The 144,179-nt window shown below is 42.8% G+C and overlaps 1 long non-coding RNA gene across 2 annotated transcripts; it reads left to right on the top strand.

The window, feature by feature from the left end:
• Window positions 1-28,662: 28,662 nt before the first annotated feature.
• LOC135320561 (uncharacterized) lies at window positions 28,663-85,552 on the top strand. 2 transcript variants are annotated; one of them, XR_010379740.1, is made up of 6 exons: window positions 28,663-28,999; window positions 50,813-50,998; window positions 51,758-51,965; window positions 52,885-52,944; window positions 53,475-53,695; window positions 83,619-85,552. It is a non-coding gene; the product is annotated as an uncharacterized LOC135320561 (long non-coding RNA). The 2 variants fall into 2 exon arrangements; XR_010379741.1 differs by lacking the exon at window positions 83,619-85,552 and adding an exon at window positions 82,631-83,612.
• The last annotated feature ends 58,627 nt before the right edge of the window (window positions 85,553-144,179 follow it).

Here is a 144,179-nt window from a genome sequence, read left to right on the forward strand (position 1 = left end):
GTGGTACAGGAAGGCCCCTAACTCACTTCCCATTATTTCCTGAGAGTAAAAGCTGTGGAAAATTTGGTATATATATTTCATGACCTTTATGCCTATGAGATACATATATATACACATATGAGAAATCAATGTATAGGTGTGTGTATATATGCTTTATTTAAAAATGAGACCATACTATATGTTTTTCTGCAGCTCGCTTTATTCACTCAGGGGTATATCATAGACGTCCTCCCACTCCAGACTCACCCGGTTCTTTCAGATAGATTGGAGGGGTCTCCTGATGTGCGGGTGTCGTCTCTTGTCCACGGACACATTTGGTGGGAGAGTGCTGTGGACAAGGCCCTGGACCACGGTGAAACGCCGGCTCCCTCAGCGCCCGCAGCTCGCCTTGATTTACCGTAACATTGTCTTAATGGTGGACAGTTAAGTTTTCTCCACTTTCCACTGTCAGAAAGAATGTTTGACTTGCATCCTTCTTGTACAGACATTCCTGTGATCTTGTATGTATATTCCTTTAGTTAAGGCTTCTGGAAATTTAGTCCCTGGATGTGACACTTACATTCATCACAGACTCCTTTCAAGTGACTCTAGAAATTCCTTCTCCATTGGGGAATGAAAAAATGCACAATTACTTATGTAACCAATTCTCTATCGCTGGATATTATTTCACTTCAGTTTTTCTTCCCACCTTTGTAAACAGTGCTGTGTAAATGCCCTGATGGATACATCTGTTTGGACTGATTGTTTTTTTTCTAAAGGAAACGATTCCTAGAAGTGGAGTTGAGTCAGTGTGTATGTACGTTTTTCAGAGTTTACATATCCATTGATATGTCATCCTCTGAAAAAGTCGCTCATGATTTGTTCTCCAACAGATGGACACTAACTAGAATATCTTAAAAATATTCGCCAATATGATAAGCAAAAGTGCTTTTTCATCGTTTTAGTTTGCATTTGATGACCAGTGAAATTTTGAGCTTTTTTCACTCATTAGCCTTTTGAATTTTTTAAAATGAATGATTCATTTTGTCCTTTGCAAACATTTAAGTGAGGGAGCTTCTTGTTGCTTTGTGACAGCTCTTTGTATGTTATGAAAATTTACTTCGTGACTTCATCAACATGTATCACAGAGCTTTTTCTTGTCATTTCTTTCCTTTCATTTTGTTCAGAAAGTTTTTTATTCTTGTTGTGGCTCAAACTACTCTTAAGATAGTAAATGTCTTCCTTGTGGGTTTTATCTTTGACATTCTTAGAAATACTTCCTTATAATGGAATAAATCTCTTCTGTAAGTTTTTTTAATCTCTAAGGTGGTGATTATAATAGTACTTGTTATAGTGAGGAGAAGTTGAGTTAATAAGAGCAAAGGGTTGTATTTGCTGTTATTAGTACTTTTTAATATTTACATCACTATGTGCAATTTATCTTGTGGTCATTATGACAGGAATAGAATTTATTCTTTCTAGGTGATTCTGATTGTCCCAGGACAATTATTGAATTCATACTTTTCTCTTTGATTTGAAATCCCATCTGTACAAAATAATTACATACACTAGAGTCTCTTTTTCAACTCATGGTTCCTTTCTGTCAATCTCCCTTCCTTACTCCAGCACCATATCTTACATATTGTAAAAATTTATTTAATCACTGGCAATCTGATTTTTTTTATTCTTTTCATCCATCCCAAATTTTCTTGTCTACTATTATGAATTTATTATTCCTGAAGGGTTCCAAAATATTTTGTTCAAGTTAAAAAAATCAGATTGGAATTTTCATGGGAGTTTTTAGTAAGTTTTGAATTATTCTTAGGAGAACTTACATCTTTACAAAACTGCTTTCCTCCATGCAATATGTTTATGTCTCTACATTCATACCTCTTACTTTAACACTCAGTATAGTCCTGAAGTTTCTCCATTTAGAACATGGGCATTATTTTTGAATTTATTCCAGTTTATTGTTTATGTTTTTGTTAATTTTGTGAGAATTTTTTGCTATTATATATTTAAATGCTTAAAACTGACATTTAGAAAGGAAGATTCTGTTTGTCAATACTCAATTTGTAACTTGTCATTTAAAATTGTAAGTATTAAGCACTTGTTCCAGAATCCTTTCTTTTCTGTTTTTAAAAATTTGTTTCCAAGATTTTCAAAATGGTCATAGCTAAGTAGTAGTATAGGTGGGGAGACAGATGGAGAGAGGTAGTGTGGCTCATGTACAGACTGTGAGCAGTTTCATGGCTGCCTTTAGGCTGGAGAAGCCGCAGAAGAGCCCAGGTTAGACCGGGGGTGGCTTTGTATGCACTTGAAAGCCAGCTCTCCTGCCTGTATGGTGAAGCCTAGTGGGCGTGGCAGGTAGATGATCAAGGTCCGATGGAGGTCATTGGCTGCACAAAGCGCTGTGTCTGTGAGAACTGGCTAACATTACCATGGGAAATGCTTGGCGCCAGGAACACTGCAGGGGAGCTGGGGAGGCTGTGTGTTAAGGATTTTCCAGTCCTGGGAGTGGGAAGAGCAGACTCTGCATTCAGATCTGAGTTTGAATTCATCCTCTTTAGTTTACTGGTCCTCTGAATTTTGTCAAGTTATACATCCTCTTTGAACTCCTGTTTTCTTGTCTCTCAAAACAGGAGAATTACGGCCTGCTGCTAGAGTGTTTGATCAGTGTAAATGATTTGTGTCTATAAGATGCCACGTACAGCCACAATCTCAGTGAGAAATGGGTTGTCGCCTCTTCTTCTGCAACTCAGTGCTCGATAAGACATCGGGGGAAAGCCAGTCCCTAATTTGTTGTGATGCAATGAGGAACAAAATTAACGTCTTGCCTTTCCCTAGCAGTATTCTTACTTCTTTGTTTCATTTACCTCTTTCCTCCTTTACTCTCCCCTTTCACCTCCTCCACCAAAAGAGACTGAGACTGAGAACACTAGATTCAAATTACTTTAAATGTTGGCTCATCCCCATGAAATTACAGTGACATTAAAAAATATCTGTACACAACCCAGACGATTATATTTGATTTATACACACACACACACACACACACACACACACAATCAGGATGCCTCCCGTTTGCTGAAGGAGAAGGACCACTTTTTCTGAGTTTTCATTCACTGAGCTTGAGAGGAAAGTCTCTTAAGCAGAAATTCACCTGGCTTCGTGCATGGTTTTTTAAATTGGATTTCTGCTTTGTGTCCATAGAAATATTCTCCTATTAGAAGAGGGGAAGTGGAGACATAGATATTCTGCTGAGATATTGGTGTCATCGTATTTGAGTTGGAAAGTACTTATGACAGCATAGAGTTGTAAGATTTTATGGGTGAGAATCCATGATAGTGTAACTTGGACAAGAACCCGGGTCTTCTGTCTTCGTGTCCACGTGGATGAAGAGGAAACTGGGTGGGGGATGGCAGGGATCCTTCTTGCTTGAGTTCCAGGGTCTTGTTAGTTTTCATTGTTCAGCTGCCTTTAGTTTATGTCCATGTGGCCTCTCATGGGAAGGTCACTATGTCCTGATAGATTGAGTTTCTAATCAGCAAAAAGGTCTGGACCCACTAATGGTTCCCAGAGATTTTCTGCTGACCTGCTGACACTTTATATACATGAGACCTAAGAAATTCCTGGATATAAAATCCTTAATGTTATCGTTTGCCCTCGAGTTCCATAGGAATGGCGTGCTGTCTCAGGCTGTCTAAGGCTAGATCTGAACAAAGATAGGGTGATAGGCTGTGCAGATGGACTCTCCCCAGTCTAATGGGATTTCCACCATAGTTTTTAGAATCAGGCAGATTAGTTCAAATCTTGCCTTTACCATTTATTAGCTTTGTGACCTTGAGGAAGAAACTTTACTTTTTGAGGGACCAATTTTCTTTATCTGTAAATAAGTTCAGTATTTATTTTAGGGTTTTTGTTTTAGAAATGAATGAATCAATTCCCTCATTTATTCCTAAAATACAGATCACATGGTTCTATGCTGGTGCCTTAGTAGTTGATTACTAAGGGACTCAGCAGTGAGAATGTGGGTGAGGACCCCTGGATAATAGAGCTTATATTCCAGGATATGCTTGTAAAAGACTGGATTGCAGTGGATTTTTAGTAAATGTCCACTCCATTCCTAATCCCCATTGATTGTGTATATATCTTTATACTAATATATGAACAATTTTTTATTGCAATTTAAGTCTCTGTAGTATTTAAAGTATGTAGCTATAACAAAAATACGTGAAATAAAATGATCTGACTTTTATTTTCTTTTCAATAAGCAAAACAAAATAAAATAGAAAAGAAAAGAAAAAGTTTTGAAGGAGTAGAAATAATTTTATTTCCTTGGAATCAACTCCCTATGTTAGGTTTTTCGGTTGTGTTCTTAAACAGCATATAAAATTGACAGGTTTTGTGTTCAGTGTTGATAGCTGGGTGAGTATAGTTTCTTTTTGTGGTTGTCTTTGATGAATTATTTGCACTAGATCATAAGTAATGTGCATGTTACATATTGGAAACGAGGAAACAGTGGAGACATACTACCTCCAATGCAGTCATTTTGTTACCGAGTCCAAACTCATTCTGCTCACCAAATGACAGGCCAATAAACTGGGAGATGAGGTGTTGGAGCAAGGAATAGTGACTTTATTTGCAAAGCTGGCAGATCCAGAAGATGGCAGACTGATGTCCTGGAGAATCATCTTCCACAAGTCAGAATTGAGTCTTCTTTTATACTAAAAAGGGGCGGGGTTTTGATTGGTTGTTGGAAACTTCTTGCTGTATGAATTGCTTGTCCTTTGAATCCGCTGTTCTTGCAGCTGTCCATGCGGATCAAATCATGTTGCCCCTGTGAAAACTCCAAAAAAAAACAAAGGTTATTCTCTATTTTGCAACTTGCCATCTCTACATAAGTGCAGATGAATTAGCATCCTTCAAGATCACGGCCAGGAGAATAGGCTGTCCTGGATATTTCAGTCTAAAGGCAACTTTCTTTTACAAATGGTGCAGAGCTAGCAAGTCTGAGCCTAGAAAACAGGGCACAGGGTTAAAGCCAAAGGAACAGACCTAACATGGGGTCAAAATTGTTCTTTTCTATTACAATTCCCTTTTCTGCTTCATAGATAATTTTAGTAAGAAACATGAGCAATTTTGTATTTTTGCTTCTTAATAACCGATAAGTGGGCCAACTATATTTTTGTGAGCAGAGATGCTGTGCGGGCATAGGGGTCACAGCACACTCTTGTTGGGGGTGGCTGACCCTGAAACATGTCTGATGCCACGTGAGTGTTGGTGAGGGTCCCCCTAGCCAGCGGCACTCTTCAGGAAGTAGCATATGTGCTTTGACTTCTTGAGACCTCATTTTCGGCTGCAGGAAATTTTTTCAGATACTGCGATTGAAAAATCACTCCAGCTGGGGATAATTAGGGAAAAAAGGAAAAGGAAAAGGGTTTGGAGTAGAGTAGAAGAGAAGGACCTAAGATCACGGAGCCTGAGTGCTTGGCAGCGGGGCCTCGGGAGAGAGGGGAGCAGAGGTGGGGAGGGGCCTGACCCCGGAACCAGCTCCTGCATCTGTCCCCGTGCCCAAGCCACGTAGCTTCCAATGGGCCTGGGCCACCTCTCTGGGCTGGATGTCACCCTGTGCAGAACCTTGAAAATCGAATGTAAGGGGTGGGCAGCACTCACCTAGGGGGTCACTGTGGATTTTGGTCAAGTCAACAGTGCCTTTTCTGGTCATGTGCCTTCACTTGTCCTTTATCTCAGGATCTGAGGAGGAGGAGAAAGGAACTCAGGTAGAGATCCAGGAAGATATCCGACTGTGTTAAGAGAGGACAGACACAGTTACAAGGGGACCGAGGACACTTGCAGCAAAGTAAAATGACTTCACAACTATTGCTTCAGAGCTGCAGGTGTGAGAGAGCCTAAGCCTGTTTCAGAGTGCAGGGGACAGGCGGAAAGGAATGGCAAAATTTCCACTGAAAATTGAAATTTTGTTAAATAGCCTGCTACTGTTGCTGGTATCACTTGAATGAATGCAGGCATATTTCTGTGGGCATTTATAGGTTCACTCAACCCCACCAGCCCCTCTTGCCCCCATCGGGGATGGGATTTCTCAAGCACAGTGCACCTCCTGCTTCGGTGGGCCACGCTTCGGGTCCTCGCCTGGGGCCGGGCTGCTGCAAGGCACTGAGTCCCTGAGGCACGGAATGTGATACACGACAGGAACAACTCTGCTATCGACTGAGGGCCTCCTTTTCCCCCTGCAGTGTAAGAATTCCGGTCACTGAGTTAGAAGCATGCTTCCAAGCTGTCCGTGTCCTCGGCATCCAGAAGCGGAGCCTGGAAGCTTCCGAATTTCTCCAGAATGCAGTCTACTTTCACCTTTGGCAGGTGAATGTATGTCCTTACACAAGTGGAGGAATTACTGCAGTTTTCCTGGAACTTACTCACCACTAGTCCATCTGATTTTTCTGTGCTAGGATTCAGTATGGCCTGCTAAAAAATCTGGAGTCAGATCTTGAAACCCTGATGAAGAGGATTATTTATTTTATTTCACTATATGATAATCTTTTACTTTCAAAATTCAGAATTTTTGGTTCTTTCAGGCATTTTTTGGGGGGTTGGCAAAACAAATTTGCTCTTACCGTCTTTGCGACCTGTTGCTTTGTGCCTCTCACCTGTCTTCTGTCACTTGTGAGGCAGTTCCATTTGTGACCCTGTCCGGGTTGTTCATGTTATACAACATAAAGTCTGTAAAAGTACAGTCCCTTTTACTCCGAAGACATTCCACAAATAACTCCTTAAATCTGGGTGTGGCTTTAAGAAGACAGAATCATTAGAACATGTAATTGCAGGTTGCTAGTGCAAAATCCCCAAATCAATAGTCTAGCTCAACATCTAAAATCTTTCTAATCTTCCTTGGATTTGTATGGATAAGTGAAGCAATTTGCTAAGAATTGAACACCAGGGTTAGAATACAGGCTGGTGTAGCTCAGCAGGTCCTCCTGAGCCAGCGCTGTGCCAGAGGGCGGGGCCGAGGGAGAGGGCGGGGCTTAGGGAAAGAGGAGGGCCAAGGAGGAGGGGGGTCCTGCCCTCCCTGAGCTGACAGTTTCATGGCAAACACCTTCACCATGTGAAGAACTTGGAGTTTCTTCTAAGAACACTAGGTTTGAAAAGAGTCATAAAAGAACGGGAGTGACAAAATCCAATTTGTCTCAAGTAGGGGAGAGCAGCTGGAAGGCCACGTGGGAGACTCGTGAGTCCAGGTGGGCAGTGTTGGTGGCTTCTACCTGAGCGGTGGTACAGTCAGTGGGACAGTCACCGGGAAAAAACGAACAGATTTTAGGCATGTTTAGATGGTAAAAAGGAAACGATGAATGATGTCTGTGAAGGTAGGATGGAGTAAGGCCCAGGTTTCTGGGTGGATTAATGAGGTAAATGATGGTCCTGCTGTGCTCTGAGCAGGGAAAGCTGCAGAGGGAGCTTTGGGGGAACCCTGATGAGTTCAGCTGTGGATAAAGTGAAAGGCTGTTAAATGTGTGGTCTGGGAGCTCAGGTGAGAGCCAGTAGCGAGTAGGGGGAGGGGAGAGAGACGTTCAAATCATTTTGTCTTGTGAGCATACAAATAATTATGAGTAATGATACACTTACGCCTCTATATTCTGGATTTAACACCCATTAACATTTTGTTATATTGACTGCAGAGGTTCCTAATATTTTTTAATAGAAATAAAATAAATAGAAACAAAATAGTGGAGTTAATAAACATCTTAGAGTTGATGTGTGTCCTTGTATGTATTTTGATACCTCATCTGTTTATAAACATAATCTAAAAAAAGTTAACTAGTTTAGCATAAGTGTTAAACAGAGGGACGTGACACACAGTTTTGGGGCTTGAAGCTTATCTTCTCGGGCAAATTATGTAGCCTCTCTGTACCTTTGTTCCATTTTCTGTGACTGCCCCCGGGCCCCTCATCACAGATGATTTCCTAGACTAGATGATGGGAGGGAGGCTGCTGAAGGGAGTAAGAAGTGGCAACTGCTAGGGACACTTAAGAGAGAGACAAAAAGAGATTGAAGTCAATAAACTCAGTACAAACAAATACTCTCAAAAGAGAAAGAATCCTGCAGTGTTTTGAGCCACTTAGCATAAGGGAAACAAAATCACGTGGACCCAAAACTCTTGAGCATGTGAGTATTGTGGGTGGGAATGTGTCATCAGAAAAGGGTTGAGAAAAGGTCTTTTGGTTTCCCTTGACGTTTCCATTAAGGATGGGGAGCAGAAGTGAAAACCCTCAGCTTCAGTGGAAGCTGCTGTTTTGTGTGAAACTGACCAAACTTTGGAGACCAGTCATCAGCGGTGCTGGCAAATGAAGAGATTTCGGGATTGGGTGGGGCACTTGCTGTGACTTCCAGGTGACCTACTGGCTGGGGGCTGTGAGGCGGGCAGTAGGTTTGCAGGGAGACCCGGGCATAATCCCTGGCTCTGAGGCTGCTGCTCTGACTAGCAGACCTGGGCACAGGCAGACCTAATGGGGCAGCTCGGGATGTGGCCTGGGACACCTGCCGTGCTGAGGGGGAGAAGAGCGCTTCCCTGAGGGGGTGTCCCTGCGGAGAGTGGAAACGTCCTCCTGCAGGGGAGGAAGAGCCTCTGAGCAGGGTGCTGGTTGCACAGGCAAGACCACCCTGAGCACTGAGGGTTTGGGGAGCCGGAAGTCACACAGTGGCCCGAGCAGCCTTGTTCCTGAGAAACTAGAGGGAGAAGAGGCTGAAAAGTCAGGCTAGGGTCAGACACTGTGGTGGGTTATGAGTGACAGTAAAGGACTGGTCAGGCAGGCACGAGAGAACCCTGTGGGTGTCCCAGCTGGAGCGTCACGCCAGAGGATGGAGCTGAGTTATAGACTTTGCCACTTATTAGCTGTGTGACTTTGAGCAAGTTCACCCCACCTCTCTATATATACATTCATCTGTAAAATGACACAGTGACAAGCTCGTGTCATAAGAAGGCTTAGTTTAGCTCTGATCCTCTGTGTCCAGTCCTGTCAGTGCTGCCCTGCAAGTTTCTGCAGTGGCTGCTCTTACCCTGAGATGGGAGGGCATAGAGGGACTTTGTAGCGCCCGAGGGCAGGAAGGGGTTGCTTTAAAAACAGACATGTAGCCGCCTGCAGCTGCAGGCTTGCAGGCAGTTTGGTTGATGGTCCTGGAGAGGACTTTGGAGGCCTTAGCATCATCATAAGACTTGTTTTCCCTTGGGGGCCGGAATTGCCTATGCAGATTAATGTGGAAAATTTGGGCTTCTGGCAAAGCTGTTTTCAGAGATGGTAATATACATAACATATCGTAGAAAATATAATGCTTTTATTTAATCTGTGGGACTTTGCAGCTGTTGGGAACACCTCTGTTGGCCTGGTTTCCACGGAGGACACTAGGGGTCGGCAGAGCGTGCGGGAGGGCAGGTAGCCTGCAGTGCTGCTGCGGGGTGTTCTCCCGAGTAGAGCACTCTGCTGAGTTGACTCTTCTCTGAGTTTGGTTGCCAGATGAGCAGACAGCAAATTAATGAGTTCTGGTGAGATTGTATAATGACAGAAAGAAAGAGGGACCTGTAGTTTTTCTGGACTAGAACACGCTTTTGGTTCCTGATCCAGTGTGTTCCATTACAGAATTGATGAGTTGTGTCTATTCTGGGACTTGTCGACTGAAAAAAATGTGTAGCCTGAAAGTTTAGAGTTACACTTTATTAGGCGGGAGGACTCGAGGCAGGATGACAGCCTTCAAATCTGTCTGAGGGACTGCTCCCAAGAAGTAGGGGAGGAACTAGGATTATATGGCAGCTTTACAACAAAGACCAGGGAGTTGGAACAATAAAAGATTGCTTGTTATCTAAAGAAATCCAGGCATCTCAAGTTAAAGAATTTAGTGCCTTTGTATGTATCATTTGACCTCACTGGATTCATTCTTTAGACAAGCACCTAGCTATCTAGGGCAATTATCCTGTCTTCTTATTCTCAGTCTGTTCAGAGGGCAGCATTGTGAGTGGCTGTAGAGGCTGGGCTTCAGGTCTGTCCACACTGGGGGGTGGCGGCAGCCTTGATGACTTGGTTTCAGCATTCTTTGTTTACTGACATGGTTGTAGTATTTTAATTCACATTGTAGTATTTTCATTCACAGACTGATTGTGGATAATCTGGAAACTTGCAAAGGAAACGAGATGGAATTACTGCAGGTACCTTCTACTTTAATAAGCCGTGTGCAAACATAAACATGGAGGAAGCATACATTTGAATTTGGTGGTGTAGGGAAGGGTTTCTGCACATTACAGGAGAACGCAAGGCAGAATATCTCTTCTTTGTTGGCAGGGATGTGGGTCAACCTGTCATTTCTGTAGCGGTTTCTGAGAGCACTTTATGGTAATTAACAAACATTGACAAACGGTGGCACACTTTGCATTTAAGAGCTGACCTGTACAAACGTGTATTGGACAGGTGGATTTCATAGGCAAGTGGTGAGGTGGATTGGAGAGAGGTGTAGCCCAGGCCTGGGCTCAGATTCAGGTTTAAATCGCCATTTCCTCACCAAAGGACCTTGGACTAGAGTGTAACCTCCATTAAACTGTTGGTGAATCTGTGAAATATGCATTATAATATTCGTTTCTTCCTGGGTTTGTTGTAAGTTTTAAACAGTATTATAACACACATGAAACACTTAACAGGCACTTAGCAGTGTTCACTGTGTCCTACCGCCCCGCTTAGCGTGTGTTACAGCCGTAAAGGTAGCATGTGCCTGTTGAGGACGTACTGGCAGCCCCTTGAATAGGTTGTGAATTTGGTGATTTCCTTTAATCCTTGAAACTCTACGTGCCATGGGCAGTTATTTTCATGAACAGATGAGGAATCTTAGGGTAAAGAAGACGGTGTAATTTGCCCAAAGTCAGACCATAATTTTGGGTGCAGGGGCCTCTGTTCAGCATGGGCCCCTGGGCTTTCTGCCCTCTCCGTTCAGCACCAGAGCCAGACGTGGAGTCGCCTGTCTCCCAGCTCAGAATATCCGGCAGGCAGCAACACAAACCTGGACCTGTTCTGCTTAAGCAAAAACTCCGGAGGGGAGGCAGGTACTAAAGGGATAAATGTAAAAACAGACGACTGCAAACTGTTATCAGCTCAGAGAAGGAAAGGAACACGCCTCGCCGTGCAGAGCTGGGAGCTTTCCCTTCAGGGCTGCTCTGGGGGCGTTCATTTCAGCTAAACAATCTCCGCTCCTGCACCAAGGCATGAAGGCAGGGTGCATGTAACCAGGCTGACTGTGCCTCGTTGATCATATTCATTCCTAATCCAGTGTCAGCTGTCACGGGCACTTACCTAGTAAACAGATGTCGGCCATAATCTTCACGCACTTTGCTTGGTAGTTTTATTGGCCCCACTTTTGAGATGAGGTAATTGAAGCTGGGGAGTTTGCTGCATGCCCGTGATTACCTTGGAAATACCCCTACTGGTCTTTCAACATAGACTGGTGTGGCTGTTACATCCCAGCCCTGTGAATGGCATCGTGTAGCTTCTACCAAGTGGCCCAAATGACTGACATTGATTTTCTTAATCCGTAGGAAATGGTATGTGACAATAAGAGAAAAGGTGGTAAGAAATTCTTTGGAAAACTAGAACAAAATCCAATACTTCCCCAGCTGGGGTAGCGTAGCCAGTGTCACTCATCCCACTCACAGCCTGGCACCTCCTCCCTCCCGACTCCGTGTTCAGAAGCCACTCTGAGCCTTCGAAGAACATTTTGCCTCGTGACACTTTTGACTAAGACCTATGACCTCTCTGTCCCTGGTTTACTCTCTCTTCAAGGTCATTTAAATTTTATGCAGGCTCCTCAACTCCGATGTAAGAAAAGACTCTTTAAACTTCTTGATGAAGCTCCTTAATGAAGATCTTGTGAAGGAAACCTAGTCAAAACCTGGGAGGTATGCACACAGTGAGTGCATGCAACCTCAGCACTTTGTGAAGTTCAGAATCAGAGGGGTGGGAGACTCAGGAAAGGCTTTTTAAGGTAGAAAGGGGAAAGTGAAAGGATGCAGGCTGTGTGAGACTGAAACATCTCGGTCCCAGCCAGCAAGGCACCTGCGTTCAGGATGGTGTATGGGAAGTACAGAGTTCTCACAAAGAAAGAAGTGGTGGGATGGGAGGGAGGACAGATAGATTACTAGGGAAGGAAAAAGTGGGCTGAAAATTTACTGGTTGAATAAGAGGACTGTGACATGATGTGCTTGCATTTTGGAGATAAGGGTTTTGTGGGGACAGGCCTAGGAGAACGCTCTCTGGCTGGGGAGTCAGCACAACAGAGAACCACAGAGAACCGGGCTGACCTCAAGGCCCCTGCTGGGGGAGGGGCTGCCCGCCATTTTGGTCCTGGGGGCTACTTCTGTCCCTTAGCTGGGGCCTCAGAACTCCCTTCACATCCCAGTCCTGTTGATACAAGAAAACATATGTGGGGCATGGGAAGGGCTGTGTCCCAGGCTTTGGTTGAGCCCCTGGAATGTGCCCCACCAGACGTGGGTCCTTGGCTTCATGCAGGAAAGATTTCAAGAGCAAGCCACTGTTGAGTAAAGGTAGATTTATTCACAGAGACACATTGAAAGGCAGGAGAAATGCCACGAGGTTTGGGGGTTGGGTGCTCAGATTAAAAGTAGGTACACACTCCACAGACAAAGTGTGGGCCTTCTCCGAAGAGGGAGAGAGAGTGATGACCGCGAGGTGGCGCTGTGTTGCTGGTTTTCATGGGCTTGGTTGTTTTATATGCTAATAATTAGAAGGAGCAGCCTAAGGGCAAGGGGCTGGGATTCCCTGGGATTTGGCCATTTCCCACCGTTTGATCTTTTGTGGCTAGCCTTGGGATGGCCATGGTGCCTTGGGGCGTGTTATTCACCATGTTACTATTACAACGGGTGTATAATGAAGCTCAAGATCTGCTAGAAGTAAAATCTCTTCATCCTGAGCCTCAAGGCCTACTGGGGGTTGAATCCTTCACCATTTTGATGTTAATTGCTGTGGCCTTCATTGAATGGCTGTGCTCTGGCCCCTTCCATCCTGTCTCACTGTGTTGACACAGAGAGAGCAAAGGCCGAGCCCCGCCTGTGCTCCTGCATTTAACAGGAAGAGGGGTGGGGTGGGCTGATGATGACTCTGAGTGGTGAGAAGGATGTTTCAGATTTTCCCACGTGGGACATGGGGAAGTGCCAGCAGCCACCGCAGATTTATCTCACGGGCATTATCACTTGTGTCACTCATATTTTTCTATTTTTCTTTCCTTTTTTCAATTATTTAATCTAAATTTAACATCAGGTTTTCTTAGGAAAGAAATTTCTCTTTTTCTTTTCATTGGGGCTCTTTTGGGGGGGTAGGTAATTAGGTGTATTTATCTGTTAGAGGAGGCCCTGGCGGTTGAACCCGGGACCCCGTGCACGCTAAGAACACGCTCTACCACTGAGCTCTACCACCCGCCCCATCATCTTTTACTTTTTGCTTTAGCTGCCAAGAATCTTACGGCTGAATTTCTAGTCGGCCTTTAACACTTACCCTGACTTCATGGCATTCGTTTTTATGAGTTTACTTCCCCCTGGTTTCATTTAAGTATTGAATCTCCACTTTCTCTACACTCTAACTTTTGTCTTTTTGTTGTTATGGTTGTTAAGCTGTGTTAAAAATTGTTTAATTCCTCTTTTAGCAGGAGGCTGAAAGTAAATAAATATGTAAACAAACATCACACTTAAATGTTTTATACATTCTAAGCTGTTTATTAGTTACTTAAAAACCGAATTGAATACTGAAGTGATAACATTTTAAAATTATTTTTTAACATTTTATAAAAGTATAGCTGATTTACAATATGATATGTTTCAGGTGTACAATAATTGCACAATTTTTATTGTTATGCTCCATTTATAGTTATTGTAAAACATTGGCTATATTCCCTGTGTCGTAAGATACATCCCTGTAGCGTGTTTATGTTACATGGAGCAGTTTGTATAAGAAACTTGGGTAATACAAAGTCTGGGGCGTGGCTCTGTCTAACCCATGTTCCCGGTCACCCTTCCTGTCAGAGCCCAGGCCCTCACTCCTGTCTGCAGGGGAGCAACTGGAGGCAGCCCTCATCAGCGCTGGCACCACCCTCTGAGTGGCAGTGACAGCAGTGACTGTGTGTGGACGTGTAAATTGTTGTTCCAGGAGCTTTACATGCATTTCTGCATTTAATAATTAAAGCCCTCCTGTGAGGAATCATTTTAGGTTTTTAATGAATAATACATTTTATTTTGATTTTGAGAGTTCAAACTTCCAGAAAATTTACTGGAATAGTACAATAAAGGCTTAGATACAGTTCACCTAAAAGGGCACTGTTTGCCCTTTTGTGTCTGGCTTATTTTAGTATAAACTTTCAAGGTCCATCCATGTTGTATCCTCAGTCAGTACTTTATTCTTTTGGTTTTATAATATCCTTTTTCTTTTTTTTTTTCGTTTTTTCTCTATTTAAAAATATTTTCATTGAATTCTAGTCAGTTTATAATGTTGCGTCAGTTTATAATTTTGCATCAGTTTCTTGTGTACAGCACAACACTTCATTTATATAGGAACATACATGTATTCATTTTCATATTCTTTTTCAACATAAGTTACTATAAGTTGTTAAATATATTCTCCTGTGCTATACAGTATAAACTTGCTGTTTACTCTATACATATTCAGTATCTGCAAATCTTGAACTCCCAATTTATTTCTTCCCACACCCTCTCCCCTCTGGTAACCATAGTTTGGTTTCTATGTCTGTGTGTCTGTTTCTGTTCTGTAGATAAGTTTATCTTTTTGTTTGTTTGTTTTTTTAGATTCCACATGTGAGCGATCTCATATGGTATTTTTCTTTCTCTTTCTGGCTTACTTCACTTAGAATGACATTCTCCAAGTCCATTCATGTTTCTACAAATGGCATTATTTTATTATTTTTTTATGGCTGAATAGTAGTCTATTGTACAAATATACTACAACCTCTTTATCCAGTCATCTGTCAGTGGACATTTAGGTTGTTTCCATGTCTTGCTATTGTAAATAGTGCTGCTCTGAATATTGGGGTGTAGGTATCTTTTTGAATTACGGTTCCTTCTGGATATATGCCCAGGAGTGGGATTGCTGGGTCATATGGGAGGTCAATGTTTTGTCTTTTGAGGAACCTCTGTACTGTTTTCCACAATGGCTCCACCAAACTGCAACCACAGTGTAGGAGGGTTCCCTATTCTCCACAGCCTCTCCAGCATTTATTGTTTGTGAACTTCTGAATGATGCCTATTCTGACTGGTGAGATGTGATATTTGATTGCAGTTTTGATTTGCATTTCTCTGATAATGATATTGAGCATTTTTTCATGTGCCTATTGGCCAATTGTATGTCTTCATTGGAGAAAAGCTTCTTTAGGCCTTCTGCCCATTTTTGAATTGAATTGTTTGTTTTTCTTTCTTATCAAGTGTAAAAGGTGTTATATATTCTGGGAATTAAGCCCTTGTCAGTCTCATTTATTGCAACTATTTTCTCCCATTCCATAGGTTGTCTTTTAGTTTTGCTTACTGTTTCCTTTGCTGTGCAAAACCTTGTAAGTTTAATTACATCCCACTTGTATATTTTTGCTTGTATTTCTATTGCTTGAGTAGACTGCTCTAGGAGAACATTGCTGAGATGTATGATATTTTGCCTATGTTTTCTTCTAAGAGGTTTATAGTGTCTTGTCTACATGTTTAAGTCTTTAAGCCATTTTGAATTTATTTTTGTGTATGCTGTGAGGGAGTAGTCTAACTTCATTCATTTACATGCAGCTGTCCAGTTATCCCTACACCATTTGCTGAAGAGGCTGTCTTTACTCCATTGTATGTTCTCACCTCATTTGTCAAAGATTCAATGACCAAAAGTTTGTGGGCCTATTCTTGGTAATTTTGTTTATCCGTTCATTGATGTATGGATATTGTTTGTAACCTTTGGCTACTCTGAATGATACTGCCATGAATATTGATGTGCAAGTTTTTGTGAGAATATGTTTTCATTCTGTTGGCTGTACAGTTGGCCCGCCATATCTGTAATTTCCACTTCATGGATCCAGATGGCTGATTGTAAAGGGACTCGAACATCCTTGGATTATGGTATCCAGGGTGGGGGGTTCCTGAAACCAACCCCCCAAGGATACTAAGGGATGACTCTACATGTAGGAGTGGAATTGCTGAGCCATATAACTCTAACCTTTTGAGGAAACACCAGACTTCTCCAAAGAAGCTGCACCATTGTCCCTTTCCATTGGCCGCAAATGAGGTATCTCTGCCTCCTCAACGACACTTGTTATTGTCCATGTTTTGATTAAAACCGTCCTAGTGGGTGTAAAATGAGAACTCATTTTGATTTTGATTTGGCTAGTGATGCTGAGCTTCTTTTCATGTGCTTATCGGGCATTTGTGTATTTATTTAAATCCTTGGCAAATTTAAACATTGGGTCGATTTTCTTTGTATTGTTCAGTTGTAAGCATTTTTTATATATCCTGAATACTAGTCTCTTCTTAGATACATGCTTTGCAAAATTTTTCTCCTATTCTGCAGATTGTCCTTTCACTTTAGTTTTTTTAAGCATTAAAACAATTTCTTTACAGGGGAGGTAATTAGATGTATTGATTTATTTTATTTTTCTTGCTAAGCATGCACTCTGTCACTTGATATACCCACTTCCCCTGTCATTTCACTTTCTTGATGATGTAATTTGTAACAAAAAGGTTTTAACTTTGATGAAGTCCAGTTTATCTGCTTTTTTCTTCTATCACTTGTGCTCTTCGTATTGTATCTAGGAAACCAAAGCCTATCCTAGGACCACAAAGATTTATACTGTGTCTTCTTTTAGAAAGTTTATAGGTTTAGTTTTTACGTTTCTGTCTGTGATCAATTTTGAATTAATTTTTATTTATTTAAAATATGGGGGTCCAGATTCCAGATTCATTCTTTTGCCTGCAGATACTCAGCACTCCCTGCACCATTTGTTGAATAGACTATTCTTTCAATGGAGTGTTGTTGACACCCTTGTGGAAAACTGACTGTAAATGTAAGTTTTTCCCCCTGGGTTTTTATTATGTCTCATAGATTTATTTATCCAAACTTATGCCAGTACCATTCTGACTTAGTACTATAGCTTTTTAGTACCCTTTAAAGTGAGTCCTCCAACTTTGCTCTGCTTTTTCAAGATTGTTTTGGCTGACCTGGGCCCCTTGCACTTCCATATGAATTTTGGGATCACTTTTTCAATTTTTGCAAAGAAGTCAGCTGGAATATTGATAAGGATTCCACTGAATTTGTAACTCACTTTGGGGAGTCTTAACATTTTTAACAATATTGTCTACCATTCCATGAACATGGGATGTTTTCCATATATGTAGGTCTTTTAAGTATTATTTCGGTGATACATCAAAATATTCAATGTACAAATCTTGTAAATTTTTGTTAAATGTATCTCTCATTTTATTTTTAATGCTGTTGTAAATGGAAAGGCTGAGCTTCTTGAGGGTAGGACTATATATTAATTTGTTTATTTCTAGGATTTCTACACAGCAAATACTCTAGGTTTATATTTGCTACATAAATCTATCCACAACTCTTCCCACCCCCGTGTTATAAGAAACCAAGACCCAGGTTAAGCTACCTGAACACGTATGTGGAAGTGAGAAATGAGACCCTTGGGTGGGGCTTTGTGAAGATGATACTGAGAGCTTATTTAGGATGGCTTCATCTTAAATTCCTTTAAACAACACTTTTGGTGTAGTCAGATACATTAAGATCATGCCCTTTTGATGTGCAGAGGAGCTAAGACTATCATTTTCAAATAATTTCTAGTGAGAGTGTTGTACTTGAAATCAAATTTGCATCAATCTTTGAAGATATATGTTTCAGGAATTTTGACTAAAGAACACCTGTCTTTATTCATTAATGACAAATAAATTCTCAAGCAACATGTAAGAGTTTGAGCAAACTGCCCCAGCCCCGTAGTGCTGGTTGGCTGCAGCTGTAACTGGAGTCAGTGCTTACCTCTCCCAGCACGCTTGGGCTGATCTGCTCAAAGGTGTTCGTCCAAATGTTTGTCTGTAGTCTGTTGGACAAAGCCATAAAACATTGAGTTAAGGTTGCTGGAATGCAATATATTCCTATTAATATTAACTAAGCACATATTGAGTGCTTACTGTATGTTGGGAATTGTCCCTCAGCCTCACATGTATATTATTTCACTTAAAACTTCATATATTTCCTTGTTATTCTCACTTTACAGATAAGGAGACTGAGAATTAGGTCTTCTGTATTTTGGATGGAGCTCATTATCAATGACAGGAAGTTGTAAGGAAAAAGATATTGATTCATCCTGAGAAAATATTTTTCTGACCGTCAGCAGTGAAGAGGGTGAACACTGAAGAAGGTGATCATTGTTTGAGTGAGACGAGCCCCGGGTTGTACGGAGTCAGCATCCCTGTCTTGGACACGGCACGTGTAGATCTGTGTGGTGGGTGAGGTGGCGAGGCCGCGCAGGGAACGCGGATGCCGGGCCATTGGGCTGTGCTCAGGCCCAGTGGGGCTTTCTCCTAAGGGCAGTGGGCCGTCATTGACAGATCTTAAGTAGGGGAGTGGGGTGCTCTCGTAGATCACTTTTGTCTTGTAGAATGCTTAGAAACATTTAGAAGGCTCTGCAGGAGGTGATGTGATGAGTCAGATTAGGGTGGCTGCCAGGTGTAGAAGTGTAGAATTTTCAAGTGGTTTTCAGTCCCAGTTTTGTGGCTGAGTAGCTGTGTCACTTTGGATGATGCACTCAAGGAAGTAAACAATTTATCTAATCAATTGAAGAAGTGATGTACCGACCTCCCAGGACTGCTGTGGCAATCCAGTGAGATAACGTGTGCACAGTGTGCAGCGTGGTCCCCAGCACACAGTCAGTGCTGAGTGAGTGCCAGTGAGTACCTGGTAGGTCAGGTGTGGGTGGTGGGACTCGGTGACTGAGGAAATCTGGGCCCTGAAGGTGGGGTCCAGTCACATCTGTGAGTGATGGGCCTGAGCTGGGAGAGGCAGGGAGACCTTGCCCCCCGACCAGGGGCCCTGGGTAGGACGGCTATGGGAGGAGCACCGTGAAGTCAGCTCTTTGCAGGTGGAGCTCGAATTGCCTTTGAGACATCTAAGTGCATTGTCATGAGCTCAAAGAGGAGGTCTGGGCCCGGGCTGTGAATTTTCCTATAATCTTAATCCCTGAGGACGCCGAGGTATTGATCACTGAACGTGAAGACATACTTTACAGGACAAGTGAATAGTAGTATCATCTCTGTCATCAAAGCTCACATCTCTTTATTCATCACAAGTTTGCTATTGGGTACTTACAGAGCTCACTTCACCGCCATCCCCTGGGCTCAGGCTCCACAGTAAAGAGCTGGTGAGCCTCCCTCTTTTCCAGAAGAAGACACATTTAGCTGGTAGAATTCTGTACCTCGCCAGACTTAGAATTTTAGTTTGTTGTTTTAATTCTATTTTCTGTTAGCCATCTCCTGACAGGAGAGACGTTTTACCTCATGGACATATTTCAATTAGCTGTTACTGAGAATTGCTGATCTGATCCATAGTGTAAGTATTATATTAAACTTGTAGAGTATATATCATTTTTCTGTCTTTGCCCTTTAATTTTGTATGCCCCTTCAAGTCTCTATCCTATTTGGGGCCTTATTTTTTTAAATTAAAAAATGTCTATTTGCAGTTAAGAAAACAAAAGAAAAGAAAAAATACACATGATAGCTAAACTTAGAAAATATCTAGTGTGTTTTCTGTCTCGGCAACGGAGGGTTCTAGAAACTCGTGAAAACCTTCATTACACAAGTTTCTTAAAATGCTGATTAAGAAATAAAACCTTCCTTCTTCATCTTTCAAGCTGCACAGCTAATTGTGAAGAAAGTGAGGGGAAATCCTCAGAAGCCAAGACAAACCAGAAAGCAGGAATTCTGGGTGATACACGAGCCTTAGAAGCCCTGGGGTGCCTGTTGGCTCCTGTACTGAGTTTCAGTTGCCTTGACAGGAGGGTAGGAGCTGAGCCCGAGTCTTCTCACACTGGGAGTTGGATGACTGATCATATGTAAGGCCAAGCCCATTCCGAGAAGCATGGTTTACTAAAGGGTTAACTATGAAAAAAAATTCCTCAAGGTAAGACAGTAAGGAAAGTCAATTTTTTTGGAAGAGGGGAAAAATAACAAATCCAAAGTAAGGATATAGTTTAAAGCTCTTCTGGCATGAGAGTAACCACAAACTCCTGGCAGAGAATCACAGCTACTCCTGGAATGAGAAGCTGTGGTTTGAATGAATCAGTGAGCAGCCATTCCGAAAAAGGCCTCCAGAGTCTTGAGGATCAAGATACTTGACTGCAAACACCTGTCTTCCAAGGTCTCTATCAAATAACCAGAAAGGTTTTAAAGGAAAGAAGCCATAATCATAGTTTTATTTCTTAACATTACTTTATGCTAGGAATTCAGAGGTGACTATGGAGTTGTCTCCTCTTTTATGGACCTTACCTTCTCTTTGGGGAGACAAACTGACATAGTTGGGGAGCTTGGTGGAGGGAGGTGATAGTCTGTTGCAATTAGCCAGGAGAGGAGATTAAGAAAGCAGTGAAGGGTGGGTGAACTTTTTAGCTAAGGACATTCTTGTTCTGCTGGCCCTTAATTGCAGGCTCAATGAGTAGTCACTGGAGGGAATAGATCTTACGGAGGATGGACTTAGCTCAGGCCTCTTTAGAATGGACAAGTGAACCTGGAGAAAGACAGTCAAATCTGTGCAGACATTAAAGTTCACTTGAACGTGCTCCATCCCTGAGCCAAAGATAGGACAAATATGCAGCACTTCTTAAGGACAGAGGAGTGGTTTTTAAGGTTCTCCAAGAATGAAGCCCAGGGAACCGAGATGGCCAGTTGTCAAACTGTGACTTTGCACTTAGGACGGTGTACCCACCAAGGGTATTGGCCTTTTATACATTTCCATTTCTCTTTAATACATGTCAGGTGATGAGGACGTGGGCACAAGTGTTTGACATCTTGTCGAGGCGACTTTGGGTACCTGCCTAGAAACGCGGGCACGGCTACAGCTGCGTCACACATGTTGCCGCCCATCCCACTCCCCGGCTCCGTGATCACGGCAGAGTGGTTCCTTGTTGACCTGTCCATCTCCTCTGTGACATCATAACCCATGAAAAGACCGGAGAGTATTAACTTGGCTTTGTTAAAGTCAAAGGAACAGATCTAATATGGAGTCAGATTTGTTCTTTCCTATTTCAGTATTGCCATGGAGAAGACAGTTTGGGCAGCTTTTTATAGGGTCCTCGAGGCTTTCTCTCTCAGCCTCTGGGCACTTTTATTGAAAACCCTTCATAGCTGTCTGGAGTGCTGGAAAACCACTCCGACTGTTTTGCCCTGAAGATGTGTTCAGTTTATAACTCATCTCTACTCCTTGGAAAACAACTCAATAAAAACTCAGTTGGTTTTCCACCAGCCATGGGCAGGGGTGAGGGATACCTTGTTATTATTTCATAAAATAATAATAATAATAAAAATAGTAATAATAATAATAATAATAATAATAATAATAATAATAATAATAATAAAAGAAGTCTTAAAACAGCACTGGGCACATAGTTGAGAGACAATAAATTCTTCCTGGCTTAAATCAAAAGTGATGACTCAGTGATTCCATGGCTGCTGTATTTGCTGAGCTAGTTACTCCTTTGCTCCATTACACATTTTTTTAACTGAAAAAGAAATACATGCAAATGGTTAAAAAAAATTCAAACAGCACAAAAATACACAAGTGAAAGAAGTTTTCCCTCATCCTCTGTTCTTCCGGCCCTCCCTGGAGATGCCACTGTTTACTATCCTTTGGGTGCTTTTCCAGATATGCTATACACATTCCCACCTATGTATGTAAATTCCTTTAAAGTTTTAGTTATTTTTAACTTAAAGGGATTTAAATCCTCAAGTGGCTTCTGCCTGGGTAATAGAACAGAACAAATCTGACTCCATATTAGATCTTTTCCTTTGACTTTAACCCTATGCTCTGTCTCCTAGGCTTCATCTTGCTTGTAAAACAATGTTGCTTAGAGCCTGAAATATACAGGAGAACCTATTCTGAAGGCTCTGATCTTTAAGTATATTTAACACATTTTCATTCATAAAAAGATTAGAAATTGCAGAATAGAAAATAACGTTTGTTTTGTTAGAGGTTTACAGAGATTTGACCCAGGCAGATAGCTGCAAGAACAAAGGATTCTAACAAGAAGGAATTCCTACACCAAGAAGATTGCAACAACCAAGCACGTAGGAAAAGAGCCTGAATTCTGACTTGGGGAGATGGTTTTCCAGGACATTAGTTTGCCATCTAGGTCTACAGAAACTTGCTATTCCATACCCCAACACCTGGTCTCCCAACTTATTGGCCTGTCCTGCACTGAAGAGAATGAATTTGGATTTGGTAGCACTCCTATATACCTAGCAAGCTGGGCACTGGAACTGAGTGTTATGGAAACAACAGGCCAGCCAAGGAACAATCACCACTCGGAGTGTTGGCGTACTCAGATTTATTATGCCGGCGGGCTCAGAGGGGCTTCTGCTCCGAATTTCTGAGCACCCACCTCCAAGACATACACATGAAGTTTTAAAGGGTTAATTACAAGTAAGGGTGTATTAGCCAATAAGGCTCAAGCAACAAAAAGCAAGGAATCAGCACACTGGTGCTTGTCAACTTGTAATAGACACTTGTTGAGCTTCGATTTACGGCTTAGCTTGTTAGCCCAGTAAACTGACACTAAACTTCAGATTTACGAGTTAGCCCAGCAGAATTTAGATCAGTAAACTGACACATCACACTTAGATTTGTGACTTAGCTTGTTAGCCCCGCTGGGCTTTTCCTTCACATGAGGACAGCTCTCCCACACCCAGGGAACTACTGTGAGCCCTTGATGGTTCCACTAGGGTGGAGTGTGGTTTACCCAGGACGGATGGGGACTATGCACCAACACTCAGGCAGTCTGCTCTGTCTGGTGCTCTGATCTTGAACCACCCCGCTCCCTGCCAGCCCAACACCTGGGACAGTGGAGCTAAGGCAAAGATCGTGCCTGCCTGTTTCCCAGCGTGTAAAAGGGGAATATGTACTCTTCCCAAGGTAGTTCTGAGCGACAACACCTGCGGGTGCTTTGTTCCCAGACCAACAGAAAACCCTGCTCCGCGTGGGGGCAACAGGTGTGATACCCGTAGGGGTTCTGCAGCAGCATCGGATGGAGGGCTGGATCAGGGAGGTAAAACTTGAGCTGCGGGCCTTGAAGTGTTACAGAAGGGTACAGAGGCAGGACTGCCGCCTTCTTCAGGGTGCCACCAGAGGTAAAGCTTTTTCTCTCCATCCTCGCTAGGACCTTACCCTTTCAGGATCCCTCCATTCTCTCTGCTATTCCTGTCCATCTGTCTCCCTCCACTTTTTCCCTCCTCTCCTCCCCCTCCCATCTTTTCCCTCCCTCACTGCCCCACCTTCTCTCGCAGAACCCAGAGCGGATTGCTGGCCCTCCTGCGCATGGGCGGTCGGTGTCAGCTGGACCGCGGGTTGGAAGCTCCAGCTCGGAGCCGGGGATTAGCCCCAAAGGCTTCTCAGCTCTGTCGCCCGGCAGGCCTTTAGCTCCTGCCCGGGGCCGGTGCCTCTGGCCGTGGAAGTGCAATGTGGGGTCTCCCGGGAAAGGGGTCAGGTGGCTGCGGGAGGGCGGTCCGCGTGTCACAGACCACGAGGGCGCGAGTCAGCCTGTGTTCAGCTGAATTGCTCGGGCCAGACCCCTCTGCCCGCGCCACCTGCCCCAGTGCCCCAGTGCCACAGCTTCCCGGGGCCAGGTGTGCACCTGCCGCCTCTCACCCAGCCGGGCTCCCCTCAGTCCGCTGCTGGCGTCCCCTTCCCCTCTCTCGCCCGCGAGTCCTCTCCTCCCGGGCTTCCTCTCCTCGGCCACCGGCCCGTTCCCACAACTGGGCGGGCTGCGTCCCAGGCGGGCGGGGTCTGCGGACCCGGACGGGGCAGCTGGGGCTGGGGCTGGGGATGGCCTCCGAGCGGGGCTGCAGCCCGCGTTTCCACCCATTTCCCTGCCCCGCGACTCCGGGGCTGCCCTGGTCTTCCTTTCCCGCTCCCTGAGGAACAGCTCAGTGGCGTCTGCACTGCTCCCTGGGCTGAGAGCCTCCGGCTGTAAAGCCCAGCTACTGGTGGAGTCGGGAAAAGGGATCCTCAGTGCCAAGCGAGCTTCTGTCTCCTCCCTCAGTGTTTCTGCCCCAGGTAAGTACCTTGAACACTTTCAGGTGTTATGATGGCGGTGCTTGTTGGTGTCATGTGTTTTTATAGTGAGAGGGATTACAGTGTTGAAAGCAGGGCTTGGTTCAGTTAAAAATGAGCTGAAGGCATAAGGCTGTGTCATCCTCCTTCCTTCCCTCTCCCAGGGTGAAAAGTGTGACCATCGATTTTAAAAAGACAGTTACATTCCCTAACTAGCCCAGCCCAGCTTGGTGTGTTAACAGGAAGAGCACCACCAGAGGCGTTGGAGACCCAGGGACATTGCAGTCCTAAAGAGCTCCTGGCACAGTTTGGTTTGTTTTGGTTTTTTGTTTTTCTTAAATTGTGGGGCAGACTAAGTAGTATAGAGGGAAAAATAATTGTCAAGAAATATTTTTTCATATAACAGCTTTATTGTGATATTGTTCACACACCATGAAGTCCACCCATTTAAATGGTACAATTCAGCAGCTTTTAGCATATATACAGTTGTGCAACAATTATTATTCCAGAACGTTTTCATCACATCAGAAAGACCAGTGGAAATGAATGACCAATCCACCCCTCCCCAGTGGTGGTTCTAAAGAAGTTTCTTGGCTATTCTTGACCATAAATTAACTTGTTACATTCCATGAAAAATCTGGTAGGAATTCTAATCAGAATTGCAATGAATCTGTCTATCAAAATAGGAAGAATTAATGTCTTTATGGCATAAACTTCTTCTACTCATGAATATAACTGGGACCCTATATTTTCATCTCTCCAGAGCCTGGCCCATGGGAAGTCCTCACTAATTGTTGGGCTTGTGAATGATGAGATTCTATACATCATTAGTTGCAACTGTAGCCTTTCACAGAAGAGAAAATTAACCTCAGTGAAGCCAAGTGACTCTCTGATGGTCAGAAAGAGTGACAGCCAGTGCTGGAGTGATCCAGTGGACTTGGTGCTTGCAACTAAAAATATTCAGCAGCTACAGCTAAGGGGATTAGAGTGTTCTTTTATTTTTCCTTAATGGCGTTGCTTTTATTTTTACTTATTTTTTTAAATTAATTTTTTTGAAGTGTAGTCAATTTACAATGTTAGTTTCAGGTGTACAGCAGAGATTCAGTTATGAACATATGCATATGTGTATAAATATGTTTTAGATTGTTTTTAGTACAACTCATTACAAGAAATTGAATATAGTTCCCTGTGCTATATAGTAGGTCCTTGTCATTTATTATATATTTATTAACGTGTATCTGTTTATCCCCCCTTTCCTGCCTGCTAACCACAGTTGGCTTTCTATGTCCATGAGTCCATTTCTAGGAGCACCATTTTTCTTAGTAATATATGCTGGTTGGCTGCTTTCAGTTTCAGTAATTCCATCTGTGGGTGCTTTTCTTCTGGTGGCCTTTATGTGGTTTGTACACGTGGTAATAGAGGTCTGTATTTGGGAGAACTCCAGGCCTCGTGTAGTCCCTGGTACAGAGTTCCCACTGAGTTGATGCTTGAACTGGGAAAAAAACATAGTAAATGTTGGAATTTCCAATATGGTTGAGACTTCCAGGTTTCTATAACCTGCTTAGCCCACCTTAATATTGGCTGCACCCTTACTTGGTAATTTGGTGGAATTCCATGGTATGGTGGTGTAGAGACAGGGCCTTTTATGCTTATTCTCTTTCCTTTTTCTAACACTCATTCTCCTGGGTCTCCCAGATCCTCCCCCAGCAGTGCCCAGGGCTGGCTTGGTGCTGCACTGAGGATATATTTATTAATAAGGACCTTTCCTCATCTCTTCTGAGCCTCCATTTTTTTCTCTGCACAATGAGGGCTTAGACTAGATATGTGCTTTTCAGTTTCTTTTAAAGCCATGTTTCCTTTGAGAAACAGAAAATGCAAATCACTCCTCCCATCCCAACCCTTTAGATTTTGATACAGCCTCCAAGGAGTGACATAGCACTTTGTGGAAAATTGATGTGATTGTGATTCCAGGTGGCACAGAAAAGACTCTTCAGAGATTTATTGCAGGGAGAGGGCAGGAAAGGTGCAGTATGTCACACTTTCTAGTGTGAGCACTGGAGCAGTGGCTTGGATTTAAATACGGTGTCTGACGTGGCCTCTCTCTAATCATGTACAATGTGATAAACTTCTCTACCTCAGTTTTTCTTGATGTGTCAAGTTGGCGTGATAATATTTTAGGGCTTTTGTGAAACATTATACACATAATCCATTTGTGTTTCGGTAGAAATAAGACCTGCTAGGGATTCAGGGATTTGTTTAAAAAAAAAAAATCTTGTCCATAGCAATCTGTCGGTGTGTATTTTGAATTTCCTGGAGGGTGAGGGTTGAGTCTAAAGTCCATCGTGGGACAGGTGGCCCATAGTTTTCTGTGCGCCTGATTGCCCCCTCCTCCCCAGTCCTCTTCCTCAGTCCAGGATTAAGTTCCCTAGTAGATTTACACAGAGGTCTTGTGGAAATGGATTTTCATTTTATTGTTTCACCAAGAAGGGCTGCCATCATGATCTCTGTGGTCAGGTTTTGAAGGGCTGCCATCATGATGTCTAGTCAGGTGAAGGCTATGCAATTGGGAGTTTCTATTTAATAAAAAGAAAAAAATTACAAATAGAAAATTAGAACAAGGGTGATGACAGGAGCTCTTGGAAGTGGGCACCATTAGTTTTGTTAGCTTCAGGTGCAGTGGCCTCTTGCCACGAGGACCCATCCTCTTGCTCTGAAGTTGGAGGGACCAATGGGTTGAGTGGGAATGTTAACTGAGTGTATCTCATGTGCTGGGCATTGTCCTATTTGTGCTTTGTGTTCCTTATTTGAGACAGTGAGCTCATTTAACCTCAATAGCCTCTTTAAAAAATTAGACTTTTTATTTTGAGATATAATGTAGATTCCCATGTAGTTGTAAGAGATAATATGGAGAGGGCCTATGGACACTTTGTATAGTTTTCCTTAATGGTTCCAACTTGAAAGTTTGGGGTACAATTCATTACTGACTCACTAACAATTTGAGGTTTGTTTTATTGCCCTAATTTTATTCACGATTAAACTGGGGCTTAGAGAATCACACAGGCCTGACCAGGTAACCCACATGGTTAGTGTCGAGACGGGTGGAACGTGGGCTTGGGATTTCCAGGCAGTACCATTATGATGGTCTGTGGCAGGGAGCAGCATTCACTTTGCTGGTTTATTCATTCATTCAACAAATATTATTGAGTAACCTCTATGGGTCAGATGCTTTCATAGGGTTATCTGATTCTTCAGCAGTCCTGAGAATTAGGTAATGTTTATATTTTTTAATCTGAGAAAATTAGCTCTAAGAAGTTATAACCCCCCCAAAGGAAATATAGCTCATAAAGGAGCGATACTAAATTTTACAGTCACCCCTTTTTATGCAGGTGGTACCCTAGGCATTTTACATTTGCAAACTTCTGTAATCCAGATATTTTCATGTAAGACAAAGATTTTTTTTTTAATTGAAGTATAGTCAAGTTTACAATGTTGTGTCAATTGCAAGGTTTTTTTTTGAATTTTGAATTAAAAAATATTTTTTCAGGAGGGTAATTAGGTTTATTTATTTGTTTCATTTTTTAAAATGAGGTACTGGTGTTTGAACCCAGGACCTCGTACATGCTAAGCACGTGCTCTACCACTGAACTGTACCCTTCTCCCCAAGGCAAGTTTTCTTATCCATTATTCTGAAGCTTAGGAGTTCAAATAAATTGGATAGAAAACCAGATCTTTTGATCCCACTGTAGTCCTTTTCTTTATATTCTGCTGAAGGAGGTTGGGGAAAGCACTTCCTTTGTTCACTTCCTTATTCAGCATTTTTCAGCAGTGACTTTGCATCAGGGCCTTGGTAGGTGCTTGGAAACAGAAAACAAGAAGTGACCCTTCTCTGCAGGGCAGGAAGCCTAGACCAAAAGCTGGGTAATGTGATCCGAGCTACGGTAGCCATTTGAAGACTCTGAGGACAAACTGTACCTCCGGATTTACTTGAGCTTCCCTTGCCTTCTGGTTGGTACACACCAGGTCATCGCAACCCAGATGGACCTGCAGCCCACAGTACAGTATGTACCTCGATCTCCTCTCGCCTCTCGTCAGGGCCTGCAGCATGAGCATCCCTGACTACGTGCAGTGTGCTGAGGACCACCAGACTTTCCCCGTGGTGGTCGAACACGTGGGGATCATCTCAGAGGAGAATTTCTTTTGCATCTATAAGTGAATCACCTTGGTGAGTCAGATCAGTCCGTGCAGCTCCCAGTGGGCAAACTGTATCCACTACAGGCACCACTATGCGCCCAAGAATGGGTGGAGCGACTTCCAGACACACCGCAAGGTCTTGGGCCTTGTCATCATTACTGAATGCCTCTCGGCCAAGGCTTCGAAAAGCTCCACGTGCAGAGGAGCTGTATGGCACCACGCTCTATGACTCTCAGCTCTTTGACTTTCTGCTGCATGGGGAGGTGGCCGAGCAGCCGCGCACCGAAGTGGCCTTCAATTTACGAGGACTGCAGGGTGGTGGAGAAGAGGATCGACGACTTCACTGAGTCACTCTTCATCTTGCCCAAGTCCAAGTGGCTGGACGGTGCATCCGACAATTCTGGGGACAAGATCCTCCTTCTCTGCATCCCATTTGAGAAGGAGGACATCATGGGACTGGACACAGAAAGCAGGTAAGTTTACCTGGAGGCCAGTCCACCCTGGCTGTGTGCCGGGTTTCTTCCCTACATCCAGAAAGTGATCAGCAAGGAAGAGGACTCTCTTGTAGCCAAGGGTGGAGGGAGGTGCAGCCCGCCGCTTTACAGACATTTAAAAGTGAATCCGCCTTTGTTTCAGAGAGATCCTTTTAGGGTTATTGTGGACACTTACTGCAGCTTTTCAGCCAGGACCCTGGTGGGACCCCTGGAGTTGCTGACCAATAGAGTAGCCACAGCCACTGATGCTAGGAGAGCTGGGGAGGAGGCTGCTCTGAGCTGAGATTTGCTGTAGGTCAAATGAACATCAGACGCTGAGACTTGTCTAGTAAAAAGAATGTAAACTATCTTATCACTTCCTATATTGATTACATGTCAAAATGATAGTATTTTACATACAGTAGGTTAAGATTTGTTCTTAAAATCATTTTCTAGTATTTGTTTTTTGTTTGTTGGTTTGTTTCTTTGTTTACCGTTTTAAATGTGGCAACTGGGAAACTTTCTTTACATGGCTCTCATTTCATTTATGTTGGGCAGCCTGTCTTTAGATAGTCTCATCCCTTTGCTTGTAGATGAGATGCTGAATCCCGAGAGGCAGAAAGAGGCGCTGGTTGAGCTGGGGCTGGAGCCGGTGTCTCCTGCCTCCCAGGCCCAGCACCTGTTCGGCTCAGGCCCTCTCTTCCTGCCCGACAGCCAGCATGCCATGTTAGGACATCAGAATCACCGCCAGGGACCTCCGAATGAACTCCTTATGCAGGGAAAGGCGTATCACGGAGTATGGGAAAGAGCAGGGAAATGTTCATCCTCACTTTGTCCCTATGATTAAGTCAACGGCCCCACTTTGTCTCGGAATTACAGACGAGCTCTTCTGGGCTGCCTAACCCCCCACCATCTGCTCTGTTTCCCCGTGTATCTATAGTGCTGTCCTTCGTGCGGAAGAGGGTGACATGCCTTTGCCGAGAGGTGGTCCCCCTTTGCTGGGGAGAGTGAGGGAAGCTGTGTGCCCACGGCCTACGGCCTCAGGCCTTGAGTCTGGAGAGTACTCATGGCGGTCTGACAGGTGACGGTCGGAGGACCTGGCACGGCTGCCGGGCCCACTGTGGAGGCGGTGCTCTGTGATTCTTGAAATTAACTAAGATCAGATTCTACTTTCTGGTTATTGGTAAGTTGGAGGAGAAGATGCCAGAGAATTGATAAAAAGAATGTCCAGACCAGCCCTGTGAGTGATAGGCACAGGGGACCCGAGTCCCCCACGTGTGTGAGGTGCCTAGCGGGCTCTGGATGAATTTTCTGTTCCTCCCGGACATAACTCTATGGCTTAAGGAAGGGGCAAGTCATGTCATGGCCTGTACTTGTCCTCACAGGGCCCTGTGATCTTCATGCCCGCACTCCCCTTCTGCTCCTTGGAGATGAGGTGTCAGGTTTAGGAGCCTGGGCACTGCTGAGGGCATAGCTGCCAGCACTGTGCTACACCGAGGCTGGCTCCGTTCACCTCACATGTCACCACCTGCTGAGCCCCCAGGCGTCAGTCAAGGTAGGTGCATAGGTGCAACATACGCAGAGACCACGTTCTCCCCCTGGACAGATTGATTGGTGAGCAGTGGAAGCCTAGAGCCCTGCCCCAGCCCCAGGCCAGTGCCTCCTCTTTTGTCATAGGAGGCACTGGTGACATTTTTGCTCAGCAACTGCTTGGCTCTGACTCTGCAGACCCACCAGAGAATGCCAACTTGTTTTTGCCTTTTGAAGTCTGCCCTTGGGATTTGGCGGAGTAGCTGGATGTGTGCTTAGCCCATAGTGGTTGAAACTGTCACCATTGTTTACCCAGAACCTCGTGTACCAGGCATGGCTCTCGGCATCAAAATACAGCAGCGCATTAAACCTCCCTCCTGGTGGGTCTGTCTGTTTTGCTACCATAAGGGCTCAGCCAGCATCTTAACGTCAGTGAGATAACGTGGCCAGTGAGCTCGGGTCAAGCACATTCTCCTCCAGTCACTTTTACTCAATTTTTTCTTTTACTATTCCACAGTCATTAATTTTTTAAACAATGCTTTGGTACAGGAACAGCCTAATTCTCTCCTGCTACTCTTGGTGGAAGTGAGTAAAACTGTCCAGCCTGAAATGCGACCACAATTTGTAGCTCAAAAGCTGCCTAGACGCATATAGGTGGAGTTTTGGTTAGGGGCGCTGATCACGTTGGGGTCCCCCGGCAGCACCGCTCCCCTCAGGCCCCTGCCTTCGCTGGAGCAGGAGGTGAGTGTGGGTCTCACCGTCCCAGCATCCCTGGCCTCACACACTCACATAAATTCTTGTACATGCTGTCAAAATCATTTTTGTTCTTGTGTGTTTCTAATTTTCTCTTGTTCCTCTTTTCCTTTTTCTTTATTCTTTTTCTCTTGTACTGCCCAGTAAGCATGTTTTTGCGTCTGAAAATGTGGGCTGTGCACACCCTGCATTGGAAATATCCAGATTGCCCTCCGTACAGTCTCCATCGCTTTAAAGAGCAAAAACTTAACAGTTGCCTTGATCCATGTATTATCCTAGTCATTTTTTATTTTCTAATTTTTTGGAATATTTGCTTTGTTAGCACATCACCCACTGGTGTTTGATACCTGTTAAAATCCTTGCTTTGAGGAACCTGTTTGGTCCTCCTTATATTTGGTGACAAATGCGCCCTTATTAAATTTGTTTGATTGTTTTGAAGAAGTGAGATGCGAATTGATTTTGGCGGCTGCTGAGGGATTCTTTTCATGGAGTATTTAATCTTGTCAAGTCAAATTCTGCAGCATCTTGCTCGATTCCTGCTTTTACACAAACGTGCTCTTCACGCGGTTCCTGGCTGTCACAGTGTGACGTGCGTGATGGCACTTCCTGGCCAGCGGTCACTGGTGAGAAAGTGGCAGGCTCATGGGTGTGCATCTGCAGGGGACGCTGTTGGAGGAAGCAGTCACCGTTTACTTATTTAATTTTTTTTTTTTTGCATTCAACATCCCTGTGCCATTTACTTTACTTTGCCTTCATAAAGGGGCAGAAGTGGGTCTAAAATCCATGCCACTCTTGTGTTCCCTTTACGAGGCTGGTTTTTCTGAGTATCAGGAAAACATGGCCTTCTCCTAAGTAGCTGGCTCACCTGGATCTTTTTGACACAGCGACCGCTAAAGGGGACCGTAGCTTCCTCTCTTCTCCAGCCAGTGGGCATTCAGAGCCGGGTCTGTGCTTTGCCTCAGCAGCCGTGCAGGCCTCCCTGCCCCGGCCTTTACTTTTAACCCATGTTGGCATAAATATCTGACTCCGTGTCTGTTGCAGCTGATGTCCACCACTGACGGCCGTGTAGTTAGTTTGCGGTAGGGAGTCTGCAACACCCCAGCCAACCTTGAAGGAAGATGTTTTGGCCGACCTAGGACCTTGGATTCTCACCCCCATCATGGTTCATCTCACTCGGTGGAAGGGTTTGGCCACCACCATCATGCTGAACATGAGGCCTTGTTTCTCCTTTCATGCTCTGGTCCAAATGTGGACACTTCATTTATCACTGAATTTGTATCGCTTGAGATAGGCCATAATATCTGAATGAGTCCATCACATTCTGGGTGGGGAACAGAACAGAAGTAAGTGTCACAATTAGATGGAGACTAGGCTGTCCGTGTTGGCTAATGCTGGCTGGGATCTGTGATGGCCGGGCTGTGCCCTGGACACAGGCCTTTCCCGTGGCTCCCGAGAGCCCAGGGGTTGGAGTGAGAACAGCCTTGCCTGGGTTCCTCCATCCTCATCTGCTCACTGGCAAGTGTGTCTGCTAATTAGGAGCTCCCCCAGACCTCGGGCCCTTCAAAGCTGAGACCACGGGAGAACCTTGAGTCCCTTCTCCTGGGCCTCCTTTGTGAGAATCCAGTGCCTTCTGAGGTGACCAGCGGCAGGAGATGCCTCCCCCTCCAGGGAGCACCCTACGGAGGACTGTTAGTCAGTGTACCATGCTGTGAACTTGGGGGGTTACGGCCATGGTCCCTGTAGAACCACATTTGAGATGGGCTTAGCGACGGAAATAATAGGACTGATTCCAGGGCAGGGATTAGGGGAGGGAACATTGGAAATTGAATGTGACCTCAAACACATAGTTGGGTGCTGGGGCTGTTACTAAAATGGGGAGTCTGGGAGGTACCTGCCAGGAATCGAATTCCAGAGTAAATGGTTAACATGAGGCATTTTTAAGATGCCATTTGTCATCCAAGTTAGGACTTCAAAGAGGCACTCGTGTCTATGAGATTGTGGCTCAGGTGAAGGAGCCGGACTATAGATACACGTTGGGAGTCGTCATTCTTAGCTGGTGTTCATAGCCTTGCATGTGAATTAGATCATCTCGAGAGCTGCAGACTGAGGCTGAGGGGGGGCAGGGCGCTGCCTTTGTTGGAGGAAAGCCCAGACCATGCAGCTTTGGTGTGTCAGTCAGCGGCATTTGCGATTTTCAGCCTAATGCCATTTATCTTTAAGGGGCCGGGGGGTGTGCAGGGCCAGCCAGGAAGAAATCTGAAGGGAGGGTCGTGGCCACGTGTGTGTCTTGGGAAGATGCAGAGTCTGCAGGGTCCTGGAGGGTAGACTTCTTAGAAGCTGGAGTTGGAGTGAGGAGTGGGCAGAAGGTAGTCACACTCACCTGTGAGGGAGGGGGGAGTCCTTGGGAGTCCCCACCCTACCGGACTCGCTTTCCCATGAACAGACGGCAATCATACAGAGTATCTGAAGTGAGAAAGGATGGGTGCTGGGAGGGGAGCCAACCTGGAGAATGGTGCTTGGAAAGTTCTGGAATAGTCTCCCTGGAAAATAGAGTTAAAAATACCCAGAATCTTAAGAACGTTGATAGTGACTGGGGAGGAAGCAGTTTTTCTGGCCTCCTAAGGGTAAGTCATGTATCCGGGGATACACAGAAAAATCGGGCATTCTGTTCCGTGGTCTTGATCCTTACCGGGGGAACAGTGCAAGTTTAAAGGGGGAGAAGGGCAGCGGAGGGAAGCTAGTCAGGCCCCGTTTCAGGTACCAGTCGGCAGCCCTACTTGCGTGTTGCGTTCACATCCATGCCTCCCAGGTGGGCGGTGGCAGCCCCCTTTTGCAGATCGGGAAGCCTTCTCAGAGGGTTAAGGAATTGGTCCATTTAGTGGCTAGTAAATGCTGCAGCAGAATTCAAGCAAGGCCTTGTCAGACTTCAAGGGCATGTTTTCTCTACTAAATCCGGTACCTCCCTGTTGAACCTGGAATGGTGAATTGGGTCAGTTTTGGAGCCTTTCAGAAAAAGTACGATTTAAGTGCCTCAGGACTGTTTCACAAAGCTCAGCGTTCTTTGATTTTTCTGAAGCACCTCAGTGCTTTTCGCCCCACAGTTGTTAGGTTTTCTCCATTCTCGATGACGTGGTTGCAAATAACGTACAGGTGCAAAACCAGACTTAGCAGCTTCTGAAGGGAAACTCTCCAGTTCTCCCTTGATCGGCTTTCTTCCACGGGATGTAACTGCTGCAGCGTAGGCCTGAGTTTTACTTATGGAGTGAGGGTTTAATATCCAAAGTTAGCATAAAATGGTCAGATGAAGAAAATCGACGTTGACAATTTATTTTTGGGTTTCATTAGACAAGATATACTATCAATTAATGACCCATATAGCAAATGAAATTGACTACAGAACATTGCATTTCTTACTTTCTATTTAGAGTTCTCTTACAGAATAAGGTTGCCTGCTTTGGAACATCATCTCCACCACCACGGCACCTATCAGTGTGTTGGTGTGATTGCATTTACGCAGTGAATGTAATCTGGTCTTCCTCAGCCCCAAACACTCCAGTGAAGAATCACGGGCTGTAGCCATCTCTTGGTCACGCAAATACTTCTAAAATTATATGATGCCAGAAAAGAAGGAAGAGAGAGAGAGAGATTGCCTTTATCAAAGTTCCTTTCAATTCTAACTGCAAACTGTTTTTGAGCAGCTCTGGTTTCCTTTGGATATGAATATATACATTTCTTTGCATGTAATCTGGGTTTTGGACTAGAACACCAAGTTCTTTCTGTCCACAAGCCACAAAAACAGTAGCCAAATTGCACACGTGTGAAATTGTTTATAATTTTTCCTGAGAAAGTATCTTTGAATTTGGGACTTGGGCTGTGATTTTTGCTTTTTGCTTCCCGCACCCCTCTTGTAATCTCTCACTCCTTCCCACGTGGCCCCCAAGAGTTCGTGGTCTCAAAGGAGCGGGCAAACACCCAGTTGGTCACCATGTACTGCTGCTATAGATGAAGCCCAACCAAGACCTAAAGGACATTATCAGAGAGGACTTCCTGGAAGAAATGGACTCTATATTCATTTGTGAGGACAGAGTGTCAGCCAGGAGAAGTAGTCAAGAATGTGGCTCAGGTGGCAGGTGCAACCCGGGCAGATGCCTGGAGGCTTTTGGCGTGGGGAAATGGGGAGAGTGCCCTGTGTGGTCCAGGGTGGAAGGTGCCCCTGCTGGTGAGGACACTGGAGAGAGTCCGGGATGGAGGGCTTTGGAAGAGCTTGGGTTTTACTAGAACTGACACAGTAGTCAGTGAAGGGTGTCATCAGAAAGTGACCCTCAGTAAAGGTAATTCTGGTTTTTCTTCTGATATTCTACAGACACAAGGGTAGGGACGGGTGAGAGTAGGTATGTCTGTCCCTTTGAGACCCACCCCGTCATTCATTTATTCATAACACGTGCACTTCTGTGTGTCTAGGGGAGAGAGGGTGGACCCACATTAGTAAGCAAAATGTATTTGCTTCTTGTGAGCTTAGCATTGTCAGAAGTTGACTTAGCCTAGAATGTTCTAGGAATAGAGGAACAAATTGTGGTAGTTGGAAGGAGGGAAGGCTTCCTTGGGAAACAGTCAAAATGAGCCTGGAGACAAGTGGGGAGTAGGAGCAAGTCAGGGGGCCCCTGAGGTCACTGGGGACCTGTGTACTGAGGTGAGGCTGGGCAAGCAGTATCTGGGGTGGGGCTAGAATTCCACCAGGGAGCCTCTGAAGGGTTTGAAGTGGGGGTGATGTAATCAAATTTGTGATTTGGGAAGACTGCTGTGGCTCTGTGTGTGTGTGTGTGTGTAGCAGGGAAGAGGGGAAGGGTGCCACCAACAGGGGGGGTCATTAGAAGAACATTCACAGGCTGGGAGAGAGGCGTCGGGACTGCTTGGGGACGGCAGGGGCAGTGTGGATGCCGGATTTCCTTATGGGGAGGGCTTGTTAGCAGGGCGACCCTAGAGGCGACTTTTGGCTGGAAGTAAACAGATGGAGGCTGCCAGGTGGACTTTCCTCTTCTTTCCTTCCCTGCCTTGTGTGATGATCTTAGCTCAGCCAACTTTTGGAAAAGAAGAGCTAAGTTCCAGGGTAGCCCACGACTTTGTTGAGCTCGTTCGAGTGAGATCTGATAGGATTTAGGTTTGTGTTCTGATCTGCATGTTCACTTAGCTAGAAACATCCCGTCATTTCAATTTCTATAGGGGTTTTTATTCTTGATAAAGATTGCTTTCTTGGTGAGAGGAAATTTAATACAGCTGTTGGCTTTCTCAAAAAAATCATATCTTTTAAGAACTTTAATATTCAAAACAATAGGAATATATTAAAATGTTAAAGTAAGTCTTTGGTGCAGTTTCTTTGCTTTCTGAGCTAGTGTGGAGTTAGAGCCTTTGCATTACTTAAGAGCACATACTTGTCAGTATTTAAAAAGCTGTTAGTGAGCGCCCCAGGCCCCACCTCTCAAAACATCATTAAAGTTTGCTCTGAAATAGTGAGGTCATAAAGGTCTTATTTGCAGAAACCAAACAGTTGGTTTATAATATGCAGCATAGCTCCCTTTATAAAATAATAATAGGTTCAAAATTAAGAAAGTGGAGGATAATTGATTTTTTTAAAGCTGAAACATAAACTTTCTTGTGCTAATGTTGCAATTGGAAATTTTGAAAAGAAAAATCCTACTGTAATATCATCTACGTGGAATACATATATGACTTTCACGTTTGAAAAGTAACTGCGCGGTGGTTTTTGAAGTCAGGAGAATTCCAGCTCAGATACTGGCAGTGATGGTTGCTGGTTTTTAATGGAAGGGCCTAAATTTGCCTTCTTAGCATTTTTTTTTTTTTGGAGTGAAAAGTTTGAGTAGTGCTTTACCAGCATGATTTTGGGGCAATTTGAGGGCAGATGTCGTGTACCAGCAATGAGATATTTCCATGCATTTTATTTTCCGGACATCACCAGGGCACATGTGGGGTTTGTGCCTGCAGGCTGGAATGCTGCTGGACTCCCTGATCCATCACCGTTATGTCCTGGAGCTGCTCCGGTCAGTGAATGATTTTCTGTGGCTTCTAGGTAATGTGGTCTGAGGCAGATGATCAGATGTGCAGTTAAAGTACTATTACTTGAAATAAGAGTAACCTAGAAACATGGCTCTAACAATACAGGGTGAGGGAGAATTGGCTGAGCTGCTTGCAGTGGGGAGTTTTCTCAGGTGACTCCCTCACCGTGATTCTTGCCAGTATCCGCCCCAGCCCTGCACGGTAGTCCTGCCGAAGCAAGCATGCTCTTTGCTCAGAAACGCACTGAATTTCCTTGTGCCTCTGTTTGTTGGCTTGTTTTTTGAAAGCACGTCTTGCCCTTTGCTTAAATGCCATCCATGATAGTCACTTCTTACACTCATTCTACTGGACTTCGTCCAAAAATAGCTGCTGAATGGAAGAACAGAATGTAGTAACTCCATGTTGTGGAACATTATTCACATGTAAGAGTGAATAAAAAAGAAAAAACAAATAAAGAGGAAAATGAAAAAGGCCACCTGTTCTGGGAACTCCTCCCTGACTGTTCAACCCGCACTTTTCCCTTTGAAACCCAATCACTTATGCTCCACCGTACTCTTTTTGATAGTACTTACTACCTTCTAATAAACTTTAACGGTTTCAAAAAAAAAAAAAAAGAGAGAGAGAGATGCTGATACCACTTCAAAATGGACAAGCCTTGAAAACAGCATTTTAAGTGAAAGGAAGCAGACACAAACGGCCACATATTGTTGATTTCAGTGATCTGAAATGCCCAGAAAAGGCACATGCAGAGGCAGAGAGCAGGTGATGGTTGAAAGGGGCTGGGTGGAGGGGGATTAGGGAGTGACTGCTAGTGACAGGAGGTTTCTTCTGGGGTGATGAAGTGTTCAGGAAATAGATGGTGGTGAGGGCTGCACAACTGTGAGTGTGCAGAAGACTGCTGAGCTCTGTCTCTGGGAGTGCCTGTTGTTGGGGCGGCTTTATTTTGTTCTCATCGTGCAATGAGAAGTCTCATCTGCTGCTGTGGCCGTTCTACTCCCGTGAGTGGTGAGGGTCAGAGACTTTGTAGAGTCATGTTTCTTTTTTTTTTTTTGCCCCTTGCTGAGTGTAGGCAAAAAAGGTTTAAGCCTGAGAAAGTGCTCCATCTGCAGAAATGTCTTTCAGTTTTGCATGGTGTAAAAATCTTGAGAGTTTTTAATCGTTGAGGACAGCCTGTGGGGGGAAACAGCCCGTGAATCCTGGGTGAGTCCCGGAAGAGCTGCGAGTCCCTCCCTGACACGGGTGGGGATTTCACCCCCGTTCAGGCAGTGAAGGGCCCAGACCCGTGAGCGGAGTTGACAGTCGTGAATATTTACGTGAATCCGCTGCTTCACCTTGGATATTAATTTCAAGCTGAGTCAGTTTGTGGCGGCAGCCTCATCCTACATCAGGAATTTATAGTATCTGCTCTTTGAGGTGAAGACCTGACAGACTTGACTATTTAACAGTCTCCCTTGAATTGATATCTCAGATTACTTTGTCAAAAGCAAAACAGCAGAAATACAGACGTCCTTTAATGCCAATGTGACCTGGAAAGGGTTTAGTCTCTGTGCCTCAGTGGCCTTATCTGCAGGTGGGGATGATGATAACAGTGCTTCCCTCAGAGGGGCTGGTGAGGGGAGAGTTAGAAGCACACATGGAGGACTTACACGAGATGCTCATGAATGACCGAATTTAGTGCTCTCAGCCTGGTCAGGCCTCAGGAGCAGAGATGTCAGAACAGAGCAGTCCTAGCGGAAGCTCGATCCGTGTTGGCAGGTGTTACGATCAGTATCACCTCTGTGGGTTATCAGGTAGTTTTAAGACTTGGTAATATGAATTCATGAATAATGTTAGAAGACTAGACATCTCAGATACTGTTTACATAGTTCTCAAGATTTCCTCTGAGAAATGGATGTTTTCTCCCCATCTTAAATCTGAGATGAGTCTCTAAAATATTCTGTATTCCTCCATCTTTTTGCTTTAATTCTCCATTTCTTAAAAAAGAAAGTTTTTAAATGGAGTTTATGGGGACTGAACTGAGGGCCTCATGCATGCTAAGCACATACTCTCCCAAATGAGGTATAATCTCCCAAATGATTTTTTTTTATTTACTTTCTTAGTATTCAGAGGTTAGAGGCCTCTAATTCTTTTTCTGGAGACTTGTCCATGAACCTGTAAATCTATAATTAATGGACAAAACTTGGTTTATTAAAAACATCAATAGAACATTCTGCAATCCATCCAAAAGGAAATGCTGATTGAATTAAAATGTTTCTCCTTTAAGGTGATTTCTCCTTTTTGGTCTAGCTTAATTTATTAACAGCCATCCTCATCATCATAATGACCAAACTCGCTCTGAGTGGACACCTACCTAACACTAAAATGCTTTCCTCATGTTTTACTTCATAGCAGGTGTTTGAGGGTAGGTATCAGTGTCTCCTTTTTTGCAGCTGAGGGATTGAGAGATGGAGCAACTTGTCCTAAATCACACCCAGCTGGCCGTGGCTAGCTCGGTGCTGGAACCCAGGCTGCACAGGATGCATTCTTAATTGCTCCTCTAATCAGCCTCCCGTTGAGTGGCTACCTGAACTTCTGTGACTCCATAAATGGCCGATTTTAGTGATCTCAGCCTTATGAGGTCTTCAAAGGAGAGACACCAGTGAGAATGTGAGACAGAGTGTCATAAATTAAAATTTTACATTTTCACAAATGTTTAATTCTCAGGTAATTACTTAAAAAGTTAATTTTTTTAATTTAGTGGTCTGTTAGCACAAAAAACAAAACATTAAAACAATTATAGTGCCAAAGAGAAGTGGGCTTTGAAAGTCCAACCACTGTTAATGATGTTACTTGTTTTTCTCTAGTGGCCCTTATTGACAGAAATACTTACAAAGACTGAATTGGTTTTATGTAGTCTTAATATGGAAGACAAGATTGTCAGTGAATATTATAAGTAAAATCTTTACTCTTTTCTTTCCTGATGGTGAATATGTAAGTTGTTTTCATGGCTTAAGTACATTTCCTTATTTGTGAAATTTGAGTAATATCGTTTAACTTGTCTGACTGTGAGAGTTAGACGCCTTGTATACAAAGAACCCAAGAGGTGCTTAATAAAAATGTGCTGTCAGAATGACAGATATTTTAGAAGGATCAACTCTGAATACTAAAGAGTGTCGCTTATTTCTGATGCATATTCAATATTTATAATATTTATATATATGATATATTTGAATATGGTTTAAAGTAACAAGGATTCTTTTTTTTTTTTTTAGTGTAGTATGAAGTTTTAATGAAATCTGTATCATACTAGTGAGACAGGGACTAGTTAAATTGCCTTAATCAGACGACCTTGAATATTATTTACACAGAATATGTATTGTTACAACTCAGAATTCATGTTGCCGTGTAACCATCCACACAGACATTTAAATTCGTGGAATTCTGACCAGATTCATTAAGTTTAGTAAAATCCACATTGATCATTTTCAGGGAATAATCTTCTCTCTTTTGTGATTAAGCAAAATTTTGATTTTTTTTCCTGCACTCTTAACAGGTTTAAAATATCAAAACATTGATTTAACAAGTCACTTTTTTAATAGAATAAAGCTCATGCTGTTTTATTATGTAAATAAATGTTTTTGTATTTCATCAATCTTGTATGATATCCTGGCTCTTTGAGAATTATTTTGCAAGATACTTAGATAACCTACTGTTGGAAAAATACAAACGTGACTTTTATGAATATAGGCCTAGTACAGATCTGTTGGTTTATGCTACAGTGCAAGACATGAGGCCTGGGAGAGCTTTGCTGCCGATTGCAGGACAGAACCCATGTCTCAGTTTCCCCTCCTGTAAAATGAAGTGGCTGGACTGGATTCTTTCCTCTTCTAAGATGAGTTTCCATGAACCTATGTCTTTTGTTTATATTCAGGAGTATTAGCAATATCAGATTAAATACTGAATACCCTTCCCTTCCCCCGAAGCAAAGTGCAGTATGTGCTACATAAGCTTTTAGTTATCTGATTCTCTTTTCTGATCCTACAGGCAATTTTTGTGTTGCATCTTTCCCGGCAACCTGGAAGGTCATTTTAGCCATAGGTGGCGCTGTTGCAACTTCTAACAGTCTTAATATTCCTTTTGCAAAAGAAGGCTTAACAAATGTTATTTTGTTTTGATTCCGTTGCTTAGTGCTTCAGAATAGCACAATGTCCATTATGTCTGTCTACCTGGAAAAATTATTCTGCTTATGTCTTAGACTTATTCTGTCATCTCGCTGTGAACATTTCAGACTTGCTGTGCAAACAATGGCAAAATCGGTCTTTTCTTCCAGTGTTAGAAGTCAGTGAGCCGGGATTTTATAAAACAGCTAGAAGCGGCCTCTGGAGCACCTTAAAGCTGAAAAGTGTATTGAGTTCCCTGAGTATTGACTCCGCCGCTGTGTGTTAATTGGTGGTAGGAGGTTTGGTACATATACGAAGGGGTGCAGATTTTTGAGTTGGGTTTGCGTGCACGTGCTGCCACTGAGCCACGTGAGCCTGAGTCAGTTTGCTCTGAGTTTTTCCCTTGTCTGTGAGATGGGGACATTCATATCTGCTTTGTAGAATTGTGAGAATTAGAAATTATGTAAAGTGTTTACCACATTGGGTATGTCAAGAGGGCTCATAAACTTTAGCTGCTTTTTTGTGTGAAGCCATCATTTGAGAGTCTTTGGCAATTACTAAGAAACAGGAAAATAAGAAAAGCTGGTTTTATGCTGAAAGATATTTGAGGAGGTTCCTTAGTTCCTATACCCATAATTAAGCATCAGCAGAGTCAGAACTGTTACACAGTCGCCCTGAACCAACGTTAAGCCACAGAATTCTTTGTTACTTCATATATTTTGGGGCTTAAAGGGATCCAATACTTATACACATGTTGTCTCCAGCAGCCAACTGAGAGATGACACAAAAGAGTAGGCAGGCGATAAATGTCTTATTTGTTACTGATGAAGCCACGTTCTCCATGAACTTCAGGGCTGTGGGAAAATGCGTGTCATGATACTGTGTCCCAGAATTAGAGACTCACCCTGTCCCATGTAGCTCTGTGACATAGCGAGCCTTCCCTTGAGAGGACCTGCCCGTTCATGCACAAAGCTGTCCTGTCATGAAGCCGAGCATCCCAAGTGCTTCCCAATGGTGATCAACACTGGAGGGAAAGGAAGGGTTTCAAATGCCCTGCTTGTCTCCCCGGACTCACACCTCACTCTGTTAGTGTGACGAGGGCTAGCTGTTGGCCAGGGGCCAGGGGTGTGAATGGAGAAGCACTCTCCATGGCCCAGAGGAGTGGTTAGGAGGCATTCCCTCCCTCGGTTTAAACAGGTGGTGGGATGGAAGAGAAGGGTCCTCCCCAAGAGTTTATAAAAGGAGAAATAAGGATTTTCTTTGGGACTTATACTAGCCAGGAAACACATAAGATGATTAGAAGGGAGACTTGTAAATCACTTTGATATTAAGTTGACATTTGTTGAACACCCAAAATGTGCTACATTCTTTTCTGAGAGTTTTACAGAAATGAATCCTTCAATCTTCTCAACAAGCGAGTAAGGAAGGTTTGATTGTTATCCCAGTTTTACAGTGTGGAAATTGAGGCACACAGAGGGTAAGTTGGCCAAAATCACAGAAATAGTAAGTGGCAGAGCTGGTATCTAAACCCTGGCTTACTGGTTTGAGGCTCCCAGAGATGGGCTTTGGGTGTTTAGTGTTATCTGCATCCCTGAATCTTTGTACCTCTGTGCATATTTTAGCCCAGAAAGGACAGGGAAAGGAGAGTTACACAGATGCTCATAGTCATGTATTGGCCACTGTCCACAGAGAGTGAATCGTGATTGGCGTTATTTGTTTTCCAGGCAGTAGATCAGTTCTTATAACAGAAATTTAGTCCATTGAGTTAATCTAGAAACCCTTCCTGCTCTGTTTCTGTCCATGCTTGCCATGTGACTGCCTCCCCGTGATTAGGCCATTGAGAAAATGTACTCATGGTTGAACTCTGATATTTCAGTCTGGTTCATAGTTTCACGTCTTCTGTTACATTAATAAGTTAAGTTTCTGGTTTTCTTTCATCAGTGTGTCATGAGTTTGGTTAATGTGAAACAAGTCCATGGGAGCCCAGGGGTGATGACGGTATAATTTCTGAGCACGTTGTGGCAATTCTACCCTTGCAGACCTGGCGGGAGTATGTCCGCCTTCCTCACTGATTTCCCCCAACAGCAGGGTCCTCTCCCACCCCCGCATGTGAGGCTGGGAGCTCTCTGAGTAGGCCAGTCAGAGGCCAAGTCCACCAATCAGAAAATGATGAAGTACCTGGAAGTGGTTTTAATAGAAGAAAAGGGTTTCCAGATAGTACAATGGGCTGTTCGAGTCCGTTTGGTGAAAAGCTGTCCAGTGTCTGTGGTTGAGGTGCTTCTTTGCTGTTGAAAAGCCTGGATTAGATGAAGGGATTTTAAAAAGCAGAAAGGAGTGATTTCAGGTGGTACGTCCACACCGGTGAGAAGTGATGGATGACCACCTGTGTGAGGCATAGACAGGGTCTTACAAACTTCTTAAAATAACTTTAAAAGCTCTTTCATCTGAGTGCATTTCATATGGGGTCCAGTTCATCACTGGTCACCCTGAGAGGGCAAATAATTGATGATGGCAGAAAGGACACGGAGGCATCAAAAAGGTCTCAGTCATTTTCCCTTTTTAAAGGATGTGGCAAAGTGTAATATATTTGAGCTGGTTTTTCACTGAACAATTTTTAGTGTTTTCTGGGACTCCCCAATGCCCCAAGGTTCCATGCAGCTGGGTGTCCCCTCAGAGCAGGTCTGTCAGAGCTTGCCCTGGGTTGACGTGGTGTCACGGGGAGCAGGACGGTCAGAGTCCCCGGATCTTCCGAGCTCCGTCTCCTCATCCTCAGTGCCGGGTTTCTCATCCGTGTCTACTTAGGGTTGTTGAGAATCACACGTGATGGTTCAGGTGTGATTTGTGATAGTCTCTGTGATTGGCATATAGTCAATATTTGAAAGAAACACTTTTTTTTTAGTATAATTGTAGCATATAGATTGCAGTGCTTTTTAGTCTGCTTTTTTTTTATATAACTTTATTCTTATTTTTAAATATGCACTTATTTTTATTTATTTTTTGGAGGTACTGGGGACTGAATCCAGGACATTGTTCATGCTAAGCAGGTGCTCTACAACTGAGTAATACACACCCTCCTTGTCTGCACTTGAAAATAAATATTTCAATGCGCAAAATAGCTCTTAAACACCATCATGGGACCTAGTCACTGTATAGAGAGTTGAACACGTATGCTTTTTCAATAAGAATAAATGTTGTTGAGACATACATTTCTGAATCTGTTAATGTGCTTAAAAACGATCATAGGTAGTGATAAACACGAATCTTTGATCCAGTACTTCTTAGGGTCTGTTTTGCCATCAAGTGAAATTACATTCTACAGAGAAAGCTATTTGGATCTCTTTGATATTTGGATGGTTTAGCAGATGATCAAGGCTTTCAAAAGCTGACAGATTTGTATTTTAAACTAACTACAAAGTTATCTTCTAGAAGTTGGAATTCCTAAACTTGTGAAGTGCCCAGTAATCCAGGGGGTATGTGTCTGTGTCTGTGTGAACGTTTGTGTGTGTGATTTCAGGAATCTAGAAATAAGTTTCATATGGACTTCTGATACCTTTCTCCTACAGTTCAAGGTATAGGCATATATTTACACAAATAAATTGATATTCTTTTGTCATTTTGCATATTGGTGGGAATAAGAGTTTCTCATACTTGTTTCAGAAGGGTTGGGGAGCATGAGCTCAGAAAACGGGAGGAGAAAGAGGGAGGGAGGCACTTCACACTTTGTGCAGGATATGAGAAACAGTAGCTTTTTTTTCTCTTTTCTTCTAAAGCAAACTGGCACTGAATTGTAACCTACTATTACCCAGAATTGCTTTTCTGATCAGATACAAGTGCCTCAGATTTTTCAAGGCAACATGAATGATGAAATGTGTTTTAGCAGTTATCATTAAAAGTAGTTTTATTTTTCAAGTAAAAGGCTATAGCCTGTTCTTCCAGCGGTACATGAAGTCCTCATTGTTCTATGTACATGATCTATGTGCTTAGTTTCTTTGTTTTTTTTTTTTTTTTTTAAGTGCTTGTTTCATTGTGGTGTGAATGAATGTTTAAAATTTCTGGATTTTGATCTTTAGAACATGCTGATTTATCAGAGCTGTTAAAAACCTGATTGTTCTTTGGTCCTTGTTTGTTGGGGCACCCTATTGATTTCTGTTGTCTGTTAAAGCAGGAAATGCTTCCTCTAGCCTGCAGATCATAAAGTGAATGGTTTGCAGTGTGCCTTTAAAATTATTTGAATACATTGAGCATGTTTGTCCAGTGAATTCTGAATTAACTCATTCTGTTGACTTTGCTTTGGTTCTGTGGCTTTTGCACCTCTCCACAAGAATTTGAATTCTCTGTTGCATTTTGTATACGTGTTCTTAACAGGGGAAGAAATTTTGCATTTTTTACAGAGGTGGCTTTTCCTATCCCCTCTGAATGCCTTCTATAATTGATACAATAGTAACCTGTTATTGCAGTGCATAATTCTTTCATAAAGTATTTTTTGGCATATTCAGAAACAATGACAAAGAATGATAATAAAAAATATGAAAACCTTCCTTCCTTTGAAGAATAGAAATCAGGTGGTCAGGTTCACGCATGCTTTGTGCCTGACACACTTACTCTCATGTCATTGTGTATCATGATTCGGAGATGGAGTTGCTCCAGGTTTATAGATTTTTGTTTTAACATTTGTGTTGAATTCTTTCTCCAGGCTGATGTTTCCTGTTGGTTTTGTGGAAAGAGTAGAAGGGAAACAAATCCTTTGTTTTGTTTTCAGGAGGCCTGAGTTGATGAGAAAAGTGTTGAGGGTGGGCTGAGGAAAAGAGTGACACTCCCTCTCCTCCCGGCTGAAATTGATAAACAAAGAAATCAATTAAGTGTATCGGTATTTGACCAATAGAAGTTAGAGAGCCCAAAATGGCTAGATATGCCCAATGGAAATTACTGAATTCACCTGCAGAATTATCTGCTTTACCAAGTAGAAGCAACTTAGAGCAATCAGAAAAATCAGTAATATGATGAGATATAAAAGGAATATTATACCTTTTATTTCTGAAACTTTTCTACGGTAAGTTGTGTAGAGCTAAAATTAAGTTTCAAGCACCAGGAGTTAAGGGTGTGGGTAGTTCTGTAGGATCGTTATTCACGGATGTACCTAGACCCTGCTAGAGTGGCTGAAGATGGCAGGAAAAGACCCAGAGGCAGGATTTGTCATCTTAGGGTGTCCTCCATAATGGTTCCATGTGGGAGCCCATGATTGGTTTAACAAATTGTAACACACTCCAGCCGCCTGTGAACTTTAAGAAGAAAAATATATGCTTAAAAACTGCTTTACAAGCAAGTGCCTGTACATCCTCACTCCAGTCTCCTTGCATTAAAAAGCAGAGACAATGCTTTTCTTGCATAGTTGAGGTTTTAGATAGCACTCTGCTGGTTGCAAAGCAAGGACCGAGGCCCTCAGGTATAAACGCTGAGCTTGTGTGCTGTTAGATAGTCTATGATCCACAGAACAAGGACCTGGCTGGTCTGGTGGTCTGCTTTGTAATTCACATGTCTAAAAATGTATCTTGTTCCCCTCACCCCATTACTTCCCTAAAGATACACTAATCCTTTGTACTCATTGTGTATTCTACAATCTCTGCTTCATACTGTCTTTCCCGAAGTTCCTATTACTGTCACACAATTGTTAATGAATTTTTCCTTTGATTATACACAATAAATAAGGGTGCAATTGAGAGGCTTGTGGAGTTGGCTCCCTACTCCCTCTCGATTTATTGACTTTTTCCACAGAGACTTGAATAATCATTCCATGTCGGTAAGACTTCTGCCAGCCAACCCACAGTTCCAGGTGAGAAGGATGCAGGTTTACCACTCCTACCCGATGGAGAGAGAGGAGAGAATTGAGATATGCTCCCCCATGGTCGCTTCCTGTCCCACGGCCACTGCAGTTCACCTGCAGCCTTCTGGCCTCTGCTCAGAGGGCCTCTGTCCCAGGACTGACTGCAGCCTTTTCTTCCCTTGTCAACATTTCCTGTGCCTTTCAGAAGTTGGTCTCTTCTCTGCAATTCAACCCTGGCAGATGTGATGGTGGTCAGCGTGCTGGTGGGCAGTCCTTTGGGGACTCCCAGGAGACATGCTGATTCTCCTGAGTCTCTCAATCGGGGTTACAGAACAGTCGAGCACCGAAGGAAGCCCATTCACGTGAGGTCAACAGAGCATTTTATCACTTTCATTTTATTTTTAAATTTTCAGTGGAGAAATTATTTGTAGCAAACTGTTCCAGATATTCGGCCGCCTGCTTTCCTCACCACCATTTCCTTGTTGGCTCTGGTGCTTGTTTTAAGAACCAGGTTTCTTCTCTGGTCATTTGTAGCAGCTGGGCTTGCTGAATCCTTGATCTGCATTTGAAGCAGAATGCTTCTTCCTGATGTGAAACTGATTTTCCTATTTCTGAATATTTCGTGTACACTCAGCAACTGTTTCAAGTGAAATGCTCTTGTCCAACTTTGGTTAACTCACATTTGCTGATCTCCTACTTTCATGCTGAGGGCAGTTTCTTCTTCCTCTAATAAAAGTTAGCAATTTGCATTTACTAGGGAAGGTACTGGCCCGAGTTGCTTTTTTTCTTACCAGTTTTAATACAATTCACCCATTTAAATATACAGTCGTTTTTACTCTTTGCCCAGAATTGTGCATCCCATTTAATCTTAGAATATTTTCATTCCCCCAACAGGAAGCCCCGTATGCATAAGCAGTCATTCCCATCTTCCCCATCCTCCCCCAGCCCCAAGGAGCCACTCTTCTCTCTCTGTGGATTTGCCTGTGCTGGACATTTCATTTAAATCGAGTCACTTCATGTAGGTGGAACCGTCTATTGTGACTGACTTATTTCACACTGAGTAACGTTATCAAAGTTTGTCCACGTTGTTGCCTGGGTCAGTACTCTATGCTTTGCTATTGCTGACTAATATTCCACTGTATGGCTGGGCCCCACTGTTTACCCATTCATCAGGTGATAGGCAATTGGGTTGTTTCTGCTTTTTGGCTGTGATGAGTAGTGTCGCCATGAATATTCCTGTAGGAGTTTTTATGTGGACATTTGTTTTCAGTTCTCTTACGTTTGTGCCCAGACAGCAGAGTTGCTGGGTCATTCAGAAACCAAATGTTCAACTCTCTGAGGACCTGCCAGGCTGTTTTCCAAAGTGGCCATGCTGTGTTACGTCCTCACCAGCAAGGGCTGCGCGCTCCGCTTCCTCTGTGTCCTTATTAGTGCTTGTTACTCTTTTTTTTATTATAACCTATTGTTGTGAGTGTGAAGCGGTTTCTCCTAGTGGGTTTGACTTGATTTCCCTTACAGCTAATGATATTGAACATCGTTTCATTGTGCTTATTGGCCATTTGTATATTTTCCTTGAAAAATACCATTTCAGATCCTTTATTCACCTTTTAATTGAGTTGCCTTTTTATTGTTGAGTTGTAGGAGGTACTTGTTTTTTTTATAGATACAAATTCCTTATCAGATAAATGATTTGAAAAAAATTTCTTCTGTGTGTTGTTTTTTCACTTTCTGGATGGTGCCCTTTGAAGCAAAGTTTTAAATTTTGATGAACTCCAATTTATCTCTGTTTTCTTTGTTCCTTGTGCTTTTGGGGTATTATTTAAAATCTGAGGTATTTTATTTAAAATTTTATATATAAAATAACTTAATTCGTAGGACCGTTCTAGGAGATGGGTGCGGTTGTTGTCCCCAGTGTATGGATAGAAGACTGAGATGCAGAAAATTTCTCTGAAATATCAGTTTCACAGCTACCCAGTGCTGTGGGAGTTCAGGCACTCATGTTCGTCCCAAACATCTGTGATCCTCACCACCATGCTCCACTACTGCCTGGAATCGTTAATGAAAACGTCTTTCCTTTTTTGATTCCTTGTTTGTTTTCTCATTGGGGACCTCAACTCCTCATTTTCCTTTCGGATATCAGTATAGATTTATTTTAGGTCTCATGTAGGCAGAAGCATTTCTATCAGTTAACTTCTTTATTACTCACTCTCCAGTGATGATTGTTGCTAGTTGACCTAATCAAGTCATGCTTAAGTCTTTCCTTATCATGACACTAAAAACAGTCATGACTTACAGAATGCTAAAAGCAGAAAGTACTTGATTGATTTTATTTTGCTACCCAATCAAACCAATCAAATAAAAACCCGCTGTTGACACAGATTATAAGCCCTCCAGGTTAGGGTCACTGTCTTCCTTGTGTTTCATTTATTTGGTCACAGTGTCTGGATAGTGCCTTGCTGTTCAGCAGTTTTGTTAGGAAACGGTGCTCGTGAATCATTGTAAGGACAGAATTTTGACAACAGACTGTGTTGTTCATTTCACAAGGGAAAAGATAATATAGAAATACTGCTCAGATCTATTTGAAAATTAAGCTTGGAATTTTGAGAACAATTCAAGAAACCATACAAAGATTTTTCACTAATTTTAGATCTATCTTAAACACATTATGGTTACATAGCAGAGTAACTTATCAAGTAGATTTGTCAAGAGGAGTGTATTATTGATTTTTTGTTTTAGTTGAAATATTCTATCTGTGATAAAGTAATCAGTGCCTATAAATGAACAAATATGTTTGTATTTCTATGCAACATGGGAGCAGACTACATATGTTTCAATATAATATATATGACTGTGTGTTTTAATCTGTCAGTGTTTTTATAGTTTTTCAGCAATGTTGTAACATTAGAATTCTAAGAAATTCACTCCCGATACTACTGCAGTTTGTACTGTGTATCCTGTCTTATGTATGGGATTCCACTGTCCCCTAAGTGAGGAATTTCCTCTCCTATTGAGTTAGAAGCAGATTTAAAGGAACTGTGATTTCTAGGCCTTTGCTCTCCATGTGTTTGCACTTGGGTGTCAATCACAATTTTCCCTTTCTTGAGTTTTCATTGTTCAATTAGAATTTTTGAAAATAACTATTAATATGTTTCACTAGTCTCCCTAGAAACTTGATGTTTTTGTGCTTTTCAGTTTTCAATTTATGAAAATTATAAATGCACACTTGTTTTTAAGTAGTCCTTTTTCACTAGATATTTGTTTACCTCTTTATAGTTAAAATAATTTTTTTCCTAATGAATGAATCACTGTGCATGTTTTACAAGATATCTTACTTTTTATTTTTCTTATTCTAACAGGTATATTCATTGTACAGAATTTTGAAAATAAGGATAAACCCAGTAATAACTTAAAAATGGCCTCTAATCTCACCTGGAGATACAGTTGTAAGGTTTGAAATTGAGAATTACAAGTCCTCTCATGTTTTTCTTCTTTTTCAAGTACGTTTTGGTTACTGAGTCCCTCAAATTCCCATATGAATAGTAGCAGCAGCTAGTCAGTTACTGCAGAGGAGCCCGCTGGGATTGTGATCGAGACCACGTTGAGTATACAGATCGCTCTGGGGAGCACTGCCATCCCAAGAGCGCTGTCATCTGATCCAGGAATGTGCGTGGTGTGTCTGTCCAGGTATTTAGGTCTTCTTTAATTTTTTTCAACCATGCGTAGAGTTTACATAGTATTATTTTACCTTATTTTTTTGCCTTTATACTGAGTACAATTGTTCAAGGTACTAGGATCAGAATTGTATTATAGCCCCGCCACTTGCTGCCACCATGGACGCTGCACTCTTGCTTTGCCCTGTGTAAAATCTTGCACAAAATAGGACCTAAGTAACTCTCTCTTGAATGAATGATTATATGATTGCTGGATGATGCTGGAGAGTCCTTGTGATGATGTCTTTTTCCCAGACTTTCCCCTCTTCTTAACTATGCCTTTTCTCTTCCTTTCCTCCAACCTGGGTTTCAGCCTGCCTGTGGCATTGATTTTCCCTGAGTGTGGACTCTTCCTTTCACTAGTTCACGATAATGTTTCATGCGGGCTATGAAAACTTGCTAGATGTCAAGAAATAGCAAATTCACTGCATGCTAGTATTTTTAGTCTGTGGTATTATATTATCCATTGAAATTAAATCAGGCTGACCCCCTGAGCCCTCCCCTGATCTCTTTTCTCCTTCCTACGGGTGATACTTCTCTGGTTGCTGTCTGTGCCCTTCCCCCAGACTTGGTTTTGGAGTTGAGTAAGTCACCATCAGTGGAGCTCTCTCTTTAAAGATGAAGAGAACATTTGCTCCTTCTTCCTGGTTGGGGACTGGATGAGATGTGGTAACAGATAAAGAATGGAGCCCCATCTCATTCTGACCCTCGCTCTTTCCGTTCCTTTCTCCAGGGGAAAAGAGTACAATTCAAAAATATAAAGATTGTGAGCTAATGAGATAGACAAGACAACCGAACATTTGTTAAATATCCTTTCATGCCGGACACAAATGTATTATACACACAAAAAGCACACAAATCACGGTAGTACTGCGGTTACAAACGTGGGTCCGAGTTCGAGTCCTGCTCTGGAGTGACCAGTCCTGTGAGATGGAGAACTGGTAGGTCGGCTTAGCCTCTCCTGGACTTGTTTTCTGTCCTGCAGAGATGGGGCTCGCTAGGCGTCCCTCTCCCGTAGAGGTGCTGTGGGGTGTAAATGGCACGCGTGGGCAGCCCGAGCACAGCTGCTCATTCCTCGTAAGGGCAGGATAGCATCGCTTTTGCGGTGACAACTTTATGACCGTCCCGTGTAGACTCTTAGTGCTCCGAAGGGATGCCTTGTGGTTTAGAGATGGGATTCTCACTTCTGTAAATACCCAAGGATTGTGTTATTGGGCCGTGCTGATTTGAATCTATTCTTTAGAAAGTACATATTGTAGATATATTTTTCAAGCATGCATGCTTTTTTCTTTTATTATTTATAGTTCTACCCTCTCATCTCTTGGTGTGACTTTTCATGGAATCCAGGAAACAGTCCTAAGCCACCTGCCTCTTCACACTTCTCCGTGGTGGTTTTCTTCCCTGACTAGAAGAGGGTTCTGCATAGGAAATTTTCTTTGTTCCCCTTTTCTTGGAGTCACTCTGTCTCCCCAACTCTCACCTGTCCATCTGTCCATTTCTCTACCCACTGATTCTTCTGACATGTTCCAAAAAGCATTTCAGGCAGCTTACAGAAGAACAGATACCAAATAAACAGGTGAGGAAATGGGGCCAAGTTCAGACAGTGAGGCTAGGAGGCGAGCCTGTGTGGGAGATGCAGGCGTGAGACACACGCCTTAGCCCTGTGACTTATAAGATCGACAACAACAGTGTGCCTGAGGCTCCCAGCAGACACAGGGAAACAGGGTTTGTGGGAGATGCTCACTGGCTGTGAAATAAATAAGTGGCTTAGGAGATGCCCAGCCTTTCCAGCTACTAAGGCTTAGGAGAATATTTTGAGTTTCTTCCAAAATCAGAGTATTGCATCTTTTCTTTTTTCAGAGATCTATGTATAGTTTTTTACATTCTATACCTGGAAATTTCTCCAAAACTGCTTCCCACGTGAGTCCCATGGCTCGGGAATGGGGTGGTTCTGCTCATTGACGGGGGTTGGCCAGAAACAGAAAATGACAGCCTCAAAGGAGCCTGGGATTTGTCAGTTATGTTTTGTCAGTGCTGTAGATTTCAGAAAACGCTTTCACCGTTTCTCTCCATCTGAGGTGGCAGCGTGCTCTCTTAGCAGCATCAGGAGCTCAGGGCCGCGGGATGGTGGGGGCTGACTGCACTGCTATCAAGACAGCTGTGCCAGTCACTGCAGGCGTGGTGATTTTACATAGTGCATTTCATGTTCTTTAATAGGTTTCAACAGGTAGTTAATTAACTGAGTTAATTAACATTTAAAAAATATGATGCTTTGTTGAAAAGACAGTTATAGGAAGAATATAAGTTGTGAACACTTTAAAAACGGTTTCATTACTGAAATTTTAGTAGGGAAGATTTAGTTTATCTTATTTACACCTCTCTTCAAAAGTAACAAAGAAACAAGACAGAAAAAGCAAAGGATGATTTCTGTTCTTCCTCTCGGCTTGCAGGTGCCCTCACCTCCAGTGGCATCCATCCAGACACCAGCACTGACACTGGCCGTGCTCAGAACTGCCTCAGCCCTGAAGACACAACTGACAAATAGAAGGGGGCCACGCCCTGTGACAGCAGGTGCTCTCACTTTGTGGGTCCTTATGTAACTGCGCAGTGTTATTCAGGATCGCCCGTTCTACACTGTGTGACGCTGCTGCCGTGTCTCCTAGTTATTTCTGTAAGTACTCGTGTATTTTTTTCAATGTGTGGTACTAGACATCTAAAAATGCTTTTTTCAGATGAAAAATAATGTGTATTTAATATAATAAGTCTTAAAAAAAGGGACAAAAGGGTCTATCCTGGTCCCACTACTCAGAGATAATAATTAACACTTTAACATCTATTTTCTGTTCTTTTCATCAGTGTGTATTACGTCTGTCATAAAAACGAGCGAGCACTCTGTGCCTGTTTACTTTGTGGAGACCTCCATTTTTCATTCGGCTTATTACACTTTTTTCTACAGTATTCTCTCTCCCCTGGCATGATTTTTAATGACCAGTATAGCATTCTGTCTTGTGGAGGCAACGTCCATTTTACTTCGGACTTAAATAACCTTTTAAATTCCAAGTATATTTAACTGAAATACTGAAAAGAGAACTGTGGTGGTACCGAAAGGCCCTTACATCCCTTCCCCTTTTTTTCCTGAGAGTAAAAACTGCTGACAATGTGGTGTATATATTTCATGACCTTTATGCCTGTCATATATATATACACATACATACATACATGTATATGAGAAATCTATGTATGTGTGTGTGTATATATGCTTTATTGAAAAATAAGGCCATACTATATGTTTTGTGCAGCTCGGTTTATTCACTGAGGTGTATATCATAGACGTCCTCCCACTCCAGACTCACCCGGTCCTTTCAGATAGAGTAGAGGGGTCTCCTGATGTGCAGTAGATTTGGTCTCTTGTGTAAGGAAACCTTTGGTGGGAGAGTACTGTGGACAAGGCCTTGGACCATGCCAAAACGCCTGCCCCTTAGTGCCCACAGCTCGCCTTCATTTACCGCATCATTGTCTTGATGGTGGATACTTAAGTTTTCTCCATTTTCCACTGTCAGAAAGGGTGTTTGACTGGCGTCCTTCTTGTACAAACATTCCTGTGATCTTGTATGAGTATTCCTTTAGTTAAGGTTTCTGGAAATTTAGTCCCTGGATGTGACAATTACATACATCACAGGCTCCTTTCAAGTGACTCTAGAAATTCCTTCTCCTGCGGGGAATGAAAAGATGTAGAATAACTTATGTAACCAATTCTCTATCGCTGGATATGATTTCACTTCAGCTTTTCTTCCCACCATTGTAAACAGTGCTGTGTAAATGCTCTGATGAGTACATCTTTTTGAACTGATTTTTTTTCTAAGCGAAACGATTCCTAAAATGGAGTTCAGTCTGTGTGTACACACATTTTTCAGAGTTTACATATCCATTGACACGTCATCCTCCAAAAAGATCGCTCAGTTTGTTCTCTCAAAGATGGACACTACCTAGAATATTTTTTAAAAACATTTGCCAATATGATGAGCAAAATTGCTTTTTCATTGTTTTAGTTTGCACTTGATGACCAGTGAGGTATTGAGCATTTTTCACTCATTAGCCATCTGACTTTTAAAAGGTGAATGATCCCTTTTGTCTTTTGCACACATTTAAGTGAGGGAACTTCTTGTTGCTTTGTGACAGCTCTTTGTATGTTATGAACATTAACCCCTTGTCTTCATTAACATGTATCACAGAGCTTTTTCTTGTCATTTCTTGCCTTTCATTTTGTTCAGTAGGTTTATTTTTGTTGTGGCCGAAAATAATCTTAAGACAGTAAATGTCTTCTTTTTGGGTTTTATCCTTGATAGTATTCTTAGAAATATTTTCTTTTAATGGTATATATCTCCTCTGTAGGATTTTTTAATCTCTAAGATGGAGATGATAATACTACTTTTTATAGTGAGGAGAAGTTGAATTACTATAAGCAAAGATTTGTATTTGCTGTTATTAGTACTTTCTAATATTTACATCACTATCTGTAATTTTTCTTGTGGTCATTATGACTGGAATAGAATTTGTTTTTTCCAGGTGATTCTCTGATTGTCCCAAGACAATTATTGAATTCATACTTTGCTCTTTGATTTGAAATCCCAACTGTACAAAATATTTATGTACACTAGAGTCTCTTTTTGAGCTCATGGTTTATTTCTGTCAGTCTTACTTTCTTACTCCAGTGCTATATCTTACATATTGTAAAAATTTATTTAATATCTGACAGTGCGATTTTTTTTATTCTTTTTTCCATCCCCAATTTTCTTGTCTAGTATTATGAGTTTATTATTCCTGAAGAGTTCCAAAATATTTTGTTCAAGTTAAAAAAAAACAGATAAGAGCTGTCATGGGAATTTTTAGTAAGTTTTGAATTATTCTTAGGAGAACGTTCATCTTTACAAAACTGCTTTCCTCCATACAATATGTTGATGTCTCTGCATTCACACTTCTTACTTTACCCCTCAGTACAGTCCTGTGTTTCTCCATGTACAACATGGGCATTGTTTTTGAGTTTATTCCAGATTATTGTTGAAGTTTTTGTTAATTTTGTAAGTGAGAATTTTTTGCTATTATATTTTTTAACTGTTAAAACTGACACCTAGGAAGGCAGATTCAATTTGTAAATACTCACTTTGTAATTTGTCATTTAAAATTGTAAGTATTAAGTACTTGTTACAGAATAGTTTCTTTTCTGTTTTTAAAAATTTGTTTCCAAGATTCTCAAAATGGTCATAGCTAAGTAGTATAGGTGGGGAGACAGATGGAGAGAGGTAGTGTGGCTCATGTACAAACTGTGAGCACTTTCATGGCTGCCTTTATGCTGGAAAAGCCGCTGAAGAGCCCAGGTAAGAACAGGGGTGGCTTTGTACGCACTTGAAAGCCAGCTTTCCTGCCTGTATGGAGAAGCCTGGTGAGTGAGGCAGATATATGATCAAGGTCGAGTGGAGGTTATTGGCTGCACAGAGCACTGTGTCTGTGAGAACAGGATACCATCGCCATGGGAAATGCTTGGTGCCAGGAACAATGCAGGGAGCTGGGAAGCCTGTCTGTTAAGGATTTTCCAGCCCTGGGAGTGGGAAGATCAGACTCTCCATTCAGATCTGAGTTTGAATTCATCCTCTTTAGTTTACTGGTCCTCTGACTTTTCTCAAGTTATACATCCTCTTTGAACTCCTGTTTTCTTGTCTCTCAAAACAGGAGAATTACGGCCTGCTGCTAGAGTGTTTGATCAGGGTAAATAATTTGTGTCTATAAGATGCCATGTACAGTCACAATCTCAGTGAGAAATGGGCTGTCGCCTCTTCTTCTGCAACTCAGTGCTTGATGAGACATGGGGGAAAGCCAGTCCCTAATTTGTGTGTGATGCAAGTAGGAACAAAATTAAAGTCTTGCCTTTCCCTAGTAGTATTCTTACTCCTTTGCTTCATTTACTTCTTTCCTCCTTTCCTTTCCCCTTTCCCCTCCTCCATCAAAAGATCCTGGGACTCTCTCAGAACACTAGATTCAAGTTACTTTAAAGGTTGGCTCATCCTCATGAAATGACAGTAACATAAAAAAAATCTGTACACATCCCAGAATGCATTGTATTTGATTTACACACACACACGCGTGCACAAAAACACACACACAATCAGGCTACCTCCCACTTGCAGAGGGTGAAGGAACACTTTTTCTGAGTTTTCATTCACTGAGCGTGAGAACAAAGTCTCTTACGCAGACTTTCACCAGCCTTCGTGCATGGTGTTTTTAATTGGATTTCTGCTTTTTGGCCATAGATATAGTATCCTAATAGAAGAGAGAAAGTGAAGACATAGACATTCTGCTGAGATATTGGTGTCATCATATTTGAGTTGGAAAGGGCTTAAGACAGCATAGAGTCATAACTTTTTATGGGTGAGAATCCATGATGGTGTAACTTGGACAAGAACCTGGGTCTTCTGCCATCTTGTCCATGTGGGTGAAAAGGCAACTGGGTGGGGGATGGCAGGGATCTTTCTTGCTTGAGTTCCATGGTCTTGCTAGTTTTCATTGCTCAGCTGCCTTTAGTTTATGTCCATGAGGCCTCTCATGGGAAGGTCACTCTGTCCTGATAGATTGTTTCTTATCAGCAAAAAGCTCTGGACCCACTCATATTTCCCAGAGTTTTCTGCTGACCTGCTGACACTTTATATAAATGAGACCAAGAAACTACTGAATATAAAATCCTTATTGTTATCGTTTGCCCTCGAGTTCCATAGGAATGGGGTGCTGTCTCAGGCTGTCTAATGCTAGATCTGAACAAAGATAGGGTGATAGGCTGTGCTGCTGGACCTCCACAGTCGAAGGGGATTTCCACCTTAGTTTTTAGAATCAGGCAGATGAGTTCAAATATTGCCTTTACCAGTAATTATCTTTGTGACTTGGGGGAGAAACTGTACTTTTTTGTGTCCAATTTTCTTTGTTTGTAAATAAGTTCAGTATTTATTTTAAGGTTTCAGTTTTAGAATTGAATGAGCTAATTCCCTCATTTATACCTAAAATAGTGATCACGTGGTTCTATGCTGGTGCTTTGGAGGTTGATTACTATGGGACTCGGCAGTGAGAATGGGGGTGGTGGACCCCTGGATAATAGAGCTTATATTCCAGGATATGCTTGTAAAAGACTGGATGTGCAGTGGATTTTTAGTAAATATCCACTCCTTTCCTACTCTGCTTTGATTGTGTATATATCTTTATACTAATATATGAACAATTTTTATTGCAATTTAAATATCTTTGTAGTATTTACAATATGTAGCTATAAAAAATATGTGAAATAAAATGATTTGACTTTTATTTTCTTTTCAATAAGCAAAACAAAATAAAATAGAAAAGAACAGAGTTTTGAAGGAGTAGAAATAATTTTATTTCCATGGAATCAATTCCAAATAATAGGTTTTTTGGTCGTGTTCTTAAACAGCATATAAAATTGATTGGTTGTGACATACTGGAAATGAGGAAACAGTGGAGACATACTACCTCTAATGCAGTCATTTATTTACCAAGTCCAAACTCGTTCTGCTTGCTGCATGACAGGCCAATAAATCAGGAGATGAGCTTTTGGAGTAAGGAGTAGTGACTTTATTTGAAAAGCTGGCAGACTCAGAAGATGGCATACTGATATCCAGGAGAACTCTCTTCCCCAAGTCAGAATTCAGTCTCCTTTTATACTAAAAAGTGGTGGGGGTGTGGTTGGTTGTTGCAAACTTCTTGCTGTACGAATTGATTTCCTTGGAATCCTTTGTTCTTGCAGGTGTCCATGTGGGTCAAATCATGGCGCCCCTGTAAAACCTCAAAAAAAACAAAGTTTATTTTTATTTTGCAACTTGCCATCTCTACATAAGTGTAGAAGAGCTAACATCCTTAAAGATCAGAGCCCGCAGAATAGGCCCTCCTGGATATTTCAGGCTAAAGGCAACTTTCTTTTACAAAAGGTGCAGAGATAACAAGTCTTAGCCTAGAAAACAGGGTACAGGTTTAAAGCCAAATGAACACATCTAACATGGAGTCAAATTTGTTCTTTTCTATTACAATTTCTTTTTCCACCTCATAGATAATTTTAGTAAGAAACATGAGCAATTTTTTTACTTTTGCTTCTTAATAACGGATAAGTGGCCCAACTACAGTTTTGTGAACAGGGATGCTGTGCGGGCATAGGGGTCACAGCAAACTCTTGTTGTGGGTGGTCGACCCTGCAACATGTCTGATGCCCTGTGAGTGTTGGTGAGGGTCCCCCTAACCAGGGGCTCTCTTCAGGAACCACCATGTGGGTATTGACCTCTGGAGACTTCTTTTTCAGCTGTAGGAAATTTTTTTAGATGCTGTAATAAAAAATCACTACAGCTGGGGATAATCAGGGAATAAAGGAAGGGGAAAAGGGCTTGGAGTAGTGTAGAAGAGGACAGAAGATCAGGGAGCCTGGGGGCTTGGGGGCAGGGCCTTGGGAGAGAGAGTAGCAGAGGTGGGGAGGGGCCCGGCTCCAGAACCAGCTCCTGCACCTTTCCCTGCACCCAAGCCTCACAGCTTTTAATTGGGCCCAAGACTCTTTCCTGTCTGGATGTCACCCTGGGCAGAACGTTGAGAATCGAAGGTAAGGGGTGGGCAGCACTCACCTAGGGGGTCACTGAGGACTTTGGTCAAGTCCACAGTGCCTTTTCTAGTCATGTGTCTTCACTTGTTCTTTATCTCAGGATCTGAGAAGCAGGAGCAGGGAAATCAGGGAGAGATCCAGGAAGACATTTGACTCTGTTAAGAGACGACAGTCACAGCGACACGGGGAGCGAGGACACTTGCAGCAAAGTAAAATGACTTCACAAATATTGCATCAGAGCTGCAGGTGTGAGAGAGCCTAAGCCTGTCTCAGAGTGCAGGGGACAAGAGGAAAGGAATGGTAAAATTAACACTGACAATTGAAATTTTGTTAAATAGCCTGCTAATATTAATTGTATCAAATGAATGTATGCAGGTGTATTTCTATGATCATTTATAGGTACACACAACCCCACCAGCCCCTCTTTCTCCCATCGGGGATGGGCTTTCTCAAGCACAGTGCCCCTCCTGGTTGAGTGGGCCACGCTGCGGGTCCTCGCCTGGGGCCAGGCTGCTGCAGGGCACTGAGTCCCCGAGGCACGGCCTGGGAGACATGACAGGAACATCTCTGCTCATAACTGAGAGCCTCCGTTTCCCCCTGCAGTGTAAGAATGCCGGTGACTCAGTTAGAAGCATGCATCCAACCCGTCCTTCCGTGTCATCACTATCTAGAATCGGTGCCTGAATCTTCTGAATTTCTCCAGAATGTGGTTTAAAATCACCTTCGACAATTGAGTGTGTGTCCTCTTACAAGTGGAGGAATTGCTGCCGTTTCCCTGGAAATTACTCACCACTAGTCCATCTGATTTTTCTGTGCTAGGATTCAGTATGGCCTGCTAAAAATTCTGCAGTCAGATCTTGAAACACTGATGAAGAGGATTATTTATTTTATTTCTTTATATGATAGTGTTTTACTTTCAAAATTCAGAGTTTTCGGTTCTTTCAAAAATTTTTTGGGGGTTTGGAGAATCAACGTTTCTCTTACCATCTTTGTGACTTGTTGCTATATGCCTCTCACCTGTCTTCTGTCACTTGTGAGGCAGTTCCATTTGTGACCCTGTCCGGTTTGTTCATGTTATAAAATATAAAGTCTGTAAAAGTACAGTCCCTTTTACTCCGAAGACATTCCACAAGTACTACTTAAATCTGGGTGTGGTTTTTAGAAGACAGAATCATTAGAACATGTACTTGCAGGTTGCTAGTGCAAAATCCCCAAATCAATAGTCTAGCTCAACATCTAAAATCTTTCTAATCTACCTTGGATTTGTATGGATAAGTGAAGCAGTTTGCTCAGAAATCAAGACCAGGTTTAGAATACAGGCTGGTGTAGCTCAGCAGGTCCTCCCATGCTGATGCTCTGCCAGAGGGTGGGGCCAAGGGGAGAGGGCGTGTCCTGCCCTTCCTGAGCTGACAGTTTGACGGCAAAGACCTTCACCAGGTGAAGAACTGGGAGTTTCTTCTAAGAAGAGTGGGTTTGAAAAGAGTCCTAAAAGCGCGGGAGTGACACAATCCCATTTGTCTCAAGTAGGGGAGAGCGGCTTTAGGGCCACTTGGGAGACTCGTGAGTCCAGGAGTGCAGTGTTGGTGGCTTCCACTTGAGCGGTGAGACGGTTAGTGTGTTAAAGCGAACAGATTGAAGACATGTTTCGATGGTAAATAAGAAAGGATGAATGCTGTCTGTGAAGTTAGAATGGAGTAAGGCCCAGGTTTCTGGGTGGATTAATGAGGTAAATGATAGTCCTGCTGTGCTGTGATGAGGGAAACCTGCAGAGGGAATTCTGGGGAAAATCTGATGAGTTCAGCTGTGGGTAAATGAAAGGCTGTTAGATGTGTGGACTGGGAGCTCTGGTGAGATCCAGTAGTGAGTAGGGGGAGGGGAGAGAGTCTTTCAAATCATTCTGTCTTGTGAACATACAAATAAGGATGAGCAATGACACACTTAACACCTCTATATTTTGGATTTAAAACCCAGTAACATTTTGCATTATTGACTGCAGAGGTTCTTAATTTTTTAAGAGAAATAAAATAAATAGAAACAAAATAGTGGAGTTAATCAACATCTTAGATTTGATGTGTGTCCTTGTGTATATTTTGATACCTCATCTGTTTATAACTATAATCTACAAAAAGTTAACTTGCTTAGCATAAGAGTTAAACAGAGGGACGTGACACACACTGTTAGGGGTTGAAGCTGATCACCTTGGGCAAATTATGTCGCCTCTCTGTGCCTTAGTTGCATCTTCTGTGACTGCCCCTGGGCCCCTCATCACAGCTGATTTCCTAGACTTGATGTTGGGAGGGAGGCTGCTGAAGGGAGTAAGAAGTGGCAACTGCTAGGGATACTGAAGAGTGAGACAAAAGCAGATTAAAGCCTATAAACTTAGTACAAATACCCTCAAAAGAGAAAGAAACCTGCAGTGTTTTGAGCCACAGCGTAAGGAAAACAAAATCACGTGGACCCAATTCTCTTGAACATTTGAGTATTGTGGGTGGGAGGTTGTCATCAAAAAATTGTCGAGAAAAGGCCTTTTGGTTTCCCTTGACGTTTCCAGTAAGGGTGAGTTGCATAAGCAAAACTCCCCCCCGGTTCACAGTGGAAGGTGCCTTTTTGTGCAAAACTGACCAAAGGTTGGAAACCAGTCTTCAGCGGTGCTGGTAAATGAAGAGACTTCTGGATTGGGTGGGGCACTTGCTGTGACTTCCAGGTGACCTGTTGGCTGGGGACTGTTAGGCGGGCAGTAGGTTTGCAGGGAGACCCGGGCATAATCCCTTGCTCTGAGGCTTCTGGTCTGACTGGCAAACCTGGGCACCCACAGTCCTAATGGGGCAGCTCGTGATGTGGCCTGGGACACCTGCTGTGCTGAGGGCGAGAAGAGGGTTTCCCTGAGGGGGTGTCCCTACAGAGAGTGGAAACGTCCTCCTGCAGGGGAGGAAGAGCCTCTGAGCAGGGTGCTGGATGCACAGGCAAGACCACCCTGAGCACGGAGGGTTTGGGAAGCCGGAAGTCATACAGTGGCCCGAGCAGCCTTGTTCCTGAGAGACTGGAGGTAAAAGATGCTGAAAAGGCAGGCTAGGTTCAGACCCTGTGGTGGGTTATGAGTGACAGGAAAGGACTGGTCAGGCAGGCACGAGAGAACCCTGTGGGCATCCCAGCTGGGGCGTCACGCCGGAGGGAGGAGCAGAGTTATAGACTTTGCCACTTATTAGCTGTGTGACTTTGAGCAAGATCACCCCAGTTCTCTCTATATATATCTTCATCTGTAAAGTGACACAGTGACAAGCTAGTGTCATCAGAAGGCTTAGTTTAGCTCTGATCCTCTGTGTCCAGTCCTGTCAGTGCTGCCCTGTGAGGTTCTGCAGCGGCTGCTCTTACCCTGAGATGGGAGGGCGTAGAGGGACATTGTAGCACCCGAGGGCAGGATGGGTTTGCTTTAAAAGCAGACATGTTGCCGCCTGCAGCTGCAGACCTGCAGGCAGTTTGATTGATGGTCGTGGAGAGAACTTTGGAGGCCTTAGCATCGTCTTAAAACTTGTATTCACTTAGGGACCGGATTTGCCTTTGCTGATTAATGTTGAAGATTTGGGCTTCTGGCAAAGCTGTTTTCAGAGATGGGTATATACGTAAAATATCGTATAAAATAAAATGATTTTCTTAACGTGTGGGACTTTGCAGTTGTTGGGAACAGCTCTGTTGCTCTGGTCTCCACGGAGGACACTAGGGGTCAGCAGAGCGTGCGGGAGGGCAGGCAACCCACAGTGCTTTTGCCGGCTGTTCTCCCCAGTAGGGCAGTCTGCTGAGTTGACTCTTCTCTGAGTTTGGTTACCAGATGAGCAGACAGCAAAGTAATGAGTTCTGGTGGGACTGTATAATGACAGGAAGAAAGAGGAACCAGTAGTTTTTCAGGACTGGAACACGCTTTTGGTTACTGATCCAGTGTATTCCATTACAGAAGTGATGAGTTGTGTCTATTCTGGGAGTTGATTGAAATAAACGTTCAGCCTAAAATTAAGAGTTGTGTTTCATTTGGCGGGAGGACTCAAGCCGGGATGACAGCCTCTCAGATCACTCTGAGGAACTGCTCCCAAGAGGTATGGGAAGAGCTAGGATATACAGGAGCTTTACAACAAAGACCAGGTAGTTGGAACAATAAAAGATTGCTTGTTATCTAAAGAAAGCCAGGTATCTCAAGTTCAAGTATTTAGTGGTTTTCTATGTATGGGAGGAAGCAAACATTTGGACTCACTGAATTCATACTTTAACAAGCACCTAGCTATATAGGGCAAGTATCCTGTCCTTTCTTATTCTGAGTCTGCTCAGAGGGCACCAATATGAGTGGCTGAGAGGCTGGGCTGCAGGCCTGTACTCGGTGGGGTGTGGCAGTGTCTGCTGATGGCTTGGCTTCAGGATTCTTTGTTTACTGACATGGTTGCAGTATTTTCTTTCACATTGTAGTACTTTCATTCACAGTGCTCCCCCTTGGTCCTAAATTCGACCAATATTTTGAGAGACGTTTCATGACCAATTTTGTCCCAGGGTGCTAGGATGGCTCATTCCTAGTTCAGGTGAAGTATCTTCTGAGCTGCCATTCAAGGTGTTAGTTTTTTATCAGACCCTGTTGATACTAAAAGTTCTCTGGATCGCCTGTCTTACTAGTCTATTATGATCCAGGAATTGTTTACCCTTCGTTGCTCATTACCATAACTAGAATCACACTATTACAATTATTTTACACAGAGTTATAAATTTTATCTATTCCTTCAAGATGTTTAGCCATCATCAATTTTGTAGGCCTAGTTACACTTGGGAAATGTAACAGACAACAATTTTATTATATAGATAGAATATAATTAATTCAGCTAGTAACGTTTATAAAGTCATGAGTAAGAATTTAATAGTCGAGAAGTTATATTTTTGGGTTAAAATTTTCCTTGTGTTCCTGATTGAGTTTGAGTGATCTTATGCGAAATTTCATATTTATGGTCAGGGTCAGAGCAGGTATTAATTGGCCAGGTGAGGTCTCCCACCTTGTAAGATCAATAGTGGCCTAAACAGAACTATAATTTCTTTTTAGAATAACGTTTCTGAGGGCTATCTAGTTAGAGCCTTGGAGTAGGGAAACCCACCAAGGTAACACAGAAGTACTAGACATAGGTAATTTACCATAAACTTAGCAGCTGGAGTAGTTCATAATCAAAGGTAGGAGAAATTATCAAAGTAATTGGCATACAGGCCTGGTTCTGTGTCTTGGGTCTGCAGTCTTCTTCAGATGTTGACTTCTTCTCATCCTGACCTGGTAGATTCTTCTCCATTTGGGCATTGTTTTAAGGTGAGCAGTGCTCTATAGGCCAGTGCCTGCAGGGGCTGTTTCTGATAGGAAATGAATCTGAAAGTCCATTTCCTTCAGCTTTGGTGTGTATGGTCTTGTTAAGAGTACCTGATAAAGGGTCCTTCCATTCAGGTTGGAGACAGTTCTTTAAGTCATGCCTGTACCAGTATGTATATTCCCCTGGCTTCTGGTCATGGGGCATTGGATCTTTACCAAGGATAGATTACTGAGCCTCAGAAACAAACCTAGAGTGTTCTTTTCATAATTCAATTAAACTTTACAGCAATGTGACATAACAGCAAGGAATGATCTGGGAAATGTCTAAGTAAATATAGACCTCAATCAACAAAACTAGAAATTAATATCCACTAAAATATAATCTTTTTTCTCTCTAAAGTTACCCTCAGTTTTCTCAAATATAGTCAAATCAAGATTAATTTATTTACAAGCTAAGTCTGATTATTTGATTATATAGGCTTTTTTTAAATTGGCTGTGTTGGAACTTTTAATAAGGACTCTCAGGGTAGAATGTTAATAAGGTTTTCTTAGGCCCAGAATGCCTCGTCAAGGGCTTGTCATGGATTTCTGCCTTACAGATTTAGGTAAATTCTTTTCTCTTTAAAATCCTTAAAATACTTTGAGATTGCTATATCTGTTAGGAGATGATCTTCCTCATTTGTCTGATAGAGCCACTGGGGACCTTAGAGTTTTTAGTCTCTTAAGGGATCAGATAGAGAGAAAAGATAACTGTTCCAAGTCTGCGTACATAAGTATAATTTATCAAATTTCTGTGAAACATAACTAGCTTGAGGAGAAGAGTTTCTTTATGTCTGGGAAACAGGTTAAAAGCCAGTAGTATTTCAGACAAAATCAAAAATTATAACCATATTCACCAGTTTACTCAGTCCCATGTAACTAATTCTTTTACTCAGAGTATCCATTAGACCTTTAAAATTACTTACCCAGTTTAGTTCAGTGCTATAATTTGAAATTCATTTGAAATCAATAAATCTCCTTGAAGAGAAAGCAATTTGCAAAATCATCAGAAGGAAACAATTAACTGTATATAAATGACAAGTGATTTAAAAGCATGGTTAAACAACGTTACACTATAATCGATAAAGAAAGCTGGTCACTATAACTAGAATTATGACTGGTAACATTTCAGATATACCAGAATTTTAGGGAATCCATATAATTTCTAGAATATCTATATTAATAATATTTTCTCATACAATATAACCTAGGAAGATCTATTATTCATTTGACAATACCATGTTATTTAACATGCCAAATGAAACTTACTACTTTAAAATCTCTCTTTGGGATGTTTCAGGGGCCCTCTGTAGCATCCCAAACTTAACTGGAGATTAAAAGAACTTTAATTAGAAATTGATATTTGGGGAGCTTTTTAAAAGTTTTCAGAACACTTGGTCAGATAAACATATAGATCACTGTAAAGTAGTTCTTTTTCATTAACAAGAAAATACGTTAAAGGTAAAAGCAGAACAGGTCAGTTATGTGGTATAAGAAGCTTTACAATTTGTTATTGAAAGTGGATTAACATTTTTAGAAAATTTTGTCATCTTAACAGAGAGAAAACCAAATCTAGTCTTGTACCAGATTACTTCTAAGATTCATTTACTTTGCCCAAGTTGATTCTAAACTTAGACAATTCCGACAACGTACAAAACCCTTTCCTCAGGGTTCCTCTTCCACAAGCGTTCCACAGCTTTCTATACTCACATTAGTGTGTCCTTTATTTTCTCTTCCATTCAGAAGTAACCAGCTTCAGAAGAAAGTCACTATTTTTTATTAACAAAATATAATTACATTCATATATCTTCCTTTACACATTTATCTTACTTTCCTAGGATACTGAGATTATACCCTTAATAATAGAGATTATTTCAGGGTAGCACCAACCATTTATTAATATTTCTAAACACCTTTACTTTCTCTGTAAGGGTAAGTTAAATGTTAAATAATTCATATTACAATCTTATTTTATCTGAAAGTGTCATAGCTATTTAATAAACTCCTATCATTTAACTCAATTTAGCACAACTCTAGAATTTAAAGATACCAAATATTTAGAGAGTATCTTAACCATACATTTTAAAAATATATTTTAAAAATTTACCCAAAGCTCTCATCTCATTTGCATTTAATTTACTTAAAATTTTACTACACCACATTACTATTTTTTTCTTGACAATTCTGCAACAGATATAACAGGATCTTATTTGACTTTCATTAAAACTAGGTACAGTAAAGGTATTGTACTTAATATTGATGACTTTAAAGATGTCTATATTAATTAGAACATACTTAAACTAAACAATACCAAGTGTAATCTTAATATTGAATATTTTCCAGTTCACGTAACGCTGAAAGTCAATTTGGTCAGTTTTTATTTTAAAAATACTTAATTTGTAAGCTCTTATTTTTTTTTACATCAAATAAGCAGAGATCTTTGACTTTGATTTTTTTTTTCAGCTGTAGAAATATCTCACATCTATAATGTGTACGCAGGCTTATAAACAGACAAAAGCTAGAGATCTCATAGGTTCACTTTAAAACTTACTTATAAGATAGGTATAATAATAGTTGGAGTAAGCTGAATTTGCTTGCTCAAATCACTAAGGCTTACTATTTATGAAACCGACATTTAAGATTTCTTGACAAATGCTGAAGGACACGTCAGAGTTATGAGTTCTAAAATGCCAAAAATTTCTTGGCCTTAAGTATTATCTCGTTGAGCTAATTAGGCTCATTCTAGGTCACTGTTTGCTGTATTTATATTTCTGATCTGCAAGACAAAGACAGACGCTTCCAGTTCCCCAGAGAACTGCTCTGTCACGCAGATCCAATTGTATCTCCTTAATTGGCTTTTTTTTGTATCAGTGAGAAGAGCTGTAAACAAAGAATTCCATGTTTTAAAACTTTAAGATTTACTTTAGCATGTCTTCCAAAGCTTGCATAAGGTATTTAGTGAGGTCTCTTTTCCTTGGGTTATAAGTTAAACCCAGGGTAAACCTCTTACTTTATTGTCTATTAGCCACTGAATATTAGTTTTTAATTTTACGTTATATTGGAAGGCTCACGAAACTCTATTGGTTTCCTTTACTTTGTTCAATTAATATTTTCTAAGGGACAGATATGTGCCCAGCCTTATAATACCAAGAAGGGGAAGCGTTTTTCCATTGAAATATATCTATCCCACAATATAATTAAGCAAATGTTTTATATAAAGCCCATTTAATATACCAATTTTACAAACTTTATCTCAATTTTATTAAATCTCTTACCTTTAATTTTTATATTTATTAGGTTTAATCAGTAATTCCTATTTCTAGAAGGAGTGTCAGAAGCTTTTTTGTGTGTGTGTGTGCATTGTATCTAATTATATAGAAAAGTCTCTGGGATTCCCAAGTTTCAGCCAAAGAACTTAGGCCCTTCTCAATTTTCAATTTGATTAATAGGTCTGTTGTCCCAATCATTGATCAAGTATTTCAGTATATAAATATGTATTTTTTTAGCTCTATAAATACATATATTTTAAACTGTGCTAAAGCGGACTTGTTTGAACTTTAATGTTGGGGGGGAGTAGGTGATCTCTTTGGCCCTTTTTTTTTTACTTTACATAGTGTAGTATCAAAACCTTGTATCTAAATCCAAAAATGTCCATTTTATTTATCTCATTCAAAATAACCATATAAAAATATTTATCCATTTGGGATAAGCCCCTTATCTTTATCTTTTTTGACATTTTTACAATCCTTTTTCCAGTTATTCAGCCTAATTAACATTAATTATTCTAAGTATTTATTAGCATCCCTAAAACCATTGATCGGAAAGGAAAAACACAAATGTAGGTTTTCAAACCAGTTTTTTTTTTTTTTAACTAATTTCTTAGGTTAACCATTAGATACATTTTTCTACCTTTAAACTTGATTTTAATAGGTACCAATAAAACGGCTGTTTATAATGAGAGCTCTTTCAACTTTCACCAATTTAAAAGTTTTCCCAAATTAAAGGATCCATCATATGGCCATCAATTTATATATATATATATAAAGTGATTTTAAACCAATAAGATGAAGAGGCTTTTCCACATGACAGTGGGGGTGTTGCTTAAATAAAATTCAAAAGTTTACTTTCCAAAAGCTAAAAGCCTTTGTGGTCCAGGCTGATGGAACAACGGTTAAGATGGCAAAATATCTGAAAATTGGTACAATCAAAGGATTTTTGAGAATCCCAATTTATTTGCGTGGCCACAATATGTACACAATACTTGTACCTTTTGTATGACAGAGTCCAAGGTGTCGTTTAAAAAAAAAGAAACACATATATACATACATACACACACATAAAACACCCAGAGAAAGATAAAACATTTACATTTCAAGGACACAGGAAGAGAAATCCAAGTTCCCCCTAAATGGGATTTTGTTCTTATAAGTTCAGAATTCCAAAAAATATTTTATCAGGCCTGGTTAGTTACTTTCAGGGTGAGTTATTTTTTCTAATTCCTAATGAATGTTGTGAGTTTTCTACGTATATAAACCTGGCTAGTGTATTAGTTGGAGGCTGGCAATCTGTCATTTCTTTTTCTTTTCTGTTCTGTGTTTTTTTTTTTTTAATTTTTTTTTGAAAGTTCTATTTCCCATTGTAAGGTCGGGTTCCCAGAATAAAATTGCTGGTAAGATTTCCCACAGGGACAACACTATGGCATGAAGTCTTTGCCTCTACCATTCCTGTAATTTTCTCCATCACCCAAGAAAGCTGTTACCAGCCAGGAGGAGGGTCCCATTTTTGGAGTTGAAAGGTTCCTCATAAGAGTTTTACTTCTATTCCGAAAAATTCAATGGAGGTAACCAAATCGAGGACAACATTAGACCAGCCTCTTACCTAACCACTTAGTCCTGAACCCAGTGTCTTACAACTGGGACCCACTCAGGACGTTTTCACTGGGTGAGTATTTTCCTGGTATGTTTCCACCAGCCCCACTTCAGACGTCTCCTCAAGGTGGGTGTTTCCTGTTATCTTTCAACCAGGCCCCACCCAGTATGTCTCCACTGGGTGGGTTATTCCCCCCCAGTATCTTTCAACTGGAGGGCCAGGTACCTGGATACACCACAAAATAAAACTCAGGATCATCAACCAATTTGGGAGATCCGAGAACCAGGAGAGACTCACCCAAATTCATCTGGATTCCCCAAGGAGGCAGATGGGCACAAAGTGCCAATGCTGGTACCAAGGCTCCGGTAACTCTGAGAGTTCAGCTGGAGAGAAGTCTGCTCTGGGTCCCTTCCTGGTGTCCAAAACTTTTGACTGAAATACATGTGCAGCCTAAAAGTTAAGAGTTATGTTTTATTTGGCGGGAGGACTCGAGCCGGGATGACAGACTCTCAGATCGCTCGGAGGGACTGTTCCCAAGTGGTTGAGGAGGAGCTAGGATATATAGGAGCTTTACAACAAAGACAAGGTTGTTGGAACAATAAAAGATTGCTTGTTATCTAAAGAAAGCCAGGTATCTCAAATTCAAGAATTTAGTGCTTTTCCATGTATGGGAGGAAGCAAACATTTTGACTCACTGAATTCATTCTTTAGACAAGCACCTAGCTATCTAGGGCAAGTATCCTGTCCTTTCTTATTCTGAGTCTGCTCAGAGGGCACCGTTGTGAGTGGCTGTAGTGGCTGGGCTGCAGGCCTGTCTTCACTGGGGTGTGTTGGCAGCCACTGATGATTTGGTTTCAGCATTCTTTGTTTACTTACATGGTTGCAGTATTTTCATTCACACTGTAGTATTTTCGGTCACAGAATGATTATGGATAATCTGCAAACTTGGAAAGCAACCGAGATGGAATTACTGCAGGTACCTTCTACTTTAATAAGCCGTGTGCAAACATAAACATGGAGGAAGCATACAAAAGGATTTGGTGGTGTAGGGAAGGTGTTCTGCACATTACAGGAGAAGGCAGAATTCCTTTTCTTTGTGGGCAGGGACGTAAGCCCACCTTTCTTTTCTGTAGTGGTTCCTGAGAACAGTATATGGTAATTAATGAACATTGAGAAACTTTGGCAAACATTGCATTCAAGAGCTGGCCGGCTGCAAACTTGTGTATTGGACAGGTGGATTTCATAGGCAAGTGGTCAGGTGGATGGGAGAGAGATGGATCCCAGGCCTGGGCCCAGATTCAGGTTTAAATCGCCATTTCCTCACCATGGGGCCTTGGACTAGAATGTAACCTCTCCTAACCTGTTGGTGAATCTGTGAAATGGGCATGATAATATTGGTTTCTACCTGGGATTGTTGTAAGTTGTAAAGAGTATTATAGCACACATGAAGCACTTAACACACTGGCACTTAGCAGTGTTCACTGTGTGTGGACGTCCCGCTTCGCGTCTGTCAGAGTCGTAAAGGCAGCATTTGTCTGTTGAGGATGCACTGGTAGCCCCTTGAATAGGTTGTGAATTTGGTTATTTCCTTTTGGTAAATCTGTGTGCCATGGGCAGTTATTTTCATGGACAGATGAGGAATCTCAGGGTAAAGAAGACTGTGTAATTTGCCCAAAGTCAGACCATAATTTTGGGTGCAGGGGCCTCAGTTCAGCATAGGCCCCTGGGCCTTCTGCCCTCTCCTTTCAGCACCTGAGCCAGATGTGTGCTCGGCTATCTCCCAGCCCAGAATATCCAGCAGGGAGGAAGACATACCTGGCCCTGTGCTGCTTGAGCAAAACTCCGGGGTGGAGGCAGTTACAAAATGGATAAACATAAAAACAGATGACTGCAAACTGTGATCAGCTCTGAGAAGGAAAGGAACAGACCTCGCCGTGCAGCGCTGGGAGCTTACCCGTCGGGGCTGCTCTGGGGGCATTCATCTCAGCTAAACAAGCTCTGCTGCTGCACAAAGGCAGGAAGGCAGGGCACGTGTGACCAGGTAGACTGGGCCTCGTTAGTCATACTCATTCCCCATTAAGCGGCAGCTGTCATGGGCACTTACCTAGTAAACAGATGTTGGCCATAATCATCACGCACTTTGCTTGGTAGTTTTATTGGCCCCAACTTTGAGATGAGGTCATTGAAGCTGGGGAGTTTGCTGCATGCCCGTGATTACCGTGAAAATACCCCCACTGGTCTTTCAACCTAGACTGGCGTGGCTGTCATGCCCCAGCCCTGTGAATGGCATCGTGTAGCTTCTCCCAAGTGGCCCAAATGACTGATATTGATTTTCTTAATTCGTAGGAAATGGTATGTGACAGTAGGAGAAAAAGGTAGTAAGAAATTGTTTGGAAAACTAGAAAAAAATTCAATTCTTCCCCAGCTGGGGGAGCGTAAGCTCTGTCACACACTCCACTCACTGCCTGTCACCTCCTCCCTGCCGACTCCGTGTTCAGAAGCCACTCTGAGCCTTTGAAGAACATTTTGCCTCATGACACTGTTGACTAGGACCTGCGACCTCTCTGTCCCTGGTTAACAGTCTATTCAAAGCCATTTAAATTTTATGCAGGCTCCTCCGCTCAGATGTAAGAATAGCCTCTTTAAACTTCTTGATGCAGCGCCTTAATGTTGATCTTGTGAAGGAAACCTAGTCAAAACCTGGGATGTATGCACATAGTGACCGTAAAGTCAGCACTTTGTGAAGTTCAGAATCAGATGGGTGGGAGACTCAGGAAAGGCTTTTTAAGGTAGAAAGGGGAAAGTGAAAGGACGCAGGCTGTGTAAGACTGAAACATCTCGGTCCCAGCCAGCAAGGCACCTGCGTTCAGGATGGTGGGTGGAGAGTGCAGAGTTGTCACAAAGAAAGAAGTGGTGGGATGGGAGGGAGGACAGTTAGGTACTTTACTGGGGAGGGAAATAGTGGGCTGAACATTTCCTGGTTGAACAAGAGGACTGTGACATGATGTGCTTGTATTTTGGAGAGAAGGGTTTTGTGGGGACAGGCCTAGGGAGAACGCTCTGTGGCTGGGGAGTCAGCACAACAAAGAAACATAGAGAACCGGGCAGACCCCAGGGCCCCTGCTGGGGGAGAGGCTGCCCACCAATTCGAGCCCTTGGGGCTGCTTCTGTCCCTTAGCCGGGGCCTTAGAGCTCCCTTCACAACCCAGTCCTGTTGATACTAGAAAAAATAAGTGGGGCATGAGAAGGGCTGTGTCCCAGGCTTTGGTTGAGCCCCTTGGGTGTGCCCTGCCAGATGTGGGTACTTGGCTTCATGCAGGAAAGTATTCAAGGGCAAGCCACTGTTGAGTAAAGGTAGATTTATTCAGAGAGATTTGTTGAAAGGCAAGAGATATTCCACGATGTGTGGGGGTTTGATGCTCAGATTAAAAGTAGGTACACACTCCACAGAGTGTGGGCCTTCTCTGAAACGGGAGAGAGAGGTGTGACCCCTAGGCAGTGCTGTGTTGCTTGTATTCATGGGCTTGGTGGTTTCATATGCTAATAAGTAGAAGGACCAGCCTAAGGGCAAGGGGCTGGAATTCACAGGGAGTTGGCCATTTCCCACCCTTTGACCATTTTTGTCTAGCCTTGGGACTGCCATGGTGCCTGGGGGCTTGTTATTCACCATGTTACTATTACAACGGGTGTGTAATGAAGCTCAAGATCTGCTAGAACTTAAATCTCTTCATCCTGAGCCTCAAGGTCTATTGGGGGTTGAATCCTTCACCATTTTGATGTTAATTGCTTTGGCCTTCCTTGAATGGCTGTGCTCTGCCCCCTTCCATCCTGTCTCACTGTGATGACACAGAGAGAACAAAGGCCCGGCCCTGGCTGTGCTCCTGCATTTAACAGGGGGAGGGGTGGTGTAGGCTGAGGATGACTCTGGGTGGTGTGAAAGATGTTTCAGATTTTCCCACGTGGGACATGGGGACCTGCCAGCTGCACCGCAGATTTATCTCACGGGCATTATCGCTTGTGTCACTCATTTGTTTCTATTTTTCTTTTTTTTTTTTAAGTATTTAATCTAAATTTAATATCAGGGTTTTTTAGGAAACAAATTTCTCTTTTTATTTTCTTTGGGGCTCTTTTTGGGGGGGTAGGTAATTAGGTGTATTTATCTGTTAGTGGAGGCCCTGGGGCTTGAACCCAGACCCTGTGTATGCTATACACACGCTCTAACACTGAGCTCTACCACCCGCCCCTTCATCTTTTTCTTTTTGCTTTAGCTGCCAAAAATCTTACAGCTGAATTTCTAGTCGGCCTTTAACACTTACCCTGACTTCATGGCATCCATTTTTATGACTTTACCTCCCCCTGGTTTCATTTAAGTATTGAATCTCCATTTTCTTTTCACTCTCACTTTTGTCTTTTTGTTGTTATTGTTGTTAAGCTGTGTTTAAAAAATTGTTTAAATTCTCTTTTAGCAGGAGGCTGAAAGTAAATAAATATGTAAATAAACATCACACTTAAATGCTTTTATACATTCTAAGCTGTTTAGTAGTTACTTAAAAACTGGACTGATATTAAAGTTATAATATTTTTACATTATTTTTTAATTTTTTCAAAAGGTATAGCTGATTTACAATATATGTTTCAGGTGTACAATAGTTGCTCCATTTATAGTTATTGTAAAACATTGACTGTATTGCCTATGTTGTAAGATACATCCCTCTAGCGTGTTTATGTTACATGTAGCAGCTTGTATAAGAAAGTTGGGTAACACAGAGTCTGGGGCATTGCTGTGTCTGACTCAGGTTCCAGGTCACCCTGCCTGTCAGACCCCAGGCCCTCACAACTTTCTGCAGGGCAGCGAGTGGAGGCAGCTCTCATCAGCGCTGGTACCAACCTCTGAGTGGCAGTGACAGCAGTGACTGTCTGTGGACGTGCAAAGTGTTGTTCCAGGAGATTTACATGCATTTCTTCATTTATTATTTAAAGCCCTCCTGTGAGGGATCGTTTTAGATTTTTAATGAATAATACACTTTATTTTTAATTTAATAGACTTCAAACTTCCGGAAAATTTACAGGAGTAGTACAATGAACACTTAGATACACTTCACCTAAAAGGGCAGTATTTGTCCTTTTGTGTCTGGATTACTTCAGCATACTTTTTTAAGGTTCATCCATGTTGTAGCCTGAAACAGTAATTTATTCTTTTGGTTTAATAATATCTTTTTTCTTTTCCTATTTTTGGTTTTGGTCTATTTAAAAATAGTTTCATTGAAGTCTAGTCAGTTTATAATGTTGCATCAGTTTCTTGTTTACAGCACAACACTTCAGTTATATAGGAATATACATGTATTCATTTTCATATTCTTTTTCAACATAAGTTACTATAAGATATTAAACATATTTCCCTGTACTATACAGTATAAACTTGCTGTTTATTCTATACATAATCAGTATCTGCAAACCTTGAACTCACAAGTTATCCCTTCCCACACCGTCTCCACTCTGGTAACCATAGTTTGGTTTCTATGTCTCTGTGTCTGTTTCTGCTCTGTAGATAAGTTTCTCTTTCTTTTTTTTTTTAAGATTCCACATATGAGCGATCTCATATGGTATTTTTCTTTCTCTTTCTGGCTTACTTCTCTTAGAATGACATTCTCCAGGTCCATTCATGTTACTGCAAATGGCATTGTTTTATTATTTTTTTATGCCTACGTAGTAGTCTATGGTATAAATATACTGCAACCTCTTTATCCAGTCATCTGTCAGTGGACATTTAGGTTGTTTCCATGTCTTGGCTATTGTAAATAGTGCTGCTGTGAATATTTGGGGGAAGGTGTCTTTTTGAATTAGGGTTACTTCTGGATATATGCCCAGGAGTGGGATTGCTGGGTCATAGGGGAAGTAAATTTTTTGTCTTTTGGTGAATCTCCATACAGTTTTCCACAATGGCTCCACCAAACTTCATTCCTAGCACAGTGTAGGAGGGTTCCATTTTCTCCACAGCCTCTCCAGCATTTATTGTTTGTGAACTTCTGAATGATGGCTATTCTGACTGGTGTGAGGTGATACTTGATTGTAGTTTTGATTTGCATTTCTCTGATAATGATATTGAACATTTTTTCATGTGCCTATTGGCCATTTGTATGTTTTCATTGGAGAAAAGTTTCTTTAGCACTTCTGCCCATTTTTGGATTGAATTGTTTATTTTTCTTTCTTATGAAGTGTAAAAGCTGTTTATATATTCTGGGAATTAACCCCTTGACAGTCTCATTGAATGTAAATATTTTCTCCCATTCCATAGGCTGTCTTTTTGTTTTGCTTACTGTTTCCTTTGCTGTGAAAAAGCTTGAAAGTTTAATTAGACCCCACTTGTATATTTTTGCTTGTATTTCTATTGCTTGAGTAGAATGCTCTAGGAGAACATTGCTGAGATGCATGTCAGATGTTTTGCCTACGTTTTCTTCTAAGAGGTTTGTAGTGTCTTGTCTACATGTTTAAGTCTTTAAGCCATTTTGAATTTATTTTTGTGTGTGCTGTGAGGGAGTAGTCTAACTTCATTGATTTACATGCAGCTGTCCAGTTTTCCCTACACCATTTTCTGAAGAGGCTGTCTTTACTCCATTGTATGTTCTCACCTCCTTTGTCAAAGATTCAATGACCAAAAGTTTTTGGGACTATTCTTGATAATTTTTTTACCCATTCATTGATGGATGGACATTGTTTGTAACTTTTGGCTACTCTGAATGATACTGCTATGAATATTGATGTGCAAATTTTTGTGAGAATATGTTTTCATTCTGTTGGCTGTACAGTTGGCCCTCCATATCTGTAGTTTCCACTTCATGGATCCAGATGGCTGGTTGTAAAGGGACTCGAACATCCTTGGATTATGGAATCCAGGGTGGTGGGTTCCTGAAACCAATCCCCCGAGGATACTGAGGGATGACCCTATATGTAGGAGTAGAATTGCTGAGCCATATGATAACACTAAACTTTTGAGGAAACACCAGACTTTTCCAAAGAAGCTGCACCATTGCCCATTTCCAATGGCTGCATATTGAGGGTTCCCATTCCTCTGCCTCCTGACCGACAATTGTTATTGTCCGTGTTTTGATTATAACCATCCTAGTGGGTGTAAAATGAGATCTCATTTTGATTTTGATTTGACTAGTGATGCTGAGCATCTTTTCATATGCTTATTGGCCATTTGTGTATCTATTTAATTCCTTGGTAAATTTAAAAATTGGGTCGATTTTCTTTGTATTGGTCAGTTGTAAACATTTTTTTTATATCCTGGATACTAGTCTCTTATTAGATATATGCTTTGCAAATTTTTTCTACTATTCTGCAGATTGTCATTCCACTTGACTTTTTTTAAATATTAAGACAATTCCTTTATAGGGGAGGTAATTAGATTTATTCATTTATTTTATTTATTTATTTATTTTTTGCCAAGCATGCACTCTATCACTTGAGCTACCCACTTCCCCTTTCATTTCATTTTCTTGATGATGTCTTTTGTAACAAGTGGTTTTAATTTTGATGAAGTCCAGTTTATCTGGTTTTTTTTTTTATCACTTCTGCTCTTGGTATTGTATCTAGGAAACCATAACCTATCCTAGGACCACAAAGATTTATACTATGTCTTCTTTTAGAAAGTTTATAGGTTTAGATTTTACGTTTCTGTCTGTGATCCATTTTCAATTAATTTTTATTTGTTATATACAATAGGGGGTTTCAGATTCTAAATTCATTCTTTTGCCTGCAGATACCCAGCCATCCCTGCACCATTCATTGAATAGACTATTCTTTCAATGCAGTGTTGTTGGCACACTTGTTGAAAACTGATTGTAAATATAAGTTTCCCCCCTGGAATTTTTACTGTGTCTCATAGATTTATGTACCCAAACTTATGACAGTACCATAATGACTTCAGTACTATAGATTTGTAGTAACATTTAAAGTGAGTCCTCCCACTTTGCTCTGCTTCTTCAAGATAGCTTTGGCTGTCCTGGGCCCCTTGCACTTCCATATGAATTTTGGGATCAGTTTTTCAATTTTTGCAAAGAAGTCAGCTGGAATTTTGATAGCGATTCCACTGAATTTGTAGATCACTTTGGGGAGTCTTAACATTTTTAACAATATTGTCTACTATTCCATGAACATGGGATGTCTTCCGTATATGTAGATCTTCTAAAATTTTTTCAGTGATACTTCAAATTGTTCAATGTACAAATCTTGTAAATTTTTGTTAAATGTATCTCCCATTTTATTTTTAATGCTGTTGTAAATGGAAAGGCTGAGCTTCTTAAGGGTGGGACTATATATCAATTTGTTTATTTCTAGGATTCCTACACATCAAATACACTAGGTTTATATTTGCTTCATAAATCTATCCACAACTCTTCCCTCCCCTGTGTTTTAAAAAACCAAGACCCAGGTTAAACTACCTGAACACCTATGTGGAAGTGAGAAATGAGACCCTTGGGTGGGGCTTTGTGCAGATGATACTGAGAACTTATTTAGGATGGCTTCATCTTAATTTCTTTTAAACAATCCTTTCAGTGTATATAGTCAGATACATTAAGAACATGCCCTTTTGATGTACAGAGGAGCTAAGACTATCATTTTCAAATAATTTCTAGTGAGAATGTTGTACTTGAAACCTAATTTGTATCTATCTTTGAAGATTTATGTTTCAGGAGCTTTGACTAAAGAACACCTGTCTTTATTCAATAACGACAACTAAATGCTCAAACAACATGTAAGAGTTTGAGCTGTAACTGGAGGCAGCGCTTACCTCTCCCAATACACTTGTGCTGATCTGCTCAAAAGGGTTCGTCCAACTGTTTGTCAGTAGTCTGTTGGACAAAGCCATAAATCATTGATTTAAGGTTGCTGGAATGCAACATATTCTTATTAATACTAAGTAAGCCCATATTGAGTGCTTACTGTATGTTGGGAATTGTCCCTCAGACTCACATGAGTTTTATTTCTCTGAAAACCTTACATATTTCCTTGTTATTCCCACTTTACAGATAAGGAGACTGAGGATTAAGTCTTCTTTCTTTTTGGGGGAGATCATTATCAATGACTGGAAGTTGTAAGGAAAAAGATATTGATTCATCCTGAGAAAATATTTTTCTGAGAGTCAGCATTTTAGAGGGTGACCACTGAAGAGGGTGATCATTGTTAGAGTGAGACGAGCCCCGTGTTGTACGGAGTCAGCATCCCAGTCCTGGACACGGCACTGTGCTGCGTGGTGGGTGAGGCGGCGTGGCCGCGCAGGGAACGAGGATGCCGGGCCGTTGGGCTGTGCTCAGGCCTGGTGAGGCTTTCTCTGAAGAGCAGTGGACCATCATTGACAGATTTTAATTAGGGGAGTGGGGTGCTCTCGTAGATCAGTTTTGTGTTTGTAGAATGCTTGCAAACATTCAGTAGGCTCGGCAGAAAGTGATGTGACGAATCAGAGTAGGGTGGCTGCGAGGTGTAGCAGTGTTAAATTTTCAAGTGGTTTTCAGTCCCATGTTTGTGGCTCAGTAGACGTGTCACTTTGGATGACGCACTCAAGGAAGTGAAACAATTTATTTAATCAATTGAAGCAGTGATGTACCCAATTCCCAGGACTGTTGTGGAGATCCAGTGAGATAACATTCGCACAGTGTGCAGCGTGGTCCCCAGCCCAAAGTCAGTGCTGAGGGAGTGCCTGTGAATACCTGGTAGGTCAGGTGTCAGTGGTGGGTCTCGGTGACTGAGGAAATCTGAGCCCTGAAGGAGGGGTCCAGTCACATCTGTGAGTGATGGGCCTGAGCTGGGAGGGGCAGAGAGACCTTCCCTCCCAACCAGGGGCCCTGGGCAGGACGGCTATGGGAGGAGCACCGTGAAGTCAGCTCTTTTCAGGTGGAGTTGGAGTTGCTCTTGAGACATCTAAGTGCAGTGTCACGAGCTCACAGAGGAGGTCTGGGCCCGGGCTGTGCATTTTCCTATAATCTCAATCCCTGAGGACGCCGAGGTATTGATCGCTGAACGTGAAGTATTCTTTACAGGACAAGTGAATAGTAGTATCATTTCTGTCATCAAAGCTCACGTCTCTTTATTCATAACCCACTTTGTTAATTGGATACTTACAGGGCGGTTCTTCACCGCCCTCCCCTAGGCTCAGGCTCCACAGTAAAGAGCTGGTGAGCCTCCCTCTTTTCCAGAAGTAGACACATTTAGCTGGTAGCCTTCTATACCTCGCCAGACTTAGAATTTTAATTTGTTGTTTTAATTCTATTATCTGTTGGTCATCTCCTGACAGGAGAGACGTTTTACCTCATGGTCATGTTTCAATTAGCTGTTACTGAGAATTGCTGATCTGATCCATAGTGTATGTATTATATTAACTTTGTAGAGTACTTATCATTTTTCTTTCTTTGCCCTTAAATTTTGTTTGCCCCTTCAAGTTTCTATCCTATTTCCGGCCTTATTTTTTTTAATTAAAAAATGTGTGTTAGTAGTTAAGAAAACAAAAGCAAAGAAACAATGCACATGATACCTAAGTTTAGAAAATATCTATTGTGTTTTCTGTCTCGGCAAATGAGTGTTCTAGAAACTCGTGAAAACGTTCATTACACAAGTTCCTTAAAATGCTGATTAAGAAATAAATCCTTCCTTCCTCATCTTTCAAGCTGCACAGCTAATTTTCAAGAAAGTGAGGGGAAATCCTCAGAATCCAAGTCATATCAGAAAGCAGGGATTCTGGGAGATACGTGAGACTTAGAATCCCTGGGGTGCCGGTTGGCTCCTGAACTGAGTGTTAGTTGCCCTGGCAGGAGGGCGGGAGGTGAGCCCCGGGCCTCTCACACTGGGAGTTGGATGGCTCATCCTATGTAAGGCCAAGCACATCCTGAGAATCCTGTTTAATAAAGGGTGAATTAGAAAGAAAGAAAAATATCATTCCTCAAGGCAAGAAATTAAGGAAAGTCAATTTTTGGGGATGCAGGGAAAAATAACAAATCCAAAGTAAGGATTTAGTTTAAAGCTGTTCTGGCATGAGAGTGACCACATTCTCCTGGCAGAAAATCACAGCTCCTCCCGGAATGAGAAGTTGTGTTTTGAATGAAACAGTGAACAGCCATTCCTAAAAAGGCCTCCTGAGTCTTCTGGATCAAGATACTAGACCCAAACAGCTCTCTTCCAAGGTCTCATTTAAATAACCAGAAAGGTTTTAAAGGAAAGAAGCCATAATCATAGTTCTATTTATTGACATTAGTATATGCTAGGAATTCAGACGTGACTATGGAGTTGTCTCCTCTTTTATGGACCTTACTTTCTGTTTGACATAGTTGGGGAGCTGGGTGGAGGGAGGTTTTAGTCTGTTGCAATTAGCTAGGAAAGGAAATTAAGAAAGCAGTGAAGGGTGGGTGAACTTTTTAGCTGAGGACAGTCCTGTTCATTTGGCTTTTAATTGCAGGCTCGATGAGTTTTCACTGGAGGGAATTGATCTTACAGAAAATGGACTTAACTCAGGCCTCTTCAGAATGGACAAATGAACCTGGAGAAAGACAGTCAAATCTGTGCAGACATTGAAGTTCACGTGAACGTGCTGTATCCCTGAGCCAAAGATAGGACAAGTAGGCAGCACTTCTTGAGGACAGAGGGGTGGTTTTTAAGGTTCTCCAAGAATGAATCCCAGGGAACCGGGATGGCCAGTTGTCAAACTGTGACTTTGCTTTTTGGACGGTGTGATCACCAAAGGTATTTTCCGTTTATTAGTTTTCATTTCTCTTAAATACATCTCAGGTGATGAGGACGTGGGCACAAGCATTGGACGCCATGTCGAGGAGACTTTGGATACCTGCCTAGAAGCGCGGGCACAGCTGCGGCTGCGTCATACATCTTGCCGCCCACCCCGTTGCCCGGCTCCGTGATCACGGCAGGGTGGTTCCTTGATGACCTGTCCATCTCCTTTGTGACATTGTAACCCACCAAAAACCGGAGGGTATTAGCTTGGCTTTGTTCTTTTCCATCCTTCTCTTTGAATGGACTGATAGTGGACCCAGTTATGTTAGCAGATGTTTTACAAGTAGGGCTCTCAGTACAAACCTTGTAATCCCCGCTGTGTGATCTAGAGAAGAAAGTTACATTCTTTCCAAATTGTTTTGATGCACTTATGTGGGAAAATGGTGTACGTTTGAATATGTATTTCCTCTCTGAATCATCATGGCTAGAGATGAATGTGGGCAGACATGGAATGTGTTTTCTGTATTTGAACTGTATGGTCCCCTAAATTCTCCCCAGCTTTTTAAAGTCATCACTGGAGTGTTACCTCCAGAGTGTCCCAAAGCATCCACCACTGCCTGTTCTTCAGACACTGTGAGTTTCCAAGTTGGAGAAGGCTGCTAGCTGGTGAGGCATTCTCTGGCACATCTCTGGCTGGCTGATGTGGGCTTAGCACCCAAGACTTGGCAGACAGTAACTAACCACGATCACTTCCATTTCTGGGACACTCATGAAGGATTTTATACGTATGCTAGTGGCATACGTTATTTCAATTAGTTTTCCCAACAATCATAATTAGATTTTTTCACCTCTATTAATAAGTAAACTGTCAAAGCGAGTGACGTGCAGACTTTGGACTGGAACACGGGTCTTTCTGATCCCAGTCTCTGTTCCCTCCCCGACCTATCCTTCCAGATGGCCAGGAGACTCTTCCTCAGTCTTGAGTTTCCTGCTGATATTACCACTCTCTTTGTTTCTAGGAGAGGAAAAGAAGTCTAAACTTACTTTCCAGTTGAAAATGGAATGGAGAGTTAACGTTGGAAGCCGGGAGAGTCTGTCCTGTGATGAAGCGGCCTCCTAGCCACTTCCACTGGGACGTCACGTCACTGTCTGGGCCCCTTGCTCAGCCTGTGCACAGGTGACAGCGCAGATGTGCCGAGCAGTCCTCCCGGACAGGGCAGTGGGTTGGAAAGGAGTTTGGGGATTTGGTTTCATTTCATAGGTTTCTGAGGGCCTTGGCCTGGCACTTCGAGTGGGACCATTCCCTGTCCCACATACTCATGCTCTGGGCCCGTGCAGGCCTGATGTGGCCTCAGCCTGAGGCTCAGGGCCCGTGGTGAAGTGGAGAATTTTAGTCCAGGGTCTGTGGAGGCTCTGACAATTCTGGGTCGTGGGACATTGTCCAGGATGATAATAATTCTTCCCCGAGTTTCAGATTTCCTTGCCTGTGAGACGGGGTAGTAATAGTTTCTGAGATGATTGTAATGATTCAGTAAGGGGCGCAGCGTGTGCTGGCAGGTAGCTGGTGCTTAAGGAGCAGAAGTCGCAGTCACTCTGTCAGCCTCTCACTGTGTGCTCTGTGCTTTGAGAAGATGTGTATTTGGTGAAAGTCCTGCCCAAATACTAGGGTCTAGATGAAACGTTGTTCCTTTACTTTCCCTTTCTTTTGCTCCTTCCTTTCTCTGCGTCTCATGTGTAGGGAGCAGATTCCTCTGTTTCAGGGAATACAGGCCTTTCTAGGAAAAGGACAGGATGAACGTGGATAGGTGGGGCCGGAGGGGGTCTGGAGCATCTGCACAGCGCTGCTTCCCTGCATTTCTGCATCCGGTCCCATCAGTGCACGAAGTCAGCCTTCCTCTTCCTTCCTGTGTCATCAGGTCTCTGTTTTATGGGAAAACATTTTTTACGTGTCTTTTTTCACTTACATGTTTCGTTCAGATGCTTGTTGCTTTTTTCCCTGTGCTTCAGCGTTCCTAGGAGAGAATTCAGCAGTGCAGCATCCTCTCCGAGCTCTATGAGTTGATCGGCTTCCACTGCAAGTCCGTCTTCTTCAAGTGGGTGGCCCCCGTGCAGCGCGTGGCCCCAGGCATCCCGGAGCCTGGCGGGAAGGCCTGCTACCGACTCCTTCTGCAGACGCTTCCTGGCTACAGTCTGTCACTGATTCTGCAGGACTTCAACAAAGGTTTTGGGACTAAAACATTGCTTCAGTCCGATTAACCATGCCTTGTTTGGGCCCTGCTCTCCTGTCTCAACAGGGTGAATTGTGATTCATGTAGAGCAGGACACAGCAGACTTTTTTCTGTCAAGGGCTTGGGAGTCAATATTTCAGGATCTGCAAACCTCCTGATCTCTGGTGCAGCTGCTCAGCTCTGCTGTTCAGACGCCAGAGCAGCCGGAGAGTCCACACACCCACAGAGCTTTATTCACAGCAGTGGCTGGGGCTGGATTGGGTGTATGAACTGCAGTTTGTCCCCACAGCCTCCTCACTATTGACGCCTGTAACTGAGCGTGCATTTGCGACAATGGGTGAACCTACACTGACACGTCATCATCACCAAGAGCCCATACTTGACACTAGGATTTACACTTGGTGGTGTGCACTCTGTGGGTTTGGACAGATGTACAATGACACGTTTCTACCATCACAGCATCATACAGAGTAGTCTGTCTTAGTGACCCTAAAAATGCTCCTTGCTGCACCTCATTCATTACTCCTTCCCCTCTAGCCTCTGACAGTAACTGATCTTTTAGTCTCTGTGGTTTTGCCTTTCCCAGAACACCATACAGTTGGAATCAGACAGTTGCAGAATCTTCCCAGATTGGCTTCTTTCACTTAGTAATATGCATTTAAGGTTCCTCCATGTCTTTCCATGCCTTGATAACTCATTTTATTTTAACACCATAAATAGTCCATTTTCTGCCTGGACCACAGTTTATTTATCCATTCACCTACTGAAGAACAGCTTAGTTGTTTCTGAGTTCTGGTGATTATGAATAAAGCTGCTATTAACATCTGTATGCAGATTTGTGTGTGGACGTAATTTTCCATTTTGTTCAGTAAACACCAAGGAGCACAGTTGCCAGATCATATGGTAGGAGTACGTTTAGTTTTGTAAAAAATTGCCAGACCGTCTTCCAAAGTATCTGGGCCATTTTTCATTCCCACCAGCAATGCAAGAAAATTCCTGACGCTCCACATCCTCACCAGCATTTGGTGCTGTCAGTGTTCTGAGTTTTGGCAGTTCTGACTGGTGTGCAGTGATAACTCACTGTTTCAGTCTGCAGCCCCTTGATGACAGATGCTGTGGAGCATGTTTCCATAGATTTCTTTGGCATCTAGTTTCCATGTTGAGGTGTGTGTTGAGGCATTTTGCTCATTTTTTAAGCAGGTTATTCATTCTTCTTGTTGAGTTTAAAGAGATTTTGGTGTATTCTGGATATCAGCCCTTTATCAATGTGTCCCTGCCCTTCACCTGCAGCACCGGAGTTGTCCTTTGGGTCTCAGTGGAGTGTCAGCTCTTCAAAGAGGTTCCCTGTCTTCCCTCACCTAAATACTGTCCTTGAACTTTTCACTTTCATTGACTCACTTTGTTCTTTTTAAATAGCATTTCCCATAATTTGTAAGTACATTAAAAAAAAAGGCAATGATTGAACACTGCCTCCCCCACCAGGCTGTGTGCCCTGTGAGAGCAGAGACCCTGTCCCCACTCACCATGTCCCATGACAGCACATGTCACATGTCCATGTAAATGTGTGTAACGTGGGGCCAAACCTGATGAGCAGCTATGACGACATGTGTTGGCTACCATTCATTGAATAGAGTTTGTTTCTTGATCTTAATTTTAAATCACATGAATGAAACATGTTTCTTTTGAAAAATAAAACAACAAAGCACACCTCCATGTGATTGGTACTTTCTACTTAGCCTTCTGACCCAGGAGGGGACGTTCACCATCATTTTGTGGAGGAGGTTGGGGAGGTAAAGTAGGAGAGTGAGATCAAATAAAGTAAAAATGATAACAATCAGCTGGCTTTATTTTCACTAAGACAAATGTTACTTTAAACCATACCTCAGCTGTTGTTCTGTTGTTTTAAACACTTCTCATAGAATTAAATGGAAGCCCACTAAACCCTGAAAGGGAAATTATGTGCTCAGGTCCTGAAAAGTGTTTATGTCTATTTCTTGAAATGCACATTTTCCCTGCTGGTTACAGAATGTCATGGCGGGAACACAGCCGTGAGCTGTGTGTGTCTGCCAGCTTCACGGGCTGCTCACTGTCATTTTCATTTTCTTGTGTTGCAATGTATGAAGGTTTTCCATCAGACTGTTTGCTCAGCCCCTTCCTGAATGAGGGATTGAATTTTCCACAGGAAATCTTATGGAAGAGAGTGACAAGGCACATGGGTTTCCCAAAAAGCAATAGTTGTTGTAATAAACTCTCACATTGGTGAACTTTTTGAATACAAGCGAGTTGAAAATTTTATCACTAGGTCATATGCCACAAATCTGTCTTAAGAATAAAAAGATTCAGATTTTATAGAAGAAGCAGATTGAATCAAGTATAAATTACAATTTGTACACTAGTTGGTGTTAGAACATGTACTCACTCTTACCATAATTGCCTGTGGTAGGAACTGGATCATTATTTATTTATTTAAAAAAAATCCTCAAGGTTCTACTTGCCTCATTCTTGATGCGGCAGTGCTGAGGTTAGTTAAGTTGGGACATTTAGAATTCTTGGCTAGGTTTTCAGGACATTGATTTCAGCCTCTTTATCTTTTTTAGAATCTCTTCTTTGTGTCGGTCTTTGGTCTTTTGACAATGTGGAAATACTGCACAGATCAGTCTTTCCCTTTTTCCTGTCTTTATGGGAAAAGATTTCTGTAAGACACACTACTAGGACATTAAGCATTTTGTGTGGGGTAAGTTTGGTCGGCTCAAAGGATTTCAATTAATACGTATTAATACTTGCTATTCAGCTAATGATAAGAAAATTATAAAATAACTTAATTATACATCAATAAATATAGTACAATAAGCCCATCACCCAGATTAAGGAATTCACAAACATTTCCATATTTCCTTTGTTCTTTTACTTGTCCTTTGTTGAAGTATTTGACAGCAAATTCAAGAAAACATGTCATTTTACCCTATGTACTCAAGTAGGCATGTCTGAAAAATGAGGGCCATTTCTTTGATCAGGTTTTTCCATTTGACCTATGTGCTCGTTAAGTACCAGCTGTATCAGGCATCTCACTAGGCATTAGGAATCCTTGGGGCAATGAGACAGTCCTGGCTCCCAAGGAAGTTAAGGGCTGATGGAAGAAACCAACACAGGAGCTTAGGTGCCTCACCTAAGGTCCCTGCGGGATGACACCAATTGGAAAAAATTTGTGCACAATACAGTGGGATTCACAGAAGGGACTGGTCAGACTAGTAGGGCAGGCCGTGAGAGAGGCGGTCAGCAGGGCTACAAGAGGAGGAATCATTTGATCAGAATCTGAAATCTTTTCTGCCAACCTTCCTACCAAGCCCCTAGGGCCCATCACACACAACCCTGTGCTGTAACTGTTTTTGATTCCTGTTACCACGTCTCCTTCAGGAAGGATTTTAAGGTGGAAAATATTTAAAATCAGTAATTGTTGCCAGAAGGGACATAGAACAAAGAACATGGAAACAACACAAATGTCCATCAGCACATGACTGGATAAAGACAAGGTGATACATATCTACAATGGAATACTACTCAGCCATAACACATGCAATTTGCAGCAACATGGATGGACCTGAAGACTGTCATTCTAAGTGAAGTGGGGTGAAAAGAGAAAGAAAAATGCCATAAGACTTCATTTATGAGGAATCTAAAATTAATAGCAATAATAATAAGACCACAAATGAACTAATTGTTATTTTGATTTCTTGAATATGCTTAAGCACATATGACTGTCCTTTGTGATTGGATTACCATATTCTGTTTATTATTCTTTTGTAGTTGGCTTTATTCCTCTGGTAACTATGTAAGTTTAAAAATCTGAAACTCTAATCTGTTCTTAGAAACAATAATTAGTACATATATGTAACTAAAAAAATGCAGTATACTCTATACATGTATTTACATGCAATGTGTATGTGGAGTTGAACTGTAATAATTATACCTAATAATACTGAAAAAGGAAAAAAATAAATTTATTTTAAAAAATCACCCCTCTTTAGATATTAAAACGTTCATTTCTGAGATTCTGTGAAAGACGGCATGGAAGTAGGTTTTTAAGATTTTCTCCTTGCTCCTCGGTGAGCAGCCTGGGCTGCACAGCTTGGCCGCCACAGGCGCCCAGGACTTGCCGGCTTGCTCCTCAATTGTTGGGAGGAAGATTAGCTGCTTCAGGAATATTTATGCTCTTAGAAGTTGCTGAAAACCCCACAGAGCTTCTGTTTACATGGAGTGTATCTGTCAATATACCCCATTTTAGAAATTTGAACAGAAAATTTAAACCCAAGAACTGACAAGCACACGCTGCCCCAGCACGTGGTCAAAGCAGTGCTGTCACGGTGGCGTGTGTTGGTTCTAGAAAAAATGCACCATACACTCAAGAATGAGGGTGAACCCACAGATCTCATCTCAGCAATGCTATGAAGAGGTGGGACCCAAAGCCCCTAAAACAGTGCTGAAGTCCCCAGATGTCCCAGAACACACAGAGCCATGGGACCAAGAATCCAGTGTCTCATGGATCATCAGCCGTGGAGACCGCGTCCTGGGTCAGGAGAAGCAAAAGTAGGGATACCAGGCACACAGTCCTATTACAGCAAAGCTTTAAAGGTGTTGAATTGACTAAAAGAGTGGCAAAGATTTGCATTTAGAATACTACATTTCCTCTCCTGGAGACGTTAGAATGATAACACTGATTAACAGAGGATGATTGTAATGGATTAACTATGATACTGATGACATGAGCTGCTCACACTAACCCTGCACTCAATGTAGACTAAGCCTTTTATGCACACACTTCATTAGGTCTCCACATCCCTGCAAGGTGGCATTAAGCACTCATACAACCATGAAATCAGTGACTATAAAACAGTCACAAGGCTTTCTCTGCAGCATGAGGTAGCAAAACCAGCAAGGATTTTCAATGACAAAATCCAAAATCATATATATTTGGGAAAGAAAGCAAACAAAACACAGAAGGACAATAAAACAAAAGAGCAGATGGAATGGAAACTTTTATTGAAGAAAGCAATGATTGATTCAATTACAACAGGTAATGTCCCTGGTATAATTGAACCATCAATCCAAATTTTTGGAATAGTGAGTTGTGAAATTACTGTCTCATTTAATATTGGAATTCCTAGTTGGACCAATTTGATATACATCACTGGTGTGATGTTATCTATTTAGGTAAATAACAATATTCATATTTTTTAAGGTAACAGGAATCATAACACAGGACTCCAGATTTAGAGAGAGAATTCAAACAACTACTATCATACTCCATCCAGTAAGGACAAGTGTCCCTGCGTCACCAAAACAATGAGAATTTGCACACAGAAAACACATTTCTCCAGTTGTGACAAATACAAGACCGTGAACCATGAATTACGAGAAGAAGCAACTGTTTAAATGCCATGGGCAAAATTTTTTATCATCTTGAAAACATCACTGATGCACTAAGTAAGAAAAAAAATTGTTTTACTAGCAAATCTAACTGACACAGGGGATTTTCCAAGTGAGAAGGTAATTCCAAAAATTGCAGTAAAATGAGTTAAGATGATCTGTGCAGTGACGGAGCTGATATTAGACTGACCAGCATCACGATTTCCGGTTTTACACTTGCTCTCTTCTTGTCACCTCTGACACAAGAATGCATCATATGATTTTTTTCTTTAGGGAAAAAAAGATAAATAAAAACTAACTAGAAGATGTGGTATGGAAAGCAGTAATGAAGTTGTCTAACCTAATAATGCAGCCAGTGTAATGTAGCACTTATTCGGGCACTAGAATTTTTTAAATCATGATTTATTTTATATCCTATTTCTATCCTAAAGGAGGCACTTAAAGTTTTCTACTTTATTCAACATATCTTGTGGGGGTTGTGATATACACTGGTATGGCAGTTTTCAGAGATTCAAAATCGCCTCTGTGGTTGTGGTCAGGAAAGGCAAGGCTCCCTCAGAGCTGAGACGGAGAAGGAATCCCCGGAGTCAGCCCCCGGGCAGCTTCCGAACCGCATCTGCTTGCACTTGGCACAGGACACCATCAGCAAGTGTAACTCTGACAAGGAGATTTCCCCGGGGACCTGGGAGGTGCTCTAACATTCTGAAGCCACTTGTTTCCCATTTAGGTAAGGCTTGGAAAAACAGTTTATTAGAAGTGACTCCCTTTGTATGTGCCTTTTGTCCTGAGAGGTCACTAATTAGCAAAAATATAAAATACCCCATAATATAAGAATTTAGGTACCCCATTTTTCCATCTACCTGTCTATTTGTTTATCATATTTATACTTAGGTTACACTTTCCATGATGTTCAATTCCGGGCACCAAAAAAGAAAGGTTGCAAAATATTTCTTATAAAAAGCGGGAATGGGTCTAAGGTTTAAAAACCACTACTGCTAACAATAAAAGCCAGATAATATTTTTAACCTCAATTGCATCAGACCTTCCCGAATTCCTCCCTTAAGTTCATTGTTAAAACAATAATGGAATCTCTGTCCTTCCAAGACTCGGGCCTGATCGCCACCCATCCAGATATCTTTCTGTGGGTCCCTACTTGTCCTCGAGGCCCCCAAACACAACTTACGGGTTGAAATTTCTTCAGTGTTCCTACTGTAGGGGAAACCTGGAAGTCCCAGGCACTGTCCAGGAGTCACACCTACCTGCAAAAATCAAAGTCATGTGACTGAAATGGGACAACCCAGGTTGTGTGGTAGGGCTGAAAGCTTACCAAAAACAGGTTTGGGGGCCTTACCCAAGCCCTCCAGCTCCTAACATGAAGAAGTACAGGGAGGCCAAATTAACCACGAGACTGTGTGGCTTAATTACCCCATGAATAAAGGATTTGTGCCAGTGCCACCTTTAGACAGGGAACCCCAGAACCCAGACTTGGAAGCACCCTGTCCCCTACCCTCTGAACAAATATTCTCTCAAGACACATAGTGAGAGATGGGAGCCCCGGTGAGCTCTGGAATAAGATGCGACCTGAAAGACTGCTGGTAACAAATGGTGTGCAGCTCGGACAACCCTCAGGACCACCAGCCATTCTGGTACCACTGATGCCCACACTTCCATCCACAACAGTTTCTTCAGGACACTTATGCACATATAACCATCACACAAAAATGATTGCTTAGACATATTTTAAGAGAAATAACATTATGAGAATGCCAAATTCATGACATGTCAGAGTCAAGACCCCAGAGTATTTACTGGATGAGATCTCACGTGTGCCCCGCAGTGAGCTTTAAACCCTTAGGACACAGTCATGGAACAGTAGGCATTTTCTTTCTTTCCTCCAAGTTGGCTTTACTGGAGAACTCCGTAGACACAGGAAGACTCTGTTTCCCACCTCTACTACTTACACAAAGGGCTCATCACGTGGTGAGGGATCAGCGCTTGTGCGACCGGCTCCAATGTGAGCACTCCAGTGCCCAGCTCCTCCAGGAGCAGAGCTCCCCCCAAAGGAGCAGAGACCCCCCCAGGAGCAGAGCACCCCCCACGGGCACTGCAGTGCCTGCAAGAATCAGGAGTCTGATGAGTGAGCCTGGGGCGGGCAAGTCAGGAAGCAAGCACCGCTCCCTCAAGCTCTGCAGGTGATCTCTGTGTCATCTTGAATAAATACAGTCAGCATTAAGATGTTTGACAAGAGGGTAAAAGGTAAGGCCTCTCCAAATCTCCTCGCATTCCTTTAGTTGGAGACCTGGTAGAACACATGGCGACAAGAGAAGCTGGCTTTTCATGCCCACGTTGGCCTCAGGGCTACAGGGGAGGCCACGGTGCTGCCTCCGCCCCACTTCCTGCCTTCGTCCTGCAGACCTCACAGGGGCCGCTGACTCGTTTCTCTGACTTTCTCTTCTTGGTTGTGCTACACTTCCAGCTTTTAAAAGCTCACAAACTCCTCACTGGAAAATCTTTAACAATGAACCCAAGTCAAATGAAATCAACCAAAGAGACACACTGCCTTCTTCATTACTTTATATTTTAGGATGAAATTCTTGAAGACGACTCCCTGAACTGAAGGGGTAGATGGAGGAGAAAAGAAAACAAGACAAGCATTTTTGGGCCCATAAAAAATGAGAGGTAACCAGATGGTGTCTAGTCTTCATTGCAACTCTCTGCCTGCCCCAATTTCACATGCCCCTCCCAACTGAACCCATCAGAACTCGACTGAAGGAGACGGCTGTGCAAATTTATTGGAAACCAAATAAATCACTATGGAAACAGTCTCCCAAACCCAGTGAGAACACTGTAAGCTGACCAGTGCCAGGATCTGAATACGTGCAGATCAAAATTCCGACCCCCTCCCTGGTAGGTGTACTTACAGTGGGGGTTGTCGCCGTGCAGTTTGTCTGCATCCAACATATAAAAATGAAAGGGACTCCAGTTTTCAACATCACAGTCCCTCTGAAACAACTGGTGGTCAATTAGCGTTTGTCTCCAGCAAAACTCGATTTTCTCCCCTGCACGTGGAGGTGAACACACAGAAGAGACTGATGATCCCCGCTGCGAGTGTAGCTAAGTGTGTCTAAGCAAGCTGGCTCCATCAGCATCCTGATGAGCAGGGGAGTGTGTGAGCCGCGGGGCTCTGCAGACTAATGGCCAGGCAAGGAGGACACTTTCTTACATTGGGGAGAAAAAGGCTGGAGCAGCACTCGCTGGAAATAAATTCTAATTAAACCTTCAGGTGCGGTTCCTGCAGCAGAACCCACGCCAATAGATGAGGCTCCCTCCGTGCTGTCCAGTCATGTGAACCAGGCTCATTAATATACATGTGTGTTTGGTTTAGCAAGTGAATCATGTCTGTTTTCTGGAAATTACATGAGGGTGGAAAACCTTCCAAACATGTTCATTTATTTGCTGTGGACTTTGTTTAATCCTCTTAAGAGCATTTAGAATGACAAACTTCTTAAATTAGCATGTTTGCCTGAGTGACCTTTCCAGGCACATGGGCCGAAACCTAGGACAGCCCAGAAGCAAATTCAAAACCGTTCCAGCTGCACAGCACTGCAGAATGTGTCCAGTTTGAGAATAAGGATTTTTTCTCCACACACTTTTCCTCCTCTGCCCAAATTAATCAGCCTCTGCTGCTCTTGTGTAATGAGTATTGTATGACTCATCTTCTCTGCCTGTAAAATGGAAATGGGAAATACTTCTGCCCAATAAAATGACATAGAACTAAGCCCCAAAATTATATATATTTAAAAAAAACAGGGCTTTACGCTGTCCAGGGATATGAATCATTTATTTAATATATCAATTGTTACTAGAATAATCTTTTTAAAATGTAACCCCTCCTCAGAAAACTTCAACTACTATTCGATAAAAATATCACAGAAAATTTCTGAAAAGAATTTAAAGGAAAATCATTTTTAACTGAATCATGTTCTAGGCACACTGAATAAATTCTTTTTAGAGAACTACTTGTTTTTAATAAATGACCTATAAAAATACACCCAGCATTAACCAGTAAATCTTCATTCCTTATTTTAAAATTCTTAAGGCATGCTATATTTCTTAAATCAAATGAGGAGATATTTGCAAGCCAATGGACAACGGAATTACCTAAGAAGACATTATAAAGCAGCAAGAGCAACTAGCACTTTGCCAAGCATTCTGCCTAAGAGTCACTCGTACCATCTTATTTTGACCTGACTGCTTAGAGGTGAGCTCCATCAGCCCATTTAACACATGAAGAAACTGAAGCTTTGTGTGGTCATGTTTCCAGTACTTGGTGGAGCCAGGATCCAAACCCGGATCTTTGTCTATAGAGCCTGTGCCTTTACCAGATCACACTAAATTTCTCACTCTTCAAATGCACTCAGTCCCCGAGGTAACACACCTTCCTTGCATTTCTAGGAGTTTTAGGAATTACTGAATTACAAGGACTAATCAGACATTTGTGTGAGCTAATTTTATATTTTCTGATTTTCCTGAATCAGTTCAGGCTGAATTCATTCTACTTACGAGAAGTCCTGAGGCAGAGGAGAGAGGGGAATATAAGCCAGACATAAACAATTTCAAGAGATCCACTTCATCAAGGAAGCAAAGTATTAAGTAAGCCATTCTGCAACATGCTTGTCAATAAACCTTGGTGTCTCTCTCTCAGCCTGAAGGAGGGTAAGCCCTCCAGCCCATCTGCCTTCCAGCCACATACCCTGGATGACCTTGGTTCCCTCACCGGTGACACATGTGTTCTCCTGGGACTCTTTGTAGAGATTAAATGATAAAACTGTATGCAAAGGGGCTACTTCATTGCCAGACAGTAGGCACTAAACAAATAATAAAATTATTTTGTTTCATGAAAATGGGAGGCAAGTCTCCCAATTAAACATTCCTGATAGAATCCCAACAAGCACTTTAATTTGTCTACAAGAAATTGTAAAATAGCATTTCTTTTTTGAAGGCCGTATCCATTCTCCCTACTTTTTACAAATCCTGGCTTTTATCCTGAAAATCTATTCCCAGAACGTGGCATCCATCTCCCATATTTAAATCCTTTAAGTTTGAAATTATGATGAAGCTTGGGCACATAAAGATTCACACCATAATTCACAGAATAAACAAAGACCACAGGAACAGGGCCACCTCCAGACCCCATGTGCTCAGGACAGGCTCCAAACTTCACAAAATCAGAAGCATACTGTTTGAAGAGAAAGAAAATTGAATGTGATCAAGGAGGCTGACATAGAGCACTGGCCGGCTCACGAGACGACCCCGTCGCCCCCTCGTCTGACCTAAGTCATCGAACACAGTTATCCGTTGATCTCTAACTAAAACTAGAACACGGGTAGGGTTGGAAAGTAACATTTTTTCCTACAATATATACATATTGTCAACTAAAAATTGGCACTTGTCATCTGCCTCTGATTTGGTTAAGTCATGAGCCACTGCAGCTGCTGACTTTCAACACCCTCTGAAAGTAGTTAAGTGTGGAGATCAGGAATGGGGCGCTCTGTGCTCTGGGAAAATGGGCAGAAGAGTCTTCAGATAGTTAGACATTTTCAGGAAATTTTATGCGCCCAAATTCTTACATCCCCTCCTATCTAGAAAAGCGCTAAAATCATTAACAGAGACACCTGCTTCTTGACTAGCAGCAGCCTCTGCCTAAACTTGTATTGGACCGCACGTCCCCCTTCACTGAAATCTTATATAATTCTGAGCTCCCCCTCCTCTTCAGAGCAGTTCCTCCGAGCTCTCTGAGATGCTGTCACCTGGGCTCTGGTCCTTATTTTGCCCCAGATAAACTTTAACCAACAACTCTCACGTTTTGTGGTTTATCGACAGTACCACAAAAATTAAGCTTACATACTTGAACTCAGAGTAAACATTCAGTATCAAATATTTCTTGACTTAAATTCCTATTTAAATGTAAATAATTATTCCATTTCTTAAATATAACATCTTTAAATATAAATTAACAGATATTTGTGAATCTTTGAAAAATATAGTCTAGAAAAAAATTTTAGCAATTAAAAAAGCTATTGTGTGGAGCTTTAGAATTTCAAAAGTGGAAGAGAATAGTATTGTAACTCAAGTTCTTGTTTTAAATGCAGAGATCCTGAGGCCTCAAAAGACATATCAATTTGCCTGATTTTATACACTGTCCTTTAACAGAAAACCTTGAACTAAGTTCCTGGTCTTTGAGAAACCAAGACTTGCTCTGCTGGTGCAGGGCTGAAATTTATGAAAATGGGTCGTGAGAAAGAACCAGAATGCGGGGGCCTGGGCGAGGCAGCGGAGCAAAGGAGGGTCTCACCTTGTCGTGGGTGAGAAATAGTCTCCCGCAGTGCTGGTGTGATGGGCATCCCTCAAGTGCCTGAAAACTACTATTTAGCACACCTGCCACCGAAACGCACACAAGCTGTTTAACTAGAAGGCTGACCAGGAGGCTTTCTCAGTGACACAACAAGCTATTTTCAAGTTAACTCTACAACTACAGGAAGAGAAAGAATAGAAAGCTGGTATTAATTATTAAAAATTTACACCAAGAACCATGGAAATTCCAGGAGAAATATAAAGAAGTTGGAAGTTTCATTATGCTAACTTACTGCCAATTCATTTGTCTTAAAAGCTGTGCTATAAAATATATTGCCCTTTGTTGTTCCAAATCACATTTGAAAGAAATAATGTTTCTTAAGGGTGTTTCTGGAAATTTCTTCTATTTCCTAACACCAAATCTCAGACCCTTAAAGAAATGGGGGGTTGGCATTTCGTCCACTGTTCTCTAGGCAATTTGTTTTTCCTTCAAAGAACAAGGGGGGAATCACACAGAAAAGCATTTGAGCATCAGGCTGCTTACATTTCCTCCGGGAGTCTTGGAAAATAAGGTGGGAATGAACAGTAGGACAGAAACATGGCGGGAGAGTCACTGGCTAGAAGGTGAGAACAAATGTGTTCTCCAACGTGCTCTGGTAGCCACTAGTTTAAATGAACTGAGCAATTGTTCGAGCATACACGCACTTCTACGGGAAAATCTCAACCGTTACCAAACGATCAGTGCAGCCCGAAGCAATGGACGGACTGCGGAGGCCCCCGGCGTCTCATCGTGTTGTCTTACACCATGTGCAGGATGAGCAGTGCCTCCCCGCCCCCTCCCTCCCCTCCCCTCGATGGAGATGGCTGGTCCTGAGCTGAGCTTACCTCATAGCAAGCTGTCTCTCAGCCCTCTGTCTAAAGCAAGATAAAAGCAGGAAAGCTACCTGGGACTTTACAGAACCAACCCAAAAGGGAACTGAAGCACCTTTCTTCCCTCCTTTCTGCTGCCTGGAATGTGGGCCTGATTTTTGACCCTCAGGCAGACACTTTGGGCCATCAAGTTGACGGGCTGAAAATAAGAGGCATCTGGTTCTCTGACCCTGGGACCTTCATGCAAACCAGCCCTGTGGTACCGATTGCTTGACTTCTTTATGTAAGAGGGAAATACAAGTTTAGCATGTGTAAGCTACCGCTGTTATCTGGGGAAGTAGGTGTTGTACATTGCCACGGTAAGTCCTAATAATAAAGTTAAAGATTCACCAAAAACTATTTACCAAATAGTTAATAAATGATAAAGAGTTCCTGATTTTTGTTTTAATGCTATGAAATGTAAATCAAGTTTCAGCATATGCTAGTAAAACAAGACACTGTGGAGAAAAAGCAAAACAGAGATTATAGAACAGAGACACAAAGCCTCCTCTTCTCCAAGGCACAGGAGGACAACCGTGACTCTACGTGCCAAGGTTGGAGTCTCATGGGCTCCCTGTTTTCCTTGCCTTGGGTTGTCTTTTCTTTCCAGCCTTGGGAAAAATGGATGACTGCTGGTCAAATCATTTCAGGAGCAGCTTCCATCATGTAGAACCCCTGTCTCTTCCTTTCCTCTGCCTCCTGGAATGTTCTGACACAATTAATCAGTCCAGCCTTCTAAATTGAGCAAATGGAGCTCAATCAATCTGCTTTTAGACAGAGTTAGGAAACAGACATTAAAAAGCATAACTAGGAAATCTTATCTTCCAGAGGTCATTGCACAGATGAAATAGGAGAATATCTGTGAATCACTCTGTAAACACTAAGTACAATACAAACAATATTAGTACTGATTCTATGTCACATTCTTCAAAAAACGAAAACAGAATAGTTTTCTACCAGAAGGAGAAGGTGCTTTACAATTTTCTGTCACTTTAATTCTTCAAAAGTTTCTATAAAATTGATGTCTTTAAAAAAATCAATGCACATTAGGGACTAAATTTAATTCCTTCATCTTCCCCTGTTTAACAGATATCAAGAATGATACCATTTCTAGACATTTTATCTAGGAAAGCCTTTGGTATACATGAGGCACAGAGCATGACAAATTGTCAGTATCACTCAGGATAGGAAACCCATGTTTGATACCCGAACTTGAAGACATGAAGAAGATGCCTGGCATGTCCCACTGACCTTTCAAGCTGTTATTTTTGAAACACTTGTTTCTTCTTGGTCCAGAACAGACCCGCATTTGTTGATGTGAGACTCTTTAAGTGAAAAGGTAAACCCATCATTACACTTTAGAGACTGAAGCCTTACCCTCCTCATCCATGTGGACATAGCATCCTTACTGATTCCTAACATGAAAAATGACCACCAATGACATCTCAGGATGCTCCAATGCAGAGGTTCTCTGCTGCAGTGAAGAGGAAAGAGCCGTGTGCTTCAAGATGTACTTACTGTCTGTAGCTCACTTGGCAAGACACGGCAACTTGTCTAAGCTAAAGCTTAAAAGTGGAAAATAGAGACAACATCCATGGCAAAGGGCATTCGGAGGCTAATTCCTGGGCCCCACTTCATCGCTTCTCAAGAGCCGTGGGCAATACCTTGAGAAAGGCAGCAATACGTTACCCAACTCATCAAAAAGCTGTGCCTCCTACTAATTGACAGTAAAGCAAGTGTCATCTGGCTCAACAGATCTCCCTGTGTCTCTACAGTGGTCGTCTACTTTTTCTTTATTTTGTCGGTTGGGGGACACTCCTTTTTTGAAAATCCTCCTCCCTGCAGTAGAAGTTCTTATTTTCCCAACCAGAATGCAGGCTTGAAGGGGGGCAACAGAGCTGAGAACACATAAATCAGTATTTATTCCCTGATATATTTTTTACACATGGACTAAAAATCATTGGGTCAGTTGGACATCAATATCATATCTAATTTACACTATTGTCAACTTTCATTTTACTACCAGCTCCTGAAACAGTCACGTGGTCACTAGGTTTTTTTTCCTTCCCTTGACCCATGGGTTCGATGATTTCTAACCAGACACAATAGCTTTTTGAAAAGAAGTCTGTTTCACCTTTTGCTTTTAAACTAAACTTGTGTGCTTGACCCTGATTTCATTCTAACATTCACAAAAATCTATCCAAGGACAACCACATTTAACATCATCTCTAGATGTCTTGAATACAATGGTGAGTGATTCTTCCAGATCATTAAACTATATATGCACATTATGCTGTGGTCCTATTCAATTTGTGGTGTTTACAGGAATCGTTACCTCTTTGGATACTTTATTACACATTTAGCATTTCTTTATCCAATTCAGTTACATTAATATATAAGATTTCAAAAGATCTGCTTTCTCAAAATGATGATGTTTAACATCTATAGTCTATTTTAAATCAAGTAATTCAATAAGGTTGTCAAGGACAGCAGTGAAGGTTGTGTGTGGTGATTGCTGCTTCAGAGTCTCCAGTCCTGTCCCTTGATCTTACAGGTGTTTACGCATCCTTGTCAATGTCATCACATCAGTCTATTAGGAGCTGAAATTAAACTACCTGGATGCTAATTTTTTTTTAAAAAACAATATACTCAATTTCCCCTTCTAATACTTTATTGTTTCTCATACTGAGGCTCACCAGTTTTCCTAATATATATATTTGGTGGGGAGGGGGGGCACAGCTCTGAATGCCTGCAGACAGCACCAACTCTATAAGATTAACCAGAGGTGGCCGTGGATGTTCTGTGACTTCAGCCACTGAGCACGAGCACCTGCTGTCTTTCCAACTGTTCTGCCTCCATTATTGACAGCTCTGAAGGTCACTGCCTCTTGTAAAATTCTACAACATTACAGTACATATATTTTTAAAAGTTATAAATTTGTGAAAGTCGTCTGCTGTTTGTGTAAAAAGAGGGGTACTTCCTTTTGCTCATTTCAGGCTAAACTAAGTCCAGAAGGACACACACACACACACGCACACACACACACACACAGAGAGAGACACACGCAGTTCTGAGTGCCCCCAAGGAAAAGTTTGAAAGGCTTCGGGACAGTGGTGGCGCTCAAACCTTTGGAATTTTGAGCTCTATGAAAGCATCACTTATTCAGAAATTAAGCATTATAATTCTAGACGAAGAGAATCAGAATCACCCACAAGATACTTACCAGAATTTTTTTAACGAATGTATCTTCCCTAAAATCCAATGATAATTCAAATATCCATGGAAAGAAAGTAGATCAGTAATATCAAGCAATAATTTCTACACTATTGCTGATTAGACTTCAGCCTCAACCAAAGAACATAGAAATAAGATACCTGGAGATAAAGAGATGGAAATGAGGTATTAAAAAGCAAGAATATAAAAGAAGTAGCGGCCTTACGGAAACCTGCTCATTTTCTTTGAAATAATTTCTTGGTTACAGGAACTCACTCGTGAGGATCTGGAAATGCATCAAGAGGAAATCTAGCAGGGAAAAGAAGCAGAAGCAGAAGCAGGTCTCAGTTTTCTCCGAGGCTGATCCTAAATGAAAAAACTTTCCTTGGCTTCCAGAATAGACAACCTGCATGGTTCCCTTAGCAGAAGAGTGAGGAGGAGAGAAAACCGAATGTGTTTGCAAATCATCCTTCACCAACCCTGTTGGAACACAGAATTTTGGTGTTAGGGGCACTGCCCGACCTATAAATATAAGAGAAGGAACAAGCTCTAATAAGGTTTTTGAGCGAAAAATGCTTTTAGCTTTAAACCTACTCTAGAAATCATGCTGAGAAATCATGGTAAGTGCTTGAGGTGTAGCCTTGCTGTTTACGTTACATAAAGGAATGCGTCCCCACATGTACCATTTTGGGAACGGAATATGTGTTGCAGCCTCCTTCACTTAGGTTTTTGGAAACCCAGAGTTTCTGGCCACGGGGAAATAGGCTAGTTACATATCAAAGGGGAGGCAAAAACTCCAGCGCGCTTTTCCATTGCAAACCGATTTTACTACAGACCGGCTTTAAGAATCATGCTGAGAAAAGAGAGTAAGTGTTTCTACATGTCACTCTACCTTTTATGACGGATGTAAAAAGCCTCTCCACATGATCACTTCTGACATCTCAATCTGTGTGGAAGCTGTTGTAAAACTAGATTTTTGGATACACAGAGCTTCTGTCTTAGAGCATCTACACTAATTATATATGTAAAGGGAGGCACAATCTCCAAAACGGTTATCCAGAGGAAACGGCTTTAACTTAGAAACCGGCATCAGGAAACATTCTGAGAAATCAGAGAATGTGTCTCTAGAAGTCACCTTGTACTTTATGCTGGATGACATAATGCCTATATACATGCAAAATTTTTAGGTCTGTATGCGTATGGAAGCCGCGTTTCCACTGGCTTGTTGGGAAACCAGAGATTTTGGGAGGGGAAACTACACTGTTTTCATATATATGGCAATGTATTAGGACCAAATCGGTTTTCCAGTGCAAAAAACTTTTCTTGGAAACCGGCTTTGAGAAACAAACAGAGAAAACAGAGTAAGTGTTTCTGTATTACTTAACTTAAATACTGGATGATAGAATGGCTCAACACATGGTGAATTCCCACAACAGTATGTGTGTTGGAGAAGTCCTTCACATAAATCCTTGGAAAAACAGAGTTACTGGTCTAGAGAAAATACATTAATTACATATCCCAGGGCAAGCACTACTGCAAAAACATTTTAAAGAGCAAACAAGATTTACATGAAAACCGACCGTTGAATCCTTACAAAGAAATGAGAAGGTGTTATTAAAACACACGCTACCTAATAACTGGATAAAAGAACGTCCCACCACATGATGAAATATGAAAGAAAGTCGCTCCACATGCTCAAATCTTAGAGATAAGTGTGTGTGAAAGCTGTCCTTCAACTAGCTTGTTGGGAACACAAAGTTTCTTTTCAGTTGCAAACTCCACTCCATAAATATATATGGGGAGGTACTTGTTCCAAATCGGTATTACAGTGAAAACTGCAGGAACTTCAAACCGGCACCAGGAAACAGACTGAGAAAACAGAGAAAAAGTGTCTCATGCAACCCGTTCCCTTGGTGCTAGATGAACGAACGTCTCTCCACTTGCTCAGTTCTGAGAGAAAATTGTGTGTGAAAGCCATCCTTCACCTAGCTTGTTGGGAACACAAAGTTTCTTTTCAGTTGCAAACTCCATTCCATAAATATATATGGGGAGGTACAAGCTCCAACTCGGTTTTACAGTGAAAACTGCAGGAACTTCAAAACGGCACTAGGAAACAGACTGAGAAAGCAGAGAAAAAGTGTCTCCTGCAACCCGTTCCCTTGGTGCTAGATGAACGAACGTCTCTGAACATGCTCATTTCTGAGAGAATAGTGTGTGTGAAAGCCGTCCTTCAATTAGCTTCTTGGGAACACAAAGTTTCTTTTCAGTTGCAAACTCCACTCCATAAATATATATGGGGAGGTACTTTTTCCAACTCGGGTTTACAGTGAAAACTGCAGGAACTTCAAACCAGCACTAGGAAACAAACTGAGAAAAAAGACTAAAGTTTCTCCTGCAACACGTTCCCTAGGTGCTAGATGAACGAACGTCTCTCCACATGCTCAGTTCTGAGAGATAAGTGTGTGTGAAAGCCGCCCTTCACCTAGCTTGTTGGGAACACAAAGTTTCTTTTCAGTTGCAAACTCCACTCCATACATATATATGGCTAGGTACTAGCTCCAACTCGGTTTTACAGTGAAAACTGCAGGAACTTCAAACCGGCACTAGGAAACAGACTGAGAAAGCAGAGAAAAAGTGTCTCCTGCACCGTTCCCTTGGTGCTAGATGAACGAAACTCTCTCCACATGCTCAGTTCTGAGAGATAAGTGTGTGTGAAAGCCGTCCTTCACCTAGCTTGTTGGGAACACAAAGTTTCTTTTTAGTTGCAAACTCCACTCCATACATATATATGGGTAGGTACAAGCTCCAACTCGGTTTTACAGTGAACACTGAAGGAACTACAAACTGGCACTAGGAAACAGACTGAGAAAGCAGAGAAAAAGTGTCTCCTGCAACCCGTTCCCTTGGTGCCAGATGAACGAACGTGTCTCCACTTGCTCAGTTCTGAGAGATAAGTGTGTGTGAAAGCCGTCCTTCACCTAGCTTGTTGGGAACACAAAGTTTCTTTTCAGTTGCAAACTCCATTCCATACATATATATGGGGTGGTACTAGCTCCAACTCGGTTTTACAGTGAAAACTGCAGGAACTTCAAACCGGCACCAGGAAACAGACTGAGAAAAAAGACTAAATTTTCTCCTGCAACCCGTTCCCTTGGTGCTAGATGAACGAACGTCTCTCCACTTGCTCAGTTCTGAGAGATAAGTGTGTGTGAAATCCATTCTTCAACTAGCCTGTTGGGAACACAAAGTTTCTTTTCAGTTGCAAACTACATTCCATACATATATATGGGGAGGTACTAGCTCCAACTCGGTTTTACAGTGAAAACTGCAGGAACTTCAAACCGGCACTAGGAAACAGACAGAGAAAGCAGAGAAAAAGTGTCTCCTGCAACCCGTTCTTTTTGTGCTAGATGAACGAACGTCTCTCCACTTGCTCAGTTCTGAGAGATAAGTGTGTGTGAAAGCCGTCCTTCACTTAGCTTGTTGGGAACACAAAGTTTCTTTTCAGTTGCAAATTCCATTCCATACATTTATATGTGGAGGTACAAGCTCCAACTCGGTTTTACAGTGAAAACTGCAGGAACTTCAAACCGGCACTAGGAAACAGACTGAGAAAGCAGAGAAAAAGTGTCTAATGCAAACTGTTCCTTTTGTGCTAGATGAACGAACGTATCTCCACATGCTCAGTTCTGAGATATAAGTGTGTGTGAAAGCCGTCCTTCACCTATCTTGTTGGGAACAAAAAGTTTCTTTTCAGTTGCAAACTCCACTCCATATATATATATGGCTAGGTACTAGCTCCAACTCGGTTTTACAGTGAAAACTGCAGGAACTTCAAACCGGCACTAGGAAACAGACTGAGAAAGCAGAGAAAAAGTGTCTCCTGCAAACCGTTCCCTTGGTGCTAGATGAACGAAAGTCTCTCCACATGCTCAGTTCTGAGATATAAGTGTGTGTGAAATCCATACTTCCCCTAGCCTGTTGGGAACACAAAGTTTCTTTTGAGTTTCAAACACCATTCCATACATATATATGGGGAGGTACTAGCTCCAACTAGGTTTTACAGTGAAAACTGCAGGAACTTCAAACCGGCACTAGGAAACAGACAGAGAAAGCAGAGAAAAAGTGTCTCCTGCAACCCGTTCCCTTGGTGATAGATGAACGAACGTCTCTCCACTTGCTCACTTCTGAGAGATAACTGTGTGTGAAAGCCGTTCTTCACCTAGCTTGTTGGGAACACAAATTTTCTTATCAGTTGCAAACTACACTCCATAAATATATATGGGGAGGTACTTGTTCAAACTCGGTTTTACAGTGAAAACTGCAGGAACTTCAAACCGGCACCAGGAAACACACTGGGAATAAAGACTAAATTTTCTCATGCAACCCGTTCCCTTGGTGCTAGATGAACGAACGTCTCTCCACATGCTCAGTTCTGAGAGATAAGTGTGTGTGAAAGCCGCCTTCACCTAGCTTGTTGGGAACACAAAGTTTCTTTTCAGTTGCAAACTCCATTCCATACATATATATGGGATGGTACAATCTCCAACTCGTTTTTACAGTGAAAACTGCAGGAACTTCAAACCGGCACTAGGAAACAGACTGAGAAAGAAGAGAAAAAGTGTCTCCTGCAAACCTTTCCTTTTGTCCTAGATGAACGAACGTATCTCCACATGCTCAATTCTGAGATATAAATGTGTGTGAAAGCCGTCCTTCACCTAGCTTGTTGGGAACACAAAGTTCCTTTTCAGTTGCAAACTCCATTCCATACATATACATGGGGAGGTACTACCTCCAACTCGCTTTTACAGTGATAACTGCAGGAATTTCAAACCGGCACTAGGAAACAGACTGAGAAAGCAGAGAAAAAGTGTGTCCTGCATCCCGTTCCCTTGGTGCTAGATGAACGAACGTCTCTCCACTTGCTCAGTTCTGAGAGATAAGTGTGTGTGAAAGCCGTCCTTAACCTAGCTTGTTGGGAATACAAAGTTTCTTTTCAGTTGCAAACTCCATTCCATACATATATATGGGGAGGTAGTAGCTCCAAATCGGTTTTACAGTGAAAACTGCAGGAACTTCAAACCGGCACTAGGAAACAGACTGAGAATGCAGAGAAAAGTGTCTCCTGCAACCCGTTCCCTTGGTGCTAGATGAACGAACGTCTTTCCACATGCTCATTTCTGAGAGAATAGTGTGTCTGAAAGCCGTCCTTCAATTAGCTTCTTGGGAACACAAAATTTCTTTTCAGTTGCAAACCCCACTCCATAAATATATATGTTGAGGTACTTGTTCCAACTCGGGTTTACAGTGAAAACTGCAGGAACTTCAAACCGGCACCAGGAAACAGACTCAGAAAAAAGACTAAAGTTTCTCCTGCAACCCGTTCCCTTGGTGCTAGGTGAACGAACGTCTCTCCACTTGCCCAGTTCTGAGAGATAATTGTGTGTGAAAGCTGTCCTTCACCTAGCTTGTTGGGAACACAAAGTTTCTTTTCAGTTGCAAACTCGATTCCATACATATATATGGGGAGGTACTAGCTCCAACTCGGTTTTACATTGAAAACTGCAGGAACTTCAAACTTGCACTAGGAAACAGACTGAGAAAGCAGAGAAAAAGTGTCTCCTGCAAACCGTTCCCTTGTTGCTAGATGAACGAAAGTCTCTCCACTTGCTCAGTTCTGAGAGATAAGTGTGTGTGAAAGCAGTCCTTCACCTAGCTTATTGGGAACACAAAGTTTCTTTTCAGTTGCAAACTCCATTCCATACATATATATGGGGAGGTACAAGCTCCAACTCGGTTTTACAGTGAAAACTGCAGGAACTTCAAACCGGCACTAGGAAACAGAATGAGAAAGCAGAGAAAATGTTTCTCCTGCAACCCGTTCCCTTGTTGCTAGGTGAACGAACGTCTCTCCACTTGCTCAGTTCTGAGAGATAATTGTGTGTGAAGGCTTTCCTTCACCTAGCTTGATGGGAACACATAGTTTCTTTTCAGTTGCAAACTCCATTCCATACATATATATGGGGAGGTACTAGCTCCAACTCGGTTTTACATTGAAAACTGCAGGAACTTCAAACCGGCAGTAGGAAACAGACTGAGATAGCAGAGAAAAAGTGTCTCCTGCAACCCGTTCCCTTGCTGCTAGGTGAATGAACGTCTCTCCACTTGCTGAGTTCTTAGAGATAAGTGTGTGTGAAAGCCGTCCTTCACCTAGCTTGTTGGGAACACAAAGTTTCTTTTCAGTTGCAAACTCCATTCCATACATATGTATGGGGAGGTACAAGCTCCAACTCGGTTTTACAGTGAAAACTGCAGGAACTTCAAACCGGCACTAGGAAACAGACTGAGAAAGCAGAGAAAAAGTGTCTCCTGCAACCCGTTCCCTTGTTGCTAGATGAACGAACGTCTCTCCACTTGCTGAGTTCTGAGAGATAAGTGTGTGTGAAATCAGTCCTTCACCTACCTTGTTGGGAACACAAAGTTTCTTTTCAGTTGCAAATTCCACACCATACATATATATGGCTATGTACTCTCTCCAACTCGGTTTTACAGTGAAAACTGCAGGAACTTCAAACCGGCACTAGGAAACAGACTGAGAAAGCAGAGAAAAAGTGTCTCCTGCATCCCGTTCCTTTTGTGCTAGATGAACGAACGTCTCTCCACATGCTCAGTTCTGAGATATATGTGTGTGAGAAAGCCGTCCTTCACCTAGATTGTTGGGAACACAAATTTTCTTTTTAGTTGCAAACTCCATTCCATACATATACATGGGGAGGTACTACCTCCAACTCGGTTTTACAGTGATAACTGCAGGAACTTCCAAATTGCACTAGGAAACAGACTGAGAAAGCAGAGAAAAAGTGTCTCCTGCATCCCGTTCCCTTGGTGCTAGATGAACGAACGTCTCTCCACTTGCTTAGTTCTGAGAGATAAGTGTGTGTGAAAGCCGTCCTTCACCTAGCTTGTTGGGAACACAAAGTTTCTTTTCAGTTGCACACTCCATTCCATTCATATATATGGGGAGGTACTAGCTCCAACTCGGTTTTACAGTGAAAACTGCAGGAACTTCAAACCGGCACTAGGAAACACACTGAGAAAGCAGAGAAAAAGTGTCTCCTGCAACCCGTTCCCTTGGTGCTAGATGAACGAACGTCTCTCCACTTGCTCAGTTCTGAGAGATAAGTGTGTGTGAAAGCCGTCCTTCAACTAGCTTGTTGGGAACACAAAGTTTCTGTTCAGTTGCAAACTACATTCCATACATATATATGGGGAGGTACAAGCTCCAAAACGGTTTTACAGTGAAAACTGCAGGAACTTCAAACCGGCACTAGGAAACAGACTGAGAAAGCAGAGAAAAAGTCTCTCCTGCAACCCGTTCCCTTGGTGCTAGATGAACGAACGTCTCTCCACTTGCTCAGTTCTGAGAGATAAGTGTGTGTGAAAGCCTTCCTTCACCTAGCTTGTTGGGAACACAAAGTTTCTTTTCAGTTGCAAATCCATTCCATACATATATATGGGGAGGTACTAGCTCCAACTCGGTTTGAAAGTGAAAACTGCAGGAACTTCAAACCGGCACTAGGAAACAGACTGAGAAAGCAGAGAAAAAGTGTCTCCTGCAACCCGTTCCCTTGGTGCTAGATGAACGAACGTCTCTCCACTTACTCAGTTCTGAGAGATAAGTGTGTGTGAAAGCCGTCCTTCACCTAGCTTGTTGGGAACACAAAGTTTCTTTTCAGTTGCATACTCCATTCCATACATATATATGGGGAGGTACTATCTCCAACTCGGGTTTACAGTGAAAACTGCAGGAACTTCAAACCGGCACTAGGAAACAGACAGAGAAAGCAGAGAAAAAATGTCTCCTGCAACCCGTTCCCTTTGTGCTAGATGAACGAACGTCTCTCCACTTGCTCAGTTCTGAGAGATAAGTGTGTGTGAGAGCCGTCATTCACCTAGCTTTTTGGGAACACAAAGTTTCTTTTCAGTTGCAATCTCCGTTCCATACATATATATGGGGAGGTACAAGCTCCAACTCGGTTTGACAGTGAAAACTGCAGGAACTTCAACCCGGCCTTAGGAAACAGACTGAGAAAGCAGAGAAAAAGTGTCCCTTTCAACCCGTTCCCTTGGTGCTAGGTGAACGAACGTCTCTCCACTTGCCCAGTTCAGAGAGATAATTGTGTGTGAAAGCTGTCCTTCACCTAGCTTGTTGGGAACACAAAGTTTCTTTTCAGTTGCAAACTCGATTCCATACATATATATGGGGAGGTACTAGCTCCAACTCGGTTTTACATTGAAAACTGCAGGAACTTCAAACTTGCACTAGGAAAAAGACTGAGAAAGCAGAGAAAAAGTGTCTCCTGCAAACCGTTCCCTTGTTGCTAGATGAACGAAAGTCTCTCCACTTGCTCAGTTCTGAGAGATAAGTGTGTGTGAAAGCAGTCCTTCACCTAGCTTATTGGGAACACAAAGTTTCTTTTCAGTTGCAAACTCCATTCCATACATATATATGGGGAGGTACTAGCTCCAACTCGGTTTTACAGTGAAAACTGCAGGAACTTCAAACCGGCACTAGGAAACAGAATGAGAAAGCAGAGAAAAAGTTTCTCTTGCAACCCGTTCCCTTGTTGCTAGGTGAACGAACGTCTCTCCACTTGCTCAGTTCTGAGAGATAATTGTGTGTGAAAGCTTTCCTTCACCTAGCTTGATGGGAACACATAGTTTCTTTTCAGTTGCAAACTCCATTCCATACATATATATGGGGAGGTACTAGCTCCAACTCGGTTTTACATTGAAAACTGCAGGAACTTCAAACCGGCAGTAGGAAACAGACTGAGATAGCAGAGAAAAAGTGTCTCCTGCAACCCGTTCCCTTGCTGCTAGGTGAATGAACGTCTCTCCACTTGCTGAGTTCTGAGAGATATGTGTGTGTGAAAGCCGTCCTTCACCTAGCTTGTTGGGAACACAAAGTTTCTTTTCAGTTGCAAACTCCATTCCATACATATGTATGGGGAGGTACAAGCTCCAACTCGGTTTTACAGTGAAAACTGCAGGAACTTCAAACCGGCACTAGGAAACAGACTGAGAAAGCAGAGAAAAAGTGTCTCCTGCAACCCGTTCCTTTTGTGCTAGATGAACGAACGTCTCTCCACATGCTCAGTTCTGAGATATATGTGTGTGTGAAAGCCGTCCTTCACCTAGATTGTTGGGAACACAAATTTTCTTTTTAGTTGCAAACTCCATTCCATACATATACATGGGGAGGTACTACCTCCAACTCGGTTTTACAGTGATAACTGCAGGAACTTCCAAATTGCACTAGGAAACAGACTGAGAAAGCAGAGAAAAAGTGTCTCCTGCATCCCGTTCCCTTGGTGCTAGATGAACGAACGTCTCTCCACTTGCTTAGTTCTGAGAGATAAGTGTGTGTGTTAAAGCCGTCCTTCACCTAGCTTGTTGGGAACACAAAGTTTCTTTTCAGTTGCACACTCCATTCCATACATATATATGGGGAGGTACTAGCTCCAACTCGGTTTTACAGTGAAAACTGCAGGAACTTCAAACCGGCACTAGGAAACACACTGAGAAAGCAGAGAAAAAGTGTCTCCTGCAACCCGTTCCCTTGGTGCTAGATGAACGAACGTCTCTCCACTTGCTCAGTTCTGAGAGATAAGTGTGTGTGAAAGCCGTCCTTCACGTAGCTTGTTGGGAACACACAGTTTCTTTTCAGTTGCAAATTCCATTCCATACATATATATGGGGAGGTACTATCTCCAACTCGGTTTTACAGTGAAAACTGCAGGAAATTCAAACCGGCACTAGGAAACAGACTGAGAAAGCAGAGAAAAAGTGTCTCCTGCAACCTGTTCCCTTGGTGCTAGATGAACGAACGTCTCTCCACTTGCTCAGTTCTGAGAGATATGTGTGTGTGAAATCCGTCCTTCACCTAGCTTGTTGGGAACACAAAGTTTCTTTTCAGTTTCAAACTCCATTCCATACATATATATGGGGAGGTACAAGCTCCAACTCGATTTTACAGTGAAAACTGCAGGAACTTCAAACCGGCACTAGGAAATAGACAGAGAAAGCAGAGAAAAGTGTCTCCTGAAACCCGTTCCCTTGGTGCTAGATGAACGAACGTCTCTCCACATGCTCATTTCTGAGAGAATAGTGTGTGTGAAAGCCGTCCTTCAATTAGCTTCTTGGGAACACAAAGTTTCTTTTCAGTTGCAAACTCCACTCCATAAATATATATGTTGAGGTACTTGCTCCAACTCGGGTTTACAGTGAAAGCTGCAGGAACTTCAAACCGGCACCAGGAAACAGACTGAGAAAAAAGACTAAAGTTTCTCCTGCAACCCGTTCCCTTTGTGCTAGATGAACGAACGTCTCTCCACTTGCTCAGTTCTGAGAGATAAGTGTGTGTGAAAGCCGTCCTTCAACTAGCTTGTTGGGAACACACAGTTTCTTTTCAGTTGCAAACTCCATTCCATACATATATATGGGGAGGTACAAGCTCCAACTCGGTTTTACAGTGAAAACTGCAGGAACTTCAAACCGGCACTAGGAAACAGACTGAGAATGCAGAGAACAGTGTCTCCTGCAACCCGTTCCCTTGGTGCTAGATGAACGAACGTCTCTCCACATGCTCAGTTATGAGATATATGTGTGTGTGAAAGCCGTCCTTCACCTAGATTGTTGGGAACACAAATTTTCTTTTTAGTTGCAAACTCCATTCCATACATATACATGGGGAGGTACTACCTCCAACTCGGTTTTACAGTGATAACTGCAGGAACTTCCAAATTGCACTTGGAAACAGACTGAGAAAGCAGAGAAAAAGTGTCTCCTGCATCCAGTTCCCTTGGTGCTAAATGAACGAACGTCTCTCCACTTGCTTAGTTCTGAGAGATAAGTGTGTGTGTTAAAGCCGTCCTTCACCTAGCTTGTTGGGAACACAAAGTTTCTTTTCAGTTGCACACTCCATTCCATACATATATATGGGGAGGTACTAGCTCCAACTCGGTTTTACAGTGAAAACTGCAGGAACTTCAAACCGGCACTAGGAAACACACTGAGAAAGCAGAGAAAAAGTGTCTCCTGCAACCCGTTCCCTTGGTGCTAGATGAACGAACGTCTCTCCACTTGCTCAGTTCTAAGAGATAAGTGTGTGTGAAAGCCGTCCTTCACGAAGCTTGTTGGGAACACACAGTTTCTTTTCAGTTGCAAATTCCATTCCATACATATATATGGGGAGGTACTATCTCCAACTCGGTTTTACAGTGAAAACTGCAGGAACTTCAAACCGGCACTAGGAAACAGACAGAGAAAGCAGAGAAAAAGTGTCTCCTGCAACCCGTTCCCTTGGTGCTAGATGAACGAACGTCTCTCCACTTGCTCAGTTCTGAGAGATAAGTGTGTGTGAAATCCGTCCTTCACCTAGCTTGTTGGGAACACAAAGTTTCTTTTCAGTTGCAAACTCCATTCCATACATATATATGGGGAGGTACAAGCTCCAACTCGGTTTTACAGTGAAAACTGCAGGAACTTCAAACCGGCACTAGGAAATAGACTGAGAAAGCAGAGAAAAGTGTCTCCTGCAACCCGTTCCCTTGGTGCTAGATGAACGAACGTCTCTCCACATGCTCATTTCTGAGAGAATAGTGTGTGTGAAAGCCGTCCTTCAATTAGCTTCTTGGGAACACAAAGATTCTTTTCAGTTGCAAACTCCAATCCATAAATATATATGTTGAGGTACTTGCTCCAACTCGGGTTTACAGTGAAAGCTGCAGGAACTTCAATCCGGCACCAGGAAACAGACTGAGAAAAAAGACTAAAGTTTCTCCTGCAACCCGTTCCCTTTGTGCTAGATGAACGAACGTCTCTCCACTTGCTCAGTTCTGAGAGATAAGTGTGTGTGAAAGCCGTCCTTCAACTAGCTTGTTGGGAACACACAGTTTCTTTTCAGTTGCAAACTCCATTCCATACATATGTATGGGGAGGTACTATCTCCAACTCGGTTTTACAGTGATAACTGCAGGAACTTCCAAATTGCACTAGGAAACAGAATGAGAAAGCAGAGAAAAAGTTTCTTCTGCAACCCGTTCCCTTGTTGCTAGGTGAACGAACGTCTCTCCACTTGCTCAGTTCTGAGAGATAATTGTGTGTGAAAGCTTTCCTTCACCTAGCTTGATGGGAACACATAGTTTCTTTTCAGTTGCAAACTCCATTCCATACATATATATGGGGAGGTACTAGCTCCAACTCGGTTTTACATTGAAAACTGCAGGAACTTCAAACCGGCAGTAGGAAACAGACTGAGATAGCAGAGAAAAAGTTTCTCCTGCAACCCGTTCCCTTGCTGCTAGGTGAATGAACGTCTCTCCACTTGCTGAGTTCTGAGAGATAAGTGTGTGTGAAAGCCGTCCTTCACCTAGCTTGTTGGGAACACAAAGTTTCTTTTCAGTTGCAAACTCCATTCCATACATATGTATGGGGAGGTACAAGCTCCAACTCGGTTTTACAGTGAAAACTGCAGGAACTTCAAACCGGCACTAGGAAACAGTCTGAGAAAGCAGAGAAAAAGTGTCTCCTGCAACCCGTTCCCTTGTTGCTAGATGAACGAACGTCTCTCCACTTGCTGAGTTCTGAGAGATAAGTGTGTGTGAAATCAGTCCTTCACCTAGCTTGTTGGGAACACAAAGTTTCTTTTCAGTTGCAAATTCCACACCATACATATATATGGCTAGGTACTATCTCCAACTCGGTTTTACAGTGAAAACTGCAGGAACTTCAAACCGGCACTAGGAAACAGACTGAGAAAGCAGAGAAAAAGTGTCTCCTGCAACCCGTTCCTTTTGTGCTAGATGAACGAACGTCTCTCCACATGCTCAGTTCTGAGATATATGTGTGTGTGAAAGCCGTCCTTCACCTAGATTGTTGGGAACACAAATTTTCTTTTTAGTTGCACACTCCATTCCATACATATACATGGGGAGGTACTACCTCCAACTCGGTTTTACAGTGATAACTGCAGGAACTTCCAAATTGCACTAGGAAACAGACTGAGAAAGCAGAGAAAAAGTGTCTCCTGCATCCCGTTCCCTTGGTGCTAGATGAACGAACGTCTCTCCACTTGCTCAGTTCTGAGAGATAAGTGTGTGTGAAAGCCGTCCTTCACGTAGCTTGTTGGGAACACACAGTTTCTTTTCAGTTGCAAATTCCATTCCATACATATATATGGGGAGGTACTATCTCCAACTCGGTTTTACAGTGAAAACTGCAGGAACTTCAAACCGGCACTAGGAAACAGACTGAGAAAGCAGAGAAAAAGTGTCTCCTGCAACCCGTTCCCTTGGTGCTAGATGAACGAACGTCTCTCCACTTGCTCAGTTCTGAGAGATAAGTGTGTGTGAAATCCGTCCTTCACCTAGCTTGTTGGGAACACAAAGTTTCTTTTCAGTTGCAAACTCCATTCCATACATATATATGGGGAGGTACAAGCTCCAACTCGGTTTTACAGTGAAAACTGCAGGAACTTCAAACCGGCACTAGGAAATAGACTGAGAAAGCAGAGAAAAGTGTCTCCTGCAACCCGTTCCCTTGGTGCTAGATGAACGAACGTCTCTCCACATGCTCATTTCTGAGAGAATAGTGTGTGTGAAAGCCGTCCTTCAACTAGCTTGTTGGGAACACACAGTTTCTTTTCAGTTGCAAACTCCATTCCATACATATATATGGGGAGGTACAAGCTCCAACTCGGTTTTACAGTGAAAACTGCAGGAACTTCAAACCGGCACTAGGAAACAGACTGAGAATGCAGAGAAAAGTGTCTCCTGCAACCCGTTCCCTTGGTGCTAGATGAACGAACGTCTTTCCACATGCTCATTTCTGAGAGAATAGTGTGTGTGAAAGCCGTCCTTCAATTAGCTTCTTGGGAACACAAAATTTCTTTTCAGTTGCAAACCCCACTCCATAAATATATATGTTGAGGTACTTGTTCCAACTCGGGTTTACAGTGAAAACTGCAGGAACTTCAAACCGGCACCAGGAAACAGACTGAGAAAAAAGACTAAAGTTTCTCCTGCAACCCTTTCCCTTGGTGCTAGATGAACGAACGTCTCTCCACTTGCTCAGTTCTGAGAGATAAGTGTGTGTGAAAGCCGTCCTTCACCTAGCTTGTTGGGAACACAAAGTATCTTTTCAGTTGCAAACTCCACTCCATACATATATATGGGGAGGTACTAGCTCCAACTCTGTTTTACAGTGAAAAATGCAGGAACTTCAAACCGGCACTAGGAAACAGACTGAGAAAGCAGAGAAAAAGTGTCCCTTTCAACCCGTTCCCTTGGTGCTAGGTGAACGAACGTCTCTCCACTTGCCCAGTTATGAGAGATAATTGTGTGTGAAAGCTGTCCTTCACCTAGCTTGTTGGGAACACGAAGTTTCTTTTCAGTTGCAAACTCGATTCCATACATATATATGGGGAGGTACTAGCTCCAACTCGGTTTTACATTGAAAACTGCAGGAACTTCAAACTTGCACTAGGAAACAGACTGAGAAAGCAGAGAACAAGTGTCTCCTGCAAACCGTTCCCTTGTTGCTAGATGAACGAAAGTCTCTCCACTTGCTCAGTTCTGAGAGATAAGTGTGTGTGAAAGCAGTCCTTCACCTAGCTTGTTGGGAACACAAAGTTTCTTTTCAGTTGCAAACTCGATTCCATACATATGTATGGGGAGGTACAAGCTCCAACTCGGTTTTACAGTGAAAACTGCAGGAACTTCAAACCGGCACTAGGAAACAGTCTGAGAAAGCAGAGAAAAAGTGTCTCCTGCAACCCGTTCCCTTGTTGCTAGATGAACGAACGTCTCTCCACTTGCTGAGTTCTGAGAGATAAGTGTGTGTGAAATCAGTCCTTCACCTAGCTTGTTGGGAACACAAAGTTTCTTTTCAGTTGCAAATTCCACACCATACATATATATGGCTAGGTACTATCTCCAACTCGGCTTTACAGTGAAAACTGCAGGAACTTCAAACCGGCACTAGGAAACAGACTGAGAAAGCAGAGAAAAAGTGTCTCCTGCAACCCGTTCCTTTTGTGCTAGATGAACGAACGTCTCTCCACATGCTCAGTTCTGAGATATATGTGTGTGTGAAAGCCGTCCTTCACCTAGATTGTTGGGAACACAAATTTTCTTTTTAGTTGCAAACTCCATTCCATACATATACATGGGGAGGTACTACCTCCAACTCGGTTTTACAGTGATAACTGCAGGAACTTCCAAATTGCACTAGGAAACAGACTGAGAAAGCAGAGAAAAAGTGTCTCCTGCATCCTGTTCCCTTGGTGCTAGATGAACGAACGTCTCTCCACTTGCTTAGTTCTGAGAGATAAGTGTGTGTGTTAAAGCCGTCCTTCACCTAGCTTGTTGGGAACACAAAGTTTCTTTTCAGTTGCACACTCCATTCCATACATATATATGGGGAGGTACTAGCTCCAACTCGGTTTTACAGTGAAAACTGCAGGAACTTCAAACCGGCACTAGGAAACAGACTGAGAAAGCAGAGAAAAAGTTTCTTCTGCAACCCGTTCCCTTGTTGCTAGGTGAACGAACGTCTCTCCACTTGCTCAGTTCTGAGAGATAATTGTGTGTGAAAGCTTTCCTTCACCTAGCTTGATGGGAACACATAGTTTCTTTTCAGTTGCAAACTCCATTCCATACATATATATGGGGAGGTACTAGCTCCAACTCGGTTTTACATTGAAAACTGCAGGAACTTCAAACCGGCATTAGGAAACAGACTGAGATAGCAGAGAAAAAGTTTCTCCTGCAACCCGTTCCCTTGCTGCTAGGTGAATGAACGTCTCTCCACTTGCTGAGTTCTGAGAGATAAGTGTGTGTGAAAGCCGTCCTTCACCTAGCTTGTTGGGAACACAAAGTTTCTTTTCAGTTGCAAACTCCATTCCATACATATGTATGGGGAGGTACAAGCTCCAACTCGGTTTTACAGTGAAAACTGCAGGAACTTCAAACCGGCACTAGGAAACAGTCTGAGAAAGCAGAGAAAAAGTGTCTCCTGCAACCCGTTCCCTTGTTGCTAGATGAACGAACGGCTCTCCACTTGCTGAGTTCTGAGAGATAAGTGTGTGTGAAATCAGTCCTTCACCTAGCTTGTTGGGAACACAAAGTTTCTTTTCAGTTGCAAATTCCACACCATACATATATATGGCTAGGTACTATCTCCAACTCGGTTTTACAGTGAAAACTGCAGGAACTTCAAACCGGCACTAGGAAACAGACTGAGAAAGCAGAGAAAAAGTGTCTCCTGCAACCCGTTCCTTTTGTGCTAGATGAACGAACGTCTCTCCACATGCTCAGTTCTGAGATATATGTGTGTGTGAAAGCCTTCCTTCACCTAGATTGTTGGGAACACAAATTTTCTTTTTAGTTGCACACTCCATTCCATACATATACATGGGGAGGTACTACCTCCAACTCGGTTTTACAGTGATAACTGCAGGAACTTCCAAATTGCACTAGGAAACAGACTGAGAAAGCAGAGAAAAAGTGTCTCCTGCATCCCGTTCCCTTGGTGCTAGATGAACGAACGTCTCTCCACTTGCTCAGTTCTGAGAGATAAGTGTGTGTGTTAAAGCCGTCCTTCACCTAGCTTGTTGGGAACACAAAATTTCTTTTCAGTTGCACACTCCATTCCATACATATATATGGGGAGGTACTAGCTCCAACTCGGTTTTACAGTGAAAACTGCAGGAACTTCAAACCGGCACTAGGAAACAGACTGAGAAAGCAGAGAAAAAGTGTCTCCTGCAACCCGTTCCCTTGGTGCTAGATGAACGAACGTCTCTCCACTTGCTCAGTTCTGAGAGATAAGTGTGTGTGAAAGCCGTCCTTCACGTAGCTTGTTGGGAACACACAGTTTCTTTTCAGTTGCAAATTCCATTCCATACATATATATGGGGAGGTACTATCTCCAACTCGGATTTACAGTGAAAACTGCAGGAACTTCAAACCGGCACTAGGAAACAGACTGAGAAAGCAGAGAAAAAGTGTCTCCTGCAACCCGTTCCCTTGGTGCTAGATGAACGAACGTCTCTCCACTTGCTCAGTTCTGAGAGATAAGTGTGTGTGAAATCCGTCCTTCACCTAGCTTGTTGGGAACACAAAGCTTCTTTTCAGTTGCAAACTCCATTCCATACATATATATGGGGAGGTACAAGCTCCAACTCGGTTTTACAGTGAAAACTGCAGGAACTTCAAACCGGCACTAGGAAATAGACTGAGAAAGCAGAGAAAAGTGTCTCCTGCAACCCGTTCCCTTGGTGCTAGATGAACGAACGTCTCTCCACATGCTCATTTCTGAGAGAATAGTGTGTGTGAAAGCCGTCCTTCACCTAGCTTGTTGGGAACACACAGTTTCTTTTCAGTTGCAAACTCCATTCCATACATATATATGGGGAGGTACAAGCTCCAACTCGGTTTTACAGTGAAAACTGCAGGAACTTCAAACCGGCACTAGGAAACAGACTGAGAATGCAGAGAAAAGTGTCTCCTGCAACCCGTTCCCTTGGTGCTAGATGAACGAACGTCTTTCCACATGCTCATTTCTGAGAGAATAGTGTGTGTGAAAGCCGTCCTTCAATTAGCTTCTTGGGAACACAAAATTTCTTTTCAGTTGCAAACCCCACTCCATAAATATATATGTTGAGGTACTTGTTCCAACTCGGGTTTACAGTGAAAACTGCAGGAACTTCAAACCGGCACCAGGAAACAGACTGAGAAAATAGACTAAAGTTTCTCCTGCAACCCTTTCCCTTGGTGCTAGATGAACGAACGTCTCTCCACTTGCTCAGTTCTGAGAGATAAGTGTGTGTGAAAGCCGTCCTTCACCTAGCTTGTTGGGAACACAAAGTATCTTTTCAGTTGCAAACTCCACTCCATACATATATATGGGGAGGTACTAGCTGCAACTCTGTTTTACAGTGAAAAATGCAGGAACTTCAAACCGGCACTAGGAAACAGACTGAGAAAGCAGAGAAAAAGTGTCCCTTTCAACCCGTTCCCTTGGTGCTAGGTGAACGAACGTCTCTCCACTTGCCCAGTTATGAGAGATAATTGTGTGTGAAAGCTGTCCTTCACCTAGCTTGTTGGGAACACGAAGTTTCTTTTAAGTTGCAAACTCGATTCCATACATATATATGGGGAGGTACTAGCTCCAACTCGGTTTTACATTGAAAACTGCAGGAACTTCAAACTTGCACTAGGAAACAGACTGAGAAAGCAGAGAAAAAGTGTCTCCTGCAAACCGTTCCCTTGTTGCTAGATGAACGAAAGTCTCTCCACTTGCTCAGTTCTGAGAGATAAGTGTGTGTGAAAGCAGTCCTTCACCTAGCTTGTTGGGAACACAAAGTTTCTTTTCAGTTGCAAACTCGATTCCATACATATGTATGGGGAGGTACAAGCTCCAACTCGGTTTTACAGTGAAAACTGCAGGAACTTCAAACCGGCACTAGGAAACAGTCTGAGAAAGCAGAGAAAAAGTGTCTCCTGCAACCCGTTCCCTTGTTGCTAGATGAACGAACGTCTCTCCACTTGCTGAGTTCTGAGAGATAAGTGTGTGTGAAATCAGTCCTTCACCTAGCTTGTTGGGAACACAAAGTTTCTTTTCAGTTGCAAATTCCACACCATACATATATATGGCTAGGTACTATCTCCAACTCGGCTTTACAGTGAAAACTGCAGGAACTTCAAACCGGCACTAGGAAACAGACTGAGAAAGCAGAGAAAAAGTGTCTCCTGCAACCCGTTCCTTTTGTGCTAGATGAACGAACGTCTCTCCACATGCTCAGTTCTGAGATATATGTGTGTGTGAAAGCCGTCCTTCACCTAGATTGTTGGGAACACAAATTTTCTTTTTAGTTGCAAACTCCATTCCATACATATACATGGGGAGGTACTACCTCCAACTCGGTTTTACAGTGATAACTGCAGGAACTTCCAAATTGCACTAGGAAACAGACTGAGAAAGCAGAGAAAAAGTGTCTCCTGCATCCTGTTCCCTTGGTGCTAGATGAACGAACGTCTCTCCACTTGCTTAGTTCTGAGAGATAAGTGTGTGTGTTAAAGCCGTCCTTCACCTAGCTTGTTGGGAACACAAAGTTTCTTTTCAGTTGCACACTCCATTCCATACATATATATGGGGAGGTACTAGCTCCAACTCGGTTTTACAGTGAAAACTGCAGGAACTTCAAACCGGCACTAGGAAACAGACTGAGAAAGCAGAGAAAAAGTGTCTCCTGCAACCCGTTCCCTTGGTGCTAGATGAACGAACGTCTCTCCACTTGCTCACTTCTGAGAGATAAGTGTGTGTGAAATCCGTCCTTCACCTAGCTTGTTGGGAACACAAAGTTTCTTTTCAGTTGCAAACTCCATTCCATACATATGTATGGGGAGGTACTATCTCCAACTCGGTTTTACAGTGAAAACTGCAGGAACTTCAAACCGGCACTAGGAAACAGACTGAGAAAGCAGAGAAAAAGTGTCTCCTGCAACCCGTTCCTTTTGTGCTAGATGAACGAACGTCTCTCCACATGCTCAGTTCTGAGATATATGTGCGTGTGAAAGCCGTCCTTCACCTAGATTGTTGGGAACACAAATTTTCTTTTTAGTTGCAAACTCCATTCCATACATATACATGGGGAGGTACTACCTCCAACTCGGTTTTACAGTGATAACTGCAGGAACTTCCAAATTGCACTAGGAAAAAGACTGAGAAAGCAGAGAAAAAGTGTCTCCTGCATCCCGTTCCCTTGGTGCTAGATGAACGAACGTCTCTCCACTTGCTTAGTTCTGAGAGATAAGTGTGTGTGAAAGCCGTCCTTCACCTAGCTTGTTGGGAACACAAAGTTTCTTTTCAGTTGCACACTCCATTCCATACATATATATGGGGAGGTACTAGCTCCAACTCGGTTTTACAGTGAAAACTGCAGGAACTTCAAACAGGCACTAGGAAACAGACTGAGAAAGCAGAGAATAAGTGTCTCCTGCAACCCGTTCCCTTGGTGCTAGATGAACGAACGTCTATCCACTTGCTCAGTTCTGAGAGATAAGTGTGTGTGAAAGCCGTCCTTCACGTAGCTTGTTGGGAACACACAGTTTCTTTTCAGTCGCAAATTCCATTCCATACATATATATGGGGAGGTACTATCTCCAACTCGGTTTTACAGTGAAAACTGCAGGAACTTCAAACCGGCACTAGGAAACAGACTGAGAAAGCAGAGAAAAAGTGACTCCTGCAACCCGTTCCCTTGGTGCTAGATGAACGAATGTCTCTCCACTTGCTCAGTTCTGAGAGATAAGTGTGTGTGAAATCCGTCCTTCACATAGCTTGTTGGGAACACAAAGTTTCTTTTCAGTTGCAAACTCCATTCCATACATATATATGGGGAGGTACTAGCTCCAACTCGGTTTTACAGTGAAAACTGCAGGAACTTCAAACCGGCACTAGGAAATAGACTGAGAAAGCAGAGAAAAGTGTCTCCTGCAACCCGTTCCCTTGGTGCTAGATGAACGAACGTCTCTCCACATGCTCATTTCTGAGAGAATAGTGTGTGTGAAAGCCGTCCTTCAATTAGCTTCTTGGGAACACAAAGTTTCTTTTCAGTTGCAAACTCCACTCCATAAATATATATGTTGAGGTACTTGTTCCAACACGGGTTTACAGTGAAAGCTGCAAGAACTTCAAACCGGCACCAGGAAACAGACTGAGAAAATAGACTAAAGTTTCTCCTGCAACCCGTTCCCTTTGTGCTAGATGAACGAACGTATCTCCACTTGCTCAGATCTGAGAGATAAGTGTGTGTGAAAGCCGTCCTTCAACTAGCTTGTTGGGAACACAAAGTTTCTTTTTACTTGCAAACTCCATTCCATACATATGTAAGGGGAGGTACTATCTCCATCTCGGTTTTACAGTGAAAACTGCAGGAACTTCAAACCGGCAATAGGAAATAGACTGAGAAAGCAGAGAAAAAGTGTCTCCTGCAACCCGTTCCCTTGGTGCTAGATGAACGAACGTCTCTCCAATTGCTCAGTTCTGAGAGATAAGTGTGTGTGAAAGCCGTCCTTCACCTAGCTTGTTGGGAACACAAAGTTTCTTCTAAGTTGCAAACTCCATTCCATACATATATATGGGGAGGTACAAGCTGCAACACGGTTTTACAGTGAAAACTGCAGGAACTTCAACCCGGCACTAGGAAACAGACTGAGAAAGCAGAGAAAAAGTGTCTCCTGCAACCCGTTAACCCGTTGCTAGATGAACGAACGTCTCTCCACTTGCTCAGTTCTGAGAGATATGTGTGTGTGAAAGCCATCCTTCACCTATCTTGTTGGGAATACAAAGTTTCTTTTCAGTTGCAAACTCCAATCTATACATATATATGGGGAGGTACTAGCTCCAACTCGGTTTTACAGTGAAAACTGCAGGAACTTCAAACCGGCACTAGGAAACAGACTGAGAAAGCAGAGAAAAAGTGTCTCCTGCAACCCGTTCCCTTGGTGCTAAATGAACGAACGTCTCTCCACTTGCTCAATTCTGAGAGATAAGTGTGTTGAAAGCCGTCCTTCACCTAGCTTGTTGGGAACACAAAGTTTCTTTTCAGTTGCAAACTCCATTCCATACATATATATGGGGAGGTACTAGCTCCACATCAGTTTTACAGTGAAAACTGCAGGAACTTCAAATTGGCACTAGGAAACAGACTGAGAAAGCAGAGAAAAAGTGTCTCCTGCAACCCGTTCCCTTGGTGCTAGATGAACGAACGTCTCTCCACTTGCTCAGTTCTGAGAGATAAGTGTGTGTGAAAGCCGTCCTTCACTTAGCTTGTTGGGAACACAAAGTTTCTTCTAAGTTGCAAACTCCATTCCATACATATATATGGGGAGGTACAAGCTGCAACACGGTTTTACAGTGAAAACTGCAGGAACTTCAACCCGGCACTAGGAAACAGACTGAGAAAGCAGAGAAAAAGTGTCTCCTGCAACCCGTTAACCCGTTGCTAGATGAACGAACGTCTCTCCACTTGCTCAGTTCTGAGAGATATGTGTGTGTGAAAGCCATCCTTCACCTATCTTGTTGGGAATACAAAGTTTCTTTTCAGTTGCAAACTCCAATCTATACATATATATGGGGAGGTACTAGCTCCAACTCGGTTTTACAGTGAAAACTGCAGGAACTTCAAACCGGCACTAGGAAACAGACTGAGAAAGCAGAGAAAAAGTGTCTCCTGCAACCCGTTCCCTTGGTGCTAAATGAACGAACGTCTCTCCACTTGCTCAATTCTGAGAGATAAGTGTGTTGAAAGCCGTCCTTCACCTAGCTTGTTGGGAACACAAAGTTTCTTTTCAGTTGCAAACTCCATTCCATACATATATATGGGGAGGTACTAGCTCCACATCAGTTTTACAGTGAAAACTGCAGGAACTTCAAATTGGCACTAGGAAACAGACTGAGAAAGCAGAGAAAAAGTGTCTCCTGCAACCCGTTCCCTTGGTGCTAAATGAACGAACGTCTCTCCACTTGCTCAATTCTGAGAGATAAGTGTGTTGAAAGCCGTCCTTCAGCTAGCTTGTTGGGAACACAAAGTTTCTTTTCAGTTGCAAACTCCATTCCATACATATATATGGGGAGGTATAAGCTCCAACTCGGTTTTACAGTGAAAACAGCAGGAACTTCAACCCGGCACTAGGAAACAGACTGAGAAAGCAGAGAAAAAGTGTCTCCTGCAACCCATTCCCTTGGTGCTAGATGAACGAACGTCTCTCCACTTACTCAGTTCTGAGAGCTAACTGCGTGTGAAAGCCGTCCTTCACCTAGTTTGTTGGGAACACAAAGTTTCTTTTCAGTTGCAAACTCCATTCCATACATATATACGGTGAGGTACAAGCTCCAACTCGGGTTTACAGTGAAAACTGCAGGAACTTCAAACCGGCACTAGGAAACAGACAGAGAAAGCAGAGAAAAAGTGTCTCCTGCAACCCGCTCCCTTGGTGCTAGATGAACGAACGTCTCCCCACTTGCTCAGTTCCGAGAGATAAGTGTGTGTGAAAGCCGTCCTTCACCTGACTTGTTGGGAACACAAAGTTTCTTTTCAGTTGCAAACTCCATTCCATACATAAATATGGTCAGGTTCTAGCTTCAACTCGGTTTTACAGTGAAAACTGCAGGAACTTCAAACCGGCACTAGGAAACAGACTGAGAAAGCAGAGAAAAAGTGTCTCCTGCAACCCGTTCCCTTGGTGCTAGATGAACGAACGTCTCTCCACTTGCTCAGTTCTGAGAAATAAGTGTGTGTGAAAGCCGTCCTTCAGCTAGCTTGTTGGGAACACAAAGTTTCTTTTCAGTTGCAAACTCCATTCCATACATATATATGGGGAGGTACTAGCTCCAACTCGGTTTTACAGTGAAAACTGCAAGAACTTCAAACCGGCACTACGAAACAGACTGAGAAAGCAGAGAAAAAGTGTCTCCTGCAACCCGTTCCCTTGGTGCTAGATGAAAGAACGTCTCTCCACTTGCTCAGTTCTGAGAGATAAGTGTGTGTAAGCCGTCCTTCACGTAGCTTGTTGGGAACACACAGTTTCTTTTCAGTTGCAAACTCGATTCCATACATATATATGGGGAGGTACTAGCTCCAACTCGGTTTTACAGTGAAAACTGCAGGAACTTCAAACCGGCACTAGGAAACAGACTGAGAAATCAGAGAAAAATTGTCTCCTGCAACCCTTTCCCTTGGTGCTAGATGAACGAACGTCTCTCCACTTGCTCAGTTCTGAGAGATAAGTGTGTGTGAAAGCCGTCCTTCACCTAGCTTGTTGGGAACACAAAGTTTCTTTTCAGTTGCAAACTCCATTCCATACATATATATGGGGAGGTACAAGCTTCAACTCGGGTTTACAGTGAAAACTGCAGGAACTTCAAACCGGCACTAGGAAACAGACTGAGAAAGCAGAGAAAAAGTGTCTCCTGCAAACCGTTCCCTTGGTGCTAGATGAACGAACGTCTCTCCACTTGCTCAGTTCTGAGAGATAAGTGTGTGTGAAAGCCGTCCTTCACCTAGCTTGTTGGGAACACAAATTTCTTTTCAGTTGCAAACTCCATTCCATTCATATATATGGGGAAGTACTAGCTCCAACTCGGTTTTACAGTGAAAACTGCAGGAACTTCAAACCGGCACTAGGAAACAGACTGAGAAAGCAGAGTAAAAGTGTCTCCTGCAACCCGTTCCCTTGGTGCTAGATGAACGAAAGTCTCTCCACTTGCTCAGTTCTTAGAGATAAGTGTGTGTGAAATCCGTCCTTCACGTAGCTTGTTGGGAACACAAACTTTCTTTTCAGTTGCAAACTCCAATCCATACATATATATGGGGAGGTACTAGCTCCAACTCGGTTTTACCGTGAAAACTGCAGGAACTTCAAACCGGCACTAGGAAACAGACTGAGAAAGCAGAGAAAAAGTGTCTCCTGCAACCCGTTCCCTTGGTGCTAGATGAACGAACGTCTCTACACTTGCTCAGTTCTGAGAAATAAGTGTGTGTGAATGCCGTCCATCACCTAGCTTGTTGGGAACACAAAGTTTCTTTTCAGTTGCAAACTCCATTCCATTCATATATATGGGGAGGTACAAGCTCCAACTCGGTTTTACAGTGAAAACTGCAGGAACTTCAAACCGGCACTAGGAAACACACTGAGAAAGCAGAGAAAAAGTGCCTCCTGCAACCCGTTCCCTTGGTGCTAGATGAACGAACGTCTCTCCACTTGCTCAGTTCTGAGAGATAAGTGTGTGTGAAAGCCGTCCTTCAACTAGCTTGTTGGGAACACAAAGTTTCTGTTCAGTTGCAAACTACAATCCATACATATATATGGGGAGGTACAAGCTGCAACACGGTTTTACAGTGAAAACTGCAGGAACTTCAAACCGGCACTAGGAAACAGACTGAGAAAGCAGAGAAAAAGTGTCTCCTGCAACCCGTTCCCTTGGTGCTAGATGAACGAACGTCTCTCCACTTGCTCAGTTCTGAGAGATAAGTGTGTGTGAAAGCCGTCCTTCACTTAGCTTGTTGGGAACACAAAGTTTCTTCTAAGTTGCAAACTCCATTCCATACATATATATGGGGAGGTACAAGCTGCAACACGGTTTTACAGTGAAAACTGCAGGAACTTCAACCCGGCACTAGGAAACAGACTGAGAAAGCAGAGAAAAAGTGTCTCCTGCAACCCGTTAACCCGTTGCTAGATGAACGAACGTCTCTCCACTTGCTCAGTTCTGAGAGATATGTGTGTGTGAAAGCCATCCTTCACCTATCTTGTTGGGAATACAAAGTTTCTTTTCAGTTGCAAACTCCAATCTATACATATATATGGGGAGGTACTAGCTCCAACTCGGTTTTACAGTGAAAACTGCAGGAACTTCAAACCGGCACTAGGAAACAGACTGAGAAAGCAGAGAAAAAGTGTCTCCTGCAACCCGTTCCCTTGGTGCTAAATGAACGAACGTCTCTCCACTTGCTCAATTCTGAGAGATAAGTGTGTTGAAAGCCGTCCTTCACCTAGCTTGTTGGGAACACAAAGTTTCTTTTCAGTTGCAAACTCCATTCCATACATATATATGGGGAGGTACTAGCTCCACATCAGTTTTACAGTGAAAACTGCAGGAACTTCAAATTGGCACTAGGAAACAGACTGAGAAAGCAGAGAAAAAGTGTCTCCTGCAACCCGTTCCCTTGGTGCTAAATGAACGAACGTCTCTCCACTTGCTCAGTTCTGAGAGATAAGTGTGTGTGAAAGCCGTCCTTCACTTAGCTTGTTGGGAACACAAAGTTTCTTCTAAGTTGCAAACTCCATTCCATACATATATATGGGGAGGTACAAGCTGCAACACGGTTTTACAGTGAAAACTGCAGGAACTTCAACCCGGCACTAGGAAACAGACTGAGAAAGCAGAGAAAAAGTGTCTCCTGCAACCCGTTAACCCGTTGCTAGATGAACGAACGTCTCTCCACTTGCTCAGTTCTGAGAGATATGTGTGTGTGAAAGCCATCCTTCACCTATCTTGTTGGGAATACAAAGTTTCTTTTCAGTTGCAAACTCCAATCTATACATATATATGGGGAGGTACTAGCTCCAACTCGGTTTTACAGTGAAAACTGCAGGAACTTCAAACCGGCACTAGGAAACAGACTGAGAAAGCAGAGAAAAAGTGTCTCCTGCAACCCGTTCCCTTGGTGCTAAATGAACGAACGTCTCTCCACTTGCTCAATTCTGAGAGATAAGTGTGTTGAAAGCCGTCCTTCACCTAGCTTGTTGGGAACACAAAGTTTCTTTTCAGTTGCAAACTCCATTCCATACATATATATGGGGAGGTACTAGCTCCACATCAGTTTTACAGTGAAAACTGCAGGAACTTCAAATTGGCACTAGGAAACAGACTGAGAAAGCAGAGAAAAAGTGTCTCCTGCAACCCGTTCCCTTGGTGCTAAATGAACGAACGTCTCTCCACTTGCTCAATTCTGAGAGATAAGTGTGTTGAAAGCCGTCCTTCAGCTAGCTTGTTGGGAACACAAAGTTTCTTTTCAGTTGCAAACTCCATTCCATACATATATATGGGGAGGTATAAGCTCCAACTCGGTTTTACAGTGAAAACAGCAGGAACTTCAACCCGGCACTAGGAAACAGACTGAGAAAGCAGAGAAAAACTGTCTCCTGCAACCCATTCCCTTGGTGCTAGATGAACGAACGTCTCTCCACTTACTCAGTTCTGAGAGCTAACTGCGTGTGAAAGCCGTCCTTCACCTAGTTTGTTGGGAACACAAAGTTTCTTTTCAGTTGCAAACTCCATTCCATACATATATACGGTGAGGTACAAGCTCCAACTCGGGTTTACAGTGAAAACTGCAGGAACTTCAAACCGGCACTAGGAAACAGACAGAGAAAGCAGAGAAAAAGTGTCTCCTGCAACCCGCTCCCTTGGTGCTAGATGAACGAACGTCTCCCCACTTGCTCAGTTCCGAGAGATAAGTGTGTGTGAAAGCCGTCCTTCACCTGACTTGTTGGGAACACAAAGTTTCTTTTCAGTTGCAAACTCCATTCCATACATAAATATGGTCAGGTTCTAGCTTCAACTCGGTTTTACAGTGAAAACTGCAGGAACTTCAAACCGGCACTAGGAAACAGACTGAGAAAGCAGAGAAAAAGTGTCTCCTGCAACCCGTTCCCTTGGTGCTAGATGAACGAACGTCTCTCCACTTGCTCAGTTCTGAGAAATAAGTGTGTGTGAAAGCCGTCCTTCAGCTAGCTTGTTGGGAACACAAAGTTTCTTTTCAGTTGCAAACTCCATTCCATACATATATATGGGGAGGTACTAGCTCCAACTCGGTTTTACAGTGAAAACTGCAAGAACTTCAAACCGGCACTACGAAACAGACTGAGAAAGCAGAGAAAAAGTGTCTCCTGCAACCCGTTCCCTTGGTGCTAGATGAAAGAACGTCTCTCCACTTGCTCAGTTCTGAGAGATAAGTGTGTGTAAGCCGTCCTTCACGTAGCTTGTTGGGAACACACAGTTTCTTTTCAGTTGCAAACTCGATTCCATACATATATATGGGGAGGTACTAGCTCCAACTCGGTTTTACAGTGAAAACTGCAGGAACTTCAAACCGGCACTAGGAAACAGACTGAGAAATCAGAGAAAAATTGTCTCCTGCAACCCTTTCCCTTGGTGCTAGATGAACGAACGTCTCTCCACTTGCTCAGTTCTGAGAGATAAGTGTGTGTGAAAGCCGTCCTTCACCTAGCTTGTTGGGAACACAAAGTTTCTTTTCAGTTGCAAACTCCATTCCATACATATATATGGGGAGGTACAAGCTTCAACTCGGGTTTACAGTGAAAACTGCAGGAACTTCAAACCGGCACTAGGAAACAGACTGAGAAAGCAGAGAAAAAGTGTCTCCTGCAAACCGTTCCCTTGGTGCTAGATGAACGAACGTCTCTCCACTTGCTCAGTTCTGAGAGATAAGTGTGTGTGAAAGCCGTCCTTCACCTAGCTTGTTGGGAACACAAATTTCTTTTCAGTTGCAAACTCCATTCCATTCATATATATGGGGAAGTACTAGCTCCAACTCGGTTTTACAGTGAAAACTGCAGGAACTTCAAACCGGCACTAGGAAACAGACTGAGAAAGCAGAGTAAAAGTGTCTCCTGCAACCCGTTCCCTTGGTGCTAGATGAACGAAAGTCTCTCCACTTGCTCAGTTCTTAGAGATAAGTGTGTGTGAAATCCGTCCTTCACGTAGCTTGTTGGGAACACAAACTTTCTTTTCAGTTGCAAACTCCAATCCATACATATATATGGGGAGGTACTAGCTCCAACTCGGTTTTACCGTGAAAACTGCAGGAACTTCAAACCGGCACTAGGAAACAGACTGAGAAAGCAGAGAAAAAGTGTCTCCTGCAACCCGTTCCCTTGGTGCTAGATGAACGAACGTCTCTACACTTGCTCAGTTCTGAGAAATAAGTGTGTGTGAATGCCGTCCATCACCTAGCTTGTTGGGAACACAAAGTTTCTTTTCAGTTGCAAACTCCATTCCATTCATATATATGGGGAGGTACAAGCTCCAACTCGGTTTTACAGTGAAAACTGCAGGAACTTCAAACCGGCACTAGGAAACACACTGAGAAAGCAGAGAAAAAGTGCCTCCTGCAACCCGTTCCCTTGGTGCTAGATGAACGAACGTCTCTCCACTTGCTCAGTTCTGAGAGATAAGTGTGTGTGAAAGCCGTCCTTCAACTAGCTTGTTGGGAACACAAAGTTTCTGTTCAGTTGCAAACTACAATCCATACATATATATGGGGAGGTACAAGCTGCAACACGGTTTTACAGTGAAAACTGCAGGAACTTCAAACCGGCACTAGGAAACAGACTGAGAAAGCAGAGAAAAAGTGTCTCCTGCAACCCGTTCCCTTGGTGCTAGATGAACGAACGTCTCTCCACTTGCTCATTTCTGAGAGATAAGTGTGTGTGAAAGCCGTCCTTCACCTAGCTTATTGGGAACACAAAGTTTCTTTTCAGTTGCAAACTCCATTCCATACATATATATGGGGAGGTACTAGCTCCAACTCGGGTTTACAGTGAAAACTGCAGGAACTTCAAACCGGCACTAGGAAACAGACAGAGAAAGCAGAGAAAAAATGTCTCCTGCAACCCGTTCCCTTTGTGCTAGATGAACGAACGTCTCTCCACTTGCTCAGTTCTGAGAGATAAGTGTGTGTGAGAGCCGCCATTCACCTAGCTTTTTGGGAACACAAAGTTTCTTTTCAGTTGCAATCTCCGTTCCATACATATATATGGGGAGGTACAAGCTCCAACTCGGTTTGACAGTGAAAACTGCAGGAACTTCAACCCGGCACTAGGAAACAGACTGAGAAAGCAGAGAAAAAGTGTCTCCTGCAACCCGTTCCCTTGGTGCTAGATGAACGAACGTCTCTCCACTTGCTCATTTCTGAGAGATAAGTGTGTGTGAAAGCCGTCCTTCACCTAGCTTATTGGGAACACAAAGTTTCTTTTCAGTTGCAAACTCCATTCCATACATATATATGGGGAGGTACTAGCTCCAACTCGGGTTTACAGTGAAAACTGCAGGAACTTCAACCCGGCACTAGGAAACAGACTGAGAAAGCAGAGAAAAATTGTCTCCTGCAACCCTTTCCCTTGGTGCTAGATGAACGAACGTCTCTCCACTTGCTCAGTTCTGAGAGATAAGTGTGTGTGAAAGCCGTCCTTCACCTAGCTTGTTGGGAACACAAAGTTTCTTTTCAGTTGCAAACTCCATTCCATACATATATATGGGGAGGTACAAGCTTCAACTCGGGTTTACAGTGAAAACTGCAGGAACTTCAAACCGGCACTAGGAAACAGACTGAGAAAGCAGAGAAAAAGTGTCTCCTGCAACCCGTTCCCTTGGTGCTAGATGAACGAACGTCTCTCCACTTGCTCAGTTCTGAGAGATAAGTGTGTGTGAAAGCCGTCCTTCACCTAGCTTGTTGGGAACACAAATTTCTTTTCAGTTGCAAACTCCATTCCATTCATATATATGGGGAAGTACTAGCTCCAAGTCGGTTTTACAGTGAAAACTGCAGGAACTTCAAACCGGCACTAGGAAACAGACTGAGAAAGCAGAGTAAAAGTGTCTCCTGCAACCCGTTCCCTTGGTGCTAGATGAACGAAAGTCTCTCCACTTGCTCAGTTCTTAGAGATAAGTGTGTGTGAAATCCGTCCTTCACGTAGCTTGTTGGGAACACAAACTTTCTTTTCAGTTGCAAACTCCAATCCATACATATATATGGGGAGGTACTAGCTCCAACTCGGTTTTACCGTGAAAACTGCAGGAACTTCAAACCGGCACTAGGAAACAGACTGAGAAAGCAGAGAAAAAGTGTCTCCTGCAACCCGTTCCCTTGGTGCTAGATGAACGAACGTCTCTACACTTGCTCAGTTCTGAGAAATAAGTGTGTGTGAATGCCGTCCATCACCTAGCTTGTTGGGAACACAAAGTTTCTTTTCAGTTGCAAACTCCATTCCATTCATATATATGGGGAGGTACAAGCTCCAACTCGGTTTTACAGTGAAAACTGCAGGAACTTCAAACCGGCACTAGGAAACACACTGAGAAAGCAGAGAAAAAGTGCCTCCTGCAACCCGTTCCCTTGGTGCTAGATGAACGAACGTCTCTCCACTTGCTCAGTTCTGAGAGATAAGTGTGTGTGAAAGCCGTCCTTCAACTAGCTTGTTGGGAACACAAAGTTTCTGTTCAGTTGCAAACTACAATCCATACATATATATGGGGAGGTACAAGCTGCAACACGGTTTTACAGTGAAAACTGCAGGAACTTCAAACCGGCACTAGGAAACAGACTGAGAAAGCAGAGAAAAAGTGTCTCCTGCAACCCGTTCCCTTGGTGCTAGATGAACGAACGTCTCTCCACTTGCTCATTTCTGAGAGATAAGTGTGTGTGAAAGCCGTCCTTCACCTAGCTTATTGGGAACACAAAGTTTCTTTTCAGTTGCAAACTCCATTCCATACATATATATGGGGAGGTACTAGCTCCAACTCGGGTTTACAGTGAAAACTGCAGGAACTTCAAACCGGCACTAGGAAACAGACAGAGAAAGCAGAGAAAAAATGTCTCCTGCAACCCGTTCCCTTTGTGCTAGATGAACGAACGTCTCTCCACTTGCTCAGTTCTGAGAGATAAGTGTGTGTGAGAGCCGTCATACACCTAGCTTTTTGGGAACACAAAGTTTCTTTTCAGTTGCAATCTCCGTTCCATACATATATATGGGGAGGTACAAGCTCCAACTCGGTTTGACAGTGAAAACTGCAGGAACTTCAACCCGGCACTAGGAAACAGACTGAGAAAGCAGAGAAAAAGTGTCTCCTGCAACCCGTTCCCCCGGTGCTAGATGAACGAACGTCTCTCAACTTGCTCAGTTCTGAGAGATAAGTGTGTGTGAAAGCCGTCCTTCACCTAGCTTATTGGGAACACAAAGTTTCTTTTCAGTTGCAAATCCATTCCATACATATATATGGGGAGGTACTAGCTCCAACTCGGTTTGACAGTGAAAACTGCAGGAACTTCAACCCGGCACTAGGAAACAGACTGAGAAAGCAGAGAAAAAGTGTCTCCTGCAACCCGTTCCCTTGGTGCTAGATGAACGAACGTCTCTCCACTTACTCAGTTCTGAGAGATAAGTGTGTGTGAAAGCCGTCCTTCATCTAGCTTGTTGGGAACACAAAGTTTCTTTTCAGTTGCAAACTCCATTCCATACATATATATGGGGAGGTAGAAGCTGCAACACGGTTTTACAGTGAAAACTGCAGGAACTTCAAACCGGCACTAGGAAACAGACTGAGAAAGCAGAGAAAAAGTGTCTCCTGCAACCCGTTCCCTTGGTGCTAGATGAACGAACGTCTCTCCACTTGCTCATTTCTGAGAGATAAGTGTGTGTGAAAGCCGTCCTTCACCTAGCTTATTGGGAACACAACGTTTCTTTTCAGTTGCAAACTCCATTCCATACATATATATGGGGAGGTACTAGCTCCAACTCGGGTTTACAGTGAAAACTGCAGGAACTTCAAACCGGCACTAGGAAACAGACAGAGAAAGCAGAGAAAAAATGTCTCCTGCAACCCGTTCCCTTTGTGCTAGATGAACGAACGTCTCTCCACTTGCTCAGTTCTGAGAGATAAGTGTGTGTGAGAGCCGTCATTCACCTAGCTTTTTGGGAACACAAAGTTTCTTTTCAGTTGCAATCTCCGTTCCATACATATATATGGGGAGGTACAAGCTCCAACTCGGTTTGACAGTGAAAACTGCAGGAACTTCAACCCGGCACTAGGAAACAGACTGAGAAAGCAGAGAAAAAGTGTCTCCTGCAACCCGTTCCCCCGGTGCTAGATGAACGAACGTCTCTCAACTTGCTCAGTTCTGAGAGATAAGTGTGTGTGAAAGCCGTCCTTCACCTAGCTTATTGGGAACACAAAGTTTCTTTTCAGTTGCAAATCCATTCCATACATATATATGGGGAGGTACTAGCTCCAACTCGGTTTGACAGTGAAAACTGCAGGAACTTCAACCCGGCACTAGGAAACAGACTGAGAAAGCAGAGAAAAAGTGTCTCCTGCAACCCGTTCCCTTGGTGCTAGATGAACGAACGTCTCTCCACTTACTCAGTTCTGAGAGATAAGTGTGTGTGAAAGCCGTCCTTCACCTAGCTTGTTGGGAACACAAAGTTTCTTTTCAGTTGCAAACTCCATTCCATACATATATATGGGGAGGTAGAAGCTGCAACACGGTTTTACAGTGAAAACTGCAGGAACTTCAAACCGGCACTAGGAAACAGACTGAGAAAGCAGAGAAAAAGTGTCTCCTGCAACCCGTTCCCTTGGTGCTAGATGAACTAACGTCTCTCCACTTGCTCATTTCTGAGAGATAAGTGTGTGTGAAAGCCGTCCTTCACCTAGCTTATTGGGAACACAAAGTTTCTTTTCAGTTGCAAACTCCATTCCATACATATATATGGGGAGGTACTAGCTCCAACTCGGGTTTACAGTGAAAACTGCAGGAACTTCAAACCGGCACTAGGAAACAGACAGAGAAAGCAGAGAAAAAATGTCTCCTGCAACCCGTTCCCTTTGTGCTAGATGAACGAACGTCTCTCCACTTGCTCAGTTCTGAGAGATAAGTGTGTGTGAGAGCCGTCATTCACCTAGCTTTTTGGGAACACAAAGTTTCTTTTCAGTTGCAATCTCCGTTCCATACATATATATGGGGAGGTACAAGCTCCAACTCGGTTTGACAGTGAAAACTGCAGGAACTTCAACCCGGCACTAGGAAACAGACTGAGAAAGCAGAGAAAAAGTGTCTCCTGCAACCAGTTCCCCCGGTGCTAGATGAACGAACGTCTCTCAACTTGCTCAGTTCTGAGAGATATTTGTGTGTGAAAGCCGTCCTTCACCTAACTTGTTGGGAACACAAAGTTTCTTTTCAGTTGCAAACTCCAATCCATACATATATATGGGGAGGTACTAGCTCCAACTCGGTTTTACAGTGAAAACTGCAGGAACTTCAACCCGGCACTAGGAAACAGACTGAGAAAGCAGAGAAAAAGTGTCTCCTGCAACCCGTTAACCCGTTGCTAGATGAACGAACGTCTCTCCACTTGCTCAGTTCTGAGAGATATGTGTGTGTGAAAGCCATCCTTCACCTATCTTGTTGGGAATACAAAGTTTCTTTTCAGTTGCAAACTCCAATCTATACATATATATGGGGAGGTACTAGCTCCAACTCGGTTTTACAGTGAAAACTGCAGGAACTTCAAACCGGCACTAGGAAACAGACTGAGAAAGCAGAGAAAAAGTGTCTCCTGCAACCCGTTCCCTTGGTGCTAGATGAACGAAAGTCTCTCCACTTGCTCAATTCTGAGAGATAAGTGTGTTGAAAGCCGTCCTTCAGCTAGCTTGTTGGGAACACAAAGTTTCTTTTCAGTTGCAAACTCCATTCCATACATATATATGGGGAGGTATAAGCTCCAACTCGGTTTTACAGTGAAAACAGCAGGAACTTCAACCCGGCACTAGGAAACAGACTGAGAAAGCAGAGAAAAAGTGTCTCCTGCAACCCGTTCCCCCGGTGCTAGATGAACGAACGTCTCTCAACTTGCTCAGTTCTGAGAGATATTTGTGTGTGAAAGCCGTCCTTCACCTAGCTTGTTGGGAACACAAAGTTTCTTTGCAGTTGCAAACTCCAATCTATACATATATATGGGGAGGTACAAGCTCCAACTCGGTTTTACAGTGAAAACTGCAGGAACTTCAAACCGGCACTAGGAAACAGACTGAGAAAGCAGAGAAAAAGTGTCTCCTGCAACCCATTCCCTTGGTGCTAGATGAACGAACGTCTCTCCACTTACTCAGTTCTGAGAGCTAACTGCGTGTAAAAGCCGTCCTTCACCTAGTTTGTTGGGAACACAAAGTTTCTTTTCAGTTGCAAACTCCATTCCATACATATATATGGTGAGGTACAAGCTCCAACTCGGGTTTACAGTGAAAACTGCAGGAACTTCAAAACGGCACTAGGAAACAGACAGAGAAAGCAGAGAAAAAGTGTCCCCTGCAACCCGCTCCCTTGGTGCTAGATGAACGAACGTCTCCCCACTTGCTCAGTTCCGAGAGATAAGTGTGTGTGAAAGCCGTCCTTCACCTGACTTGTTGGGAACACAAAGTTTCTTTTCAGTTGCAAACTCCATTCCATACATAAATATGGTCAGGTTCTAGCTTCAACTCGGTTTTACAGTGAAAACTGCAGGAACTTCAAACCGGCACTAGGAAACAGATTGAGAAAGCAGAGAAAATGTGTCTCCTGCAACCCGTTCCCTTGGTGCTAGATGAACGAACGTCTCTCCACTTGCTAAGTTCTGAGAAATAAGTGTGTGTGAAAGCCGTCCTTCACCTAGCTTGTTGGGAACACAAAGTTTCTTTTCAGTTGCAAACTCCATTCCATACATATATATGGGGAGGTACTAGCTCCAACTCGGTTTTACAGTGAAAACTGCAAGAACTTCAAACCGGCACTACGAAACAGACTGAGAAAGCAGAGAAAAAGTGTCTCCTGCAACCCGTTCCCTTGGTGCTAGATGAACGAACGTCTCTCCACTTGCTCAGTTCTGAGAGATAAGTGTGTGTAAGCCGTCCTTCACGTAGCTTGTTGGGAACACACAGTTTCTTTTCAGTTGCAAACTCGATTCCATACATATATATGGGGAGGTACTAGCTCCAACTCGGTTTTACAGTGAAAACTGCAGGAACTTCAAACCGGCACTAGGAAACAGACTGAGAATCAGAGAAAAATTGTCTCCTGCAACCCTATCCCTTGGTGCTAGATGAACGAACGTCTCCCACTTGCTCAGTTCTGAGAGATAAGTGTGTGTGAAAGCCGTCCTTCACCTAGCTTGTTGGGAACACAAAGTTTCTTTTCAGTTGCAAACTCCATTCCATACATATATATGGTGAGGTACAAGCTCCAACTCGGGTTTACAGTGAAAACTGCAGGAACTTCAAAACGGCACTAGGAAACAGACAGAGAAAGCAGAGAAAAAGTGTGTCCTGCAACCCGTTCCCTTGGTGCTAGATGAACGAACGTCTCTCCACTTGCTCAGTTCTGAGAAATAAGTGTGTGTGAAAGCCGTCCTTCACCTAGCTTGTTGGGAACACAAAGTTTCTTTTCAGTTGCAAACTCCATTCCATACATATATATGGGGAGGTACTAGCTCCAACTCGGTTTTACAGTGAAAACTGCAAGAACTTCAAACCGGCACTACGAAACAGACTGAGAAAGCAGAGAAAAAGTGTCTCCTGCAACCCGTTCCCTTGGTGCTAGATGAACGAACGTCTCTCCACTTGCTCAGTTCTGAGAGATAAGTGTGTGTAAGCCGTCCTTCACGTAGCTTGTTGGGAACACACAGTTTCTTTTCAGTTGCAAACTCGATTCCATACATATATATGGGGAGGTACTAGCTCCAACTCGGTTTTACAGTGAAAACTGCAGGAACTTCAATCCGGCACTAGGAAACAGACTGAGAATCAGAGAAAAATTGTCTCCTGCAACCCTTTCCCTTGGTGCTAGATGAACGAACGTCTCTCCACTTGCTCAGTTCTGAGAGATAAGTGTGTGTGAAAGCCGTCCTTCACCTAGCTTGTTGGGAACACAAAGTTTCTTTTCAGTTGCAAACTCCATTCCATACATATATATGGGGAGGTACAAGCTTCAACTCGGGTTTACAGTGAAAACTGCAGGAACTTCAAACCGGCACTAGGAAACAGACTGAGAAAGCAGAGAAAAAGTGTCTCCTGCAACCCGTTCCCTTGGTGCTAGATGAACGAACGTCTCTCCACTTGCTCAGTTCTGAGAGATAAGTGTGTGTGAAAGCCGTCCTTCACCTAGCTTGTTGGGAACACAAATTTCTTTTCAGTTGCAAACTCCATTCCATTCATATATATGGGGAAGTACTAGCTCCAACTCGGTTTTACAGTGAAAACTGCAGGAACTTCAAACCGGCACTAGGAAACAGACTGAGAAAGCAGAGAAAAAGTGTCTCCTGCAACCCATTCCCTTGGTGCTAGATGAACGAACGTCTCTCCACTTGCTCAGTTCTGAGAGATAAGTGTGTGTGAGAGCCGTCATTCACCTAGCTTTTTGGGAACACAAAGTTTCTTTTCAGTTGCAATCTCCGTTCCATACATATATATGGGGAGGTACAAGCTCCAACTCGGTTTGACAGTGAAAACTGCAGGAACTTCAACCCGGCACTAGGAAACAGACTGAGAAAGCAGAGAAAAAGTGTCTCCTGCAACCAGTTCCCCCGGTGCTAGATGAACGAACGTCTCTCAACTTGCTCAGTTCTGAGAGATATTTGTGTGTGAAAGCCGTCCTTCACCTAACTTGTTGGGAACACAAAGTTTCTTTTCAGTTGCAAACTCCAATCCATACATATATATGGGGAGGTACTAGCTCCAACTCGGTTTTACAGTGAAAACTGCAGGAACTTCAACCCGGCACTAGGAAACAGACTGAGAAAGCAGAGAAAAAGTGTCTCCTGCAACCCGTTAACCCGTTGCTAGATGAACGAACGTCTCTCCACTTGCTCAGTTCTGAGAGATATGTGTGTGTGAAAGCCATCCTTCACCTATCTTGTTGGGAATACAAAGTTTCTTTTCAGTTGCAAACTCCAATCTATACATATATATGGGGAGGTACTAGCTCCAACTCGGTTTTACAGTGAAAACTGCAGGAACTTCAAACCGGCACTAGGAAACAGACTGAGAAAGCAGAGAAAAAGTGTCTCCTGCAACCCGTTCCCTTGGTGCTAGATGAACGAAAGTCTCTCCACTTGCTCAATTCTGAGAGATAAGTGTGTTGAAAGCCGTCCTTCAGCTAGCTTGTTGGGAACACAAAGTTTCTTTTCAGTTGCAAACTCCATTCCATACATATATATGGGGAGGTATAAGCTCCAACTCGGTTTTACAGTGAAAACAGCAGGAACTTCAACCCGGCACTAGGAAACAGACTGAGAAAGCAGAGAAAAAGTGTCTCCTGCAACCCGTTCCCCCGGTGCTAGATGAACGAACGTCTCTCAACTTGCTCAGTTCTGAGAGATATTTGTGTGTGAAAGCCGTCCTTCACCTAGCTTGTTGGGAACACAAAGTTTCTTTGCAGTTGCAAACTCCAATCTATACATATATATGGGGAGGTACAAGCTCCAACTCGGTTTTACAGTGAAAACTGCAGGAACTTCAATCCGGCACTAGGAAACAGACTGAGAATCAGAGAAAAATTGTCTCCTGCAACCCTTTCCCTTGGTGCTAGATGAACGAACGTCTCTCCACTTGCTCAGTTCTGAGAGATAAGTGTGTGTGAAAGCCGTCCTTCACCTAGCTTGTTGGGAACACAAAGTTTCTTTTCAGTTGCAAACTCCATTCCATACATATATATGGGGAGGTACAAGCTTCAACTCGGGTTTACAGTGAAAACTGCAGGAACTTCAAACCGGCACTAGGAAACAGACTGAGAAAGCAGAGAAAAAGTGTCTCCTGCAACCCGTTCCCTTGGTGCTAGATGAACGAACGTCTCTCCACTTGCTCAGTTCTGAGAGATAAGTGTGTGTGAAAGCCGTCCTTCACCTAGCTTGTTGGGAACACAAATTTCTTTTCAGTTGCAAACTCCATTCCATTCATATATATGGGGAAGTACTAGCTCCAACTCGGTTTTACAGTGAAAACTGCAGGAACTTCAAACCGGCACTAGGAAACAGACTGAGAAAGCAGAGAAAAAGTGTCTCCTGCAACCCATTCCCTTGGTGCTAGATGAACGAACGTCTCTCCACTTACTCAGTTCTGAGAGCTAACTGCGTGTGAAAGCCGTCCTTCACCTAGTTTGTTGGGAACACAAAGTTTCTTTTCAGTTGCAAACTCCATTCCATACATATATATGGTGAGGTACAAGCTCCAACTCGGGTTTACAGTGAAAACTGCAGGAACTTCAAACCGGCACTAGGAAACAGACAGAGAAAGCAGAGAAAAAGTGTCTCCTGCAACCCGTTCCCTTGGTCCTAGATGAACGAAAGTCTCTCCACTTGCTCATTTCTGAGAGATAAGTGTGTGTGAAATCCGTCCTTCACCTAGTTTGTTGGGAACACAAAGTTTCTTTTCAGTTGCAAACTCCATTCCATACATATATATGGTGAGGTACAAGCTCCAACTCGGGTTTACAGTGAAAACTGCAGGAACTTCAAACCGGCACTAGGAAACAGACAGAGAAAGCAGAGAAAAAATGTCTCCTGCAACCCGTTCCCTTGGTGCTAGATGAACGAAAGTCTCTCCACTTGCTCAGTTCTGAGAGATAAGTGTGTGTGAAATCCGTCCTTCACGTAGCTTGTTGGGAACACAAAGTTTCTTTTCAGTTGCAAACTCCAATCCATACATATATATGGGGAGGTACAAGCTCCAACTCGGTTTTACAGTGAAAACTGCAGGAACTTCAAACCGGCACTAGGAAACACACTGAGAAAGCAGAGAAAAAGTGCCTCCTGCAACCCGTTCCCTTGGTGCTAGATGAACGAACGTCTCTCCACTTGCTCAGTTCTGAGAGATAAGTGTGTGTGAAAGCCGTCCTTCAACTAGCTTGTTGGGAACACAAAGTTTCTGTTCAGTTGCAAACTACAATCCATACATATATATGGGGAGGTACAAGCTCCAAAACGGTTTTACAGTGAAAACTGCAGGAACTTCAAACCGGCACTAGGAAACAGACTGAGAAAGCAGAGAAAAAGTCTCTCCTGCAACCCGTTCCCTTGGTGCTCGATGAACGAACGTCTCTCCACTTGCTCAGTTCTGAGAGATAATTGTGTGTGAAAGCCGTCCTTCACCTAGCTTGTTGGGAACACAAAGTTTCTTTTCAGTTGCAAATCCATTCCATACATATATATGGGGAGGTACTAGCTCCAACTCGGTTTGACAGTGAAAACTGCAGGAACTTCAAACCGGCACTAGGAAACAGACTGAGAAAGCAGAGAAAAAGTGTCTCCTGCAACCTGTTCCCTTGGTGCTAGATGAACGAACGTCTCTCCACTTACTCAGTTCTGAGAGATAAGTGTGTGTGAAAGCCGTCCTTCACCTAGCTTGTTGGGAACACAAAGTTTCTTTTCAGTTGCAAACTCCATTCCATACATATATATGGGGAGGTACTAGCTCCAACTCGGTTTTACAGTGAAAACTGCAGGAACTTCAAACCGGCACTAGGAAACAGACTGAGAAAGCAGAGAAAAAGTGTCTCCTGCAACCCGTTCCCTTGGTGCTAGATGAACGAACGTCTCTACACTTGCTCAGTTCTGAGAAATAAGTGTGTGTGAAAGCCGTCCATCACCTAGCTTGTTGGGAACACAAAGTTTCTTTTCAGTTGCAAACTCCATTCCATTGATATATAAGGGGAGGTACAAGCTCCAACTCGGTTTTACAGTGAAAACTGCAGGAACTTCAAACCGGCACTAGGAAACACACTGAGAAAGCAGAGAAAAAGTGTCTCCTGCAACCCGTTCCCTTGGTGCTAGATGAACGAACGTCTTTCCACTTGCTCAGTTCTGAGAGATAAGTGTGTGTGAAAGCCGTCCTTCACCTAGCTTGTTGGGAACACAAAGTTTCTTTTCAGTTGCAAATCCATTCCATACATATATATGGGGAGGAACTAGCTCCAACTCGGTTTGACAGTGAAAACTGTAGGAACTTCAAACCGGCACTAGGAAACAGACTGAGAAAGCAGAGAAAAAGTGTCTCCTGCAACCCGTTCCCTTGGTGCTAGATGAACGAACGTCTCTCCACTTGCTCATTTCTGAGAGATAAGTGTGTGTGAAAGCCGTCCTTCACCGAGCTTATTGGGAACACAAAGTTTCTTTTCAGTTGCAAATCCATTCCATACATATATATGGGGAGGTACTAGCTCCAACTCGGTTTGACAGTGAAAACTGCAGGAACTTCAAACCGGCACTAGGAAACAGACTGAGAAAGCAGAGAAAAAGTGTCTCCTGCAACCCGTTCCCTTGGTGCTAGATGAACGAACGTCTCTCCACTTACTCAGTTCTGAGAGATAAGTGTGTGTGAAAGCCGTCCTTCACCTAGCTTGTTGGGAACACAAAGTTTCTTTTCAGTTGCAAACTCCATTCCATACATATATATGGGGAGGTAGAAGCTGCAACACGGTTTTACAATGAAAACTGCAGGAACTTCAAACCGGCACTAGGAAACAGACTGAGAAAGCAGAGAAAAAGTCTCTCCTGCAACCCGTTCCCTTGGTGCTAGATGAACGAACGTCTCTCCACTTGCTCATTTCTGAGAGATAAGTGTGTGTGAAAGCCGTCCTTCACCTAGCTTATTGGGAACACAAAGTTTCTTTTCAGTTGCAAACTCCATTCCATACATATATATGGGGAGGTACTAGCTCCAACTCGGGTTTACAGTGAAAACTGCAGGAACTTCAAACCGGCACTAGGAAACAGACAGAGAAAGCAGAGAAAAAATGTCTCCTGCAACCCGTTCCCTTTGTGCTAGATGAACGAACGTCTCTCCACTTGCTCAGTTCTGAGAGATAAGTGTGTGTGAGAGCCGTCATTCACCTAGCTTTTTGGGAACACAAAGTTTCTTTTCAGTTGCAATCTCCGTTCCATACATATATATGGGGAGGTACAAGCTCCAACTTGGTTTGACAGTGAAAACTGCAGGAACTTCAACCCGGCACTAGGAAACAGACTGAGAAAGCAGAGAAAAAGTGTCTCCTGCAACCCGTTCCCCCGGTGCTAGATGAACGAACGTCTCTCAACTTGCTCAGTTCTGAGAGATAAGTGTGTGTGAAAGCCGTCCTTCACCTAGCTTATTGGGAACACAAAGTTTCTTTTCAGTTGCAAATCCATTCCATACATATATATGGGGAGGTACTAGCTCCAACTCGGTTTGACAGTGAAAACTGCAGGAACTTCAAACCGGCACTAGGAAACAGACTGAGAAAGCAGAGAAAAAGTGTCTCCTGCAACCCGTTCCCTTGGTGCTAGATGAACGAACGTCTCTCCACTTGCTCATTTCTGAGAGATAAGTGTGTGTGAAAGCCGTCCTTCACCTAGCTTATTGGGAACACAAAGTTTCTTTTCAGTTGCAAACTCCACTCCATACATATATATGGGGAGGTACTAGCTCCAACTCGGTTTTACAGTGAAAACTGCAGGAACTTCAAACCGGCACTAGGAAACAGACAGAGAAAGCAGAGAAAAAATGTCTCCTGCAACCCGTTCCCTTTGTGCTAGATGAACGAACGTCTCTCCATTGCTCAGTTCTGAGAGATAAGTGTGTGTGAGAGCCGTCATTCACCTAGCTTTTTGGGAACACAAAGTTTCTTTTCAGTTGCAATCTCCGTTCCATACATATATATGGGGAGGTACAAGCTCCAACTCGGTTTGACAGTGAAAACTGCAGGAACTTCAACCCGGCACTAGGAAACAGACTGAGAAAGCAGAGAAAAAGTGTCTCCTGCAACCCGTTCCCCCGGTGCTAGATGAACGAACGTCTCTCATCTTGCTCAGTTCTGAGAGATATTTGTGTGTGAAAGCCGTCCTTCACCTAACTTGTTGGGAACACAAAGTTTCTTTTCAGTTGCAAACTCCAATCCATACATATATATGGGGAGGTACTAGCTCCAACTCGGTTTTACAGTGAAAACTGCAGGAACTTCAAACCGGCACTAGGAAACAGACTGAGAAAGCAGAGAAAAAGTGTCTCCTGCAACCAGTTCCCTTGGTGCTAGATGAACGAACGTCTCTACACTTGCTCAGTTCTGAGAAATAAGTGTGTGTGAAAGCCGTCCATCACCTAGCTTGTTGGGAACACAAAGTTTCTTTTCAGTTGCAAACTCCATTCCATACATATATATGGGGAGGTACTAGCTCCAACTCGGGTTTACAGTGAAAACTGCAGGAACTTCAAACCGGCAATAGGAAACAGACAGAGAAAGCAGAGAAAAATTGTCTCCTGCAACCCTTTCCCTTGGTGCTAGATGAACGAACGTCTCTCCAATTGCTCAGTTCTGAGAGATAAGTGTGTGTGAAATCCGTCCTTCACCTAGCTTGTTGGGAACACAAAGTTTCTTTTCAGTTGCAAAGTCCATTCCATACATATATATGGGGAGGTACTAGCTCCAACTCGGTTTTACAGTGAAAACAGCAGGAACTTCAAACCGGCACTAGGAAACAGACTGAGAAAGCAGAGAAAAAGTGTCTCCTGCAACCCGTTCCCTTGGTGCTAGATGAACGAACGTCTCTCCACTTGCTCAGTTCTGAGAGATAATTGTGTGTGAAAGCCGTCCTTCACGTAGCTTGTTGGGAACACAAAGTTTCTTTTCAGTTGCAAACTCCATTCCATACATATATATGGGGAGGTACTAGCTCCACATCAGTTTTACAGTGAAAACTGCAGGAACTTCAAATTGGCACTAGGAAACAGACTGAGAAAGCAGAGAAAAAGTGTCTCCTGCAACCCGTTCCCTTGGTGCTAGATGAACGAACGTCTCTCCACTTGCTCAGTTCTGAGAGATAAGTGTGTGTGAAAGCCGTCCTTCACCTAGCTTGTTGGGAACACAAAGTTTCTTCTAAGTTGCAAACTCCATTCCATACATATATATGGGGAGGTACAAGCTCCAACACGGTTTTACAGTGAAAACTGCAGGAACTTCAACCCGGCACTAGGAAACAGACTGAGAAAGCAGAGAAAAAGTGTCTCCTGCAACCCGTTAACCCGTTGCTAGATGAACGAACGTCTCTCCACTTGCTCAGTTCTGAGAGATATGTGTGTGTGAAAGCCATCCTTCACCTATCTTGTTGGGAATACAAAGTTTCTTTTCAGTTGCAAACTCCAATCTATACATATATATGGGGAGGTACTAGCTCCAACTCGGTTTTACAGTGAAAACTGCAGGAACTTCAAACCGGCACTAGGAAACAGACTGAGAAAGCAGAGAAAAAGTGTCTCCTGCAACCCGTTCCCTTGGTGCTAGATGAACGAACGTCTCTCCACTTGCTCATTTCTGAGAGATAAGTGTGTGTGAAAGCCGTCCTTCACCTAGCTTATTGGGAACACAAAGTTTCTTTTCAGTTGCAAACTCCACTCCATACATATATATGGGGAGGTACTAGCTCCAACTCGGTTTTACAGTGAAAACTGCAGGAACTTCAAACCGGCACTAGGAAACAGACAGAGAAAGCAGAGAAAAAATGTCTCCTGCAACCCGTTCCCTTTGTGCTAGATGAACGAACGTCTCTCCATTGCTCAGTTCTGAGAGATAAGTGTGTGTGAGAGCCCTCATTCACCTAGCTTTTTGGGAACACAAAGTTTCTTTTCAGTTGCAATCTCCGTTCCATACATATATATGGGGAGGTACAAGCTCCAACTCGGTTTGACAGTGAAAACTGCAGGAACTTCAAACCGGCACTAGGAAACAGACTGAGAAAGCAGAGAAAAAGTGTCTCCTGCAACCCGTTCCCCCGGTGCTAGATGAACGAACGTCTCTCAACTTGCTCAGTTCTGAGAGATAAGTGTGTGTGAAAGCCGTCCTTCACCTAGCTTATTGGGAACACAAAGTTTCTTTTCAGTTGCAAATCCATTCCATACATATATATGGGGAGGTACTAGCTCCAACTCGGTTTTACAGTGAAAACTGCAGGAACTTCAAACCGGCACTAGGAAACAGACTGAGAAAGCAGAGAAAAAGTGTCTCCTGCAACCCGTT

This window comes from Camelus dromedarius, unplaced genomic scaffold (genome assembly GCF_036321535.1).
Source record: "Camelus dromedarius isolate mCamDro1 unplaced genomic scaffold, mCamDro1.pat HAP1_SCAFFOLD_197, whole genome shotgun sequence".
Lineage (NCBI taxonomy): Eukaryota > Metazoa > Chordata > Mammalia > Artiodactyla > Camelidae > Camelus > Camelus dromedarius.